Below are 116,838 nucleotides of genomic sequence, written 5' to 3'. Positions count from 1 at the left end.
GTCATATAATCCCCAACATTTGTTTGTAACAAACATTTTTTTTCTCTAAAAGAAAAAAGCTTGAAATATTATCCTTGTTAAAAATTTAAAAGAAAGTATTGGGGAAAAAACATTAGAAGTCTTTTCATTAGAGAAACTCTTGGCATGCTTTATTTGTAAGTTTGTAATTTTGAAAACAGTTTCTCCACGTCATCATCGGCAAAAAGGCTAGCCAAGAAGAATGTTTGTCAATCCCGACTCCTAACACCATAGAATGAATGAGTGAGAGGATTTCACCGATCTCTCACAAAACAGAAACAATCCCCATCCGGGATACACACTGAAACTCTGAAGGACGACAACCAGTCCATCCCAAGAATGATGTCAAATCTCGTCATGTCGAGAAGGATGAGATCGAACTCAAGAACACGTTCGGCAATCGTGATGGAACAACTCCTACAAACTCTACTAATTGAATAATGACATCCATCACCTATTGTTTACACCAAGGGAGTGCATCTCCCCTGTCGCCTTAAAGTGGTTGGTGATGGCTCGAGTGTTCAAATGAGCAAAATGGAGTGTGTGTTAATTTTTGCCAATGACAAAAAAAAAATTATAAAAAAAAAAAAAAAAAAATAGAAGAAGTTAAGTGCAAAAAACACCCCTCTACTATCGATATAGTGCAAAAAAATCCATGTGTGGTATAAAACCCCCTATACTATCAATTTGGTGCAAATATCCCCATGTTCCCATAAAAAGACATTAATACCCTCTTGTCAATAAAATGAAATAATATTTAAAAATTGAGGCAATGTAAAATTACCACTTTAGACAATTTCCAAACCCACCCATAAACTCAGCTTCTCAAAAACGTAATCATCTCTTCGCCACTGATTGTTCCGACCTTGCGCCGTCCTTCACCGTCGCCAACAACCACCTTCCTCATGTATACACCATCATTAATGACGTCCGAAGCTCGTCGTCCTTCATCATGACCAACAGCCACCAAACAAGAATCGAACTTTTTCAATCGCGACGGCGGGGAAACTCAAACTCGTCATCCTCCAGCTATTCGTCTTCTGAATGGTACTTCAGCTTCTTCGTCTCCCGCGAACCACCGATCTCATACTTAGCCGTCCAAAAGATGTGCCAACGCGCTCCCGCGCCACTGTGCATAGATCTAACGCGTGACCTACTCTCCACGATTCAGAGCACCGCGAGAGGGATTGTTGGGTTCAAACCTAGAAAGCAAAACCAATGCTGACGTCCTCTCCTCCACTTCACCAACGCCGATTGCACCAGCGATACATGCCCAAAGAACTGATTTAGCATCGGTGAGGTCCTTAACACCGAACCCATCCTTGCCATCGGACATCCCTCACACAATCTTCTCCAGTCGTTTCTCTTCCACATGAAAGAGGGGGGAGAGATGAGATGGTTGCATAAGAGATGGGTTCAAACTAGGGCTGCAACTCGGGCGGGTTAGGCGGGTTTGAGGTATTACTTGAGCCCAACTCACCATCTGAAATGGTAAACCTAAGCCTAACCCTAACCATATCCTCAACCTTAACTACTTACCCAAGCCCAACCCATCCTCCTACTTTTAAATTCGGGCTTGTAACTCGGGATTAGATTTCAGGTAAAAATTTCGGGTTACTCATATGGTTAATTCTTACACAAAAAATTTAATATGATCTTGAATTAGTTTTAGATAAAATTACTCTTAAATAAGAAAAAGTTTAAAGACTTTTTGTTGAATTTTAATGAATTGCAAACAAATTTTTAGAAAATTAATTATTCTAAATGTCAACATACAATAAGTTAAGATTTAACAAAAGAAGTTAAAAAGAAAAAAAAAAAAAAAAAAAGTAATAATAGTTTTAAATATTATACATAATGTATTTAAAGTAAAAATGTATATGAAAATAATATTAGAATTCGGGTTCGGGTTGACTAGGTTGCTAGCACTTCAACCCAAGCTCAACCCTAATTAAATTCGGGTTGAAAATTTTCAACCCAGGCCCAACTCTAATTGTAAAAATGATTGCCTAAGCCCATAAAAAATCGGGCTGGGCTGGGGTTGGGTTCAAGTTACCCGACCCAACTTGCACCCCTGGTTCAAACCCAATTTCACTCTCTCTCCTTTTTTTTTTTTTTCTTTTTTTTTTCTTTTTTTGATAAATAGAAATGCAACGGTTAAAGACTCTGCAAGATCCGTGGAGTCACAGCACCAAACCCGTCCTTGCCATCAGACATCTCTCACACAATCTTCTCCGGTAGTTTCTCTTCCGCATGAAAGAGAGGGGAGAAATGAGATGGTTGCATGAGAGATGAGTTCAAACCCAGTTTCACTCTCTCTCCCTTTTTTTTGTTTTTTTTTTTTTTTTTTGGATAAATAGAAATGCAACGGTTAAAAACTCTACAAGATCCGTGGAGTCACAGCAAATCGAATTGCAGCATTGATGCAACAGTAATTTCTCTACAAAGTCCATCGTTGGTTTGGTGATGAAGAGTGGGTATTGATTTTCGGGGGCAAGTAATGGAGATGAAGAGAGGGAAAGAGAGAGAGGTGGGTTTGATGATGCGAGTGAACATCTAGATTGAAACAAAAAATGAGTATCTTGAAGTTTTTATTTATTATTATATTGGGTGTGGGGGTAGTGGTGGTTTTTGAGTGTGGCGACCATGATGGTGGAGCTGCCACCACCAATTGTTGTGGCAGTGATGTGATGGCTGGAGCCCCTTAGAAAATGGCATAATAGGAAGAGAAAAGGGCAAATTAGGGTTTTAAAATTTATTTTATATCAATTTTGATCAAAAAGTGGTCAGGTACTTATTTGCACTTTTTAAAAATTTTATGGACTGAAATGTACATTTTCAAAAAGGATGAACTATTTATACACGAAACTTATATTACAGGCGGTTTTTTGCACTTAACCTTTAAAAAAAAAAAAAAAAAAAAAACTATTGTTTGAACTAAAATGTAAAATATGATATGTAAAAAATGAATTTAACTAAAATTCAAATAAATGCTTATAGATTGCTTTTTGCACTGTTATAATCAATATAAAACCAACAATTTTTTCAGATAAATGTTTTAAACTTGCACCGGGTGGAAAAATTCCCTCATCTCCGAGATATGAGATAAGAGTTTTTATCATTAGACCATCGATCGGGAATTTCACAAAATTGATTTAGTCGGGATCAGGCACATCTCATGGTTGCATCTGGTTTTCCAAACTAAGTAGCATATGTGATTACTACTAATTAGTAAATACTGATTTAGGTGTAATAATGTACATGCTACTGTTAAATCAATGAACATAGGTGTCACTCCAATAATGTACATTATTAGATCATTTTGGGAGCTGGAACACTGAAGAACGAAAAAGAGAACTGCTATATAAACAGGCAACCTAAACCCCTTCTTATCAAAATGCCATATAAGAAAATTTTCCAAGAGGGAAGGAAAATCAAAAGGAAATTAATGAGTTGTAGTTTATGTAGTATGTACATGGATGGAAAATTTTCATTAATTCACTCTAATGATTTGCTAAGAGACTTCATTATTTTGGCAGCAAAGTTGTATCAGACTCCACCAGTATTGACCAGAGCACGTGCACATCTTCGCATGAGCAGGACTTCACATCTTCATACAGGATGTATAATCCCTTCCCTGCAAATTAAGAAACACAGAAATTAAACAGAAAACGTTTTGGTTATACGCAAACTGAACCCAAACAAACTAATGCGAACGAATTAATGATACTCTGTTTATTAATATCACTCCAATGGCACAAACATACTTAAATTTAGGATGAGTGGAACAGAATTAAAGATGGTTCAAGGTAAGGGATATGGATGGTACGTAACAATGCAATGATTTAACGAATAACATGACATAAAAAGTATCAAAAGAAGACATATAAGAAATATGACTGGTGATCCAAAAGCAACTCTATCAACTTATTAGGGTCATCAATTGCAGAGATGATGATGATATTTGAGGGGAAAAAAAAAAAAAGAAAAAAAGTGTAGCGAGCTAGCAAAATGGAAAATATACACGTACGCTTTCTATGTTTGGAATGAAGCCGAACCCAGAGTTTCTTCAATGGGGAGAAGAGGGATTGAAGCCACCCCATAAGGAGAAGTACTGGTTTTGCTGCTCCGGTAGGTGAAAGGTTGGAAGGAAATAAAAGAGTTAAATGTAGGTTTGCTTAGACAAGGGTGAATTCTATATCACTGTTCCTCCTCAATTTTTAATTTTCTCATGGTGTGATGTCAAAGTCACATTGAAGGAGCTAAACCCCTCCTTAATTAGTCAATTTTCACACTTCAAAAAGTTTAATTTCTACCATCATTCCTTATTTTTGAAGCTACAGAGATTAGTGTACTACTTTATGATCATTTGAGGAAACCCACAAAATGAATTTTCCTCTACTTTATTGGTCTCCTTTTAGTGTGTCAAGTAAACCAAGCCGAAGTTTCTCCTACAAGGTTCACATATATTCTCATCATTTGTCACTTCACTTCACTAGTACACACTGGGTATCCAATCTACAAAATGCACTCCAACGCAATCCAAACAGAAGAGACTAATGACTATGCATCAAAAAAGCTATTGTTGCGTTTATCTTCTAATGACTATGCATCAATCTCATGTATCCTTCTTCTTCAAGCTGCCCTTTTTTTTTATATATATATGCAAGTTTCAACAAATTTGGGTGCATATATCAAAGAGTAATAATTTAATACAAAAATCTCTAAATAATGGGCACAATAAACATACAAACCTCCTACATCCAATTAATTGAAATTAATGTATTTTTATTTTTATTTTGCCTTAACAGCATTTTAAGTATTTAAGTTTTAAAATTGATAAAATGCCCTTATTTGCTCAATTTGAAAAATATAAAGGTCTTTTTATAATAAAAAATTAAGGGTATTTACACATTCGGTATATAATAGAGTTTTTTTTTTGTTTTTCCTTTTTTTTGCACGTTACTCTAAGTAAAAATGCATTCTTTTATTATTTTGTTGGTAAAAAAGGCCACAAGAATATCATCTGAACTTTGATAGGGTAGCAATAATCTGGCTAATAGACGTGTAAAAATAATTAATGAACTAAGCCAAAAATAATTCTACATAAAGTTGTGTCCACTTTGGAGAAAGTTGGTTGCTTCACTCAGATAGAAACATCGAAACTGACCATGGAAGTTTCAATATGAGACCACGTATAAAAAGCAAAGCACGTATCAATTATCCTCTTTTCTTTTCTTTTTTTTTTTTTTTTTTCCTTTCTTGTGTAAGTCTAATCATGAGATTTTCCATCTTAATGCAAATTCTAAAGAAATTTCAGTTTTTTTTTTTTTCCAATTTAATTTCATTTATATCCTTCATTGAACATTATATATCAATATATATATATCAACATTATATATATCTTAATATATAACGTCCAGTGAACGGAAAAAGAAACAGAAAAAGAGATAATTTAAAGAAGTAGAAGAAAAAAAAAATCGATTTTATTTTAAAAGAAAATTTAAATTTTTTTTTTATTTTTTATAAAAGGAATTTAGAGAGCAAAAATGAAAGGAAAAAAAAAAAAATTACTGCAGGCTAGGGCGCAGTATATTCATATATTGTCTATTACCAACCATCCGGGGAAAAAATAATAATAAAAAAATAATAAAAAATTTCCTTCCAACTACCATATTGTCACGTCCCGTCAAGAAAGGTTAAAAAAGCAAGATGATGACAAGAGTAATCTGCATGGTAAAAGCATTCTTCTAGAGTTCTCAACACTAGTGTGAATTGTTCTGTAGTTGTATAAATTTGCATAGTGTACTTTCTACGCAAATACTTTTATTCGTTGGATTGTTTAATCTTAGTCATTTATTGTAACGCTCTTGACTTATAAAATAATGTATAATTTCATTTGCTCCACAAGTCTTGTCTCGAACTTTTTTCTCTCTCCTCTTGATAGATGGCTGATTGGCACTTCAATCGTCCAGGTTGTAGTAGTCAGTATGCAATTATACACAAAAGTTAATGGGTCTTTTTGGGATAGACAAGGGAGGAGAGAAAAGAAAAGGTAATCTAAGATAAGAGAGAAAAAAAAAAATAATAGTAATAATTTATATTCATGTTTGGATAGATAAGGGAAAAAAAAAATGAAATGATAGTTATTTTTATTTGGACAGAATAGATGAGAGAAAAGAAAAGAAAGGATAGTGACTAAATTACTGTCTTACCCTTTCATAACTACTTCACCCATTAAGATATTTTGAAATGTTCCCTTATGTTAGTTCAATGTAATGGATAAAAACAAAAGTAAAAAATAAAAAGAAAAAAGAAAAAAATAAAAAGAAAAATAAAGAGTGAAAACAAATTTGCTTCCACTAGCAGCTCGCTCCCTTTGTTCAATCAATATGAAAAGGAAGACCAAGCTACTTCCAAGCTAATTGTTCCGTAAGAATATTTCTTAAATATTTCCTTTTGGAAAATCAGGCCTTGATTATTTCTCTTTTGTAGGAAGAATATTTCTTTAAATAATTTGGACATAAATGGAATAATTTTTTTTTATGTTTATTTGTAGAGGGTATTTTTGGTATTAACTATTCATCACTTACTCCACTAGCATTTATCTTCCTATCTTCTCAAATTAGGAAAGAAAGCAAATGAGGAATAGGAAGGGATAGTTATATCTCTCCATCCTCTCTTTTCTCTCCATTTAACCCACCTAAACACACTGTCATCCTATCCTTTCTTTTCTTTTGTTTTCTCTCCCTATCCCTCTAAATCAACCTTACCAAACACACCCTTAAGGAAAATCGTATTTTGATAGAGCTCAATGAGACAGGTGTTTAACGTGAATTTTAATAAGGAAACTGATAGGGAAAAATAAATCTATCTTGACCTAACGATAGAGACAACCAAGTGTTGACCAGCCGCCAGATCTTTTCGGTGATTAACGATAATATTTTATTATTAGAGGTAACGATTTCCATGGATAAGAATGATGACAAATCTTATGTAGGATAAGATTTCCATGGGGATGATGACAAATCTTATCAAAGATAAGATTTCCATGGGATAAGTCCCATGGGATGAGGATGATGAAATTCCCTTATCGAGAATAAGGGAAGCGACGATAAATAGGACGACGACTCGGGAATAAGGTACGACGAAAAAACTATTATTAAATTCCTACCTTCTTTTTAGACCTCCGGTGACTAACTTGACCGTCGGAGAGCTCTTGGCAGGCACCACACCAGTGCCGTCAAGGTTCATCGATCTTCTCCTCTCTTCCTTGCAGGAAAACGGTGTCGTATCGGACCGCGTGAATTTCACCCTCAACAGTTGGCGCCATCTGTAGGAACGACGATTCCCTTAAATCAATTAATTACTCTGTTGAATATATACGTTTGCAGTCCGGTATGGTTACCGAATGAACACTGTCGCAGGAATCTGGTCAAAGGGTAGAGTCAGGTGAAAACCTGGACGTCACAAACGACCAGACACGGCTTGCAGCGTTGGAACTGCAGGTCCAAACTCTGAGTCAAGGTATGGACCAGTTGATCCAGCAAAATGCAGTACTCCTGCAACATCTTCTTCCGCCGGTTCAACAAAACTTGCCACGACAAGATCTCTCAAACCTAAACGGAGGGAATGAGAATCTTGAAGAGCAAGATAATCATCCCCCCCAAAATGAGACTGAAGTGGAACAAAGCCAGGTGGGAACCCGACATAGAGAGGTGGTCCACCCATCTCTCCCACGGAGTTTCCGACCTCCTGAAAGTACAGCCTTCTGTCTTAAGGAAAAGTCAAAGAAAGTTACCTATCTCGACCTGCAAATCGAAGATCTCAAGGGGAAAATAAAAGATGTAATGCAGGCTCTGAAAGGGCAAGGTCCTGCTGCCGTAGATGACCTGGTACAAAGGACCAACTTGCCGTTCAGCCCCGCCGTTATGAAATATCCATTACCTAGCAAGTTCAGGATACCCTCGTTCGAAAGCTTCGATGGGACCAAAGATCCCCTCGATCACCTGAAAACTTTTCAAGCTCTTATGCATTTACATGCTGTGCTAGACGAAATCATGTGCCGAGCTTTTCCCACTACACTTAAGGGATCAGCAAGAGTTTGGTTCAACAAGCTGAAGTCAGGAACCATCAACACCTTCGAAGAACTGAGTAAGCAGTTTGTGAGCCACTTCATTACAGGTCAGAGGCATAGGAGGCCGGCTACCTACCTGTTTACCGTGGAGCAACAAAAGGAAGAGTCGATTCGGGAATACATCACTCGATTCAACGCAGAGATGTTACAGGTAGAAGAGGTAGACGACAAGGTAGCTTTGAGCGCTTTCATAGCAGGACTCCAAACCTCCAGATTCTTGTTCTCCTTATCAAAAGAACCTCCCACCAGCATGATAGAGTTGCTGATCAGAGCGCAAAAACACATCAACGCTGAAGACACCATGAGTGCACGGAAGGAAAGAGAGGACAAGAAAAGGCCAGGCCCTCTCGCCAGGGATGAAAATAATACCAAATGTAAGAGATCGTTCTTCAACCAAAGCGATAGCACATATCATGAGAAGGACTCAGATGAGTATACCGACTAGAAATTGTCTCACGGCTGGAATTAGCCTTATCAAGTCATTCACAATAAAAACTGGGGGCTGATGGGTAGCTTCCTCACGTGTTACCTTGTTTTTAATAAGCCTTAAGGCAATGGTGGTCTTTAATAAAATTCTTTTCAGTTGCCTTGACTCTTAGTCAATTATCTTTATACATGCAGTATCCCCGTACTATAAGGGATAGTAAATGAGTGTCCTGTATTACAACGACCCGGGCTGAATGAATCCCGTAATCCGTATCCCCATACTATAAGGGATAGTAAATGAGTGTCCTGTATTATAGGGACCGGGGCTGAGTGAATCCCGTAATCCGTATCCCCGTACTATAAGGGATAGTAAATGAGTGTCCTGTATTATAAGGACCCAGGCTGCATGAATCCCGTAATCCATATCCCCGTAATATAAGGGATAATAAATGAGTGTCCTGTGTGATAACCCTCGGATCCGAGACACGGGTTGATCAGGCTCAGGCACAAACCCGAGGGATATCAGACAATTAAAGTATTTTAAAACGAACACGAATTACAAAATAATGAAGAAAATAAATAATAACGCTGAAAGAATTCTAAATTAAAAATCCTCAAACTATAATTATTAAAATCTGATAATCCAAAACTCTATAAGTTTAACAACTCGGGAATCCATCCTTGTGGACCCCTAATAAAATCCCAAACTGAAACTAAAATAACTGAAATGAAACATAAAGCTAAACATAGATAGTAGACCTACGTAAACGGAGGAGTGAGTGTCTGTATCTGCTCTGCACGTCCAAGCTCTAACCCTGAAACTGATGAACACCTGAAAAATAAATAGTGGGTCAGGCCCACGTGCAAGTCCTATTCTACTACGATCCAAACAGTAATCTGATACGTAGATACATCCTAGATAGCTCAACAATATTTATCTAGTCTATACATATATATATCCACACTAAGAGATATTCACTGGACTACAGTAGGGGTCTCAATCTGAATAGAAGGCAACATGCGAAAACGCACCCAAAGGTGGGCATGAGTACCTAAACCTAACAGGGTACACCTCAACCTACTTTAACCAGCTACGCATCCATTGCATATACGCACCCTAACTAACAAGTCTGAGACTCAAGCTCGTCTCGTGGTACCATAAACATATATATAAAGTCCGTCCAAAACCAGGGTATGTCATTCAAATACTTATTAAGATGACATACAATATACAAACTAGTTAGTCACTCAACTTATTTAGTTGATATGACTTAACTACTATCCATTAATCCAGGAAGCCATTCAACTTAGTCGCAGTTGATCTGACTTAGTCACAAATAGGATTCAATATTTTTCAATCAATTCCTTTAATCCGATAGGTTAGGTTTAAGCGTTTTGAGCTGAACCATCCCTAGTATGTCACCGTCCCATACCGGTGCATACAATCCTCCTTATCCTTGTAAATTACAACACATGCATAATAAGCTAGTAATTTACAATCCAAACCATTATGCATATCATTGCAGAAAAGTATTTAAAATTTCAGCAATATACATCCCAGAATTAATTTATGTAATTGCACTAGAGAATTTGATATTCCAACAATTAACATCCAGAGCATGCATAGTTCAAACTTTAAACATAAAATGATCTATCATGCATCCAAATATAAGATTTATAATCTTATTACAATCCATTATGTTGCCCAAAATTTAACTAAGCAATTTGGTTCTTTCCATCCATTATCAGTATACTAAGCTGTATGCTTTTATACTGATTCATCCTTTAAATAATTAAAAAAAATATATTTTCAAATCCATTTTGTCCAATTCCTTAGGTCTAAGAGATATATTATACACTCTAGAACCTTCCCTAGTCCATTTAACCCATTTGATTTAATTAAAATAGGTTTTAAAACAAATCTGGGCGTTTGAAACCAAAAATCCCAACTCAGCCGCCTAAGTTACAACTAAGCAGCCTAAGTTACCAACTCAGCCCCCTAAGTTACCAACTCAGCCCCCTAAATTACAAACTTAGCCGCCTAAGTTAGTGCAGAGGTCGTCTTCTTTGTCTGTTCAGCCTCTGTAAACCCTACAACTCCATTGTTAAAGTCTCCAAATTCAACCTATGTCCCATACGTCCATAATAAATTATTTTAAATGATTTAGCAGACAAAGATTCAAATTAAACCACAATTCATGCATAAAGATCTAAGAAATAAATAAATCATGAAGAAGCATATAAAATCTGAAACTCTCTGTTTTAATCCAATTAAATATGCATGATTATTACGTTTTTAGCATTAATTAAGCTCCTGGAGTCTAGCTAGGCATGCACAGAACACAGATTAAAGGGAAAGAGAAGAACAGAAACTTGGCTTTGAGTTTCAGATTTTAAACTCTAATCCACGTCTCTGAACTTTCCGTCAATGTCCTAGGCTGTAGTTCTATACCTCCAGTGCTTTGGTTCCACCCAGAAACAACCACGTTCCTTCCTCCTTGAATTGCTTTGTTAATTACCCAAGTTCCACTCTCGGTTCCTCTTTGCCTCTCACAACCTTACTCTGTTTTCTCTCAATATACTAAGTACGTGAATAGGGTTTTCTCTAACCCTAGCAGACTTATACAAGCTTATATATAAGCCCCAATGAAAACCTAATCCTAATCCCAAGCTAATTAAAAGTCGGCTATACAAAAACGTGATATCTAAAACAAAACCCTAAAACAATTAAAACATTTAATTCATCTAAATTAAATAAAGAATATAATAAACCATTAACTAAAAAAAAACACATAATTTAATTAAATAACACAAATACCATTAAGCAAATAAATTATTCAATTAACTAACACAATTAACACAATTCACTCAACTAAGCAAATAAATAAGCAAATACACAATTAAACAATTAAAACAAAACAATTAAACGATTAAAAATATATTTAAACAATTAATTAAATACCAGGACTATCCTTTTAAAATTAGGGGTATTACATTCTTGTAATACCCCTAGTTTTAAAAAGGATATTCCTGGTATTTAATGGTATTTAATTTATTATTTAAGTGCATTTTATTTGATTATGTGTCATTATTTTTTTTTTTATTAGGTGCTTAATTGTTTTCTTTTGTGGTGATTTAATTTATTTAAATGATATTTATTTTTTAGTTATTTGATTGGAATTACTTGTTAGTGTTTTAATTATTTAATTGGCATTAATGGTTTAAGTGTAATTGGTTTAGTTATTTGATTTGAATTACTTGTTAGTGTTTTAATTATTTAATTGGCATTAATGGTTTAAGTGTAATTGGTTTAGTTATTTGATTGGAATCACTTGTTAGTGTTTTAATTATTTAATTGGCATTAAAGGTTTAAGTGTAATTGGTTTAATTATTCTATGTGTGTCTTATTTTATGTGTGTCTTATTTGGTTTAATTGAGTAGACTAATTATTATTTTGTTCAATTAGATTATTTGTTAAGTATTTAATGGTGAATAGGGTAATTAGGTAAATACATCTAACTAGGGTTTTAATTACAGTATAAATTAGGGTTTTATATTATAGCCGTCGTAGGTTTCTACATTAATTGGATGGGCCGGTTAGGATTGTGAGTTGGACTTAAGTGAACGTAGGGTTTAGAAAAACTCTATAAGTATAAGGTAGACGTCTGTGTAGGGTTTTTTAAACAAAGTACACGTTTTGTGGAAGTGGAGAAAGAAAAACGCAGTTTTTCACATTCTGCCAAGGTTTGATCAAAACTCTGATCCTACTTCGTCCGTGGTCCGATCGAGCTGAATTTTGGAGGAGAGGTTCACGACTCAGTGACGCACAATCTGAATGGTGAAGATCAGAGTTTGACCTCGGGAACAATGATTCGTACTTATGAACAGTAACTGGGTCGCACAGGTTTTTCCATTCTGCCCAAATTTCATCAAACATCCGATCCTACTTCATCCGTGGTCCAATCGAGCTGAATTTTGGAGGAGAGGTTCATAACTCAGTGACGCACAATCTGAACAGTGGAGATCAGAGTTTGACCTCAGGAACAGTGATTCGTACTCGTGAACAGTAACTGGGTCACACAGGTTTTTTTCCATTCTGCCCAGATTTCATCAAACTTCCGATCCTGCTTCGTCCGTGGTCCGATCGAGCTAAAATTTGGAGGATAGGTTCATGACTCAGTGTCGCACAATCTGAACGGTGGAGATCAGATTTTGAGTTTAGGAATAGTATTTCGTACCCGTGAACAGTAACCGGGTTTTGGAACTCGCCGGGATTTTTTTAAGAAGACGACGTTAAAACTTTGAACAAAAGTTTCTGAGGCAAGATTCTATCCTTACTCTTTCCCTTAGGCTTCATACGCTTTGCACTCTTAAATGATTCCAAGATTAATGAAGATTAAACCAAACTAAAATGATATCTGTTTTGCTATGAAACTGGTAGTTACAGTAGTGTTGTATGCTTGTTCAACCTAGACTAAGCATGTTTGTGAATGCATTGTGTCTGTGGTTCACGTTTTTCCTTACCACTGCTAGTATAAATTATTGAAAGGATGGGTCTAGATGATAGCTATCTTAACTTCTGTAATAGCAACTATTGGAACTTAAATACTAGGAGGATTTGAGTTTAACACTAGATCGGTTTTGTGGAACACTATAATTTGAGCATGTCTACATGCATACTGTGAATATTGTTTTGATGCTTACATTATCACAGTTAGTATCAACTGTGGAGGTTAGGATTTTGTGATACGTACCCTACATATCTGTATGTCATTTGTAAGGTGTTAAATGGAAGTTTTAATTAATTCTGTCTTTATATCAGACTAAAGGGAACAACTTAAATTGGGCATGTATATGTTGTTGTTGTGACCCTGTTTATCAATGCTTATTTTATCACTGCTAACATTGAATGTTGGATGTTGGAATTTAGTTGATATATACTTGATTTATTGGTATTATTGACTACTGGAAAATTGGAAAGTAGGCACCGGTATGGGACGGTGGCATACTAAGGATGGGTTTGGTTTTTAAAACAATACCATTACCCACCTACTTGGAATAAGGAGGGGATTAACTAAAAGTTAAGTCCCGTGGATTTATATTGTCATGGCAACTACTTGTTGAGCGGCAATACCAGGGATTTTGGATGGATTTTATATATGTACTGTTATGGTGCCTCGGTATGAGCTTGAGCCTCAGGACCGATGGCTAGGGAGCGTATATGCATCGGGATGTGTAGCTGGCTACGATGGTTGGAGGTGTACCCTGTTTAGGTATAGGTATATATGCCCACTTCGTGTGCGTTTTAGCATGTTACCTCTATTCAGGTTGAGACCGGCCTGTAGTCCAGTGAGAGTCCTTGAGTGTGACTATATATATATTTACGGACTATCAGCTATTGTTGAATTGTTTAGGATGTACATGCGTATCGGGCCTCTGTTTGGATTGTAGTAGTATAGAACTTGCGCGTGGGCCTGACCCACTTCTATTTTTTCAGGTACACGACAGTTCCAGGCTTAGACGTGTTCGTGCTGAGCAGAGGTCTCTATTCACTCCTCTGACGATGTAGGGCTCTCTCTACAATTTTATTTCTGGACGTTTATTACAGTTGTTCTATCTTCCGTTTGGATGTTTAATAGGGGTCCACTAGAGATGGATTCCCAAGTTGTAAACTGATGGAGTTTTGGAGTTTGGGTTTGATGGATTTTAATAATTATAATATTTTGCGGATTCTATTTTTAGTTCCTTCCAGCTTTAATTTCATTTCTTAATTTATTTTGTATTCCGTGTTCATTATAAAATATTAATTGTTTGATATTCCCTCGGGTTTAGGCCTGGGCCTGATCAACCCGTGTCTCGGATCCGAGGGGTATCTCAATGTACTGCTGATCCGTGAGTTGTGCCATCAAAACCTTGTGAATGATAGAAGGTGTAACTACCATACAAGCCATGAAAGCATCCGACAATTCATCCATTTTCCTCAACGCATTCCACTCAGTAGTGAATAGGGCAGAAAGACTACCAGCAGGTCGACGACTGAGTGCATCCGCCACCACATTCGCTTTCCCTGGATGGTACTATATAGAAAAATGATAGTCTTTTACAAACTCCAACCACCTGCGCTGTCTCATATTCAGCTCCCGCTGAGTGAACAAGTACTGCAAACTCTTGTGATCACTAAATAACCTGAAGGACTCACCCAACAGATAATGCCTCCAAATACGTAAGGCAAAGACCACAGCTACCAACTCCAAATCATGCGTTGGATAATTAAGCTCATGAGACTTAAGCTTCCGAGATCCATAAGAAATCGGTCGCTCATCTTGCATTAAAACACATCCAAGACCCTACAATGAAGCATCCGTGTACACAAGATACTCGATCCCGCTATGAGGAATAACCAGAACCGATGCAGAGGTCAACTTCCTTTTCAGCTCATCAAAAGCTTGCTGACAGTGCTCATCCCACATGAACTGTACACCCTTTTTGGTCAGATGAGTGAGTGGTCCTGCTATCTTAGAGAACCCCTGGATGAACCGACGATAATATCCTGCCAAACCGAGAAAACTCCGAATCTTGGTAAGTGAAGTAGGCTGTCCCCACTCTACCATAGCTGAAACCTTGGCTGGATCAACCGCTATCCCCCCTTCTGACACCACGTGACCCAGAAACTTCACTTCCCGCTGCCAAAATTCACACTTCTCGAACTTGGCATATAACTGGTGCTCACGAAACGTCTGCAAGACTATACGAAGATGTCTAGCATGGTCGTCCTCAGACCTAGAATAGATCAAGATATCATCAATAAAGACAATGACAAACTGATCCAAATAAGCCCGAAAGACTCTGTTCATTAAATCCATGAACACTGCAGGTGCATTAGTCGTCCCAAACGGCATGACACGGAACTCATAAGAACCATATCTTGTGAGAAACGCTGTTTTAGGAACATCCTGCTCCCTAACCCTCAGTTGATGATACCCAGAACGCAGATCAATCTTGGAGAAGTATGTGGCTCCACGTAACTGATCAAACAAATTATCGATCCTGGGTAAAGGGTACTTGTTACGAATAGTAACCTTGTTCAATTCCCTGTAATCTATACACAGGCGAAGTGAACAATCCTTCTTCTTTACAAACAGAACCGGTGTTCCCCAAGGTGATGTATTCCTACGTATAAAACCCTGGCTGAGTAACTGCTGAATCTGATCCCTCAGCTCTCTCATCTCCACCGGTGCCATCCTATAGGGTGCCCTAGCAATAGGCGCAGTGCCTGGAGCTAAGTCTATCACAAAATTGATCTCGCGACTAGGTGGCAACCCTGGAATCTCCTGAAATACATGTGGGAAATCTTGTACAATCGGTATGTTATCCAATGACACAGTAGTCCCCTGCTTCACATGGAACAAATAGGTGTTAATGTCTCCGCTAAAGCGCGGCATAGCGACAACATACATGTCCTGACCAGGTATGGTAAACACAATAGACCTATATAAACAATTAACTTGGGCATGGTAGTGAGATAACCAATCCATCCCAAGTATCACATCATAAGTGTGCATGTCCAGGACAAATAGGTTGGCTAGAAATCTGAGTCTGCCAATATCTAGTGTCACAGGCCCATCACTCTCATGTAAAATAGCTGTATCGCCCCATGGTGTAAAAATACCCTGAGGTTTAGTGCATACCCTCGTCCTCACCCCAGATAAAATAACAAAAGTCCTAGCTACAAATGAGTGTGTAGCACCCGTATCAAATAAAACACGTCCATAAAAACCATGTATAAGAAACTTACCCTCAATAGCCTGAGGTGCCTGCATATCCTGTGGCTTAGGGTTATACACCCTGCCATAATATAACTGCTGCGGTGCCTGTCCCTGAGAATGCGGCGGTGCCGATAAAGCCAGATGTGTCTGTCCCTGAATCCGAGGAACCTGTGGAGCTGGTAAAGGCACTGGCGCCCTCTGTCCCTGCTGCACATGCTGTCTCTGTCTCTGTCTCTGTCCTTGTCCCTGTCTGACTGTAGGACACTGTCTGGAAGTGTGACCATACTCCCCACAAGTGTAACAACTACCCTGGAAAAGTACCGAGTGGCCTCCTCTGTCGATTAGGCTGTGGCTGACCCTATCCTGCCTGTGGTCCCCTATTCTGTTAACGCTAAATAGGTGCCACATCCTTGGGAGCATCCGAACCACCCTTGTGCTTCTTCCAAGGCTGCTGTCCCTAGAATCTGCCCTTGTCATTCTGTCGGTGTCCGTTCCCATTCCCTTTATCAGCTGACTGGTTAACAGAGTCTCTGTCACCCCGCTTTTCACCCTTTGCTTGTCTGATGTCCACGGTCAATTGATACTGCTGTAGAGCGGCGTCTACCACCTGAGCATAGGTAGTATAGGATGAACTACCTGTAATAGCTCTCTTGATAGACCACATCAGTCCCTTGACGAAACTGTTGCGCTTCTTTTCTTCTGTATCCACCTCCTCCGGTGCAAAGAGAGACAAACGTGTGAACTGCTGCTCATACTCTGCCACTGTCATGTTCCCTTACTGCAGATTTAGAAACTCAGTCTTCATAGTTGCGCTGACTGCATAAGGAAAGTACTTTTCATCAAAGCGTGCACTGAACTGATCATAAGTCAATGACATCCTTTCCTCTGCGGTGGTAACTGACTCCCACCACTGTAGTGCATCCCCAACTAGCTTGAATGTAGCAAGCATCTGTTTCTGAACCTCCGTGCACTGAACCAAGCGAAGATGTCGCTCGATGTACTGTTTCCACTTGTGAGCTGCTCTCGCATCGGTGGAGCCTGTGAACTCAGGTGGGCTCTCTTTTGTGAAAGAACTCTTGGCCTTCTCCCAAGTATCAGTCTGAACAACCGGTGCTGGTAGCGGTGCCGACTGTACCTGGGGCTGATTCTAAAGTGCAGCTGTTACCCTAGCATCTATAGCCTGAGCAACAAAGTCATTGAGGTGAGGAGGAATCTCTGGATCCCTGACCCGATCCTGAGCCTATTGAACTTCCTCCTGTTCCTCCTGAAACTGACCCATGTTATCCTGAAACCCAAGCCTTTGCTGCTCTTCCTCCATTTGCTGACGCCGTAGGAGATATTGTTGCCTATGTGTCGCTCTCATTTCTTTTCTAGTTCCTTGCATGTTCTGTCCTTTTCTAACGTTAACCATCTGTTAACACGAAAAGACAGACACTAGTACTGTTTCTATACGAACTGTAAGGAATACAATGAATCCTAACTTAAGCTCTAATCAAGAGAACGCTACGCGGAAGACTTAATACGAAAACATCCTAAAGACACTTGAACCTAGAGTGCTCTGATACCAACTGTGATACCAACAGTAGTAATGTAAGCATCGATAAGTAGAGTACAAGTATATACATAAACATGCTCAGTACATACAGTTCCATAAAATCCAGTATACTATTAAGTTTAAATCTTAATAACATTCAACAGCCAGCAGTTGATATTACAGATCTCAAAGTAACTATCAACTGTGATACCCCCGAATTCCCGAATGCAGGTTGGCCAGGCCCACGCCCGAATACCCGAGGATATCAAAAACAAAATTGATAATAAACGAACACAGAGTACAAAAGAATAAAGAAGAATAAATAAAATGCTGACAAGAAACTAAAATGATAATCTAATAATAAACCTCATAATATATTTCCATTAATTAATAAACTCTTCTGCTACAACTGATCCTCCAAAATACAACTCGGGAATCCATATTGTGTGGACCCCTAGAAAATCCAAACTAAACAAATGACAGAATCTAAAACAGGAAATTGAATCATAAAGGAACTCCTATGTAGCATCGGAAGAATGAAGTAGACTGATCCCCGCTCAGCACGAACAACCTTTACTCGTGACGAATACCTGAAAAATAATGGTGGGTCAGGCCCACAAACAAGTTCTACTCTACTACAGTCCAAGCAGAGATCCGATACACGTATACATCCTAGTCAATCCAACAGTAACTAGTAGTCCGTATATATATATATACACACTAAAGGAACCTCACTAGACTATAGGGTTGTCTCAACCTGAATAGTAGGCAACATGCAAAACGCACATATAGTGGGCATGAGTACCTAGACCTACCAGGGTACACAACTACACTATATCTAGCTACACATCCCTGGCGATATACGCGCCCTAACCATTAATCCTGAGACTCAAGCTCATATCATGGCACCATACTTATATATATATAATCTAGTAACCATCCTATCCAGTATAAATTAATCCTCCATAAGTCATTCAACTTGTTCAGCTGATCTGACTTGAATATAAGTAGGACTTAACATTTTAGTTAATCCATTCCCTTATATAATAAATTAATCCTCCATAAGTCATTTAACTTGTTCAGCTGACCTGACTTAAATATAAGTAGGACTTAACATTTTAGTTAATCCATTCCCTTATATAAAATAGGTAGGACTTAACTGATAAGTTAATCCATCCCTAGAATGCCACCGTCCCATACCGGTGCATTAAACCACACAATCCAACAATTGATGTAACAATTAAGGAAATACATCAAACATTCCATAAATAACTATGATAAATATGATATCAAGTTATCACATAATAGGAATGACTTATTATTTCTTTAAACTTCCTATATCATATGTCCTACACAAACTGAATCTTATACATGATGATATTTTATTATACCGTTAAATAAGGATTCTCTATATCCAATTCATCCTACACATTTAATCTCAATTGCTAAAATATTTTAAAAGATTAAATCCATTCGTTTGTTTAAAACATTCAAATAGCAAGTATCATTATGATTGAGTCTATTTAAATTTATTAAAACCCAAACCTAGTCCCTATTTAATGTTCAGGAATCCTAGGCATGTTTCTACGTTCCATCATTCCACAGATATGAAAAATACACAATTTAAACATGTAAAAATTCACATAAGAAATCAAATCAAAATCATGCATTTTATCAATTCATAACACAAGAACAGATATGAACCAATTTCATAAAACCTATGTTCTAACCCAATTAAACATGCATAATTATTTAATTTTATGTGTTTAATAAATTCTGAAATTTCATAGGCATGTACAGAAACACGAATCAAAGGGAAAGAGATAGAAGAATAACTTACCTTAAACTTTCGGATCGAAAGTTAAACTTCTTCTTCTTTGATCTTCTCTTTACAGGGTTTTTTTCCTCCTTCCTTCATTTTCATTCTTCCCTCTCTAACTCTCTCTCTCTCTAAAATATATCACGTGAATATTTCTAACCCCCTTTTACAACCTATAACTATATATTTATAGGGTGAATAAAATAACCCTAACCCTTTTCCCAATTCAAGTTAACTTAAAAAAATATATATATATTAAAATATTAAAAAGTAAGTAAAATATGTTACGTATATAATTTATGTATATCTTTATTAAATAAATAAATTTTACACATCCCATTATTTTTTAATGGATTATCCAATAATACTTAAGTTATCATAATATTATAAAGTAACTTAAAATATAACACGTATCAAATCTATGTATATTTTTATTATTTAAATATAAAACATATACATAAGATTAAATATTACTACCCAAGTTATCATAAAAGTAATTAATAAATTACTTTCCTTTTTATATATATTAAAAAGGTAAGTAAAATATGTTACGTATATAATTTATGTATATGTTTATTAAATAAATAAATTATACACATTCCATTATTTATTAATGGATTATCCAATAATACTTAAGTTACCATTATATTATAAAGTAACTTAAAACATAACACGTATCAAATCTATGTATATTTTTATTATTTAAATATAAAACATATACATCAGATTAAATATTACTACCCAAGTTACCGTAAAAGTAATTAATAAATTACTTTCCTTTTTATATATGTATATAATATATATCTATATATATACATACACAACTATCCATGGGTAATAATCCACACACATCCAACCTCCTATCCAAGTAGTCCATGAGACCCAATTGGTTAGCCCATTACTACTAACCATAACCATAAAAGAAAAATAAAATAAAATAAAATATTTAATTTACAATTAATCAAAACACCATTTAAGCACATAATCTAATTAAACAATTAACACATAGACAAATAAAAATAATACATAGACACGTAATCAAATATCAAGAAATACCTAATTCAATTAAACACATAAGTAATTAGTTAAATAATCAATTAAATAATTAACAATACAATTAAAACAAATAAATAAATACCGAAGACTATCCTTTTAAAATTAGGAGTATTACATCAACTAAGTTCATAACTCCAATAATTGATACAGCTGAAATCATGAAAACATCAAGAACAGAAATACTGTAAGCATATAGACATATTTAATCTATAGTATTTCCCAAAAATCCAATAATACTAAGTTGGTTTAATTCTTAATATTATTCCAAGTTGGTTTAATTCTTAGTATTATTCCACTCCAATTCATTCAGAACAATTATCCTTTTAAAATTAGGGGTATTACATCCTGTACTACAAGGACTCGGGCTGAATGAATCCCGTAATTAATATCCCCTTACAATAAGGGATAGTAAATAAAAATCCCTTACTAAAGGGGTGAGCTGAGTAAAGTTCGTAAAGTTCAATTCCCTTATTAAATAAATGACGATCTGAGTAAAACTAGTACCCAAGGGTACTAAAAATAGTACCCAGGGGCTTTTTAGAGTTTTGCGATGGGAGTGGATTTGATGCATCTGCGCACTTTGCCGGCGTCCGCCGTATCTGGTGCTTACGCTGGTGTGTTCGGTCCTCTTTGGGTCGGCTCCAGTGGTCGTTCGTGGCTTTTTCGGTGGGTTCACGACTGACGTCATGGCTGACGTTTGGGCTTGATAGTTTTGAGGTTCTATTTTCATTACTGGTGGGCCCAGTCCTTGGTTATGCTGACACTTTCTTAATTTAGGGTGTTGTCAAGGTTGTGATCTTGACATATGTGGGCGTTAATTTTGCTTTGGATTGTTGTTTGTGTTTGTGTTTCTTTGTGCATGGTCTTCTGTTCTTGCTTTGTAGATGCTATATGGCATGGTGGTTTTCTTGCCATGAAAAAAAAAAAAAAAAAACGAAAGACTTTTGCAAATGTGAAGATTATAGTAGATTTTTTTTTTTTTTTTTTTATAAGTTAAGAGCATTTCATTTCATTATTTAAATCTAAATAATCTAAAAGAATGGATGACATTTATAGAAAACATAGTTACATACTTTAATTTATTGTCCGATTTACATAAAACATTCACAACAATCATAATATAATCAAAACAATTGGCATAGTCAACATTGTCTACAAAAAAAAAAACTCACAACATACTACCATTTTTATTACACGAGTTTTCAATAAAAATAAATAAATAAAGTTATTTAACTAATCAACAAATAATAATAATAATAATAAACAAACAAATGAGCTAATCTCTATCTCCAAGCTCACAAACTTAATAATAAATTGCCCTAATACAATTATTACTTAGCAAATGGCTCCTACATTATATTTCTATAAACATATATATAAGCATTTCATATCAGGTACAGTCATTATGTATAACTTATCTCAAGTCATATAATCCATTTCCATATGTTATATATAACAATTAATAATAGGGTTAAAATCATAAATCCCCTCTTGTTTGCCAAAGTTTCATCTACATTAAACATTAAAAAACTATCACGGCGTCCCTATTTTGTGACTGAACTGTTAAGTGATGGTTAAATGATCAAATTAACCTTCATATTATATTATTATTTTAAATATTGGAATTTATATTTTCAAAATGATGATTATGCCTTTACGGGCTTTGTTAAATCATCCCTCTTCTCATTTTTCTTCTTCTTTTTTTTTTTTTTCAAAACTGCGTTTCTCTCTTTCTTCAATTATATTGTGTCTCCTCATTCTATTTCTTCTTCATTCTGTCCTTCTCTATCTTCATTGACTTTCTCTCCTCTCTCGTTCTAGCCCTCTTTCTTCACTTGATTTTTGTTATTAAGGTAAATTGCACTGACACTCCCTGAGGTTTTGGTCGGTCAATGACTTTTTTTACATTGACACCCCCTAAGGTTTAAAAAATGTGCATTGACACTCCTTTTAGACATCTGAAACCATTTGACTTGTCAACAACTCCATTTAAGTTATGAAATTACAAATTTAACCTCCTAACTAAATTTAATGAACCAAACTAACCTTTTCATCTTTTTTATACATATAGATATAGTTTATAGATAATAATATTTATACTACCATAATCACCACCACAACATAAAAATAAAAAATAATTTTTTTGTTTGAAATGGTCAAATAATTGTACACTACCATAAGCACCACTACACCCAAACACCATAGTGAAAAAAAAAAAAAAAAAAAAAAAAAAAAAAAAAAAGGGCACCAGATCCACCACTAGCACCGCCACAATATAAAAATAAAAATTTTAAAACACCCCGATAACCTAGACACTACCACAACCACACCAAAACAAGTACAACCAAATTAGAAAAAAAAAATTAAAAACATCCATGACCAGCCTAGACCCACCACAACAGAAAAAAATAAAAAAACAGCCATGTCCAACCCATACACCACCACAATAGAATGGAAAAAAAAAAAAAAAAAATAGCGATGACTACTTTTATCTCACCATTCCTACCAATTGTTTTATCTCATCTCACACCCACTTTCTTTCCCTTACTCATCTCAATCACAAATCTAACACCACCACATCGCAACATTTTTTCCCCAAATTCTGCTATTTAACTTGCCTTAGACGCCATCTCTTCCACTGCCAGTTACGTTTCCCTCCACTGGCTACCAATAGCTCTTCCACTGGCGAGAAGAATGACGAAGGGTGCAATTAACCCAAAATTAATAATAATAATATAGTAAGAAATAGAAAATTGAGAGAGATCGGGAAAAGAGAGGAAGTGTCAGCGGCTAGGAACTAAAAAAAAAAAGAGTTAGAGATTATTATAGAAAAAGAGACTTGATGAGGGTAGTTTCATTAATTAACAAGACTGATATTTTGTAAATTAATTGAATTAAATAATTAGGGGCAAATATGACATTTGAAATCACAGGGGGTGTCATTGTTAAAAAAGTAGGTTATCTGCATTTAAGTGATATTGACCAAAATCTTAGGGGATGTCAATGCAATTTACCCTTATTATTATTGTTGTTTCATTTAATCTCTTACACAGTGGCTTAAGAAGCTTCATCTTTTTCTCTACAATAATTTGCTTACCAAAAAAATATATATATAGATAAACTGAAAATTCTGGTTCTTGGGTTGTAATTAATTGATCTATACCCAATTTGGTCATATATACAACCCAGAAAAAGAAAATTCAGAAAATTTTGGAATCAGACTAAGATGTTATTGAAGAGAAAGAGAGTCTCAGTAAAGAGAGAAAATTTAGTTGAAATTTAAGAACATGAATCACAACTTGAACTATACCCAGTTCGCCATTTTTGCTGCAAGTCCTGAGCTTGGCAACACAACCCGACTCCGAAAACAACAATTGAAGCCTTTGTGTTGCGAAATTCCAATAAAACGACAGAATTTCAACTAACATAGCGAGGCCACCACCCTCCAAATGTTTCACCATCCTCGTCTTATCAACAGTCACCACAAAATTCTTATAAGCACCCTCCACCATCTTCTCTTTCAATGGCGACCCACCATGCCCCTTCACCAAATTCAATTGTAGGTCGACCTTATCTGCGCCGTCGATGGCCAAATCATTGATTGGGTGAATCCGGATTACGAAAACGAATGGGGTTGTGATCAAAGATGGTGAATGGAGTGTTTTATTCGGCGTGAAAGAACTGTTGGGGATAATTAACTCCCTCCAACCCACTCAACAATCGGCTGTTGTTGAGAGTTAAATCTCTCATTCATCACACACAGCGAAAGCATAATCACATCACATCAATACAAGCATATATGGAGATAACAATCATACATATCAACGAACAATACAATATTTTACATGGTTCACCCAACTCTAGGGTTATATCCATGGAAGAGAGATTTTATTATTCTGAATCAAGGAAGAGAATACACAACTACATGTTAAAACCCCACTCACTCACTCACTTATCATTTCTTGTGAGGTTACATGTATATACTCGGGAATTACATATACTCTCCCTTCTCTTCACAACACTCACCCCTTACATCTTTTCTCTTTTTTCTATCTTTTTAAACCTCTCATACTCATCTCTATTTATAGAGTCTTCAAACTAAATTCCTTATTGGACAAGTATTCCCCAACTTGCATACAAGGAGTTGCCACAATGATCACAACTCTAAAATAGAAACATAATGGGAAACAATTTCCTCCACAAATTTTAGCCTTCTAAAACGAAAAAGGAAACTAATTTTCTGCATACAAATTTTAAGCCACAAACACAATAATTTCCACCTTGGCTCAAAATTCAATCTCACGTGTTTTTCCATAGCTCCACCTCAAACAAAAATCTCTGCATACCTCCACCTCAAGCTCTTCATAGCTCCACCCAACTGAATATCTCTCTACCTCAAATAAAGTACTATGATAAAATTAAGAAACACTAACAATCTCCACATTTTCTCAAATTTATCATTCTTTATTTTTCTTTTATCTTATCTATCCATCCCATTGGTGTTCAATTGCTCACGCATGGCAACCCACCAATATTCAACTTATTTTCATCAATTGCTTTTATGGCTCAAAGCAACAAACCCCTCATCTTCACTCTTTATATTCCCCTTTGCTCTTTATCGGGCTTAGAGCAAACCCCTTCATTCTTCACACCCTTGCCCCATTTTAAGAACTAGCACCTTCTCTGGCTTGTCCCCAAAACTTGTTCCTCTTGGGCTTTATCTCTATCACCTTTGCCCCAAAACTTGTTCCTCTACTTTGTTCCAAGACTTGTTCCTCATGGGCTTCACACCATCACATTCTTTATACCTTCGTGTCATCATTAACTCTGATTTAATCTCCATAGCACCTCACGATCATCTTCTGCTCTAACAAACTTGACAACAATTTTCTTCTACTAATCTTCAGGATCAATCACATGCTCTGACCCACCATCAGTTTTAATACCAATTGTTGAGGATAATCAACTCCCTTCAACCCACTCAACGGTCGGCTTTTATTGAGAGTTCAATCCCTCCTTCATCACACAGAGCGGAAACATCATCACATCACAGCAATACAAGCATATATGAAGATGACAATCATACATATCAACGCACAATACAATATTTTACATGGTTCACCCAACTCTAGGGTTACGTTAATGGGAGAGAGATTTCATAATTCTAAATCAAAGAAAATAATATACAACCACATGTCAAAACCCCACTCACTCACTCACTCATAATCTCTTATGAGGCTACATGTTTATACTCGGGAATTATATATATTCTCCCCTCTCCTCACAACACTTACCCTTAAATTCCTTACATTTTTTCTCTTTTCTCTCTCTCTCTAAACCTCTCATGCCCATCTCTATTTATAGAGTCTTCAAACTCAATTCCTTATTAGACAAGTATTCCCCAACTTGCATACAAGGATTTACCATAATGATCACAACTCTAAAATAGAAACATAATGTGATATAATTTCCTCCACAAATTTTAGCCTTCCAAAACGAAAAAGGAAACTAATTTTCTATACACAAATTTTGAGCCACAAACCTAACAAGAGCGACAATGATAACGACGTGAAGGAGCGACAGTTTTATAGTGGACTCCGTTAATTCCCACCGGAGATGGTGGTTACTTGGGCTTTGTTTTGTTCCATATGGTTGGAATCTCTCTGGCAACCGCTCTTCAGCGCCGTCACTGTTTGCCGGTAAGTTCACTAGCTTCATCGTCACTGCCGAACACATCGCTGGACGTTGGCCTTGGTAAGTTTAATCTTTAATTATTGTTAATCTGAGCACATTCTTGCTCGCGTGCCTACCGATAACTTCATTGCTCATCGGCATACACACAAGTTTCGCGCACATTGCCAGTCACCAGACTTACCACCACAAATCATTCCGTCTTTATTTTCTGTTGGGAAGGTATAGTTGAATGATGTGTTTATTATAAGGGCAAATTGGTCAATGAATGATTAAATGGTTGCACGTGACTCTCACCTATTTTTTTCCTGTTAATTTCATATGGTAAACTAACGGAATAGGGGTAACGTGATACACTTTTAAAAAGTTAAGGGAGAAATATGATAATTTCTTTAGATGAAAGGGTTTAAGTAATAGTTTTGACAAACAAAAAAAATGAGTTTTATGATTTTAACCCTTAATAATAAGAAAAGAAGAAGAAAAAACTTATATTAATACCCATTTAGCTAAAGAATAAGCCCGTTATAAGTAATCAGAGGAGTTTTCCTAAAATTCCAGGAGCTGATCCCTATAAACATTAGCCTTGCAATATAGCTATAGAAATTCTCAGAAGTATTATGAAGGAAACATATTGCTTGCCTTTACTACAACCTTAACCATCTTGTAACGACCCACTCCACCACATGGTATGATATTGTCCGCTTTGAGCCTGAGCCCGCACGGTTTTGCTCTTAGGCTTCACCCCAAAAGACCTCATACCAATTGGAGGTGACACACTTACATATTAGCACTTCACCTTTCCTCTACCCAGACGATGTGGGACTGTGCACCCGTAGCTCGCCAGTGTGGTAGCCTGACAGTGTCTCTTGCACCCGCCCACGGCACACCCGCCCACAAGGTCATCACAATCCACCCCCCTTGGAGGCCCGACGTCCCCGTCGGCATACTTCTGGCTGGGTCAGGCTCTGATACCATTTGTAACGACCCACTCCACCATATGGTTTGATATTGTCCGCTTTGGGCTTAAGCCCACATGGTTTTGCTCTTGGGCTTTTACCTTTGTAACGACCCACTCCACCACATGGTATGATATTGTCCGCTTTGGGCCTGAGCCCGCACGATTTTGCTATTGGGTTTCACCCCAAAAGGCCTCATACTAATTGGAGATGACACACTTACATATAAGCACTTCACCTTTCCTCTACCCAGGCGATGTGGAACTGTGCACCCGTGGCTCGCCAGTGTGGTAGCCTGTCAGTGTCTTTCTCACCCGCCCACGGCACACCCGCCCACAGGGTCATCACAATCCACCCCCCTTAGAGGCCCGACGTCCCCGTCGGCACACTTCCGGCTGGGTCAGGCTCTGATACCATTTGTAACGACCCACTCCACCACATGGTATGATATTGTTCGCTTTGGGCCTAAGCCCGTACGGTTTTGCTCTTGAGCTTCACCTCAAAAGGCCTCATACCAATTGGAGTAACACACTTACATATAAACACTTCACCTTTTCCTCTCCCAGGCGATGTGGTACTTATGCACCCGTAGCTCGCCAGTGTGGTAGTCTGACAGTGTCTCTCGCACCCGTCCACGGCACACCCACACACAAGGTCATCATAATCTTCCCTCCTTGGAGGCCCGACATCCTCGTCGGTACATTTCCGGCTGGGTCAAGCTTTGATACCATTTGTAACAACCTACTCCATCACATGGTATGATATTGTCCATTTTGGGCCTGAGCTCGCACGGTTTTGCTCTTGGACTTCACCCCAAAAGGCCTCATACCAATTGGAGGTGACACACTTACATATAAGCATTTCACCTTTTCTCTACCCAGGCAATGTGGGACTGTGCACCCGTAACTCGCCAATGTGGTAGCTTGATAGTGTTTCTCGTACCCGCCCACGGCACACCCGTCCACAAGGTCATCACACATCTCATCCAAAAACAATATTATTCCATTTCCATCATTGATTAATGGAAATGAAAGTAACAAACAACCGTCTTTCTCACTCCATCCTCCTTTGAGAAAACCGACCTGACCTTTGAACTCAAATCCTACGACATTGACATTCTGGTTCCTGTAATGCAATATCATCGACATTACTGTCAATCAATCGCAACAACAATGTAAGCTACAAGCCATCATACCTTTTCTCCTACAAAGCTTAAACAACACAACATTCATAATCATTTGTTTTAAATGCTTTATGACCAGATTCTAGAGTTTTTCAGACAAGATATATACCGGTGTACCACGATGATTAGAAACAAAATCGCTCTGTCACAACGAACAACTTTTGTGTATAAACACACACATTCACAAATAGTAAGATCTATCTATCTCCACGCTCTACTCAAATTTTATAACCTTTTTCAATAAAGGACCCCAGTGATGAAACCACATTCACTTTAATCAACATAATTTGAACACAGGGGAAAAAATCAAAATATGTACAGTAATTGTTTAGTAAAATTTGAATACACCACATTACCTAAAATAAAATTAGTGGGACAAGTTTTACCAGGGTGTAGTCCTTTCTTAGTAAAATTTCCACTTAAGTTAAACAAGTGAGTCCCCTTTTCATTTTTCTTATTTGTATTTATCAATGTTAGGGCGTAGGAATGAATCGTGTTATATACTAATAACTAAATTTCGATCTTTAAAAATTATCTTATAATAAAAGATATATAAAATTTGATTATTATAAGAAACAGAGACAAAATAAATAATCCTTATTATGAACCAAGAGGAGTGCTATTCACACTCGCGTAAGCAATTGTGCATTCACAGTTGCACATTTGATTGGTCAAAAAATAAGTTATAATTAATGTTTCTTTCCTATTTTTTTGGAATTATAAAACTTCAACTGCAAGACCAAATTACCCTTTTAAATTATTTCCTCTTTCTTTATACCTAATAATCTTCCTCTGTTACATATATTTAACTTTATTTTTTTTCTTTGTTTATACTTCATTCTTTACTTTCTTTCGTTTTTTTGTTCACTTGTCTTTTATACACACACACACACACACACACACACACACACACACACACACACATATATATATATGTTCCACCTTGATGGATTTTATGTAATTTAATTGAAATAATGGTATGAGATTGAGTTTTAATTGAAGAAATTTTATAAAATTTGAGTTTTAGTTAACATCTGAAATAAGAGAAGTATGGTTTTCCAATCTATTCATGCTATGGTTAATTATTATTATTATTATTATATAGAAAATGAAAGAATTGAAAAGAAAAAAAAGGGAAAGAAGCAATCAATTCACATAATTTTTTTTTCTCTCTCTCTTTATCTAAAGAAGAGGGAGAAACACATGTAAGCCCACACACACACACACACACATATATATATATATATTTAAAAAAAATTGAAGAAAAAAAGAGAGAAAAAATAATAAGGTAGGTAAGCAAAAAAGAATGAACATTATATATATATAGAGACACACACACATGTACAAGTAGGATAGAAAATGTTGAAGTTTTATAGTTTCAAAAAAATAGGAAAAGGCATTAATTACAACTTCTGTTTTTTTAACCAATCAGATGTGCGACTGTATTTAGCACTCCTCATCAACCAATTAAATAAAATTAGTAGTTTAGTACTCTTTTTTTTTTATAAGAAAAGGTAAAAATATTGTCTTGGACAAATTAAGTAAAATTAATTTCAAAGTGATGGATATTTGACCATGTTTAGTAACACCCTTTATCTATATATATATTTTATGGGAGACACAACACGGAAGCGTTGAACATTTTTTACAATTCGAATAGTATTGAAACTTTATGAAAAATAAAGTAAAATCGAAAACACCAAATTGATTTTTGCGATTGCTTCCGCATTATAGCAAAAACATTTAGGAGTGAAAGTACCAAAAAAAAAAAAAAAAACTTGGATCGGAATACTTTATGAGTAGTGATACTTCCACCGATTTGTTACACTGAATTATTTAACCGAAAGTTTCTGATTGGTTATTTATGTACAATATAAGTAAGTAGATGGTCTCACATTCTTATTTGCTGCATAGATGGACCAATTAAAATAAACAAGTCTGGGAATTCACTGCAACAAATCGGTACAAAGATCATTTTTCATACTTTTATTATCAAATATGTTTTCATATTTTTATTTTCAAAACTTCTGCAACAAATATAACCTTACTAATTATGCTTCTGATTGCCAATAAACATATTTCACAACAAAAAGTTATATTGCTTTTATTTCGGATTAAAACAAAAACAGTTGTTAATAAAATAAATAAATAGTTTTATTTATTTTGGACTTGTAATATTCATTTAATTCATTTATCTATTGTTATTATTTCATCTTTGTTTTGCATTTGATTGTTTTATAATAGAGAAACTCCTCTTCACGAGAGTTTACAGGGTTCATTCAAACTATACAAGTTTTTTAAATCAACAACTAAGAGCATTTCCAATGGTCTCTCAAAAGACCTCTCATATTTTGAGATTCTCAAATATATTTTCAAATATTGCAGCTCTCAAATGACCTCTCAAACTCAAAATATAGCAAATGGATGAAAATAGGCACACCAATGGGCTCTCTCAAAAAACCTCTCATATTTTGAGATTGTTAAAAGTTACTAAAATGAAAATAAGGCACTCCAATGGGCTGTCAAAATATGGAATGATTGTTGTGTCAAAAAATAACATTTTTGATAAAATGCATCATTGGAGTATAATTGCAAAAATATAGCATTTTGACACTGTAGCTCCTCTAAAAATATAGATTTAGCATGGAAATAGCATTTTGCATTGGAGATGTTCTAAGTTTACTTTTTGAAAGGCTTTGCTTGAGGTAATAGTATAACCTGTAAAAAATAGTGAATTGGCCGTTCCCTACGTACATCATTTAGCCGAAATTCTCATCACTTTTTTGGGAGAAATGTGGGACCTTTGTGGGCGATGGAAACAAACTACTCGTCCCGTATCGACTTATAACTATGTATGTAAAGGGTAAAAAATCACCAAGTTGATCGTCTACATACGTGTAATAAGTTGGACAAATTGAACATTTTATATTGTCTATATTTTTAATATTATTTTATTCAACTGACAGAGGGTAATATAGTCATTTTAAGCAATCGACAGAGTCCCCATATAAATTAAGAGCATCTCCAATGATTGTTTATATATATATATATATATATATATATATATATATATTGTAAATCTGACGTGTCATAGTAGATTTATACAAATTTTGGACTAATTATTTTAGCTCTAGCCATTGTTTTATATATTTTGTATAAAAATATATTTGTCAATAACCACCAATCACGTATCATGCCAAAGGTCACACATAATTTTTACAAACATACTTAATATAAGGTTGATTCGTTAATAGAATGAGAAAGAGGGAGGAGATGTGGAGCACATGGTTATGTAAAAAGGTGGAAATAATTTTATTTTATTATTATTATTTTTTTTACACATTGTGTATATTTTACACATGATGGTCTTTTAACAACTACTGGAGGAGATGCTTTAACATCTTTCTTATGGGTGGGTATGAAATGAGTTTGCTTAAATCTATACCCCATCTCGTTTATTTATGGTAAAATTCATACTCACCCCATACCGACAAAGGGTTTAAAGTTCGCAATTCATACTCCCCTTGTTAGGAGATGAGCGTACCTGCGTCCGCCCCGTCCCGGGGTTTACAATTTTTTTAAAAATTATTTATATATAAATAAATTGATAAAATATATAAATTCTATACAATGTAAATACGTAATAAATAGTGATGTGTGTGTGTGTGTGTGTGTGTGTGTGTATAACCCGCGATGGGTTTAAAATTTAAATCCATATCGGCCCTTACGGTATATAAATAATTTTCATACCTGTGCCATTAGGGACGGGGGTAGGGCCGGATGGTACAAATTGCCATCCCTCCTTTATATTAAAAACTAAATTTATCTTATTAGAAAAGGATATTTGTTAAGCACAAAAGTGTAACAACCCGGTCATTTGCCTTCCTTTCATTTTTCCTAAAATTTTACGAATGAATTTTTTTCGTTTAATTTTCTTTTCTGAGCTCTATTTCGTGTCGCTTAGTGTCATCTCAAGTGCTCGGAATTGGTTCCTGAGACTCTTTTCCGTGGATTGACAACTTCCTTTGAGGACCGAGTCATTTCTGCATTTTCACTTTTCGGACACTATGCGTCTTTCGTCCTTTTCCCTATTTCGTCTTTTTTCCTATTCTGTCTTTTCCCCATTTGTCACATTGTTGGCACAACCTCACTTCTCATGCTTGGAGTTGGTTTTTGACTTCACGTGCCTTCATCTTGAGTGGTTTCCACGAAATACGTATCTTTACTTTTGCAAGAAAGTACTCTTGTTACTCCCGGTGTCCATAGGGGCATGGATGCAAAGTTGTTTGAAATTATTTTCTTTTCTTGGAGTGTTTTTCGTAAATATCTTTTGAAGATATTTTATTTCAGGGGTTTTTAAGAAAATATTTTTAGAAAATATTTTCATTCTGGGCCATAAGTGCAGTTTTCACTTTTTGGAGGGGCCATTGTGCAATTAATGAAAGTTATTGCAAAATATCTTGTTTTGAGTCTGGATCCTCGTACAAGATTCCTTTTCACATTTCGTCGAGTTGTGTACTCTTGGAATTTCCTCCTGGACGATGTTTTCCAGTTTCAGGGTTTCTGGCCCCGGTTAGCGCCAAACTTATTTTGGGCATAACTTTTTGCTCGGGACTCGATTTTTGACTCCGCTTCTTCCGTTGTTTATATTTTATCATTTCAAATCTTTTTTGTTCACAAAGTTTTGCCATTTGAGCGCGTCTGTTCAAATTTTACTTTTTCGGACCCGGCGAGGCCCGTTCGGGACACTTTTTGAGATTTCTATAAAAGGGGGGTGAGATATTTCATTTTTCATCTTCTCCCCTCTTCATGCACGACCTGGAGCTCCCATGGCAGCCTAATGGGTGCTGCCATCTTCTCTCTCCTCTTTTGGTTCACTTTTCTTTGATGGAAAGTCTTCGGCCTTAACGTTTATTGTTCCCCTCGCCGTGCTCTACCTTTCCCCTTTATTAGAATTCAGTTTTGACCATTTCTTGAGTTTGGTTTTGAGGTCAAGTTATGATTTTGATGGGGCTTTGATGGGGGTTATGTTCACGGTGTTGTCCCCGACAAAACCTCTCGGTATCGTCTAATTCGGAGCACTTTTATTTTGGTGGGCCTTTGGGATTTTCATCTCAAATTGAGGTAGGAGATGTTCTAGGTTTAAATTCTTATTATATAGCATGCTTGTGATGCTTATACTACTTGTTTGCATGATTAAATATAAAATCTAGAGATTTTATTATTTATTTTTCTTGTACGGGATTTAATTTTTCCGGTTACTCATGACTTGGTTTAAACATGTAGCATGATTTTATATTACCCCTTGATATGCTCATTGTCGTGTATTAAAATTGGAACATTTGAATAAGTATTAAAGATTTTATTTAATATTTATCTTAGGTGAAAGATTAATTCACATGGCCTTAACTAGTTTAAAATCAATATGTGTTAGCATATTAAATTAGGCCTTTGCATGCTCTCCAACATAGTTGAATTTGAAAGTAATTGGAGGTGTTTTGAAAATTAGTAATTATTAATTAATTAGATTAATTAATTTACCCCGAGTGCACTATTCACTCTATTTAAATTCCGACTTGATATTCTTAACTTACATGCCATATACCTTCACATATGTTTGATTTAGAATATTCGGTTAAGTTTTCAATCATTTCATTTAATTAAATTCCTTGTTTAAGATTTAATCCTCATGGTGATATACAACTTGGAATTGAATTGTGGCATGCTAGAAAATTAAGCTTTGGTGTGGTTGTTCACATATATTAAATTGGGATTAATTGCATGAGAATTGCAACTTTTAATTTATATTTAACTTTAGTGAAATGTTAAGTCACATGGTCTTAAATTGAATGAAATAAGCTTGTAATGTGATATTACATTAGTCCTTGGCATATTCTCTAAGATATGTTAAATTGAGAGCATTTAGTTAAGTTTAAAAATCTAGAGATTTTAATTAAAATAATTAATTAAAATCTATTTTGTGGTCCCATTAGCTTAATTATGGTTATAACTTGATATTTGTATTGGCCATGACTTGTTTACTAGTATATATTAATTTGGGACTATTAGAAGTTGTTTTAGAACCTTGGTAATTAAATTAGCATGATTTAATTAAAGTTCTACTTTGTTGTTCCAACAAGCTAATTGAGTTTTAGAATGGATATAGGTGATGACCATACCATATCCTTTAACATGTATTAAATTGAGGTTATTTGGAATTGAATCGGAATCTAGAGAATTTAAGTGTGTTTATCTATTTAAATTCTTTCAATTTGCTCCATGATCTAGTTGTGTTTTAGAAGTGGTTTCTATATTCAAATCATGGACTTAGACTTGTTGTATATTCATTTGGTTATGTTTTGAGCATTGGATAACATAGTTGTTATGTTTATACTCATGAGAATATGTTTTCCTTATTGAATATATTGTTGCCTTGTGTAATGATTTGCACATTTCGTATTTAACATCATTCATGCATAGCGTGTAACAAATCGCACACTGAAGATTCGACATTCATCACATCATATTAGTTGTGGACTTAGAACATATATTGTATAGGTTTCCAAATTTGGTTGTGCTTGGTAGATAGTTGATTATCTTGCATATTCCTGTTGATATATGCGTTGTTGCACAACTTGTTGATTTTGGAAACTTGGGGATGTCGTTGTTTGACTATGGCTAGGACGTGATTCTAGTACGGGGGATAGTCCCTCTATATGGTCTAGTGCGCACATAGGGAGGTTATCCATGGGCTAGTAACCCTAAAGTAACTATGTTGTTGGTCTGATCCGGCGTGACATCCGAGTATCCACTTTGTTTGATTTCGCATTTCATTTTCAAGTTGATAACTAGATGATGTTGTAACTTGTTGTTTCTTATTTGTCGTTCCATTTTAAGTTACATGATGTTAACTTTGCGAAATTGTGCTTTATGCGTTGTATTGGAAGTTCCAATGTTGGTTAAATTGTATCGATATTTAAAATCGTGTTTTGACGTTCTAATAAAGCTTAGGATTGATCCTATTGATTCATTTATAATATAGACGTTAGGTGGCATGAACCACTACTGTTATTTTGTGCTTTAGATTCTAAGTTGATGGCTTTGAGAACTTAAACCTTGTTGCATTGTATAACATGCTCTTTTGTTGTTGCATTGCATGGATAATGTGATTCTTATTAACTTATATTCAAATATGCTTTTGTCATGTTGTATGGATTACTCTAGACCTAGTTCAATTGTATTGAAAATGCAGTTCATGTTAATCTATGCTCAAGCATTCTTCTTGTCGTGTTCTTTAGATTATCCCAACCATGATTCATTTCATACATGTATGTATATCATGATTCTTGTTGCTTAGATTCTAAGGTAGCTTAGGATGCTCCCCGAGTCTTACTTGGACATAGACATTAGGTGGCATGAGCCCCTTTAACATGTTTCACCATAAGGTGGTAATTTGTAAAATGCTAGGTCGATGCATGCTCATCTCCTACGAGTAGCTTTATGTTACTCACCTCTACGATACTGGGGCATATTTCAGGTACGAAGACTTGGTTCGTGACGCCTAGCATTCCTTGGATGTCGTGTAGCTTTTAAGTTTCCATTTCATGCAAATGTTAGTATGAAATGTCATTTTGTAGACTTATATGTCAAAATATGTATATTTGATTCCATGTATGTAATGTGTACTTAAGTACACTCCTTTCAATGTATTTGATATGTATGAGATGAGGCCGGAGGCCAATAACCATTATATTGTGTCATATGTATCTTTTGATTTCTTGAAAATTTATGAGAACCTTGAAAAATCGCAAGTTATTGGTTCACCATAGTTGCATCGGGTGTGGGAATTCCATTTTCATTCTTTCATAGGGTTTTATAAATCATGTTTGAAGTATGGCCAAGAGCCAAACGGTCATTTGATCCCGTTTTGTATTTTTAGATTCCGAATTTTCATTCCAAATTCCATTTTTGCCTTTTTGCCCGTTGGGGGGTCGGATTTTGTATCGGTGGTATTTTTAAGTCGTGGACCATTGTAGCACCTCCAAATAGGTAAGTTACGTTTGCGTGCATGGTTGCTTCCGGGAAAAACCTTATCGTTTGTGTTTTGAGCCTCTTGTGAATTCATTTCGCATTTTTTTTGCATATTCTGATATAGGGGCATTATGGACCTTTCACATCAATTTTATTTTCTTCTTTTGACATGGTTGAATAGAAAACATGATTTTAGGGGGGGTTTCTTATTCGTGTTTTTTCAGAAAATGTCGTCTTGGTACCGGAAATCCCTCGTGAAGTTTCAGCTTCCAGTTTTGATTTAGCAGCTTTATGACCCTCTTGTTCAGTTCTGTTCTAGGGGCATTTTGGGGATTTCACAGTGAGTTTTTTTCGATTCCGTCCGCAATTTCAGGTAGAAAACTCAATTTTATGGGGGGTTTCTTCTTCGTGTTTTTCTAGAAAAACTCGTCTTGACCTCCGTTTCAAGCCTCAATTCTGGGCAGATAAAAAAAAATGTAGCAGCAGCCAAGGGTTGCCACCAGCCATGTCTTTGGGTGCCGGCATGCACGCCGGTGGGCTCGCGCATGGGCGCCGTGTGCGCTATGGTTCCTCATCGGGCCGCCGCGACGTCAATTATTCTTTTGGGCTTTTCTCCTTCGTCCAGACTCCAATTCAAGTGAATTTTTTTTTAACTTGACTAATTTTTCGCTGTCTTTCCAACGGTGTGCTCGGTTGCACCCGGTTCTTCCTGGATAATTACCAGTTTACCCTTTTTGCCTTAAGTGCTTGTTTTTCTTCGCCATGCCGTTTCTCTTTCGTCTGGACTCTAAATCATGCGATTCTTGAGTCCATCTTGATTAGTTTTTCTTTGTCTTTCCAGTGGTGTGCTCGGTGACACCCGAATCTACGATTTTCAGAAATGACTATTTTGCCCCTGGGGGCTTATTTGTCATGTTTTCGATTTTTTGCTTCCGCATCAGTTCTTGTTGAGTTCCACGACCTCATGGAAGGTCACTTTGATTTCTTAGAGTCTTATTTTCTATTTTCGCTTCTGCATTCGGATCCGTTATCGGATCATCCTTACGGTTCATCACAGGACACGCTAGCCTAAAAACCAGGATCGTCACAAAAAGAAATATAATAATAATTTAATTATTATATAAAAAAGAGACAAAATAAATAATCCCTATATTTAAGTGTTTATTATTAACCAAATATTAAAAATATTTTTTTAGTGGTTTAGTTCATTTAATTGGTTTATCAATCAATCTATTCTCTATTAATGTGACAATGATTACTGATTACAACATTGTGTGAGAACATATATATACTAGGGGTGACCATGGATAGGGATTTGATTGTATTAAATATAAATTTTAATTTAATGGATTGAACAAATTTTAATTCGTCACCAATTCGTTATCCAACGAATCGGATCGAATTCGTATAATAACGAATCGAATCGAATTGAATTTTATCTAAATTATCTATTATTATTTTTATATTTAATATTATTTATTTATCATTTAACCATAATCTAATAAATAATATTTTAATTTATTAACATTAAATTTATATATTTAAATAATTAATAACTAATATAATTTCAAAATTAATTAAATTATCATTAACTAATTAAATTAATTAATATATATTTAAAAAAATATATATAAATTTCACGAATTCACAAATCAGATTAAATTTTTAATAATCGTGATTCGATTCGAAAATTACAAATTTAATTTTTTTAAATTAAATCAACCATCGATCTGAGTAAGTGTAACAATTGGATTCAATTCCATCTGCACGAATCCAACCCGATGAGTCACATTATTTGTCCGACCCTAATATATATCACCCATATTCGGGACAAGGGGCGGAACGACCTCTCTATCCACTTACTGCCCGTCTTGGCGTTTCCTGTTGCTCCGATCTTACCTAGCTGGCGAGCGAGCGACACACTACAAAAACAGCAAGCGAGCGTAGCTTTGTTCGCTTCTTCTCCACCAAGCACGCAAGTTTGAATGATAACTGTAGGTCAGTTTGGGTATTTGAAAAGAATAGTTTGAAATTTCTTTTGTTTTCTTTTTTTTGAAGTATAATTATCTTCTTATTTTGGGCCTTCTAATACGGTAAACACAATTGTGTCTGTAAATAGTTGATCGTTGATTTTATCCGCTGAACCCTAATGGGTAGGAGGCTCTCCTCCGTGGTAGATGTGCCCGCCGAACGACGTCGCAGCCGCAGAGAAAATGGTCGCTACTCACCAGAATCTGACAACTCCGGTGACCACCGACGTCGAAGCCGGACTTTTAGCCGTAGCCGGAGCCGTAGTCGAAGCCCGGCCAATGGTCACATCAGGTATGACCACTATTCCGATCGTCGTTCTGGTCGTCGGCCGTCTCCCGATTACTCAAACTATAGAAAAAGCCCTATATCAGAAACCCTAAATTCGGAAAAAAGATCCAACTACGATGATCGCAGGAACCGCCCCGCACCTTTTCTTGATCGTGATCAAAGGAATGGGCGGGTTGCGGACTCCGATTCGGATGAAGAGTTGAGAGGTATGAGTTTTGAAGAGTACCGGAGAATCAAACGTCAGAAAATGAGGAAGATGTTGAAGAATTGTATATGGAATGTCACACCGAGTCCTCCTAGAAACGATAACGAACGGTATGAACTGGAACTGGAGGAAATTACAGAGAAGTTTGGAGACGAGGAAGAAAACAACGAGTCGAGAGAGAAAGAAAAAGGCACGGAGAAGATGAAATCAAAACTGGATTCTGGAAGTTCAAGAAGTGGTTCTTCAGATTCCGAATCTGGTTCTGGGTCTCAATCTGACGATTCACTGTCTGAATCAGATGATTCGCGCTTAAGGAAAAAGAAAAAGGGCAAGAATTCGAGGAGTTCTATCCGTAGAAGTAGGAAATCGGTATCTGCATCCGATAGTGAATCGGACGAGTCCAGTGATGGCTCAGAAGAAGATAGGAGACGGAGGAGGAAGACACGGAGGAGAAGTAGTAGGCCAAACAAGAGCAGTAAGAACAGTAGTAAGAGAAAACGCAGTAGTAGGAAGAACAGTGATAGCGATTCCGATGAAAGCCTGAGTGAAAGTGAGGAATCTGATGTCAGTGGACGTTTGAGGTCGAAGCGGAGGCACTCTTCATCTTCTCGGTCAAAGCTTAGTAAGAAGAAGAAACATGCTGAAACTGACGGTGAGAGTTCATTTTCAAAGGAGAATTCTGATTCTGAAATCGTTGCAAATATTATACCTCAGGTGGATAATGCTGGGATAAATGAAATTAACAGTGAAGAGCTCATATTCAAAGATTTGATTGAATCACAGAAGAAACCTGCTTTGGATAACGAACCAGTTGTCGGGCCAATGCCTTTGCCTAGGGCTGAAGGACATATTAGTTATGGAGGGGCACTTAGGCCTGGTGAAGGTGATGCCATTGCTCAATATGTTCAACAAGGGAAGCGTATCCCACGTAGAGGTGAAGTTGGTCTTTCAGCCGAGGAGATTCAGAAATTTGAGTCTCTTGGTTATGTAATGAGTGGTAGTCGGCATCAAAGGATGAATGCTATTCGTATCAGGAAAGAAAACCAGGTTTATAGTGCAGAGGACAAGAGGGCGCTGGCTATGTTTAACTATGAGGAAAAATCAAAGCGTGAGCACAAGGTTATGGCTGATCTGCAGCGGCTGGTGCAACGCCACATTGGGCAGGATACTGGCCCTTCTCATGATCCTTTTGGTGGAAGGTCCACTGAGGGTGCCGATACGTAATCCTCATGTATGTCATTTTTCTTTTTCCAGTTTCTGGATTTTTGACTTGTTTGTTAAGTTTCCATTTGTCTTTCAATTATTTTTATATTCCAGCAGTTTGGTTTAGCATGTGCAATAATGATTAATTGAGGGTGTGAATCATTTTGTAGGTTAATTCTTCATTACATGCATAAATATTATATTATGCTGATGATCTAGAAGAATATTATGCTTGCAAACTTTCAGAGTTGTTAATTTAATGAAAATGAAACAATTTAGGTTTAACACATTGCTATTGTTTGGAACATCAGGCAATTGAGGAAACTGGTAATAATTTGCAGTAGACAATTTTGATTATAAATAGGGAGGGTGTCTTAAATGTGTACTGTCTAGATGAACCACTAGTTAATAGAGTTTGGTGTAGAACGATCCTACCAAGAACTTGTTCGTATTCAAAAAGCATCTTTGGATGCATAGATCAATTTTGGTTTTCAAAGGAAATGCAAAGAAATGGGTAACATCTCAACCAAATGAAAAGGAGATAGTTTAGGTTTTATCTTTGCATATGGTTTGGGTTGTCAGTCATCGTAAGTATTTGTTAGTGTTTTGTTGTGGACAAGCTCGAGTTTAGATAGAAAAACTGTTGGTTTGTTAAGTAAATGAATCGAACTCAAACTCATGAGCACAAACCCATCTAGCCCACATGCCTAACTCAGAAGGCCATGTCTGGCAGTTTCGTTTGAGCTCATTAAGTTTTTTATTTTTTATAACCTCAGATCTTAAATCCTATTAAGGCCCATCAAAGAGAGATGTTATAAGGTTTGGTTAAGAGACATATCCATACCCATCATAATACCCTGAAAAATCACAATCTGTAGATTTTCTCTTCTATCTCATCTCTCTCTCTAGCTTGGCTTGTTTTGGTGTCCCCCCCGGGGCTGGAATACTGCCTCAAGTGCATTTTTGGTGTCGATTGCTATATGTAAATAGGGTAATTTTTTCATGTTAGTAGCTGAAGGGGAAAATTCATTTGCAATGAAAGGTGGGATGCTACTATTTTATCCCAAGTTTCACAATGCCATTAAAATGTAGTATCATTTTGGTAGACTAGATATTCGAGCTCTTCTTAAAGTGAATTGACATGGTAAGACAAATGTATTATGACGAGAATATATTTGCAATGATATTATTTGATAGATGGAATGAGGATTTGTTAGAATAACGTAATAGGAAGATATCTCAATAATGCTTGATTCCGGTGAACTAACATAGGATATGCCATATTTTGGGAGCTATTTTTATAGTGAATATGACAAATTATTTTGAAAACAGTAGATTTAAGATTATGTTTTTTAATAGATGGTATGAGGTTCAGTCAAAAATTGAGATTTCACGAAGTCTGAGGGCATGCATATGGTTCATCTTTCAGGTTTTTGTATCGGTAGATAAGAAAGGTCTTTGTCAAGAAGTATGTGTTATATGGTAATTTTGGGTCCATCTTTTGGTTGGAGTGACAGTAAATGAAAACATTGTTTTATAATGGCAGTATAATTTTCTACAGTGGACAGCGTATAACTGAGTTTTGTTCTATGGACTAGCTGTTGGGCACATACAAACATGCAGCAACTACTTGGAAGAAGAAAAGAAAAGAAAAAGAAAAAAAACCTTTTTCTAACCCCTTTGTCTAATCACATTTGATTACGTAGATAGTTATATCAAGGTTCAATGTACTCAGTGAGGAAATTCAATTTCATGAGTTATATTTTATTACTTTCTAGGCAGAGTGTGTGGATGTGTTGTTTGCTTTTGCAATCTTCACACAAGATTGCATGAAATCCCGAAGATGAACATAGATTGAAAATAAAAAGGAAAAAGAAAAGAAGAAATTCTCTCTCTTTCATTTGATCTTTTTTTTTTCCTCTCCCCCTTTTGTGTAAGGACCATTATCTTAACGTGTCAAATAACTTGACCTCATGGATTTTAAATTGGAGCAACCCATGTTCTGTTAGTTGGATGCATTAGTAAATGATTTAAAATTACTTGATTTAATAAGGGACTTTGATCTCTTCTTTTTCTTCAGGAGAAAGAATTTTGTTAAAAGGACGAACAAAGATCCCCGGACTCCAATAGTTATTTTATTTTTTATTCTTATCTAAGAGGTGCTGCTAAAGAAGATCATCAACTGCTAAGGAAGGCCATATATAGTAGAAAAAGTTTAGAATATTGATTTTCATTATGTATCATTTTTTAAAGCATCCAGAGACCACTTTCTGTTTAATTTTGGATGAGTTCTGTGGTTTGCTTGTAACTTTTGTCTGACTATACAAGTTTTCAGGGTTGTTTTCATTCTATTTCTAACTTAAAAATGTAACCATACCACAAAGTTCTTTCTTAGCACCTCCAAGTCTCCTCCATGTTAACATCTTTAATTTGACCAGGGAGCTTCTAATTCATCAGTGTAGAGTAAGTATTGCAGTTTTCCATGTCCATCGGAGAATTTCCATTTGGACTATCATATTTGCTGTATGCTCACATTTTTTTCTTTTCTTTTTTCTTGAGTGGAAAAAAAAAAAAAAAAAAAAACACACACCAAAGTGCCAACGTTTGATAAAGAAGGTCGATAACCATTGCCATGCATTCATAATATATTTCTACATTTATTCTTACTTTATAGTTTGGTTTGATTTTTGGTTAGTGATTAATTGTAGCAGTCTAACTTTGTAACCTGTAGTAGTCACTGCAGCAGTTCTTTGTTTAATTTAAAGAAGGAATGAGCACTACGACTTGTCTGTGTGTTGTCATTTTTGGCTATTGGAACTACTTATCAAAAAAAAAAAAAAAAGAAGAAGCCTATTGGAACTTATACACGCTCAACTCTTTTCCTTTTTACTGCGCCTAAATTAGTTACTATATTGTCGACTTTTTGTACTTGAGTATACATTAGCAGTGGAAGCATGCCTTTTATGTTTCTTTATGATTTTTTTAAGCAGTCTGTAAAATTTGCCTTATTTTGTGCATTTGTGCTGTTTCCTTATTTACTTCTGCCCTTTTTTGTTTTTTGTTTTTTTTCTTTGGGTGGGGGAAGGGGTTGGTCCATTATGAGCCTGGAGGTTGATCAAAATCTCTCTCTCGCAATCACACGCGCACACACAGAGTGCAACTTATCTATATTTTCTGTTTTGACAATATTATGATTTCTGGGCAATTGGTTAGTGTTCTATTTTCTATTATTTGATTTGAAGAGATTTGATATCTAGAGCACTTAAGAGATCGAGTATTCAGAAGAGTTTTTGACATGTTATTATGGGTTGCTTGATTAGTTACATATTGAAGTGTTGCAATTGTGTTATTAACTTTCAAGCTTTAATTCTTTTTGTTTGATATTTGAAATGGTATTTTCATAGCTTCTATTTCTCTACATGATGATATAATAGGCTGAAATGAGCTGTTCAGTTTTGAATCGAATGATTTTTGCCAGTTTTGTAGATTCACCTAGTTTTTGGGTTAGTGGTTGCTTATTCTCTTGAATTTTGTAGCTTCTTTCTATTTATGCTGTTGTGAATCATGCAATCTAGGTGAGCATATCATTATTTCCTGTTAATTGAATTGTTTGTTAAAAACCATTTTTGGGGTCTGGGTTCGGACAGAAAATTGAGCCATGCTTTTTTTGTTTCGTCAGAGTTGCCCCTCTTGGAGTCTGATACATAGTTGTCAAAGGCGCCTACAGGCGCCATCATGTCGCCTATAAGGGCTAAGGCGACTGGCTTTAAGTAGGTGCGCGCCTCTGCTACAATGGCGCAAGGCCACAGGCGCTTAAAAGGCGCACCTGCTTGAAAAAGGCTTTTTTTTTTTACTTGTTTTGTTATTATTTTTGTTTGGTATTGTTTATTATTATTATTTTTGGCAAGTATTTGTTTATTATTACTTTTTATATAACTTAACAAAACTTACAAAACAAAAAAAATAAAAGAAAACCAAAAGAGCAAAAGGAAGAAGACAAAGGCCAGGGGTTGCGAACCACAGTGAATGCGAAGGCGAAGCAATCTCGGATCTGCCGAGTCACAGTGCCGGATCTCTCGGATCTGCCGACTCACGGTATGTTCTTCTTCTCTCCTTCTTCTATTCTTCTTCTCTCCTTCTTCTCTCTCTTCTTCTTCTCTCTTCTCTTCTCTTGGCATCTTTTTCTCTCTCTTCTTCTTCTTTTCTTCTTCTCTCTTCTCTCGGCTCTCCCGAGTCTCGGCAGAATTCTTTACTTTTCTTCTTCTTCTCTCTTCTCTCGGCTCTCTCGAGTCTCGGCAAAATTGTTTTCTTTTCTCTCTTTTTTGGTTCCCAGTTTTGGGTGTGTAATTGTGTATGTATGTCTTTGGACTTTTCCTTTGTATTACATAAGGACACATTTAATATATATATATTGATCACATACGTGTTTGTAGCCAAACTAAAATTGTGTAACTGAAATTTTAAAAAATTATAAATCAATTGAACATTATTTTTCTTACCATATTAGTTTTGTTATATGTTTTGACGAATATATATATATATATATTTTAAATTTGCAGTCATTGAAAAAAACTGGTTGACTAGAGAATATAAGTGCTTCACTACATATATGTTAATTGAAATTATTGAATCACTAAAAATTAAATAAATTCAATCAAATTGCAATATTCAGATGGTTTTTTTTTTTTCTTTCATAGTTGTGTAGTTGAATTACAATTTAAATATATATATATATAAAAGTTGAGATCGAAATAATTTCCATAATTCTCCTTAGTTGACTATTGCATCTTTATATTAATATGTTATTATGTTTGATTATTCACTGTTGAACTCAAGTACTTGATTTAGTTGGCTTTGGTATCTTTATGTTGAATATTGAACTTAAGTAATTGATTTAGTTGACTTTTACATCTTTATATATACTATTGCATCTTTATTGGGTGGGTTTTTTTTTTTTTTTTTTTTTTCAACGTGCACCTTGCTTCAGTCGGGCGCGCGCCTCGCCTTGAGCCTCAGCCTCCAGGAGGCCTTTGCGCTTTTGTGCGCCTTGAGCCTTTAACAACTATGGTCTGATACATTCTTTTTTTTTGTTTTTTTTTTTTTTTTTTTTGTTTCAAGTGACACTTAAAAATAGTATATATATTTTTATCAACTTAAAATAGTACTCGTAATTGATTTCCTATGTTGCTGCCCTCCGAGCATATATCTTCTTGATTTGATTACATATGATATTACTTTTACATGTCAATATGAATATCAACTTGACTATAGAAGGGGTGTTATTTTGTCGTTCTTTGTTTTGTTTGCTTAACTGTTCAAATTGATGTAGATACATCTTGTTTTATTGGATCAGGTGCGATTTACATTTCACCTCGTTAGGTCAGTATACACACACTTTTATAATGGTTCCTAAATTGTTCACCTTTCTCCCCTATAATTGCACAAGTGGTATTAGGGTTCTTTTCCAAATGAATTGCCTTTTGATTGCTTTGCGGTCCTTTATTTCACTTTTACGGGCAGTAGTTTTTAATCTTAACATTACATCTGCAAATGCTGCGGATGGGCAGCTCTCTAGCCGGATTTGAGCCAAGTTGGTTCCTAGAAGGCCTTTGCTGGTGTAGGTATAGAAGGATATAATGTAGTGGGATTGGGTGTGGTTATTTTTAGCCATGGTTGCTCCTGTAGTCCTATTTTGTGCAATCGAGCATTTGATTGCCTGAATGATTACCCAAGATCACCATTTTAGGGAGAAAAGAGATGGATAGATATTGCAGGAGAGATAAAGATGAAAGAGATAAAACATTGCAGGAGAAGATAGAAAGATAAGAGATGGGAGAGACTGCCATGTTCAAGCTTATATAGGGTTGTTTCACAGATAAAAGGGTAGAATGGAAAATAACACAATATATCACATCATATGTCTCTATTTTAATAATAAAAAATTTAAGAATCAAGTAGAGCAGTATAGAAATGAATCGTTCGCCATTGAAGAATTATAGTAAAAGTCGCTGCCTCTAACTCGATAAAAATAATAATTTGAGGGGAGGGGGTGGGGGGAGGTTGGGGAAGGACCCAACGAACAGTAGAAACCCTAGAGCCAAGTTGAGATGAACTGATCCACATCCTCTACTGCATATATATATATATATATATATATATATATATATAAATACGCACACATATATATATTTTATTTTGCATATATATTGCACGGAGTTATCTATATGTTAAGAACAAAAGAGATCATAGCTGGGTCTCTTTTTACACACACATCATTTACTCTTGCTAGATGTGGCTGTGGATATTTGAGTTCATGCCTAATATTTTTTGGTAAGAATTTCAGTATCCAAAATTACTGATAAGTGGAAAAATGTATAGGTAAGATATGAATCTCAAAAGAGAATCCAAATCTTTTAAAAGTTGAAAAGACAAAATATGTATGTATATGTTACCATTTTATTTGAAAAATCACTACAGAAATATGTGAAGTCTGACAATGTCCATTAATGTTCAGTGCACAAGACCAGTGGTACATTTTGAACTAAACAATGACACATATGAATTATATGTGAGTTATGCTTTAGAGTACAGGACTTGCTAGCTGCTCCATCATATGAGTACATGTACTATCTATCTGAACAGCTTGCTCCACAATGAACTTTTACATCATTTACAAATTATATATCATTAAGCATCAACTTGAATCTTTAATAACAATTTCTGTGCCAAACAAGTCATCACTGATCAGTGGCATCTTCAAATATATAAATGACTGAGTACTATCACTGTTAAAGGCTTAAAGCATTACAGAATCTTATCTGTGATTTATCCCCAAGTCCATATAGCCCTTAATATTAATTCAAGAGAAGAAAAAAAAAAAGAAGAAAAGAAAAAAATCAAGATTCCATTGATCTTGTTTGCGGTGGGGTTATTTTATTTTTTGATTTGATTGAAAGTTTGGCCTCATCTTAATCCAGATATTGTCTGGACAGACTGGACTCAAAGATTCTGCCCAATCTAATATAGATAAAACAGTATATTTTATATGTATACACACAAATAACTACAGATATCATCATTATTATTTTTTACTGTACAGTATAGGTTTGTCAATAATCAAAATTATTTAGTTGTCGGCTGGGCCAGAACTGCTATGATTTTATGCAACTTGGTTCAGTGTTTCAGTTTCTAAGAAACAATAAGCCCACAGGTTTTGTTGTTTGGTGATGGTGTCTTTTTGTGTTTTAAATGTGAATTGTAATTGTCTTAGGGATGGAGCCATAAAAGAAGCCACTGAAAGAGTGGAAGTAGATGCAACAAAAGACAAATATTGTGAACTGATTCTCTGATATATTCAGGATGTTTTTGCCAGTTATGTAGATTCACGTAATTTTTGGATTAGTAGTTGCTTATTCTCTTGAATTTTGTAGCTTCTTTCTATTTATGCAGTTAAGAATCATGCTATTTTGGCGATTATATCATTTCCTGGTAATGGAATTGTTTGTTAAGAATCATTTTCAGGGTCTGGGTTTGTACAGAAATTTGAGCCATACTATTTTTGTTTTTTGTCAGAGTTGCCCCTCCTGGAGTTTGATATGTTTTTTTTTTGGGGTTTGTTATAGGTGACATTTAAAAATAGTAATTTTTATTTTTCTGACTTAAAATAGTGATTGGTTTGCTATGTTGCTGTTCTCCGAGCATATATCTTGTTGATTTAATGATGTAGTATTGATTGGATCATTGCTCTGGGAGTAGTGATTGGATCATTAGGTACCGTGATTTAATCGTAATAGGTATTAGGAGATTTTTAGGAGACCTGTGATATCCTTGATTTTCATAATATAGTTAACAATGTACCTCTTGTCTTGCTATCACATGAATACTTGTTATCTTTGGCCACAAACTGCATTGAGGCATCAAGTTTAAAGCTCCTAACTATGATGCTTGGTCAACCATATGAAGTTGTAGCTAAAAAAGTTTTCAAATAATTGTATTGAGCTTATCCAGGCCTTCCTGGAAATAGGCAAATTTATATTACAAACATGTTCTTATTTTCTTTGGTACTTCGAGAATAAATTTGGATTATGGTCTTAGCTCTCTGCTAAGAGAAAAACTACTGATGGCACTGTTTTTGTGATTTTTCTTTTCTTTTCTTTTCTAGGCATATCTGGATATGATTACAGAGTGAAAAAAAGGTGAAAGATGGTCTTGGATATGCTTTAAGTTTGACAGAGAGCCCATGATCTTTATGAGGAGGGACGGAATGTTGAGGATGGGGCAGCATTGTCACGTGTGCTTAATTTTGTAGCCATAGGCCCATAGCAAGCTATAGGATTATTGGCTTTGATTTCAGCTTAAATGGAAAATGAGCAGGGAGTAGAATTTGGGATGTGGAGATGGGTTCTGACAAGTTTTCTCATTGAGAACAAATTTGGAACAACATCTTCTGATTTACTTGTGTATTTTAAGAAGTGTTATTGCAAACTCATTTCTTTAAGGCGTTTGATCTCATAGAAATTAAACCAGAATGGAAGAACTTTGGGTACAAAAATGAGTTGTGACAGATTATATCATGTTGTGCGAAGAAATTTTGAACATCTTAACAAATTCTACCAATTTGTTTTTGTGTTTTGACTGTTAGGTCTCTAAGGCTTTGTAGCAAAATTAGAAACTAAGTTCATTGTTGTCCCTGGAGGCTGCATCTCACTTTAATTATGATACTGGGAGGTAACATGAGCTATATATAGAGATGCCCGTTCTTTTTCTGGACAATGGTGTGATATTTGATGGAAGGACATTTTTGATGTATTGAAGAGTTCGTTTTTTTTTTGATAAGTAAATATATATAAACAAAAACGCTCAAAGGGGAGGAGCGAACCCTTAACAAAACTAACAAAAGGCGCAAAAAGTGCCATTACAACAATAAGTTGTCAACAAAATCCAACAAACTGTCCACAGATGGACAATTCCTCCCATTAACTCAAGAAAAAAGCGAATGCAAAACATAGACTTAATAACCCACGTCGGCGCCTCCTTTCCCTCGAAAGATCTCCTGTTCCGCTCTAGCCACAGCCCCCACCAAACACAAAGAGGTGCAACCCTCCAAGCTTTCCTAACCCGACTACCCATTGATCTCCCTCTCCAAGGCTCTAACATGTCCACTGTGTTCCTTGACACAACCCACTCAACCCCAAACACATTTAGAACCATACTCCAAACATCTGCTGCCGCTTTGCAATGCAACAAGAGATGGTTAACCGATTCGCCCGTCATCTTACACATGCAACACCAATTAACTGTCATTCGGCCTCTTCTTTTAAGATTATTGATAGTAAGAATAAAATTGAAGAGTTCTTATTCTCGAAGCTTTCTTATCATAAGTAATCACAATGGAAATTTCCAACACTGTTTATAGGATCTTCATTTCCAACTGAGCGTGACAATACTGTAATATGCATTCACTAGGAATTTATAAAATTGTCTTGTAACTTGTGTCAATTTGTTGCAGTTTGTTCTTCTGTCTCACCTAACATGATAAGAGTCATCTGAAATGTTCAGGCTGAAAGTCAGGGAACTGGTACTCGACAACCTATTGCAGGCTAAGTTTTTCCTTTATGTCATGCATGATCAATCTTGTCTAGTCGCTCCTTGTTTCATCAGTTGCTGCTGCTGAGTGCAATGCTATTAGTTTCTGAACCCACATGACGTCTTACTAGTCGGTTCATGGTTCATGGTTCATGGTGACATGACAAAATTTTTCCAAAAATAACTGTAAAATATGTAACATATTTTGTGAGTTCTTTTAATTTTTTTTTTTCGTTATTCAATTTATCATGTAATTGCACTGATGTTATCTGGTTCGCAGTGGTTGCCTAGCTGTAGATTTATGCACATCGAGGATCTATAGCCTGCTTTAGTCACTGGTTGGTTTTAGGAGTACCTAAATATTTGCCAATGCAAACAAAACTAGGCATAATTTGGATTTAAAATATGTCGTTTATTGTAGAGAACAATCTAATCTCATTAAATTAACTAGTATTAGCCCAGCAATTGCCAGTATAATATATTTAGGTTTTGATAACAAGAAAAGAAAAAGAGTACTGTGAATGGTAGGCACCCTTTGCAGTCCAGTTGCATTTTTATTTCGTGCAGACTTATTTTAGCCAGAGCAATTAATAGTCTTTTCTTTGCTTGACTACAATATTAAGGGTAAGTGGTTGACTTTGTTATTTTTTTTTGCAGATAACTTATAAAATTACATTGTTGGTCTTATATAATCAGTTCCGATTATTTAATGTGCATAATTTTATCTCATTGCAGTAGCGTATTGTAAATGAAGAGCCGCACCTGGTGTAGAACGCGATGAAATGTTCAACTAAGTGCATTCAATCTTTTGACCCCAGGTGAACGGTATTACAAGATATATCAGACCTGATGTATGTCATCGAACACAGGATTATCTAATGTTATTATATGAAGTTTATTTCATTATTGGAGCAACTATTCTCAGCAACAAGTACCTCAGCTGGAAGCCTAGGGGGAATAAGAAAAAGATAAAAAAAAAAGATTGATACAAAGAAGGTATCTCAGCTGGATGGCTTGATCTTGATGGTGGTTATATTCACAGACTTGAGGGAACTTGTATAAATTTTATGCTTTTATAATATTTACAAAGGCACCTAAACTTGCAGTGATCTTAATGGCTCACTAAAACTTGCTATATTTCTTATATTATTTGCACTGAACAATGAATGTGATAGTATTACGACTCTTTAAAGTATATTCTGCCCTGAAAATCCAAGTTCAATCTTAGCCAGCTCCTTAATAAGATGGTGTTTAGAAGGTTTTGTGCTTGTTGTATGTCTCTTACAAGAGAGGGTGTTTTACTAGAGATCTCTAAATTGGGAGTGGTGACAGTTGACTCAACAATTACTTTATGTTTACAAGTTTTCCTTTAAAGGTGGCTCCTCTGTTTTCAGGGATGTTATCAAAATGGTTCTTTCCTGCTTCCCACCTTCACCGGCTTGGATGTGTACCGTTAGGTTTTGTGGATTATTGGATTGCGAATGCGTTTGTTATTATTATTATGTTTCATTTATGGTCATGCTGACTTCAACAGGATCGACTCCCATTCAATTTGATGTACAGGTGAGCTCCTTACCATTTGAAAACACAGTACTGACATGGATTGGTTGGACGAGGCTGTCAATAGATTGTGTATTTGTGTTGGCAGACATGAGTAAGCGATCAATGGTTTGAGTAGTTGTTTTGACAGTGTTTAAGATTTGATTAAATAACCAACAGGGTCAGTGGCTTAGCGGTACCAGGCCTCTACTTCTCAAAGAGAGGTTAGGAGTTCGAACTTCAGTGGAGACATGTGTGTGAGAGTTCGAGTTCCAATTAGGGGAAAAAAAAAAAAGATTGATTAAATAGGTTGCGTGTATATTGAAATTTGCTTGTTATTTTATTTATTATTATTATTACTATTTTGTTCGTGTCCCTCAATTTTTCCGTTACTAGTATCAAATATTAGTAAATGCGTGAAGTGGATAATTGAAAGGAACCTGATTGAGATCATACAGTGTAGGATTATTTTTCCCTTTTTGTTTTTCACTCTTTCTAATATGGTTTGTCATATTGTGGTGTGACAGATTGAAATACAGGTAAATGCAATTTGGGATATGTCTAACAAGATTTTTAATTTAATTTTTATTTATGTGAAATCAAAAGTAAATAGTGATGCATGTAGACAGCATAAAACAATGGTTTAAGCACTCAAGCCACAGCACAAAATGTGCAATAGCAAAACCAGTACTTAGCATAATTTTCCATTGTCATGAAGATGTGAAGAAAGCGTGACCTGCTTTTAAGACAGCCATTATGAGAGTATTCACATGAGTGAATCTTCACTTTTTGACCTCAAGTCATGTGTATAATTGAGTGCCCTTATTATTATGTTTACCAAGGACAATTACGATTAGTGGACCACATTCTGGGTCAGTCCGGTGTATACGTTCATTATATCTAAAGTTACACATATATGTGTGTGTGTATATATATATGAATGGTCTGGTATTATGAAAAAAATGTTGATGAATGCAGTCCATGATGAGTCTCTTTCATGAAAGCTGGTGGTTCTTTAATAAAAAATTCCTCTGGGTTGTTGATGTTGCAAGAGCATGGGTATGGGTCATGTGAGCAAGAAGACTTGGAGCTCTCAGCACATGGAGGGTAGGGTAGGGGAGAGAGAGAGAGAGCATTAATTTTGGCTTTAGACCTTTTAACTTTAATAAGTTTTAACCAAACAAAATGGAAAGGATTGTGAATGAGTAGGGTTGTTAAGTGTAATGAGATGACATAATGGTTAGTTATTGAGGGGACAAACCAACAAGAAAAGTGGTTACCCCAATTAACTTGTCTTAATTTAATCAAATCCCTCTTTAGTTGAAATGACACACTTGCACGTTCTTGAAAGGATTGAAAATCTCAAATTATTACGAATTGTGATGTCATATTTTTATCTTCTACTGATTTATATCATTTTTTTTTTCCTGACAAAGAACTTTCTCAATTTTCTCCAAACTTGAATTTTTGGACTTTTTATTTGAAATAAAATTTAGATATTATTAGATCACAAATTTTGATATTATCAATTTATATCTTGTATTATGTATCATTTTAGTAAAGGTTTAAACATTTATCATGCACATTAAGAGTAGAAGCGTGAGAGAGATTTTTATTTATAAGAAAAGATGAATCAAATAATCATCAAAACGGGAATGAAAAATTACAAGAAAAAATATATGAAACTGTAACTTGTTTTTTTTAATGAAAATTTGAGTAAGAAATAAAAAATTGAAAAATATAAAATTTTCATGGCATTAGGAAGAGAAAAAATTTACTAGTTGGGTTTATAGCACACTTTCCTGCAGATAGCGAGCATGTGTGTTAGTTTTATTACAAATTATACATCATGATGGGTCCAATGGTGCTCTTGTCAAAGTAGGTTGAATGGCGTTGAATGTCTCTTTCAAATTGATTTTCCATAGAAAAGTATGGTTGAGGCTTCCATGTACACACACACATATATATAAGGAAAAAAAAAAAAACATAGTAGTCAGAATGCAATCTCAAACATGTGAAGAGTGAAATAGGAAAGAAAATTAACTTTTTCATTTATAATATTAAGCAAAACATGTTCTAATATAATTTTTTCTATATATTATAATTATTTTTAGAGATAATTACTTTCACATCTTCTCTAGATGGATAACAAAATAGCTCGCCTTGTTGGGTACTTATCCCGCCCCATCCTTACTCACCCCGTTTAATAAACGATTTTGGGATTGAATTGAGGGTAACTATTCTAAGTGGGGATAGAGATGACATTCCTTACTCGAAACTGCTACATTACCATCCTTGTAGATTGCCTAAATAATAAGAACCTTCTCTGACATCCTTTATTATTGTTGACTTTGACCCAAAAATGCTAAATGACTATCATACCTATTACATTTTTTTATTTTTAAATATAAAATATTTATTTCTTTATGGACAAAATAGTATTTTTCAAGCTTTTTAGGGCGCGTAAAGCTCACGGTTGCATTTTTTTTTTTTTTTGTATTGGGTGCGGGGGTGGTGGTGGCGGCGGCTTTGGTTGTCGGAGAGCTGTGTGCAATGTGTTTGTAGTGGCAGTGATGTGGCAGCCAGGAGTCCCTTCGAAAAGGGCATAATAGGAAGAGAAGCGTAAATTAGAGTTTTAAAATTCATTTTATGTTAATTTTGACTAAGAAGTGGTTAGAGTGACTTATTTACATCGTTTTTGAATTTGATGAATTGAAATGCACATGTTTAAAAAGTAGGAATTATTTGTGCACAAAACCTATTTTTCAAGAACCCTAAAAAAATAAAAATCCTTCCATGGGTGTTGTAAATTTGTAATTGACCCTAGCATTTTCTAATAAAATTTTCCATTTCTTATTTTGTGTATCGTATTATATTTGCCCAACAATGGGACAACCACAAACCGAAAATAGACAATAATTTTTTGCGTAGTATAACAACTTGGGTCTGGACTGTGCGTCCTGACTAATCAAATAAGGTGTTCAGTCACTCTCTCCTTGGTCTCCTCTATCAACCATTTATTACTTGCCTAATTCATCATCCAGGTGGTCCAAGTTTTTATGACTTCTATAATTCTATTTCTTTATAGAAGCTAACCTCTCTGTGTGTATATATTATATTAAATATGAAAAAAGAGAGCAATTGTGCATCAACCTAATCAAAGAAGTACTATTGATCATGATATATTGTTAGGTTTGCATTAAAATTAGTTTTATAGCAAAACCAGATGTATGTGCTGCTCATTAAGGCTGCAACAAACACGACAATAAACAAGTAATTTTTTCAACCATTTAGGTATGGGACAAGGGACACGAATCTTATGTTTTTAATCTCTTCGTGTCATTAAGAGTATAAGAAGAATGTATGTAGCTTTAACTTCACACAAAAGTATTTTCTTATTTCGAACCTCTAAATTATAATAAAATAATCTTATTATATGGTATATGTAAAAAATGGTCATTTGTCCCACATCGGAATTAAATCGAAAAATAATTGGGTATAAATGGGTGAGTATGCAGCATTATCCAATAGTTTGAACTTTTGGGTAAATGGGTAAGCGCCTACCCGTTATAGTTGGTTTGGTATCAAAGTCAGACCCAATTCTTGATTCGGTGCTACGCCAAGCGGGTGAGCACCCCGGGTAGGAAGGGTGGCCCGAGCTGCAACGAGGGTATTACGAGTTTGGGTGAAGAAGAATGTAACATGGTCATTTGTCGCACATTGGAATCGAAAGTGATTGGGTATAATACTACGAGCTTTTGAATAAATGAGAAAGCGCCCACCCAATATATGTCTAGTCCTTTTTATTATTTACTTATTTATATTTTTTGAAAGTCTGTAATATAAGTTTTTTTTTTTCCTTGAGGTTTATAATATAAGTTGCCCCTTGTAAGTTGAAGCAATCGTTGTTAATGTGGGGGCCGGGACACCCAATCCATAGGTGAGCAAAAACGAGGACCATGTATTGACCGCCAAGTGATCTGAGTTTTGGTGTATCCACAAGGCATGGGCATCATGCCAACCAAGCGCAATTGATTTCACGTGAATCCACCATCTCTCCAAATCATATAAGAACAAAAACTAAAGGTTAAAAGTACTTAAAACACCCTGTAACACTAAAAACATATTCATGTACGTATTTATATGCCTGTTTTCTTCTCAAGAATTACTAAGCATGCCTATACTGTATTCATTTTCTTTTTCGTGCAGAGTCTATTTGACCAGCATATTTTGGTCACGAATGTATATTTCAGTGTAAGCATTAAATATTCATTTTATGTACTTGCACAGTATATTTGACCATTTGATGCATGCATTTGAAATTTAATGCTTACATTGAATAGCTTAAGATTCAAATTCTTACATTTTCAAATCAAACAAAACTTGACGGAATTCTCAAATCTAATTGATGTAGCAATCTTATAATCTTGTTCTAATAACTAACAAGACGGAAAGGACTCAAACTTCTTTTTCTTTTTTCGTTTGTGTGTCGTGTCTTGAAATGTCTAATATATATATTAATCAAATAAAACTTTGAGGGTTGAGTTTTGGCAGGAACAACTTATAAGTGCATGTTATTTGCCACACATATGTATAATGGCTCTTATTTTTAGCATGAAATTAGATAAATTCAAGAATGTAATATAGATAAGATAAGGGTAAAGTGCAAAAAAACTCTCCTGAATTATTGTTTTTTTTGCAACTAATCTCCCTGAACTAAAGATTGCTCCCCTAAATTAATGATTTGTTGCAATTAAGGACGAACTCATTACAAAAGACTATTCTAAAATGATAAATTTATTATAATAAAACTTATTATACTCACTTACAAAAAAAAATTAGTATAAAAAAATATCTCTTTTTCAAACAATATTCATGAAAATTAATAAAATACTTAAATAAAAAATATTTTCTTTTTAATGCAATATATTCATGAAAATTAAAAAATTACTTAAATTGTTTCAAATTTTTTTAATTTAATGGAGAATATATTATCAAATTAGTATGAATTTTTTTCATAATTTATTTTAACAAGAAAATATATCTAGTGTAATTCAATAAGAAAGGGTATTATGGTCATATAATGAAAAATAGGTAAGACAATGGGGCATTTTGCAACTAAATGTGATAGTTTGTGTGGTTTTTATGCATAAAACATACTTCAGGGAGCTTATTTGTAAATTTAGACATAATTGAGGGATTTTTTTTTTTTGCACTTTAGCAATAAGATAATGATAGAACTGACTATTAGAGTAAAAATGTATTTAATTAGGATAGAGACTATCATTATTCCATTAGTATAAAATCGCCTCTTAGTTACTTCCCGTTATTTTTAGAAATCAGGTTTCGAGTTTGGACCCTTAACACCTATAACTTTTAATCTAACATTTTTGACCTTAAAAAAAATTAAGAAATAAAAAATCAACTAATGTGCCTTTCATTATCATTCACAAACTTAAAATTCTTATTAAACATTATTTTTATATTAAATATTAGAGAAGGACTAAATTTTACGAGTCACAATTTACAAAGTGCATAACTATTTTGGAACAAAAGTATTATTAAAGATGGCAGCGGAAGAGGCGTGATAAATGCATTGATTATTGATCGCTTCATAATCACTCCTAATGGTAATCACAACAACGTACTTTTGGTCGTTTTATAACAAATGCCCTTTTGCAGTAGCTGGTCCTGTCCACTCCCAGTTTTGTTCATTCCATTTTTAGGCCCCTCTCTCTCTTTCTCATCCCTTTTCTCTTTCCCCATCTTCAACCAACCATGCTTCAGTTTCAGAATTTCTGCTGAAACCATCTCTAAATCGATTAATGCCTAGCTCTGTGAAGAACCCATTTCATTTGAAGAACTCAGCAGCTAATTTCGAAGCATTTTCTTAGAGGATTCTATCTTCAATTTTTTGAGGTAGAAACCCTTGTCTGTGTTTATAATTTTGCACTGTCTGCTTTCCTTTTTCTTCTTCTAAGTATAGAACCATCACATTAAGTAAGAATTGTGTAAATAAAACTTTCACTTCATGCTATAATGAGGGACTTTCCTTCTTGTTTTGGTGAAAATGGTGTTCAAGTTGCTGATTCTTCGTCACCAAGTAGTGGTAGAACTGCTCAAAATTCGGTTACATGTGTGTATCAGTGTCGATTAAGCGGATTTTCATGCTTGATTACTGTCACATGGACCAAATATTTGATGGGTCAAGGCCTCAGTGTTGGAATTGATGATTGGACCAATCACTGCCTCTGTAAAGTTGATATAAAACCATGGTTGTTCTCTAAAAGAAAAGGGTGTAGAAATTTAGCGGTGAATTCTAGTTTAATTGACATATTTTGGGACCTGTCCTCTGCTAAATTTGGTTCTGCACCGGAACCACTCGAGGGATTCTATTTGGCTGTTGTTTTTAATCAACAAATGGTTTTACTTCTTGGAGATTTGAGAAAGGAAGCATATAAGAAGATAGATGCAGCCCCTGTTGCTTCTAAAGCTAGTTTTATTGCTAAGAGAGAACACATCTTTGGGAAGAAGTTTTATGGTGCAAAGGCTCAGTTTTGTGATAAAGGGAAGACACATGATGTTGCAATTGAGTGTGACACTGTGGGTGTTAATGATCCATACCTTGTGATCCGTATAGACAGTAAGGCAGTGATGCAGGTCAAACACCTCCGATGGAAGTTCCGGGGCAATTACACCATTTTGGTGGATGGGCTTCCGGTTGAAGTGTTTTGGGATGTCCATGATTGGCTCTTTGGTAATGTGATGGGCAGTGCAGTTTTCATGTTCCAAACTTGTCTATCAGCTGAAAAATTGTGGAGCAGCCAATCTATCTCCGATCCCTCGGAATTGAGCTGGTCATCTTCCCAGACATTTAGAGATTCTCAATTACAAGGTCTTGGCTTTTCACTGATATTGTATGCTTGGAAGAATGAGTAGGAGTCTATTTTTCTTCTTTGAGTGTAGTGCTTGCATAGGAATACTTCGAGTGATAATATCTAATTATCTATTAATGGTTGCGATTATTGGAATACAGAAGATGCAATTTATAAGTGGATTTTCAATGTTTTTCTTAGTTTTAGCCTTTACTTGTTGCCCTTCTTGTTTACACTTAAATTAAGCATACTTGAAGATACTGAATGGCCCATAAATCTTCAAAATCATGGTTGCAAATGCAAGCATTGCAATATGATCTTCCTTTCTCAACCTCATGACTACAATAGTGATCCATGTATGTGAAAAGGCTTTCACCAAACAGAATGTAAGATGAACAAATTAATGTCAGTATCTCTTACTTGTTGCTAAAGAGGCATTGAACAGGTGAATTTTCATTTTTTGCTGCAGGATTTTAGTGTTTTGATGAAGGGAGTGAGCCAAATTCGTCTCAACAGTCCCGTTTGTCCTATCTAACAGGTTTACTGACTTTCTTCTGCTGCTAAAAACTAAAATATCTGTTTAATTTATTGAATAAAACATATTTTTTATGTTAATTTGCATACCGTCCATATCACATGTGCACTTGCTATTTGTAAACTTACAGTGCATATATAGTGTTTTTTTTTATGCTCTCCATTCTCCAATCAATGTTTTAGACTGTCAAGAACATATATCACGGTTAATGAAAAGTGACAATGTTGCAAGAACCAATCCAACGTACGTTGAATACTTGTGAGGTTCCAATAATTTTCTTCTATGAATTAAAATGGAGCATGAAGTTTTATTCTATCCAATTTGAAATTTAAAGTGGGTTTTAAGTGGTAGACTGTAAAAGAGAAGTTCATTTTAAATATTTAAAATTGGAAGATGGTTTGAGGTAAAGCAGAGGCTGTTGAAGCTACGTTTGGCTTCGAATGGTTTTCAGTGGAAGGTGGAATGGAAACAGAATGAAAGTTAGTTACAGAGAATAAAGTGAAGAACAATGCTTGGAGCCAAGGATTAAAATTTCCATTTGTTTCAATTAAAATGGTCGGAGTTTTTTTATTTCCTCATGAACCGCAATGAAACATGTATGGTAAAATGAAATTCACATGTTTATATTGAAGCAAAATTGTTATTCTCCATACAAAAAATGGTCAAAACTTGCCAAAACAGTCAAAATGCTGAAGTGATACAATATTTCAATGCAAATAGCAATCTCAAAGACCTGTAAAAAGCAATATCCATCTTTTTCAGAATAGAAGAGGGAACTTGAAGATGGGTACCTAAAAGTACTAGAACTATGAATGTTTTTAGTTTTATTTTTATTACAGAAGATAAGGGGAAGAGAGCGTATAGTAATACTTAGTTGCTAATTATTATAGGCTAGCTGCTACATGCTTCATTCATGTAGTTATTATACTTGTGCCAATTTAATGTATATTACATATAGTTCATATATATTGTGTTATATTGTATGTAATTTTCTATACTTTGTTTTACTAACAATTATTTTGATACTGATACACGTTTGCCATTCCACCTCAATTCAACCCCAGTATCATCTTGTGTGGATGAATGTGTAGGCTTGCAACATCGTAAATTAATCAATTGATTGGGTTATGTTCATCCGTTAATAAATGTTGAAGAATGCTACTCTAGCCGATAGTTCATACTTATTGTGTTATATTGTTTGTAATTTTCTATACTGAGTTTTACTAGCTGAGTCTTGTTTGATATTAGTTTGATACTGATACAGAAATGCCTTTCCTACTCAATTCAACCTCGGTGTCTTCTTGTGTGGATGGATGTGTAGGCTTGAAAGTTGAAACATAGTAAATCAATCAACTGCTTGGCTCATGTTCATTCATTAATATAGATGTTACTTTATGCTTTCAAGACTTTCCTTGAGTGTCCGAATCTTTTGCTGTTTCCCTAGTGTTCCTAAAAATGTTTCAGAGATGTTTCTGCTTGCAAGCTGACCGAAACAGGCACCTGGGACAAAATTTTGATTCTTGGTTGGAGCAAGGAAAAGAAACGAATGAAGTATCTTATTCGATCATATCTACACACACATATATGCATATACTGTTTTTTTGCTTTGGAATTACGTTTATGTGGTGGCATTGCAACCTGATCAACAAATACTTCAAGGGAGTTGCTGGAGATGAATTGTGAAATTTTTATTACTAAACGGAACGGAAAAAAAAAAAAAAAAAAGTATGACAAAATTATCAAAATTACTGAGTTTTGATTTAGGAGGGTGAGAAGTAGATGTCACTCAAATAAAGAAGATAGTCTTAACTCTTCTGGATGTGGTGGTGGAGTTGTGGTGATGTTGAATGGGCTGTTTTGCTCTAGAGAATGAACCATTAATTGTTCATGGTTTGTCTTAGCTAGTGTGAGTCTGTGACATGTACTTAAAATGTAACTGGGTATGATTGGTTGGTTGTTGCTAAAGGAAATTACCTAAATATTTATATTTATAAGTAGAATGATTTCTTTTTCTTTTACTGGTATTTTGATCAGCAGTGGTTGCTTGCTGACACTTGTGTGGATATCCTATAATAAACTCAAAGTTGGGAACAACTGCAGTGATGTATATGCAAGTGCTTCGAAAGGAATTTATATTTGACTGAGTTATGATGAACAATCTGAGCAATAAATATATGTATAGGACTTAAAAAAAAGAACAAAATTGAAGCATCATAGCTGAATTAGTCTGGTAAATTCTAATAGACCTTGTGGTGCTTCAACTCTTCCTACTGTGAAATTATCTTTCTTTTTCATCTGTGGAGACTGGGGATAGAACTTATGCTCATGCGACAAGACAAATGATATGCAAATTCCCGTATAAATATTCCAACTGTAGAATAATCAAAGTTTTTTAATTACCATATATTTTCCAACTGTCTGTATGATCATCCTTGAAAATCACAATATGATTCTTCAGTTTGCATTAAGTTCTGATATACACTTGACATTTTTAAAAAAAATATATGCACAAAGTGCAAGGTCCAATCTTAAAAATGAGCATAATGGGGTGTATGTTTAAGACTGAATAGCATGGTGGCGGGGGACTCGGCAACGGGTTGAACATTTTTGTGTAGACACTTAAGAGGGACATCGAATGAAAGATTAAGCTTGCTTTGATACCAGTTATTACAGAGATCGGGTGTAGGTTGTGTAACTTAAGTTATTAGATGGTGTTAATACATATTTTTATATGCTAAAAATCATTTTGCCTAAATCCGTCGTGAGAGAATAATTGAGAGACTAAAAACTTGATTCATCTTCTAAACAATAGAATTGTTCTAATCAAATCCAATCTGAGCCAGAGCCGTTCTAAAATGCCCATTTATTTGTACTCATTTAAGTTATTTATGTTTAAAGAAAGTTATTTTTGTTGCATTGAGTAACGCTATTCATATATTCTCTTAATATGCGCCTTATAATAGAGAAAAAAGAGACTATAATAAGGAATCTTGGTGGCAAAAGTCGTATTGCTCAAGTGGTTGATTTGTTTTTTTGCATTCAGAATCTATGTTCGAACTTTGCATCCCCCCTCTAATTACTTACCCCTAACATTCTTGTCAGAAAAAAAAAAAATCTGACATCACAATCTCTATATAATTTAATCAATTACAACTTGAATGGATTAACCAAAATTATTGGAGCCTATTCGTTTTTTATTTATAATTTTGGGGAAAAAAAAAAAAAAATAACTAACCCAAATTTAATTTGAATTGGCTTCGTTTGAAGTGTTAGTCACTCAAATTCACATCAAAATCTGACATTTTTTTCTTGTAACATTTATAATTTTAGATAAATATAAGATATATTTATTTCGTGATCATCTCTTGTAAATTAATTTGTTTATATAATATTATATATATTGAACATTTATTTATTTGAAGGAAAAAAATTCACAATGTTGCTTGTTAATACGATGTCGCTCGATATAATCTCGGCCCGTACCCTTATGAGAGGCCCTCGAAGCCCCATGCGTCTGTACAGAACCCCCCATATCCGCAGTTAGAAACGGAAAAGATGATAGCTCTCTCTCTCATCCCCCTCTCTCTTTCTAGTCCGCTGAAATTGCAACACTCTCCTTCACGACCCCATCTCTCCGATTCCATTTTCAGGTCAAAACTCTCTCCTATCACTTCCAGATCACCAAGTTTTCGCAACAAAACCGTAGTTCTCGGAAGCAATTCAAGTGACCCAAAGTCCAGGTTCTTGGACGAAAACGGTGTCGTTGATGACATGGATGGTTATCTCAATTATCTATCTCTGGAGTATGACTCTGTTTGGGACACCAAACCTTCCTGGTAAAGCTTATTCTTTGTTCTTTTCGTTTTATTGATTTCGTCCTGTCCTGATTTTCTTTGCCTGTCTTTTCAATTTTATCCATCCCCTTTTCCGTATTTGGCTACTTGACATGACTGAAATTTTATTTAAGTTTCTATATGTATTATTAGCAGAATTCAAGTAGTTCCATTCAATGCTGATACCTTACTAGTTACTGTTGTTTGGAAATGTGAAATGTGGTACACACAAGCATGTACATGTACAAATAACAAATTAAGGCTATAAATTTGGTTTTACTTCAGGAATTCCACCATCAAAACCCAGTTGTAATTTGTTTTTAAGTTCGGTTGTTTTAGATAAACATAAGTTGTGGCGTCTCATCTGAAACTCTCTTCTTGTTGGACAGCATTGGTTCTTTTCGTTTTCTTGATTTTTGTCTTGTACTGATTTTCTTTCTTTGGCTGTCTTTTCACTTTAATTTATCCCTTTCTGAATTTGGCTACTTCATATGAATGAAAAATTCTTCCTTTCTATATGTAGAATTCAAATAGTTTAATTGAATGCTTAAACCTCTTATTGATGTTAAATCTGGAATATGGTACACACAAGCATGTACATGTACATGTACAACTAACAAATTTTAAGGCTGGTGGGTTGTGAATAGAATCATAAACCAAGTTAAAAATATGTTTTTACGTCACGAATTGCACAATCAAAAACCCAGTTGTAAATTTGGTTGTTTTAGAAGAAACATAAGTTGTGGGGTCTAATCTGAAGCTCTTCTATTATTAGAACAGCATTGTATTCCAAAGAATGAAAAAAAAAAAAAAAGAAGGAAAAAAATACTTGTAAGAATAATATCTTTTTTAACTTAGAAAGTCTGTGGTTTAGCACATTACAAATGATATCCTGTTCCTCAGAGGCAGACAATTTTCATGGGAATTAATTGTTATATGAACCCATTCACCTTAGGTTGGAAAAAAAAGAAAAAAAAGAAAAAAAAAGAAAGAAAAGAATATGGACATTCAGTATTCGTGTGTGATAAATTGATAACCACTATATGACCTAGCAAAAGAATTTGGACACAATGAAACATAAAGCTTCTACCTGGGGATTGATTTTAAAAAAAATCATACCTATGGTACTTTTCGTTAGAAGTGATGGTGAAAGAGAGGTGTAGGGTGAGGAGTTTGATTCTTGCTGCTGTCAGTTGCAGTGGTCTTGCGGTATTTGGTTTCTGAGGAAAGAAAGGGACAAAGAAGTGAAAGATTCAGGATCTTCTGTTGTTGTGGCTGGACTGTTTGTTTTAAGCTTCCGAACTTCATTAACTTTTCCTTTCTTACAAACAAATAAAGTATTAAATTATTAATGCACTGCCTTCTGTTTGGGTTGGAAAGGTTGCTTTAATTTTTCAAATGCTTATTTCCTCCATTTACTCCTCACAGAGCGTTGATTTATTACATTTAATATTTTCAGTTTTATGTACTGAGCGGGTGAGTGCCGCCCTGCTTGAAATGTTGTATGTTTATGTAATATGCTATGACACATCAATCAAAGAACAAATGGGCATTACATTTAATATTTTCAGTTTTATGTTTTGTGCAGGGGAGTGCCGCCCTGCTTAAAATGTTGTATGTTTATTTAATATGCTATGGACACATCAATTAAAGAACAAATGGGCATTCAAAGTATAATTTGGGGTGTTTTCTACAACTTGAAATCTATAACAAGTCCCCCCCGCCCCCCAGCCCTTTTTGATTGTGTTTTAGGGCATAGAATGAAACACTCTTTTCTTTAATGTACCATTTTGATAATACATGTGGAGATTTGTGCTAATTTAATCACTTTGTTTGATTTCTTTGTTAGGTGTCAACCCTGGACAATAACATTGACGGGAGTATTATTGATTACTGGTAGCTGGCTAATTTTGCACTCTGTAGTAGTCACTGCAGTAGTTTTCTCTTTAATTTGTGCATGGTGGTACACTTTTCTGTATAGTTACCCTAAGGTATGAACATCATCTACTCAGTCTTCAATCTTCATTAGTATGCTTATTGGAACTAAGATGCATTCAGCTCTTTTCTGATATTTTAGCATGCTTAAATAAGTTTTTGTTTTTTTGGTTCACTTTTTGAACTCGTGGATATATTTGAGAGGAAGTTTGCCCTATTTTTTTTTGTTAATGGAATTCTTAAGCAATCTGATCTATGAGTAAAGCTTTTGTTGTTAATGGAATTCTTAAGAAATCTGTTCTATGAGTAAAGCAGTTCTCAATCCAATCACCTTTAACCAAATCAAAGATTGGAGGATGTTAAGAATCTCTCTCTCTCTCTCTCAAAACACGCCCACATCTACACCCCCACACACCCACAAACTATCTTCTTCTCCTGTAATATTTCAATTTCCTGTTGTATATGGGTAATTGTATATCTTCAATTTTTTGGAGACAATGGTATTTGAGATCGTCATATGAGATGATAAGTAATTATTTTGGAAGTTGTGATTGAAACAATAGTAGATAAGATTATAATAGCAACAGGTTTCAGATATGATCCAAATGAATTCTGATGCTTAAGTTGGTTATTATACCAATAGATTCAAGAAAGGCTCCAAACAAGTTCCGGTGCTTGTTTCTCTTAATACAGTAGTTGCTCGAAATCTGATCACTAGGAAGAAAAATAATAATAATAATTTGTTGGTTCCTTAACATGGTTTTATGTGTATACATTATAACTTTTTGACTGGCTTTCATTTGTATTTCCTAGGGCTTTTTTCTCTAGGAAAATGTTATCTACGTCTCTGACCACAAACTACAATGAGGCATCAATGCATTAAAGTTTAGCAAAAACTGGGCAATGCTTGACACAGGGTGACTCTGATAATGAATAACTATAGATTGGTGTTCTATCAAGCATAAGAAGGTTAGATGCAGAGTTCATCTAGCTGGTTCATGAAATCATACTGAGTTTTTGAAGTCCGTCCTTGTACTGGAAAAAAAAAATTATCTTAAGAAGTTAGTAGAGGTGCTTTGAAATTTAATATAAAATTGGTATCTATTATCTCCTTTCTTTCATAAATTAGGATCTAGATTATGAATTGACAGTTATGCGCTCACCCAAAGAAAGAAAGATACGGCATTTCAAATTTTCCTTTTCTTTCTCAGGCATATTCAGATATGATTGAAGAGCGAAGAAAGAAGGTGAAAAATGGTGTTGAAGACACATTTGGTTTGAGACAAAGCCAATGATCTTTACCATGATCGGAGGGCTGAGGATGGGGAACATTGACATCTGTAAGTTTGTAGTTACGGCAAGCTATGAAATTATTTGTCTTGATCTCACTTTAATGAAAATTCCGCAGGGAGGAGAATATTTGGCTGTGGAATTGGGTCCTATTATGAGTTATTATCTCATTCTAGAAGCAAACCAGATCTTAAAATCAGTGGTGTATGGTTCAGTCTGTTTTGATGAATAGCGGAATCAAGAAGAAGAAGGGTTCTCGTCAGAGGATGGCACATCTCATTGTAATTTTGATAATGGTGCTTAACTTGATTTGAACGAGGCTAGACGTCCTTCCCATTTCCAATTATTGCTGAGTTGTGGAAAATGGGAAAGGAGGCCTTTTCAATTATTTTAAAATTTTGTTATTGTCAAAAGTACCATCTAAGCTGTTGTGTAAGACCAGTGTAAATGGTTAGATCTTAACCAAATGTAATTAAATTGAGACATGATGGTGTTTAGAAGTATAAAATGTCAAGGTTTAATGTTGATACTTGGAAGTTTTATTGATTAATATTACAATATTGTACCTTCCAAAAAAATAAAATACAACAAGAAATAACTAATACGAAAACGAAACATGTCATACCCAAGTTGATTATGGATTATACTAGAGTAAAATCATTACTAATAATATATATCTTTTATTACATTGTAATAATATAACTCTTGCCTCTTTGTTGAATAAAATCATTGCTGGCTGATAGAAGAAAAATATAAAATATATTAAAAAGTAAACCATTTAAAATGGTCGCTAACATTGACAGCTCCTTATAATATCATACAACACATTACAAATCATCACCATATCCACCGTCGTCCCAGCAGCAAGATGGCAAATGCAGAGAGGAATTGAGAAAGATATAACTCCAATTTTCAATGTCTGATCTTCAGTCATGCACTTTCCGTGACAAATTAGTATTGTTGGATAAAAAGGAAGAAATTCACCTTGAAGATTTACTGGACCAATTAGTATTGTATTTTAGAGGGAGCCCAAACCCAAAATGGAAAATAAAAGAAAGTTCTTGGCAGAGGGAGTATTACTTTAAATGGAAGTTGTGTATGGTGGTGCGGTTTTCTATCTGGGGGTGTGCATGGCGGTTCATATTTCTTTCTCTTGTGGTGGTAGTTCTTCCACTAGAATTGACACATTTTTCTAATTTGTCAAGACTGTAATCTTGATTATAAGGGGGTGTTAATTAGGTTTGGTTGGTTTTGTGACTGTTAGTATTAAATGTGTGCTTGGTTTTATTTTTATGGCCGGTGTTCTTGTCTGTAGATGCCGTACGGGGTTTGGTTTGTTTTCTTACCAGAATAAAAAATAAAAATAAAAATAATAATAATAAAAAAAATATAGTGGTGGGTATTTTCGTCAATTCAGTTGCTCTAGTTAGTTCCGGTTCAAACCGGTTTATAATGTTAAATCGAACCGAACTAGCGGAAGATGGGTCATGTGGAACGGCCAGTCGGCTTAATCTTTTAATTTGACTAGGGTTCTCCTGTTTCGTTTGTTCATCAGACACACACAGAGAGAGATGACGACAATCCGAAGATTTTGCTGCAACGATCTTCTTCGGTTCACATCTGTAAATCTTGATCATCTTACTGAAACGGTAAGTGTTGCTTTACTAGGTTAATCTATTCTGAGTTAACAATTGATAATGAGGATTCGTAAAGGTATAATTTTGATGAGTACAGTTCAATATGTCATTCTATATGACCTACCTAGCGAGATGGCCTGACTATTTCCATGTCGCTGAAGCTCCGGGCAATCGAATTATGGGCTACAGTACGCGTCTATCTACCTTTCTCTGCCGTTTCTTTTTGATTTGTCGTTCCATCGTTTCTTTATTCTATTCACTCAATGTTGGCTCACATCGTTTGTTTGAATTTTAGTTTTCACCAAAGTTCATGCCTTTGAGACTGATTTTTTGTTTTTGTTTTTGTTATTGTTTTTAATTTGCTTTGATAGCTCTTACAAATATAGATTTTTTTGATAAACACTGACTATATTATATTTGTTAATCCATTTTATTTGGTTATAATTTAGAAGAGAGAAGATAGGAGAGATGGGCTCTTTGCATCTTCAAGAGAGAGAGAGGAGGAGGAAAACTGCAACGACCAACTTCCTGCCTCTCAAATATTAGACATTAGCAATGATATATTGGTTGGTTAACTGGCTAGAGTTTCATTAGGAGTATTTAGAAGTAATATTGCTTTATTTATTCATTTATTTATCTTTTGTGACTTTTAGTCCTTGGCTGAGGTTATAATCCTAGATAGAGCGGAGTGGTGAGAGTACTCAGTCCTAAACAGTTGGTGAAGTGTTATGTTGAGTTGAATTGAGTTATAGTGTCTGATTGTTGGGGATGTGGATAAGATCATTCTACAAATTTTTATTTCTACACATGAACAGAGTTTTAGAAGCACCAAATTTGAGCTAAGTCAAGATTAATGTGGGGCCGAAATCCCTATAAAGGGGGCAAAAAACACTAATTTGAGGCCACCAAACACAGCATGAAAGGACTTGCCAAATTGAAAGCACTTTGGAGCTGCCTCAACAACGCAAGCCCAATGAAATTAGAGACTTCATATATTAGGCATTTTTATTTAGGGACTTCGTATGTATTTTAGGCATTTTCTGATTCTAAGTTCAGCATTATTTTTCTCCCTCTATGTATATTTGATGTGATTTTAGTTTTCTCTTTGACAATGTCTTCGAAATTGTATTATTGGATTAGTCGACTGTCAACTCTATTTGGCATTGGATTAGTCACAGGAGTCATCAAGTATCTGCTCTAATTTAGCCTAGTGATATATCTAAAAGTGTAACATTGAAGCAGCAGGTAACCATTCTATTGTGTTGTTTTCACGTTACTAGCATATGCCCAAATATTGGCATATATTTCTCGTCAGAGCAAAGGTATATGTCAAGTCTTAGCTGTATATTCCGAAGCATCATATAATTTGATTCCATTTTCTGAAATTTTTAGTTCTTTCCATCGGAACCCTCTATTGCAAACTTTATGCTGTAACTTGCTAGGGACCTTTTTTTTTTTTTTTTCAGCATCTTTACTGGGATAAATTGGTTCCTATTATTAACGAAATATAAATCTAATCAGATTCATGATATCCACGAAATTTATTTAGGTAGAATTTTTAAAAACATTAACTGAAATTGCTACTTCCACTGCATCTCCCAATTTTTTTTTTTTCACTTCCATCTCTTTCTTCTTTTTCCTTAGCTTGATATTGTAATGTTCCTATTAGTTGCTCAAATCATATGAACCTATGTACTTAGTTTGGTGCAGTTATGGGCAAAGTTGAAGGGCAAGGTGAGTCTTGGCATGGCCATGTAACAGCCGTGACCGTCTCTCCTGAGTATCGCAGGCAGCAATTGGCCAAGAAACTTATGAACCTGCTAGAAGACATCAGTGACAAGATGTAAGTGGGAAATACATTAAATAAAATGAATTTCTTTTGCTGTTGTTATATCTCTTGATTTTTTAAACTCATAATAACAAGAGTATTACATAATTGTGATTTGGGCAGCACTTAATTTGACCAGCATCTTTCTCATGCGTTATATTGATAATATTAGAAAAATTAATCATATATCCTTTGGATTTGCTGATTTTTGCTTGGAAGTATTCATCCTATTTGTATGAACTAGAGATTGGTGCTTATGGTGCTTCCTCCCATCCCAACCAACGCACAGGCACAAAAGGGGGGTGGTTGGTGTGTGTGTGTGTTTGGGGGGGCTTTGTCTTGATGTGAGCAATCATTCTTGAACAGCACCTTTGGTGATCTCTCTCTCTCTCTCATCCATTTTCTTACTGCTCTTTTGTTCTTGTGTTTATGCAATCTCTTGTGCTTTAGTTTAATCTAGGGCATTGTTTAGTGCTTCATGAATTGAATTTATTTATAGGTTATTAGACGATAAAGATCTGAGTTGTGAGGTCACAACTGATACATGCTGCTGAAGCAGCTGAACCTATGAGGCTATTTATGTAGCACGTATGGATCATACATATATTTTCGTGGATCTGTATATGCCTTCAGCACTGATGTGAAAAAAGTTTTTTATTTGTGTTTTATATGTTAAGAAACCAGGGTTGCATTCATAGAATAAAACATGGAGTTACAATGAATTCTTGTTGAGACTTCTTTAGAGAAATATCTATGCATCTATATGGAATAGAAGAAGTATAGATTACTATTTACTGACTGAACCAATCATTTCCATACCAGTTCCAACTTAGAGGAATGTTATGGTAAAACTTCATTTGGGGCGATATGGTAGAAAGTAGTGTGCGACTTGAAGGGCACAATACATTGTGGATTCTTACATCCATCATTTTATATAGAACAATAGATAATATCAATGATGCAGGAGCAAGAAAGTTGTGTGTGTTCCTTAAGGAGACTGGCAATCTTAGGTGCTTTTTCCTCATCAAGGGAAGGGCTAGTGCTAGAGCTGTTTTGTCTCCTTCCACAGGTTGTTTGTGCTGCTCATTCTAACTTTTTGGTCAAATATTATTGAATTAGGCAACTAGATTGCACTAAAGTTTTTCTCTTTCTAATTTGTTATTGCATCTTTACTTGTTTATCTTATTTCTAATTTGTTATTGAATCTTTACTTGTTTATCTTATTATCTTATGGAGGTACACTGGAGTCATTACAGTTCACTAACCAGCCTGTATTTTAGATTTAAATTGAGTGAAGATTGGCAGATTATTTTAATACCTAACTCAACTCAATCAAGCCTTCTGAGTCTGCTGCACGATTATTGTCCCATGTTTTATTCCACTTTGGCATACTTTTGGCTAGATCATATAGTTGTAACTTTGTTTTTACTCTACTTTAATATATTTTTTTTGGTTTCCTTTTAGTCCTTGCACCAACTTCATAAATGTGTGGGTGTGTGTGTGTTTAAACCATTTTAACTGCTTTTCTTCCTTCGTCTTCAATGGTTGCTACATCTAACATCTTATGCATTTTTGTTATTGTCTTCACTGTATTATGTGGCAGTTATTAGCAAAACAAGTAACGATCTTACATTAATGGATCTTTTATGAAATGTGTTGTTCTCTCAGTTATCAGTCCTAAAGATACCTTCCTTTTGGCAGTGACAAGGCGTACTTTGTGGACCTCTTTGTGAGAGCATCAAACACACCGGCCATAAAGATGTATGAAAAGGTTGTGGTTCTCTAACCTTTTTTTATTTCCTTTGACAAATTCTAGAGCTAGTATCATCTTCATATGAGTTGTGAAATTTGGGTGAGCATCTAAAATAGGTCAAATGAAATTTCATTATTTGTTCTTTCTAAAATGGCTCTTCTTCTTTTCACTTCAGGAATTTTACCTCCAGTTTGCATGTAAACCTCCTTATGAACATTGTTTCTTTGTAGAATAAAACTCTTGAAACTATTGGGTTTCATTTAGTTGTATACATGTGTTTGCATTTGCCTGCTAGTATTCTTCACAAATATTGTTCGGTTGAATTTTTCTATCTTTGAAACATAATAGGGAGGTTTTCTGTAGTATAGATATAAAAAATAAATATTGAAAAGGTTTTGTATAAAAAAATTAAAATGGAAAATTGAATCTCTAGTGAGGATCAGCCAAAAATTCTAAATACCACTAGGAATCTGCATTGCCAACCCTTTTAATGAAGTTAACAAGGGAAAAAAGAAAAACCATTTTATAGTTGATACGAGCTTCCTCTATTACATGGTAAAGATACACGTGATGCTTGCGCAGTGAAAAAATTGTCGTGACACGCTGTTATTTATTACATAAATTTAAAACACATACATATACTAATGTAAATTGCACATTTGCGTAGTGAGAAACTCCTACCATCTATTTCTTGAAATTTGCATGATTGCATGTTGAGAAAATAAATTTAACCTTTGGATATTAAATTGTTCAGCATTAAAATTTTGCAGTAACAGCAATCCAGCCAAAGTAGGATACTCGTCTTCTTTTTTTTTTCACCTGTACAATTATAGAACAGGCTTGGCCTTTATCGAATGAGGTTTTGGATTTCCTTCCTTTTTGGATAACCTACTTAGCACTTGGCTTCTTACACATTGATCAGATTGATCAGAACTTCATATGAATCTTTTCTATATCTTTTCAAGCTTATAGCAACCACCTAAATACATAGATGGGGAAGCACCCACTTTTGAAAATTCTAAATTATGGATTCATCTAAATTAGCAAATAGCCATCAGTTGAAAGCCTAGAAACATCACCAGGTGACTGCACTCGCTAGATAGTATCCACTATCTGATGGACGATAGCCGTTGTTGAACTGTGCCCCAATTGTGTTGTGCTATGCAGATAAGTGGGTTCAATATATAATAATCTCCAAATGTTGCATGTACAAAGTTAGTTTATTAGACAGGTGGCTTGTTGCAAGAACTGCCTGGTAAATCATGGATTGGTGTTTTCTTCAATGTCGCTATTTATTATCATGCTCATTTGATCTACCTTTTTGGTTCTCAGCTTAATTATGTAATCTATAGACGGGTGCTGCGCTATTACTCTGGGGAGGAAGATGGGTTAGGTGATCTTTTTATTCAATCACAAAATGCCTATTTTGCTTTATAATTTGTGCTGCTTTTCACTTTGATGTAATTTGTTAATTCTTCAGATATGAGGAAAGCATTATCTCGGGATGTCGAAAAGAAGTCCATCATACCCCTCAAAAGGCCAGTTACTCCTGACGAACTGGAGTATGATTAGAATTTTTATTGTTGAACTTCTGCAAACTGAAATTGATGGAAATGCATCACCGTGCTTCTGGCATTTGGACATGCAGTGATTAGGCTTCAGATTGGTACCAATTTCAGGTATTGCAGATGTAACTAATAAATTATGTATGTATGGTCTCTGATGGTAAGTTATGCATGACAACGGGGAGAAGTGGGACGCCTTTTTAATGGTCGTCGAGGTTAATATGTTTGTACTGTTTTCTGTCATTGTGAATTTTGAATGACTTTGTTGCTTTATCTTACCTTTTCAAGCCTCTAAAAAGTCTTCTTCGAGGATTTTGCATTTCTTTTCTTGCCCCTTGATTCTTTGATTTTGGTAGTTTCCTGTCGAATGGAGCAGTTAGATGCTCACTTTTATAACAATGGCAGAGATATATGCAAGATATCATAATTTTCAACAAAATTAGTAGAATTAGATAGTTTATTGTCTGTATGGATGAAACTGTGTCCCTTAATTAGTCTTTGACCTGCAAGTACCCAACAAGTCTCCATGAGAAACGAAAAGGCTATCACGAGGGTGCTCTAACATAAGCTCTTTCCTTTTGTCGTTGGATCGAGCTGTGAGGGCGTGGGAACCTGACGGTGAGGTTGCCAACTTGTAGACATAAGCGTATGATGCTTGAGTAGAGATATTAGCATTGCGAAATACTGTAAAATCTCTATTTTTAAATCCAATGAAATAAGAAAAACTAAATGCGTGGACTACCCTGGCCAGGGACACCAAAACCTGGAGTAGAGAGTACAATTATAAATTCTTTCTCCTTGATGGCAACAGCAGGAGCCGTAACTCCTGGTTAATCGTCATGCTTCCATTTGCGTGTTGTTTTTTGGCATAAATATACAAAGCGGAGACGAAAGAAGGCACACAACATGATTCAAATATAGGACTCTGTGTGGTGATGGTAATTGGAGAAGCATTACAATATGAAAATTTAAAGATTCCAATACATGATAATTAAATTCTATCCTTTTTTTAATTTATTTGTATTGGAAACATGCCTGGTTGAGTTGAGCTTTTACCATTCATTAATTGCATAGTTTAAGCTCTTTGAAGTTACTACTGTTTTGAATCTATGGATCAAAGCCCCTCCTGTGTGATCTAGTTTTCAATCGTCAATTGGACCCAATCTTGGTAACCGACACTTATTTATTTATTTTTTATTATTATTATTTTGTGTGCAAGAAAAACTCTTCATACAAGAAGAGAAAAACTGTACAACATACATGGGGCCATAACCCATGGGCCTAAAAAGAAAATTGGTTTACAGCCCAAAGGCAAGTCAAGACAGAAGAGTCCGTTCAACACGGCTTGGTGGCCCAAGACCAGGGTAAATTGTTTCACTTTGGTTGTTCCAAAGTAATCACAAAATTAAAAAATAATTAAAAAATAAAAAATCTTCTTGAGCAATAATTCTAGAGTTCTAATATCGACCTATCTATTTTATCGTATAAAAAAGGGTGCCTATGAATACGTTCTAATATCGTCCTTTCTATGAATACCTATCATTTGTAGGGTAGGAAAGTACAAGGTTTTTTAAAATATGATTATATATTAATGCAAATAAGAAAACAATTAATCTTTTCTAATGCAAATAAGAAAACAATTAGAAAAGATTAATAATTCGATTCAAAATTGAGTAACAAATTTCTAAAGAAAACAAGGAGAGATAATAGTGACTACCAAACTTTAAGTAAATCATCAGTAAACCGATAACCACTAATACTAACACAGTAACAAATTCTTACACAAAAATAAGGAGATAATAGTGACTAAAATACTCCTAGAGAAGGCAAGGTGATGAGACTCGCTTAAAACTTTGGAGAAGGGCAACTTAAAGTAACAAATAAGGTGATAAGTTTGACAAACTCCTGGAGAAGCTAAAAGATGATAAGTCTGACAAACTCCTGGAGAAGCTAAGATGATAAGATTCAAATCTCTCCGAGAAGTGCATCTCTTAAAAGTGAGATGTAACAACTGAAATTTCACCTACTAACAAACTCTGGAAGCCTAAGAATTTTTTTTTTTTTTTAGACGAACTTTTAGTGTCTTGAGAAAACATATTCAGTGTAACGAGTATGAGTTTGAATTCCCTTCACTCAGGGATGGATCCATAAAAGTATGTGAGGGGGCAATCTTTACAAAAGAATGTTATGGAGTGTAATAATGGAGTTTTTCTCTAAGTTTAGGGGGCAAACTCAAAATTTTTCAAGTATATAAGTTTAAAAAATAAAATTAATGGGTAAAATTGCAAAAATACAAAATTTCAGTGGGGTTGCCCCCACTCAGCCCATCACTTGATGCACAAATATATATATATATATATATATTTTAAGGTATTCTCATTCCCATATATCAGCCCAATAATGACATGAGTGAGATTTAACCCTATCCAAACAGGCTCCAAGTCAGTGGAGGCTAGGCTAGATTCCATCTGGAAAATGGACCAGGTGGCTCATATATATATATAGTAAATGGGCTGAGTTGATATCAACTGCCTATTCAAAAAATAAAGCCCATCACTTTTGCAAAAAAAAATTCATAAAGTGCATGATTAGTTGTCGTGATGTAGGGAGTATTAGCCAAACATTAGAGGGGAAAAGCAAAGCAGCGATGGAAAATGGAGACATTACCAAAAATGGGTTTGAGGTCTGTGTCCCAAACAGGTTCATAGATGTATATCCTTTTGGGAAAGATGGTGCTTTCTATCTCTCTTTATCATACCATTTTTGTCAGTGTTTTAAGTTTGTGGTTCAATTCCTTTTATCTCATGTGCCTTCAAAAGTAGATTTCACTCCCCTCCCAGCCTAACTCTCCAAGTGCCATTCCCTTCTTTTTCATCATTAATTTCCAAATGTGTACCACCCCAATTGCAGTCTTCATAATGCAAACAACCTACACCATCTTTTATCATTACCGGACATACATTATTAAAAAAGTAACCAATTTTGTTATTGCATTTTCTAATGGTTTAATTTAGCAATTCATGTGCTTGTATGGTTTGAATTTTAATGGAACTTTTACATTCATCTCCATTAAGTTCAACTTTTCTTGTATGCAATTATTACATGTTTTCGTATTAATGGTCTTAGGTCAATCAACAGAACACATGTAATAAATGCAGTCATTTTGTTTCGACTTTATTATTTATTCAGTATTTTTGCTTGCGTGTTAACTATTTACTAATCCAGACCATATAATAATTTCTAAGGAAAGTAGGAACTCTTCAAATTTCGTTTATCTTGGTCTTGTTTTCACTTAAATGGGAAACCAAAACGTATGGGATTTTGTGGATCTCCACTGTCATTTTGAATAGAGAAGGATCAATTTGTCATTTTTCTTAGTTACTTTGCCTTCCATTTTCCACTTGTGTTTTGTAAAACTTTGCCTTCCATTTTCCACTTGTGTTTTGTAAAACTTTGCCTGCCATTTACACTTACACACACATACATACATACAAGAGGAAACCACTATAACAAAGAGCTCAAAAGGGGTGCATATTCTTTGCTATAACAACTTAATGTGCTTACCCAATTCTATCCACTAACTAAATTTGTGTACACTTCTCTACATCAACTTTCATTCATACTCTTCTGGTGTTATTGGCTTAGTGCTTATGTTTTGCATGTTTGTTTATTGTTTGTTTACCAAGCAATTTTTAATTTTAGTACACAAATTTGTTCCTTTCATTACTTATATCACTTCCTTAACATTTCGATCATCACTCCATAAAACACCATAAATGCTATTCCAATTAATTTTCCCTTTCTTTTTCTTCATAGTACACGGGAATATCCACTACTATAATTTATCATACAACATAATCAACCTACCTTCTCAAAGAGTACTTTGGAAATGTGAAAACGAATGGTTTCAGAAGAACAGAAGCTAGTGTAATAAAAACTCTTTGCAACTGTAAGAAATGTTTGTTTGATATCAGGATCGACACCGTCATCCGACAACACCAACCGCACAAGTTTTTGCATGTCCGATTCTATCTGGCTGCTGGTGATTTCGTCAGAGATGTCCGTATGATGTACCTAATCAAATTAAAACATGAAATAGCCATAAGTTCTTGCAAGTGATTCATTGTTAAGCTACATTTTATTTGCCGGGAATATATATATATACATGTATTAAAAAGAATTGTTTTTTTTTATGATCCTCCATGTGATTATATGGTGCTATTCAGTGTTCAAAACATGATTCCCAATTGGACCCAAATCCCTTCTCGTCCGAGAAGATTCTGTGTGTCCAGTACAACAAAATGATACACAAATATGAGATTCATGTTGTGGATTATAGGGAGGTTATGTACGCCATGTCCCACCATGAAGTGAGAAAAGAGAAAACTGAAGTTTTAGAGTCTTTCAAATGAGAAATATGGAGTATTGCAGAGAGTCAGAGGATTCTACAATATTGGACAACTTGTAAATATGAAGAGAAATTCACAAAAAATATATATGAAGTTTTGGAGTGTTATAAATATTTGTCTAAAGAATTCTAGAAGCTAAGAAGATGCCTATAAAAATGGTTATGGAGTGTGATTTGTGACCAAGTGAGTGTGTGTGCAAGCAGGGTGGAGGGAATGTTTGGCCCAAGTGAGTTAGAGTAAAGCTGAACAAAGCCCTATTATGAGAATAATGGAGAAACAAAGTGATAATAATATGACATTCAGAATCTCTAGATCCAATTCCCAAAGCTACACTAATCCAGAAGTTCAGAACAGATCATGTTCCCCGGTTTGAATGACACTGATAAGTAATTTTATCGTGTAATGTACGCTTTACCCGATTGTGAATCAAAATGTTATCGTGTAATGCACGCCCCGTGGGAGGTCCTACAACAATAGGTGAACTCACCGCTTCTGGATTTATCATGTAATGCACGCTCTATATTGTATTATTGTAGTGGGGTACAATAGTAACGATTCACGATAAACACACCGCTTCATTACTGTGGTCCCACCAAGTTACCGCTACACGATAAACTCACCGCTTAATTTTAATTTCAATAAATTTTTTTTAATCAAATTCTTCTGGATATGATCAAACCGCAAGGCTAATCGGAGATACAATCCGAGAAAAGATGAAACCATATGCAATATAACGACAACGTAGGATTCAGTGCCGGTAAATAATTTTATATGTAGTATTTATCTACTTGGAACTCATATGTAAAGAATGGATAGACATTATATATATAAAAAATATATTTTCACTAACCTGTTGAAATTCTCGGAGTTTATAGCAGAGTCCATTGGTAATATGAGAGAGGCACTGGTAATCTGGATTAGAAAGTAGCTCTTTGGATATGGAATGGCCAGCGCAGAGATTTAACATATGCACTAAGAGTTGTGTTTCAACTTCATATCTATCACCACCTTCAATCCATATTCTCATCCATGTTTCCCACTGATCCACATAATTAAAAAATCACAAAATTCCAAAACAATAATAAATATCAAAATCACTATGTATGTAAATATATATATAAAAAACATAAATGGGTAGTTTAGAATTGTAAATTAAATGTACTTACAGCTTCATGTAAGTGGTAACGGATGTCTTTACCATGCACCACCATTACATCCAATGAGAGCTGATTCACTGTTCCAAGCAGTGTCCTGACTAGTCTTTCTCCTGGCTTGTACCTGCAATACACACAATTAGACAGAATTGGATTATTTAAGAAACTTTAAAATCATTCATGCAAATTTAATTATAAGAAGACTTCATTAGTTTGATTGATTAATTATTTACCTTCCATTGATTGAATAGGTACTTTTTCTAAATCCTTGTATGAACACTCTTCTCTGCTCGTCTGAAGTTTCCGGCTTGTCAAAATAGGACCGGATTGTGTCGATCAAGACACTGGTTTTAGCCCAAGCAAGGCGTTCATTTGACCTTTCAGGTTCAAATAAATTCGCGGCAGCTAAATAATATGCAAAGAGAAGGCTTCTTTTACTCATTCCAAACTCTCCGAGGTTGCAACTCTCGTACCATCTGTGTAGATAGCAGCATACATAACTTTTAACGTACTACAACAGCGACTTTATTAATTATATAAAAGAGTAACGGACATCAACAATTACTTCTGAATGTTGTCCCATTCCAACATATGCAGTGCTTGGCACTTATTGTAGTCTAACTTTGCATGCTCAAGGTACAGGTTATTGTTGACACAAGGCATCCTGAGAACAAAGAGTTCATGAAGGGTACAAATTAGCATCTAAATCAAATTCATACAAATGCGATTTCAAATATGAGTTGAAACATGTTTTGACAAGAGAAAAGCCAATGCATTTTGTGATGACGCATTAATTAATGTTAAAAGTACATTCAACCTCCAATGATGGATGTATATATCTCAATTAATTGCATTATATATTTAAAGCTTCCAGATTCTAATTTTAAACTATATATATCCCAATACTTGATAACATTTCTTTTTCCTTTTGTTTCCAAAGATTCCAGGATGAACTTGCCTCATGTCCATTAAGATGCCCTTTTGTTTTCTTTCCCAGTGGGGATTTTATTCTAGTCTATCCACATCCAGTGGCTACAAACAAGTGCATGATTCTCATCTCTAATCAATTCACTAATTTAATCATTATTAGCACTAATTTTCGTGTTTGTGACACGGAAACTCATGTTTGAACACACATATCCATGCATATGATCAGGCAAGTATCCTTAACTGCGATTTGGATGCCGTCAAGGTTGACTGCTGTTTTGAAGTATATTAGAGATTGAGCAGCAACTGTTATGGTAAAATTAAAAGAAGGGGTACCTGTACAATGTTTTGCCGATCCATACATCATTTTCACCGCCGTATTGTTCTATGTAGAATCTTGTCTCCACACGAGGCAAGCTAGCATACCATGGCAAGTCCAGTGCGTACCCAACCTGTCATTGTCGCATTCTATTAGCATTTTTTAGAATTCAGAGTAATTAAGTGTATGCCACTACAAAGAATATGTACGTCCTAAACCATTTTGTCCTGACATGCATGAATCACGACAAGAGAGAGAATGTGAGTCTAGATCCTTTTAATGGTTCAAGATATACCCAGGGAGAGAGAGAGACAATATATTTTAGTGTTACCTCTCCTGGTAAGTCCTTTGCTATTATCCATTTATCGAGAAGTTCGTTGTTAGCTTGTTTCTCTCTTAAGAATTGGGATGAAAATTTCTTGGCATCCTCCAGTATTTTCTCTCCCGGAAATAGCACCTGGGACGCCCGGTAGAGATTAAACATTCCGGTGACAGCCTGGTTTGATTGTCCCCTGAAGCAGAAGAATTCACCGCCCTTCTCAAAATGTCGAAATACGTCTGTCAAAAAAATAAAAAATATTGTTATTCCCAATTACACATAAGTCAGCCTATTTGTCCCTAAGGGATTCGAACCCTTGTTATCACCTTTGCAGGTAGAAGCAATACCACTATGATACAAAGATTCTTTGATACGCATAACTCATGTTTATTCCTTAACTTTTCACTATAATGAAATTGACTGTGTTGATTCCATTATGGAACCCACCCGATTCGAAGGTCAAGGAGTGAAGTCGCATAGCGTCTCTAAAACCATATAGTATGAGTGATGAAGTATCCAGTAGATTGAATTACCTGCAGAAACCTCGTAACCATGTAATCTTAAAATTCTAAAACCCATGGCTGTGTCATCGATATCTTGAACAGGTGAATTTTTTGCCCAGCATATCCCTTCTTCGGTCCAGTATCTGAAGTTATAACAAAAACTATAGTTATCATTTCTAATCCCATGACTTGTCTAGCTAGTAATTATACTTTTAATTCAATTTACCTGTAGATATAATCAACACATTCTTTGATCTCTGACTGATAATATCGAGAAATTCCAAGGCGTTCCAGACGATCAACGGCCCATATGTGCTCGAATAAGTCCACAGGGTACACATTAGGGACTAAATGAATTAAATTAATCAAAATTAGTGCCCAATAATCATTTGAATTACGATGAATTGAAAGAGTGAAAGTTAAGTTCGCAGTTACGGATGGATAAAAAAGGCGGCAAATTAACTACCTCCACCACTGAATCTCTCAACAGCTCTGTTTAGATATGCAAGGCAATTATCATCTTTGGTCTGCATGAGTGCAAAGGCAGTGGACGATGGAGAAAACAAGAATGACCCATCTGGGCACTGTAATTGTAGTAACTTTTCCCAGTCCAGCTCTGGCATTCCTTCTAAGCTATGGAGTAGAGTTGTGGGCACTGTGTGCATTATGTGCTTTGGTATCCTATAGCACATGGATGCATAATAATTACGTACATGTAATGATATGTATAACTTGGGACCAAGCCCCTTTCTAAAAAATATATATTCGAAAGATAAGGCTACTTTTACTTCATTTATCCAAATAATGTATAGTGGAAAGTAGCGAACATCATAATCATGTTTCGAGTTTGGAGTCGTGAAGAAAAGTATATACTTTCTGAGCTTTAGATTTCTCTTGGCATATATCTCCTCCAACACTTGAGAATCATCAGGAACTTCAATGTCTAGTTTCCGAGCCATTTCGATGAGTGAAGGGAACGCAACTTCAAAGCCGATTGGCATGTGTTGGTCGCTCTCATTTCCAAGCTTATGCATGTTTTCTTTAATAAATAACAACCCTGTTGTCACCAGCCACAAAATTAATTAGTAGTAATAAAAATTCGAGAGATGTTTAGAGTTAATTAATAAATTTTCATTTCATTTTGTTACCTTTTTCACATTTGTCCTGATGAATATTCCATGATTTCATTGCAATTACACAAGCTAAGGTGTTGATTATGCGATCGTGAGCTGAAAATATGTAGCTGTCACCCCAAGAACCATCGGAGAGCTGATTGTTGGCGATCCATTGAAGGCTAGAAGGGAATTGAGGGGAACCACTTCCATGAATATCTTGAACAAGAGCAACCCATGCAGTATCATAGGCCGATATGCTTATCTCTCCATCATTCATCGAACCTAACATTGATCGGATGAAATCGACGTGTTGCTTGATCTTATTTGAGACAGACACCTTTCCACAAAACCAATCTCATCAATACCATAAATTAGTTTCCTACAACATATACAACCAAAGAAGCAAAAATAGAAAAAGGAAGGATTGTATAAACCACCTCAACTGTTCCTCCTTCTATGTCATCTTCCACAATCTCGCTCCACTTTATCAGTGGCAAACCATTTCGAGACACATCCGTATACTCTGCAAATACAAATCAAAAGTTACATATCGAGTATCTACGTAGGTATATATACATATATGGCCTTTTGAAATTCCGTCTTTTTTAGAGAAAAATATGCTTGAAATGTACCTTCAGTACGGGGTCTCAACACAGCTTTGCATTGCAGACGGACATCAAATTTTACCTGTTCGTCCTTGGGCCCAACTGACCAAAAACATACCGAACACAACAGATAAAAAAAAGAAACATGAAATTATTGTGTATTAAGTATATTCTTCTATATAGCAACATGGGTTTGAATGACTTGAACCAATTAAAATATATAGATGGATCATTTGCTAGCAAACTCTGTTTTTGCTTTTTCTCCAGAAAAAAACTGGAAACATAAAAATCTTGAGAGAGACCTGGCGCTTATCAAACCAAATAAGTAATTTAATGAAAACTTGATGCTATATTTCTGGGGGAAAAAATGGTTAGTGATAATAAGTAATTATGAATTCCTTTTAGAAAGTGATTGCGAAACCCAAAAAAAAAAAAACCTTTTATAAAGGAACGGAGTAAACAAACAAACTTACCCAGGAAAAAATTTGATTGATGTTTTGCAGGAGATGATAAGAAAAATCTGTGGATGGTGTTGGAGAAACCAGAGAGGAGAGTAGATGATTGAGAAGACATGTTGCTTTTGTTTTGTTTTAGAGCTGGTGGGACGATAGTGTGAAGATGAAAGGATTTAAATAGAGAGGGGGAAGGGAACCGGACAGAAAGGACTTCCCAATAGATTCCTACTGATGGGTGCGGGGATCATCCAAATATATGAAATTGAGCATACACTCCTGTCCTTTTCCTCAAATATATATATATATTAATTTTTTGTTTTTGTTTTTTGTTTTCGGGGATGATTAATTGCGAATCCATGCAATCTAATTTTCTTTAAATTTCGTGACTAAATTTTAATGGATCATCAGTTTTACAGTGAATTTATTACCAATTATTAATGAATTAATTGGAAATGCCTAATAAAGAACCAAATTCAAAAATGCCTAATAAGTATATCATCACATGAAATGAGATGGTGGGTCCCACATCCACTCATATTTTAGTTAAAATTAAAAAAAAAAAAACATTTTTTTGGGACAGGGTGAATATCACTTTTTGTAAATTTATGGTGTAAATTTTTTTTTTTTGTAAATAATTTATGACGCAATATTAATTTTTGTTAAAAAGTATATATTTTAACAAACTCAAAATATAATTTAGATAGGGGGATTTATAACTCAAAAATATAGTCTAAATAAAGTGAATATATAGATGTGAGTAGTGAATTATCGAGAAGTACAAAATTATTTTTTAAAAAGAACAGGCTGCAGTTTTAATTTATCACCAACTCATTAATTTATATAGCAGTTCTTAATTTATTTATTCAAGCCGATAATTTATTTTCTTGGATTAAAACTATCAATTGGCGTTCTTTTCTACCTACTGTCGTAATTTAAAATAATTTATACTTCTCAATTATTCACTTTTCAATTATATCCTTCTATTCAAAATGTAGTTTGTGTCGGGATAAAATATAATTTCTGTCCGGATAAATTAGTATGGGTTGATAAATCCATTTTTGTCTAGGGTGATATTAACATGTTCAATTCCTAATTTGGAGCACATTTATTTCAATCACACATTTATAATTGTGGGGTAAACATTTACAAATGTGTACCCCACAATTATAAATGTGTGATTGAAATAAATATATATATATATATATATATTTGGTGGGGTACACATATAATGTTTTTAACAGATTTAATCTCCAACAACCTTGAATACTCATCTGAACATTTCAATAATAAACAACATTTTCAACACATTTATTTGAATAACACAAATATGTGTTTTTTAACATATTTATTTCAATATAGTTTAGATAAAAGGAGCATAAATTTGAGAAATGGATAATTGAAAAAACAAAACTGTTTTAGAACGTTGTCGTGGACAACACAATTATTATTGAAATAAAGGTGTTATTAAATATGTTTTTTTAACCCCTTTATATCAATGTAGTCTAAATAAAAATGAATATACAAATGTGAGTAGAAAATAATTGAGAAGTATAAAATTATTTCAGAAAGAAACATGGTGCACTTTAAATTTAAGGGTGATATTTTATCAAGAACAACATTTTCAATCCATTATTTTTGAATTAAACACATCCAACTCCTCATTTGGAAGACATTTATTTCAATAACACATTCAGGGGTTCATAAATGTGTTTTAACTTTTTGCAACATATTTATTGTAAATATATATGTTATTGAAATAAATATGTTCAAATGAGTATTTAAGTTTGTTAAAGAATAAATTGGTTAAAAATATTATACGTGTATCCCACCAATATATATATATAAAAATTTTGATTATAAATTTGAGACGTGGATAATTGAGAATATAATTTTTAAAAAAAACATAAGATGAAAGAAGCGCGATCGATAGATGAAAGTGGACAAAAAACACCCCCCCTGAGAGCACTCGTGGGTGTCGGGATCATCAAAATATATAAAATTTATTATACTAATTTTTTTCATATATATATATATTTCATAGTTAATACTCACGCCTCTCCTAAAGAATTGGTTACACCCCAAAAAAATTCGATCTTTAAAGAGATACCAGTCAAGTGGCCACTTCAATCAACCCTTTAAAGTTTGGTTTTTTTTTTTTTTCTTATAAAAAAAAGGAGAATGATTCATCCTTTGATATATATATATATTTCCCCCCCTATCTTCCCCCCCCCTATCTTCTGGTTTCAAGTTTCAACTCTTTTGGTACATACATTTTTCACATGCCAATTTCTAGAAAATTCATGTTTCTAGAAATATTTTGGAATATTAATTTACATCAAATTAGAACATTTTTACATAAAGGAAATTGATCGGTGATGATGGAAAATTACCGAACTCACCTCCTTATTTTTAAATGTTATTCATTATTGGTGCAATGACTTTATCACCCAGTACCATGCAACTGAGAAAATATGAGTATAGTCTAGGTATAGTGGATGTATCACCCAATACTAATTTATCACACAGAAAGTATAATCTAATTTGATGTAAATTAATTAGATACACTTAAATACCCATCTGAACATATTTATTTGAATTACACATTTTTCTTTTGGGTAAGTAAATTTGAATTAAACATTTATTATCAAAATATTTTTTTTTTTTTTTTTTTTTTTTTTTTTTTAACAGTGTTTTCATCAACACAACATTTTCACTTCTCACCTAAGTCATATAAAGCGGGAATGAGAACGAATTCAAGAGAGGAAGTGCGAAAGCAGTAAAATTAAGTCACAAATAGTAAGAAAATGAATGAGAGTGGAAGTGCACTCAAAGTATAAGGACGATACCCGTTGAAAAAATTTGTGTGATTAGGCTTATTTGGTTTGTAATTCTAAAAAGATAAAAAAGTGTATAAAAAATTCTGTTTAGTTTATTTTTTAAAAAATTCAATTATAAAAATGTCTAGTTTTAGATAACTGTTTTTTATAATTCTCTAAAAACAGTTTTCTTTGTTCTCTGCATTTTTTAACATTGTTTTCAAAATTACAAACTAAATAAAAGTTTCGGACTTACTTAGTTTGTAATTCTGAAATGAGTTCTCAAAAATTTAGAGAATAAAAAACAGTTTTCAGGTAATAATAAAAATAATTATCTGAAAAAAAGATTTTTTATAATTGAGTTTTTTTAAAAACTAAATCAAATATAATTTTTTTATATAATTTTTTATCTTCTCTCAAATTATTTTCAAAATTATAAACCAAGCAAAGTCGTACTCTTACAAGTGGTGCGTCCAAAACTATTACAGAATGTTGTTGGATTTATCGAGGACAGATGGGCTACGGACAGGTGGTTCATGTGGGAAAAGCCTGGTAGAGCCTAAAGGTGTGGACCACTCAGGTGAGTTATCATACATCCTAATCATAGTTTGACATGCGCAACAAAATTTGGACTGCTCTATACGTACGTATACATGTATTATTTGTTTTTTTGTTTTTATTTTTTTCCCCTTTTGAATTCCAATAAAACCATTTTAAACATTCTAACCACCTCATTGTATTTCATATGTAGTTTCTTCAATTACTTTACCCACCATAACTCTTCATATATGAAATTTTTTGTTTTTTTTTTCATTCATTCCTATCATGACTCTTCTCCTCTAATATTTAATTTTTAAATTGTTCTTAATAATCAAAATATTTTATTAAAACTCACAATATGTTAAGAATTGCGGTAGTAGCTTCAAAATTAGTAAATGGAAATATAATTTGATTGTGATTAAAGATGAAATGGTGGGTCTGACTTTAAAAACCTGACCTCTCTTGATTGATTTTGTTGGGTGGTAGTTAAAATCCCTCTATTATTGGTAAAGCGGAGCATAAGCAATATAATCTATATATGCCTATATACATATATTATTACTCAAAAAGAGCTTATGTTGCTCTGCTCATCATGGGTATATATATATATATATATATATATTCATTATTCAGGTCTACATTGACTATTGTCATAATGCCATAAACCACCTCATGAAATGTATATATATATACACGCACATATTACAGACTTACAGTGTCATTTGGAATTATGGAATATGTACAACAATGTCATGACACGAGTATCCTAGTGGGGAAACTTGGCTGATAAATATTTTCCGAATCAGTACAATCGATTGTGGGTCCACTTAATAATACTACAGTAGTACACTTGTTTTATGTCCAAAACCTATTCTGCTAGCGGGGAGGTATTGAGTATTTTCGAAGTACCGAAGAAAATAGTATCACAACCAATGAAATAATAATTGCTAATTGGATTGGGATATCATATGAAAAATAATAGGGACACAAAAGTAACCCGAAGTAGTTTTGTGTAACAAGGGTTATTTGTCTCACATCGAAATTGGATGAAAAAGTGATTGGGTATAAATGAGTGGGTACGCAATATTACCCAATAGTTCGAGCTTTCGGATAAATGGGCAAGCGCCCACCCATTACAGTTGGTATAAGAACCAGACCCAATCCTTGATCCGGTGTCACGCCAAGCGCCCGGCCAGGAAGACGTCCAGGCTAGCACCCTAGGTAGGCAGGATGGCCTGAACCGCAACGAGGGCTTTGCGAGTTTGGGTGAGGGAGAATGTAACAAGGGTCATTTGTCTCACATCGGAATCGGATGGAAAAGTGATTTGGTATAAATGGGTGGGTATGCAGCATTACCCAATAATTTGAGCTTTTGGGTAAATGGGTAAGCGCCCACCCTTTACATTTTGTCATTAAGGTTCTTTAAATATCTTACTTGTATAATTTTTTTATTTTTTACATCACATGATAAAATTCAAAGACAAGAAATGTTGGTTGAATATAGTGGAAAGAGAAGGTTGGATGTCCTGTTCTTGCCATTGCCATTGCTATTGCAATCACCATCACTGTCACTATCACTATTATTGTCAGTGTCACTGTCACTGTAGGTTTACACATATATATACATATTTATATATATGGACTTTCTCCATCTCCATGACTTTACTAGGGCCAATTTCAAAACCCTAGTTTAATTCACTTTTACTCCGTCTAAGTTTAAGATCTATTACTTCAATTTGAACATTATGCAAAGCTTAATTTTGAATTAGTAGGCTACAATTTGACTCTAAAACTTTATTATGAATAATCTTTTCACAGAGAGAGAGAGAGAAAGAGAGGTTGAGTAAATTTTCAGGAAGAGAAAATGAATAAAATTTAAGTTCCTAATTGTAGAGAAAAACTGAAGAGTTTGAAAAAGAGAGGTAAATTTTTAGAGAGAGAAAGTGAATTTCAGACTCAATTTTAGATAGAGAAAATAAAGAAATTTTAGAGAAGAGAAGGAAGAGAGAGAAAGTGAAGGGTCTTGGATTGAAGATATGATTGAATATCAAGGGTATATATGTCTTTATATTTATTGAACAAATTTTATTTTTTGAAAATTTCTAAATAGATCACGTGTTAAAAACACATCAAATTCGGTGCCCATTTGAAAGTTTTTATTGGTTTCCTATCACAACTCATATCATATTCATGGTAAAAATAATTCCCACCTAGAGCGGGTATATCAATTTTTAGCATCCCATCTGCTGAATTAAACCAACAGAAAATAGAAAAGAATTGAAAAAAATTCAGCTCATCCAAATTAAGATTTAAAAATAAAATAAAATAGTACAGTTAAAAAAACAAGATGCAAAATGAAATTTAATATTACAATTGCGCCAGTATGATCTCTAAGAAAATTAAACAAGATGCCAATTTGTTTATTTTCTTGAGCACCAATTTTTAAAAACCCAACTTCAATTTTTAGTATTTGTAAAGTTATTTAAAACATGTGGTCCTTGTCTTTAGCAAGGAGAATATTAATTGATGCAATTTAGGGGGCACGAGTCTAATTGTTTTGTTGCTGGGGCACAACATGCCACTAACATATGGTAGTCCTAGTGAGGACTTAAGGGCGGTGTACTAGGATTGAAGTTTTTATATAGTTATTATTATAGTACTGATATATATATATATATATATATTCCAATAAAAAAAAAACCTGATAAAAAAGTAGAAAAACAATAAATAACTGTTATTGAACAACTGCTCCAAGTGCAAAAAGATGACATAAAAGTTTTGCTGGACATTTAACAAATCCCAAATAAATAGTTGATTCAAAGACTTTGAAATAGTTGATTTAAAGGACTATTTATTTTTATATTATTATTTATTTTTATGATGACAAGAAATTCGCACACTTAAGCGTGAGCCTATGAGACTATGAAACTTGGAAGAAGTACGAGAAACTACTGCACTTGATAAAAACCCATATTGAGAGTTTGTTTATGAGAAGCAACGTTAGCATTTTGAGTGTTGGTTTCCAATTTGGAATCTCATATACTACGAGATCTTGATGCTTCAATTTGTAATTGAGTGGGTCCCAAAAAAGGTTGTTAGAGGACTTCAATCTCATTATTTTAAACAGATGTTGTAATTAGTGAGGGAGTGAGTCACTGGTCCTTTTCTTAGGCATAGAGGTTGGTCAACCCTGAGACTTTATTATTATTATTATTATGCATGGTAAAGTAATAATACATTGATTTTTTCCTTCTTTTTAGTTTTACATAAAGTGTAGTTATCATTTCTATGTCACATGTTTTCGTGTAATTAAACTATAACACCAACCGACCCTTTAAAATGTTTAGATGCTTTTTTCTTCCATAAAAATGTTCCTCCCCATTAACAAACAAATTGACAAACACTTTTTTAGATTCATGATGGATTAAGTACCAATATTGAATTAAAACAAACCCTAAAATATGTCACAATAATTTCAGATGTTGTAAGTTTGGATGGCACACGCCACACATTATGAATGGTTTTAGGATGGATGATTATGGAATAAAAAAGTTATTATATAATTATTGCTATGTTAATCTTTTAGTTAGAGATTTTTTTATTTTTTATTCCCCCAGAATTCCACTTGAAGAAAATTGAGAAACCCATGGCAAACTTATTTGTTATACATGTGTGCATTGAATATATATAATATTTTAATGTAATGAAAGTATTCAAAGTTCAACGAGAAGTTTTTCATTGATTTAGAGTGATGCTAGTAATATTAACATATTAAAATTGCAATTTATGAAAACACAATTATAATTATAAAAATAAAATGAGTAAAATAGAGAGTTTAGTTGAGAGACATGCACCAAACACAAATATAACAGTAAAAATAAAACTAATAAAATAGAGAATTAGAGAAGACTAACTTGGATAGATGAAAGATATACTTTTAAGCGGCAAGCGCCTCCTTATACCAGCGTATGTACAAATAATCATTTGCGACTTCAAAATATAACCAAAATCCATTAATTATTATTACTATTATTATTTTTACATGTTCAATGGAGAAATTTACAAGATGAGAGAGAGAGAGAGAGAGAGAGAGAGAGAGAGAGAAACCCAGGAACAAAGGGAAGAGAAAAAGAAAAAGCTATTTTCTCATTAAAGACTTAACAATCAAAAAAAAAAAAAAAAATTAAAAAAAAAAAAGAATATATATATATATATATATATCCTTGGAATTTTAAATAGTATATGCTCTATGTTTCACTACTTTGTTGGCGCTCTTCAAAATAAGATTAGCTAATCCAAGAAATTCATATGAAATTTTTTACTGCTGCATTTTGTTTTTAACTGTTTGACATCTTATTAGAGAAAGAGGAGACTAGAAAGTAACAAAACTTACCAACATTTTATATAATTAATTAATTATAACACGGATTTGTCTCATTTCACCTTTTTTTAAACATGTCATGGATATGGTCTGTGTATCAGCTTAGTGCTGTCGTAGTTATAAGCTAGTATTAAATTAAGAAAAAAATTGAAGAAATTAATAATGGAAGAAAGATTCCAACAAAAATTATGGGAAGTTAATAAAGTTTTTTCACTGGAAAATATAATGGGCTTAAGAGACATAATGGACTTGGGTAAGCATTTAGGCCCATCTTCAGTTTGATTAGAACTTGAAAGTGTTTGTCCACTTTCGAAGCTCAGAAAATGGTCCGGTCAACCAATTGAGCTCAGATTTAATGGATAAGTTCGCCACGAATCGTCTCAATAATTCAATTGGGCCAGACTGAACTAACACTAGGAAATTTTTATTTTGGTTGGCAACAAAACTTACACTTACTTGAACTTTTCTTGTGAAAAAAAAATATAAAATTATAATCTTTAGAATAATTGACACATAATTCTTAATTGGGGGAGGTTCATCATATTAGATGCGTCACGCGAGTCATGTTATCAGTATATTTATTCAATAAAATGCACTATTTTAAAAAAACGTTAACTTACCTATTTATTTATAAAATTGAATGAGCATGGCTTGTCAGATTTGAACTAGATATGAATTTTGATAACACAAATTCATGTTATATCAAAGATTAAATGATTAATCATAGTAAATTATTAAACAACATTTTAGAGAAAAAAACCCACCTTTCTTTGGAGCTCTTCTTCTTTTTCTCCTCCTCCTGTTCTTCTTCTCTCTCTCTTTTCACTTCTGGCCGAAACCTTCCCTTGCTTCTCTTTTGTTTCTCCTCCTATATAATTTATGTCTATACTTTCTTTTCCTTTTTCTCTCTGAAATTTTATAGCTATACATGTATATATATATGTCTAGAGAAGGCTTTCATTGGAGGCTTTGACAATGTTGCATATATATTTGTGTCTACCAATGCATGAGCTACGTGGTTGAATCATCAACCATGGGAATCCTCCACTAAAGTGTGACGTGTCACACTAATGCGTGTTGTGTGTCACACTAATATATATATATATACACACACACACACACACTGTAAATCAGCAAATAGCCATCAGTTGAAAGCCTAGAAACATGGCCAGGTAACTGCACTTGCTAGACAGTATCCACTATCTGATGGACGAAATATAGCCGTTGTTGAACTGTGCCCCAATTGTGTTGTGCTATGCAGATAAGTAGGTTATATATAATAATCTCCAAATGTTGCATGTACAAAGTTAGTTTATTAGACAGGTGGCTTGTTGCAAGAACTGCCTGGTAAATCATGGATTGGTGTTTTCTTCAATGGTCGCTATTTATTATCATGCTCATTTGATCTACAAAATACATGGGGCCATAAACCATGGGCCTAAAAAGAAAATTGGCCTAAAGCCCAAAGGCAAGTCAAGGCAGTAGAGTCCGTTCAAACACGGCTTGGTGACTTTGGTAATTCCAAAGTAATCAAAAAAACCAAAAAAAAAAAAAAAATCTTCTTGAGCAACAATTCTAGAGTTCTAAAATCGTCGTCCTTTCTATTTTACCGTATAAAAAGGGTGTCTACGAATACGTTGTAATATCGTCATATAAAAAGGCGTCTATGAATACGTTGTAACATCGTCGTATAAAAAGGGTATCTATGAATATGTTCTAATATTGTCCTTTCTATTTTAATACGTTATCATTTGCAACAAGTATTAGAGTAGGAAAGTACAAAGTTTTTTTTTTTTTTTTTTTAAATATAATTATATATTAATGCGAATAAGAAAACAATTAAGCTTTTCAATAGAAACTTTTCAATAGAAAAGCTTAATACTTTGATTCAAAGTAGCCCATTAAAAACAATACACAAACCGTTATTGACAAATACTAACCTGAGTAACAAATAAGAAAACAATTAAGGAGAGATAATAGTGACTAACAAACTTTTAGAAACTCACGAGTACACCGATAACGACTAAAATACTCCTAAAGAAGACATAAGACTTGCTTAAAACTATGGGAGAAGGGCAACTTAAAGTAGCAATTAAGGTGACAAGTCTGACAAACTCCTGGAGAAGCCAAGCTAAGATGATAAGATTCAAACCTCTCCAAGAAGAGCAACTCTTAAAAGTAAGATTTTACAAACTCTGGGAAGCCAAGATTTTTATTTTATTTTTTCTTCATGGCAAGATAGGGGGGAAGGGGACTCGATAGATAAGGAGAATTTTTTGAACAAAGCGTATTCAGTGTACCATGTATGGGTTTGAATCCCCTCCGCTCAGGAATGGATCAAGTAAAGTATGTGAGAAGGGGCGACCTTTAACAAAAGAATGTTATGAGATGTAATAATGGAGTTTTTCTCAAAGGTTAGGAGGCAAACTCAAAAATTTTCAAGTATATAATAAAAAATAAATAAAATAAAATAAAAATTAATGTGTAATATTGCAAAAATAAAAAATTTCAGTGGTGTTGCCCCCCCTGAGCCCATCACTTGATGCATAAGTATCTTTTCTTTTTTTAATTTTTTTTTTTTTGAAAGATCTTCTAATTGCAGGACCCATCTCATGAGTGAGATTTAACCCTATCTAAAAATGGCATTACTCCATTAGGCCATTTAGATACAAATTGTCCAACAACTAAACCCATTAAGAACCATTAGAGCACAAGCCAATTCAAACCCATTTTAGTAACGTTAATCTCTTCTCTGGTGTCTCAAGCGTGCCATACATGATATTCACTCGAGAAATTGTTAAGTTACCCGTAGAAATTTTATTTTATTTTTTATTACATACATAAATATTCATTTGCACTATTAGAGATTTCAACCTTTAACTTTTCATTTGAAAAGTAGAGAAGATATTATTCGAGACTCACCTTTTTAATAAGCCGTTTCCTTTCATTATAAGTCAGGTGGACAACGAAGTGTTAATCTATGTGTTGTTTTACCCCATTACAAGGTGTATGTCAAAATGGCTCACTAGAAGCAAATATTTCATGTTACAGGTAAAATCTCTTTCTCACAAATAATTATATAAAGTGGAATAAGCAGCAAAAAATAGGTATTCAGATTTTTGAACGTTCAGCTGGCTTGTTTCATTATTTATTTATTTTATATTTGTATTGTAAATTAAAATAAGCACTAGCCCACATTATTTTGCATCCACCCAAAGAAAACCAAAAAAAAAAAAACATGTGCTTAGGTGGTTGTTTTCCTCTCTCCTTGTCCTTCGCATCTAAGTAAGGCCCACAACCATTACATAATTGCAAATTCTATCAGATTATACTTTTTAATGTTTATTACTAATATTTTCCATAAATTCACGTGCTTGTTTTGTATGGTTTGAATTTTTATGGAACTTTTTGAATCATCTCCATTAATTGCAACCCTTCTTATATGTAATTATTACATGTTGTCGTGTCAATGGTCTTAAATCAATTAATAAAAAACACGTAATAAATGTGGTCATTTTTGTTTCGACTATTTATTCTTTATTCAATATGAGTAGTGAAACTCAAATAGAAAAAAAAATTAGACGTATTTGTTAGGGTCTAAATGGCTTTTAATGTGACAGCGTAATTGTCACTTTTTTAATTCGTTATGAGTTATTAATATATTATGTTTGTGGGAACAATGTATAAGTTATTCCCTTCGCTTCAACTTCGAAAGAGAAGAGACTTGATCTTTGACCACTTATATTTCAGTTTTGTCCCAAAATTCTTGCCCGCGACTACATTATGTTATATCCTCATCCTTTTTATCTATATAAAGTTAATTCAATCCACCTATAGCACTCTTAATAGCTAAGCAACAAAACGTTTTTTTGGGTTTTATTATTTCTTTAGATCTATGGGGACTTAGAAAAATTTGAGTTTGAAGGTTGCATATGGAGAAAAAACTCATGGTTTCCATGAAATTGATGGTTTTTCTGATTTGAAAAAATTAAGTAATTTTATGATAATTAAAAACAGAAAATTAAAAACAAATATTTATAAGATATACCCAATCAAAAACAAATATTTATAAGATATACCCAATCTAATCTCTGTTTTCTCCTACCATTCATTTTTTTTTTTTATTTTTTTTTATACATACTATGGGTTTTTTTTCTTAATTCTGTCTAATTATGTAAAAAAAAAAAAAATGAATGGTGTTTTGTAGTTTTATTGCTAATACTATGGGTGGCAATTCGTGTTCGTGAGTTGTGTTCGTGTCAATGTAAAGGTATTATACTAAATAGGTAAACCCAAACCGAACTCATTTAATAATCGTGTCAAGAATTATCAACACTAACCCAACCCGTTTATTAAACAGGTAAACATATTAACTCATTTAATGACCTTTTTATCAAAACGAGATATTTAATATTTAATCAAATACTAAATAATAGAAAAAATTTGTCATAATTAACCCAAATATTCAGAATAAAAAGAAAAATCATAAGGCATAGACAAGATTTACGTTGAAATGACTTAACTATCCATAATAATTGAGTTTAAATATGTAACATATTACGTAGGTCATATTCATGATTATAACATGTTGAGTTAAATAAATCGTAAACGGGTTCCATGGATTGAACCCCTCAACCCTAACTCGACACGGTTACGTAAACGGGTTAATCGACCTTTTATGACCCAAACTCGTTTATACCAAACCCAAACCTTTTTAACTCGTGTCGTAATTTGCTACCCCTAACTAATACTTAAATAATAAAATAATAAAATTTAGGGAAAAAAAAAGGATGATAAAATTTTAGTGAGAGAAATGGTGCCAGAAAGACTGTACCCACAAAACTAATGGATTACACAATCTCTCTCAAAAATCAAAGGATAATACTTACAAAATCATTTTTGGATTCCATTAACATCCATTCTCTTTAATACAGTTTTTATTTTTATTTTTTTTATCAAAAATAATTAATTAGATTTCTCACCATAAAAAGTTACTTAAATACTTAGAAATTTGAATCTCTATATATGTTGTGATGGTGTTCTATTCATATAAGATTTTTCATCATCAGTTTATCAGTTCTAATGTGAGAAACAGGGTTGAGATGCCTAATAGAAGAGACATATGTACTTTATTGCGGTGAAGATGATAAAAATGAGAGAAAAGGGAAAGAGATGAGAGAGAATGTAATGACCCTAAACGGTTACTATAAAAAAAAAAAATTCGGCATAACCTCTCCTAAAAAATGGGCCTACCACAACTTGTTTAAAAGAATTTTAAACCTGTCCCAACACAAATATCATATAATACATTCCAACATCCCTTTCATCCATTCATCATACTTTAACTTAGTTCATTCTATAGTGGTACAACCACATACTATATCATCCAGATACCATAGTTACAGTCCTAAAATACAAGATTAATATCAAATGTCCATAAATATAATTACAATAATAAGAGTTCACAAATCTCTATACCAAATATAACAAACTAAGATTTTACAAAAAATATGGGACTTAATACAAAAATAACAAAAAGGTCTTCTAATCCAAATTAAGCATGTGGTGGAAAGTCATCCGCCACTTCTTTCCCATTTCTTGAAAAAAATTATTAAATAATAGGGTGAGCATAAAGCTCAGTAGGTAGCATTTAAGACACGCCTCTTGTGTTCCAGTGAATTCAACCAAAGAATAGAGCAATGGAAATGGGGGGTCATACTATGCCGGGATCATATCACTTAACAATCAACTCAAATATAAACAATATAATGTAATGGGAATGCAATGTATGTCGCTGTCGCTCCCCATTTTCACATCTCAAAAATCATCACTTTCAAACTGACAATATAACCCGCCCTTTGGCGAACCCGCAGTGACACGAGAGAAGGATTGGCTAGTGTCCCTGACCCTTGGTACACCCACGGCTTCATTATGGGGCTCAGCTAGCTCAACCACGCTAGGGCGACTCCCTAGTTCCCTCTACGCTATATTAACACTCCTGCCCTTTGGTACCCCCGCGGCTACTGGGTTTTCATAAAACATTTTTCATCAAACACTTTTCCAAAATCCCCCTTTTTCATTTCAAAACAATCTTCCCAATCATGACCCATGGTATGCATGTATGTCTTGCTTTCACAATGCCATAGAATTAAGAGATTTTATATTTCACATTTGAACATACTCTACAAATATTGAGGAAAAATTACACATGCCATTACATATCATTTCTAACAAATTTTACAACAATATAGGCATGTTATAGCAACTATTAGACAAGAAATTAACCAAATAAACACCGTTCACCTACAATTCACATAGCCTATTTAATCACAACTTCTCATACAACATCTACATCATCCACAAGACAAGTAATTCATAATCAAGCGTGCTTTACAACAAATTAGGAGGAGTAATTCACATAGGAGCAAGAAAAACGAGAATTAAGAACCCCTACCTCACTTTTGCACAAAACTCTTAAAATGGGTCTTGAATTTCGAACTCCAAGGAGGGCACCAAATCTGGAATTATTTTTATGGATGCGTAGAGCTCGTAGTGGGCTTCGTTTTGCCTCAAACGACACCTTAATCCGCCAAGAAATGAGGGAGAAATTAAGTTCTAAAATTTGATTGAAAAAGAAAAGAAAAAAAACAGAGAAGGCGTGAGAGAAAGAGCAGCGGGAGAAGAGAGCTACAGACCAAATGTGGTCTTAAGGGCATAAGGTGATGGTGGTGGGTCCCACCTATTCTTTTATTTTCTTTTATCTTTTTCTTTTACTTTTAAATTGCATTACACACACACATTACAGAGAAAAATTGACAAGAGAGAGATTGGTTTCCTATTCGACGAAGATGATAATGGAGAGGAGAAAACGGATGAGGGAGAACCTTAGAATTATTGACTTTTGTGAATTGTCACGTCCACGTAAACAACCACATAGACTCGGCTAAACAAATAGGCTCAACACTTTGGTGACACTTCGGTATAAGTATCATTTTTCATTCAATATATTTGCTTACGTGTTAACTATTGACTAATTGAGACCATATAATAATTTCTAAAGAAAGTAGGGACTCTTCAAATTTCGTTTATCTTGGTCTTGTTTTCACTTAAAATGGGGAACCAAACTGTACAGGATTTTGTGGATCTCCACTATCATTTTGAATAGAGAATGATCAATTTGTCATTTTTCTTAGTTACTTTGCCTCTGTTTTGTAATACTTTGCCTGCCATTTACACACACACATACATACAAGAGGAAACCACTACAACAAAGAGCTCAAAAGGGGTTCACATTCTTTGCTATAACAACTTAATGTGCTTACCCAATTCTATCCACTAACTAATTTTGTGTAGACTTCTCTACATCAACTTTCATTCCTACTCTTCTGGTGTTATTGGCTTAGTGCTTATGTTTTGCATGTTTGTTTATTGTTTGTTTACCAAGCAATTTTTAATTTTAGAACACAAAATTGTTCCTTTCATTACTCTTATCACTTCGTTAACATTTCGACCATCACTCCATAAAACACCATAAATGCTATTCACATTAATTTTCCCTTTCTTTTTCTTCATAGTACACAGGAATATCCACTATAGATTTTCACTATAATTTATCATACAACATAATCAACCTACCTTCTCAAAGAGTACTTTGGAAATGTGAAGACTAATGGTTTCAGAAGAACAGAAGCTAGTGTAATAAAAACTCTTTGCAACTGTAAGAAATGTTTGTTTGATATCAGGATCAATACCATCAGCCAACAACACCAACCGCACAAGTTCTTGCATGTCCGATTCTATCTGGCTGCTGGTGATTTCGTCAGAGCTGTCTGTATGATGTGCCTAATCAAATTAAAACATGACATAGCCATAAGTTCTTGCAATTGGTTCATTGTTAAGCTACATTTTATTTGCCGGGGAAAAAAATAATACATGTATTAAAAAAATGTTGATATTTTTTATGATCCTCCATGTGATTATATGATGCTATTCAGTGTTCAAAACGTGATTCCCAATTGGACCCAAATTCCTTCTCGTCCGAGAAGAGTCCGAGTGTCCAGTACAACAAAATGATACACAAACATGAGATTCATGTTGTGGATTATAGGTAGTTTACGTACACCATGCCCCCACATGAAGTGAGAAGAGAAAAGCAAAGTTTTAGAATCTTTCAAATCAGTATAGAGAAATATGGAGTATTGCAGAGAGTCAAAGTATTCTAGAATATTGGACAACTTGTAAATATGCAGAGAAATTCACAAAAAATATACTAATATGAAGTTTTGGAGTGTTATAAAAATTTGTGTAAAAATAGTCACGGATTGTCACTGAGTAAGCAGCGTGGAGGGAATGTTTGGCACATGTCAGTTAGAGTAAAGCTGAACAAAGCCTACTACGAGAATAATGGAGAAACTAAGTGATAATAATATGACATTCAGAATCTCCATCTCTTCATCCTTCAAACAGGCCAGTCTGAATGACACTAATAACTAAATTTTTTTTTTTTTAATCTGGATATGATCAAACCTCTGCGAGGAGTAAATTTGGATACAATACCTAGATAAGACCAAATGCAATATAATGACAAAGTGAAATTAATGCGGATAAGTAATTTTATATGTAGTATTTATCTGTGCTCAAAACTTATATGTAGTATTTATCTTTAAAGAATGGATAGACAATATATATATATATATATATATATATATATATATATATAATATATTTTCACTAACAAATTCTCGGAGTTTATAGCGGAGTCCACTGGTAATGTGAGAGAGGCACTCGCAATCTGGATTAGACAGTAGCTCTTCGGATATGGAATGGCCAGCGCAGAGAATTAACATATGCACTAAGAGTTGTGTTTCAACTTGATATCTATCACCACCTTCAATCCATATTCTCATCCATGTTTCCCACTGATCCACATAATTAAAAATTCACAAAATTCCAAAACATATTAAATATCAAAATGTGTGTGTGTGTGTGTGTGTATATATATAATGCAAATGGGTAGTTTAGAAGTGTGTATATTAAATTAAATGTACTTACAGCTTGATGTAAGTGGTAACGGATGTCTTTACCATGCACCACCATTACATCCATTGAGAGCTGATTCACGGTTCCAAGCAGTGTCCTGACTAGCCATAAGTTCTTTTAGAAAGTCGAAGAGGGGAGTAAACAAACAACTTACCCAAGAAAAATTTTAATGGATGTTTTGCAGGAGATGATAAGAAAAATCTGTGGATGGTGTTGGAGAATCCAGAGAGGAGAGTAGATGATTGAGAAGACATGTTGTTTTTCTTTTGTTTTTGAGCTGGTGGGAAGATAGTGAAGATGAAAGGATTTAAATAGAGGGGGGGACGGGAACCGGACAGAAAGGACTTCCCAATAGATTCCTACTTATGGGTGCACGGATCATCCAAATATATGAAATTGAGCGTATTGTTTGCACCATAAAAATAATTTTTTATTTTCAGCCGCAGAGTGTAAATTAATTGAAAAAATAGAATTGTTTAATTTCTCCAAGAAAAAATAGAATTGTTTAATTTCTCCAAAAGAGAAGTAATTGGCGAATCATCCAGGCAAGGGCAGAGCCAGGAATTTAAGATTGGGAGCCGGATTTGAACTATGTAACAAAAATTTTAAAAACTTATAAATCAATTGTAATATAACTTATTTTTAAATATTGGTCATAATATATATATCTTGAGAAAATTCAAAAATGAAAAAAATACAATTTAGACAAAAAAAAAAAAAAAATTGATGTTAGAAGAAAATTATAGAGAAGAAGTTTAAAGAAATAAGCATGGTTAGAAAATCAAATTTCCTTTATTAATTGTTTTAATTTTTCAAAAATCTAATTTTTGGAAGAAGAAAATTAGGTAAATTCCACAATTCAATAACATAATGAATTTTAATTCAATTTTTTAACAAAAAAAAAAATTATTGAGTTATTAGACCAGATACAAATAATTATAAAATTTGTTATTTAGAAAGTAATAATATTTAGATGATATTATTATTGTTACTGATAGTCACATTACTTTAGTTTATCTTCTTTTCATATAATCTTAGGACTTGCCAATAAAGATTGTTATATAATTTTAGATGTAAATGTTTGACAAAAAATACTTCATATTTTTACCAAACATGAGGGAACATTAATTATTTTATTCCTTTTTATTCTCTCTTGAATTAATATTATAGATATTGTACGTGTATATATAAATAAAATGACAATGTGTTGAGATAACGACTATAATAATTATTTACCAAAAAAAAATGACTATAATAATAATGAGCTTAAATTTTTGTCTGATAATATTTGAACTTTTAAAAGTAGAGTTAAAAGAGTGCAAGTTGAAAAATATGTAAATTTCAAGGAGACACAAATTAAATATATTTTCAAACTCTTTATTTTGGGTCAATATATGTATTTTGAAAAAGATTTGGGGCAAATTGAAATTTTTAATTAATTTTTTTAGGGACAAAATCTACAAATTAATTAATAGTTAGGGGCTATTAATAGAATTTTCAAAAAAATTGGCTGGTCAATATATGTGTTAAAAATATTGAGGTGGGTGGCAATTAAAAATTTTAATAGATTTAGAGGCAAAATTAACAATTAAGAATTAGTAAAAAAAATTACCAAATATTGTAGTTACCAAATTGATAACTAAGTGTAGTTATCATTTCTATGTCACATGCTTTCATATTAAACTATAACACCAACCGACCCCTCAAAATGTTTAGATGTTTTTTTCTTCAATAAAAATGTTCCTCCCCATTAACAAACAACACATTTTTAGATTCATTACGGATCAGGTATCAAGCCACATTATGAATGGTTTTAGGATGGTTGATTATGGAATAAAAAAGTCATTATATAATTATTGATATGTTAATCTTTTAGTTAGACAAATTTTTTTCCCCCTAGAACCACTTGAAGAAAATTGACAACCCCATGGCAACTTATTTGCTATTCATGTGTGTATTGAATATATATAATATTTTAATGTAATGAAAGTATTCAAAGATCAACAAAAAAAATTTTCATTTATTTGGAGTGATGCTAGTAATATTAACATATTAAAATAGCAATTTATGAAAACACAAATATAATAATAAAAATAAAATGAGTAAAATAAAGAGTTTGGTTGAAAGACATGCAACAAACACAAATATAACAATAAAAATAAAACTAATAAAATAAAAAATTAGAGAAGACTAATCCGGATAGTTGACAGGCATACAATGAACTGTTCTAAAGTTGCGAGGCCTCCCTAAGCGTAGGTGCAACTTCAAGATAACCAAAATCCATTAATTATTATTATTATTTTTACATGTCCAATGGGGACAAATATGCACCTACCTTGTTTCACTGCTTAGTGGCACACTTCAAAATAAGATTAGCTAATCCAAGAAATTCATATGAAATTTTTTACAACAGCATTCTGTTTTTAACCGTTTGACATCTTATTAGAGAAAGAGGAGACTAAAAAGTAACAAAACTTACCAACATTTTATATAATTAATTAATGAATTAATTACAACAACACCTCTTGAAGTTTGTCATATTAACAATTATATACAACTTAACCGTTTTTTGAACAAAGACATCCCCTTAAGTTTGATAAAGCTAACAAAAACATCTAAGTTGTCCTTGCACATGGTAAATTGACACTATTGTCCCTTGACACATTCAATTACCAATTTATCCTCCTTTTTATTGACCAAAATACCTTGCTAATGTACCAATACAACAGCCACCACACCCACTACCACCATTTACCCGTAATCCATCTTCTTTCCCTAAATCCACTTCCCCCAAAATTCCTGTAATCTATATATGTGTATGAATATATAGATTGTGATTAATCTAACCCCCACCGCCATCATCGTTCTTCTCTAGCCGTCACCGTTGTCTGGTATGATGGTCGCCTTCGTCGAAGCTTCCACTGGTCGTCGCCATCGTCGGAAATCGCGGTTGGATCACAAGCTTTGGTTTGGTGGTGGGTTAGCGTCGGTGCGATGGTGGTGGCTGTGGATGAGGAGAAGTGGTGGCGGCAGCTGTGGTTGAGAAGTGGTGGCGGTATAAGGCGGGAGATGATGGCGGCGATTGTGGTTACTGGGGAGAATTATTCCGTAAGCTGATTCTTTAGTTTGCATAATTCTTTCCATGGAAGTCTTTATAGTCAAGTTCAATTTGCTTCCGTTTCATGAATCATGCGACTGAAAAATCATTAAGTAGTAAAGTCCCAAGATGATATAAGCCTTTTCGGCTACTGATATACCTGCATATATATATTTTAATATGTGCTTTATATGCTTGAATTTTTCCTAGTGTTTGTTTATGAACCTGAGCTCTTTGATTGTGTTTCATAATCTGTTTTGCTGGATTCTAATTCCCTGAGATTTGGGGGAGAGGCAACGGCGTCTGTTGTTGGACAAAGGCGGCGACGGTGGATCAAGATGTCGGCCGGCGGATGTGGATGGAGCGGTGGCAGAGGTAGAGGAAGGAGGCGGTGAGATTGGATACATATATATATATATATGTGTGTGATGGTCCTGATGTAATAGTGTGTGTATATATATATGTATAAGGGTACATTTGACTTTTCATGACTTATGATGTTTTATTGTAAAAATAAATTAAACATTGAAGGGTAATATTGTCTTTTTAATATTTAAGGGCTTGTTTAAATCAAAATTGTGTTTTTGTCCAAAAAAAAATATATATATATTTAAATTGTATATGATTATAAATATAACAAACTTCATGACCTGTTATGTAATTAATTATAAGACGGCTTTGTCTCATTTTACCTTTTTTTTTAAACATGTTATAGAGATGGTCTGTGTATCAGCTTTAGTGCTGTCGTAGTTATAAGCTAGTATTAAATTAAGGAAAAAAAATTGAAGAAATTAATAATGGAAGAAAGATTCCAACAAAAATTATGGGAAGTTAATGAAGTATTTTCACTGGAAAAAATAATGGTCTTAACAGACCTAATGGACTTGGGTAAGCATTTAGGCCCATCTTCATGTTCGAGGGTCAGAAAATGGTCCGGTCAACCAATTGAGCTCAACTTTAATGGATAAGTTCGCCATGAATCATCTAAAAATTCAATTGGGCCAGGCTGAAGTACTAGACACTAGGCCTTCAAAATATTTGTATTTTGATTGGCAACAAAACTTACACGCATTTATCTTGACCAGTACTTGTCACCATCCCCTCTCTAGTGAAAAAAAATTACCAGATTATAGTCTTTAGAATAATTGACACATGATACTAAATTGACACACACTTCTTAATTAGGGGAGGCTCGTCATCGAGGAGATATTAAAGGTGTCAGGAGCGTTATATCACCGTTTTATTCATCCAATAAAAATGCACTATTTCAAGAAAAGTTAATTCACTCACTAATAAAATTGGATAAATACACTAATGACATAGTCGCTAATGACATGATGTGTCAAATCTAAACTGATATAAATTTTGATAACGTTATATCAAAGATTAAATGATTAATCATAGTAAATCTCTAAGTTTTTACTAATTTTAAACAACATTTCAAAAACAGTTGGAGTAGGAAAACCCACCTTTCTTTGGAGCTCTTCTTCTTTGTCTCCTCTTCTTCTTCTCTCTCTCTTCTCTTCTGGCCGAAACCTTCCCTTGCTTCTCTTTTGTTTCTCCTCCTATATAATTTATATCTATACTTTTTTCCTCTTTTTTTTTTTTTTTCCTGTCTCAATTTGATATCTATACAGGTATATAAATGTCTAGAGAGTTGAGGCTTTCATTGGAAGCTTTGACAATGTTGCATATATATTTGTGTCTACCAATGCATGAGCTACGTGGTTGAATCATCAACCATGGGAATCCTCCACTAAGGTGTGACGTGTCACACTAATGTGTCAAACAGTTAATTCCTTTTGTTCCTTATATGTGTGTGTATATATGTATTAGCAAAAGGATGTTTGATGTTTCCCAAGGGGCACTTGCCTGTAAAATTAGTTATTTTTTTTCATATTTAATTCAAACCATTTTTACTTTCATATTTTACCCTTTCTACTCGCTTGACATATTTTTCTATCTGGTTGAATCCTTTCATTCCTTAAAATTTCATATTTCATCACCAACTTAAAAGAACTATATTTTTAATTTTAAAAAAAGAGTAGTGATACTTAAATAGAACATTTGCAATGAATTGGTAGGCCTATTTTTTTAATTGATTAATTATGCAACAAATAAGGAAGTGGAGCCATCCACTTAGTTATATTTAGTATAAATAACCAATTAAAAATTATTTAATTAAACAATTCATTGCAAGTGTTAAATGTAAGTATCACTATTCTTTAAAAAATTACATTTATCACCGATCATTAATCTAGATAGAATATCACATGACTATTACTAATTTATTCCAAACAAAAAGTATAGTCTAGATAAAATGGATTTATCACCCATTACTAATTTATCGGGATTTAAAAGTATAGTTTAGATGAAATGGATATAAATTGGAGCAGTGGATAATTGAGGTACAAAAACTCCTTTAGAAAAGAGCCTTGTTTAGTATAATACGAGTAATAAAAATAAAATCAGTAAATTAGAGAATTGGAAAAGACTAGACTAGCTTAAATGGTTGAGATGCTTAACATTATTTAGTAATTTAGTTGATAGAATGTTCTGCGCCTTGAATGTGTTCGTACTCAAGTTCCTTTTTCCCCTTGTTGGGATTACCAAAAAAAAAAAAAAAAAAAAAAAAAAAAAAAAAAGTTGAGAAGCACAAAAAACAAACACAAATACAACAATAAAAATAAGAATTAATTACAATGACACCCCTTGAGATTTGTCATAATGACAATCATATACAAATTGAGCCTTTTTTTAACAATAACACCCCTCAAATTTTGATAAAGGTAACAAAGACACCCCAATGATGGCATGCCACATCTGAATTGACAAATTTACCCTTTGACTTATAAATTGACCAAATTGAGTAATGAAATTACCTTTCTAACCTTTATCAATAAAATTAAAAAAAGAAAAAGAAAAACTATTTTCTTTCCTTCTCTCCAATATTGTCCGTTATACACACTTTAATCACTCATGGATGTTGCCGCCGCCACCAAAACCTATATACTTCTTTTGTGGTGATGGTGGCAACGATGGTGGTTAGGGATTGACGCACGCCGGATATTTATGGCATCAATTTAGTTCGCTGAAGCTTTTGGGCCAAGATGATGGATCTCGGTTAGAAGATGGATGATGTTATGTACTAATGTTCTGAAGCTCGCCGGGAATGATATTGATTGAGATTTCGATTAAAAAGATGTTAGGCCGGTTCCTCATGTGCCTAAGAAGTAATCCGGCGAACCACCACCACCCACCTTCGTCACCATCCGCCGCTGATGGAGTCGTTGTCGACGGCGGCGAAAGGGGAAACAACCGAGACAGACAAGCTGAATCGTTCTTCCCGCCGATCTCCGAGATCCGCAATGTGGAGCCAGTACCAGGAAGCAAATCGAGGACAAAAGTGTGGAACTTCGACAACTCGTCGGCAATCGGTAACGCAATCTCAGCGACTTCGCCGACTCTATCGTCCAGATGAAAGCCTTATGCGTGTCCATATCCGCCATCCTCCACTCCTTCTTCGTGGAAACCCCCAAATTCACCATCTTTCCACTCCCTCTTGTGTGAATGCCCTTTTATTTATTTTTGTGGTATTATTATTTTTTTTCCCTATTTTTGTATCATAAAAATATCTTTGGTGTTGGTGGAAGACGGTGGGGATGGAAGTGAAGTTAGGGTTGGTGGTCGGTGGTGGTGTGGTGTGGTGTGTTGTCTAGATTCAAGATATATATATATATTTATATATATAATATACTATATATTTATATATATATATATATAGAGAGAGAGAGAGAGAAGGGTTTCTGATGAAAGAAGAGAGAGGAGAGAGATTGGTAAGGTTTAATGATGGATAAAAGTGTCATTTAAGAATTTTAATATTTTATAATAAAATATTTAAGGGTAATATTGACATTTCACATCTTTTAAGGGATTGTTTGGATTCATTTTTTGACAGGGGGTGTCATTGTTAAAAAAATGCTCAACTTGTATATGGTTGTCATTATGACAAACTTTACGGGGTGTCATTGTAATTAACTCTAAAAATGAAGTTAATAAAGTAATGACTTGTAACAGACTGACCTGTTTAGTTTCACAACTCATTGTCCAAAAGTCGCAAGCTCTCAACTAATTGTACCTTTCAAGTGAGCCCAACCAATTGAGCTGAGATTTAATTTTATCACATGGACAAGTTGGTCATGAATCATCTCAATAATTCAATTGGGCCAGGCTGTACTAGAGCCTAAGCCTTCAAAAATAATTTACTGCACTCTTCTTCATCTGAACTAGAGCCTGGACTGGGCCAGGCTGGGCTAGATTGGGTTTGGCCCGGCTTGAGCGATCTACAATGTTTGGTTTTAGCTGCAGTAAACAAGCAAGAGAAGAAGAAACAATGAAAACAGAAACAACATGACAGAAAAGGAGCCCTCTAATGTCAGGTTGGGCCAGCCACATTTCTTAATTTGGGCCAACCCAATCTTAACCTCCAAAGTCCACGTGCGTACCACGTGACACTTCCCTAACCTCCAAATAAATATGGTGTGCTGCTGCTGCCTACGACTTTCCTAGTTTTGTTAACTAACTTCCAATGGTTTCTCTGCGCTTTCCCTTCTTGTTTTCTCAGCCCCCAAAGCCCCCCAATAACAATGACAGGGCTCCCTCCAGGTCTTTCTACGCCACCTCCGCCGTGGCTTCCGTCGCTGGTGCCGGCATTGCCGTCGGCGTCGCGGTCTCTCACAACCCCACAAACCCGTTTCTCCAAAAAGCTTTGAATTTTTTGGGCAACAGTTTCTCACCAAACAACAATCACTCCTCTCCCATATGGGGTTCACTCTCTATGGATGGCAACCCATCTATGGTCCCCGAATCAAAGACCGGAGTCTCGTTTCCATCCATTCTGAAAGATTCTCAGCGGCTTCTTGGAATTGGGTTGCGGAAAAAGAGGGTGTTGGGTTTGAAGAACATCGATGTCTACGCATTTGGTACCACATTTCTTCTTTTCTTTCCGTCAATTTTTTATATTATTAGCTGGAATTTCAATTTGCATCTATGGTGGATCGATCGCACAATTCTACAATTCACTATGTATTGCACCTACTATTAATGTTAATTGGGTTTAGGCACATAACAGGAAAGCCTTCGAGTTTTTTTGATTGATAGAGCATTTGGGTTTCTTGAATTCAGTTATACCAATTTGAAACAAATTATTTTCTATAATTGATAGAGCACTGGATTGATGCATGTTTTGTGGAGTAATTGCCTTATTTTACACCTGTACAGTCATGCCCTAACTTGCTCAATCTACCTTGATATTGCTTGTCATGAACATACTATGTGGAATCCATTAACCCTTCCGTCATTACCGCCAATTTGTCTTTCTGCATGCATATTAGTATCATTATTGTAAGACACCAAGGATAGAAGGAGGAGCCGAGTTGATAGTTCATCCTTACAATTTTTCGATCTGCAAATTATCATAATTCTAAAACACACAAGTATGTCATTCTGCAGGTGTTTATGCTAACGATGATGATGTTAAAAAAATTCTGGGTGAGAAATATGGGGAACTATCGGCTTCTGAACTGAATAAACTCAAGGAGTACAATGAAGATCTCATGGAAAATGATATAAATATGACAGTTAGACTTCAAATAGTTTATGGAAGATTAAGCATTCGATCTGTACGTAGCGCTTTCGAAGAGTCTGTAGGAAGCAGGCTACAAAAGTTTGGGGGATCAGATAACAAAGAATTGCTTCAAAAGTAAGTCATTCTTTTACCATTGAGCATCTATAGCATTTGATTGTGTGCAACACTCTTGAAATAATAACCTTTTTTTTTTTGCTTCAAAGGTAAGTGATTCTTGCTCTGTTTGGCATTATTGTTATCGTAATATACCTTTATTGACTACATTTCACTTTAGAAATTTTCTGAAAGTCACCGACTGTACCTCTGAAACTTTTATGTGTATCTGACCCCTAACATGTTTTTGCTTTCACTTGCATTGCATTTTTCTCTGCCTTTCACTAATAAGTAACATTTTCTCATCCTTGTCAAATCTAAAGTTACTGCTGCGGTGGTCTTCTAATGAAGTTTTGAGAAATTTATTCAATTTATTATGTGATAAATTAAGGGCAATACTTGCCTCCTACCCTGTAAGTAGGAATTTTCTTCTTTGGGTTGATGTGGCCCAACAAAATTTTGACACCTATACCAAAGCTATGTAATATTTAAAAAAAATAAAATAAAAAATTAAAACAAACCATTTTTAATGGGTTAAACCGATTCATATATATACATATATACTATATATATGAACATATATCGAGGGGAATTGCTCGACTGTTTGTGTCTCCATATATAAGATATGGAGAGAGAGAACTCCGTATATCTGATATGGTATCCACAGGGCACTATGTATCTATATATGCTACATATATATATGTGTGTGTGTGTGTGTGTGAGAGAGAGAGAGGGGGCATCTCTCTATGTATCTATAAGACAGCCTCTCTATTTATAAAATAGATATATATACACATAAATAACCTGATGTTCAAGTTGATAGCCTCTGATCCAAAATACGAAGTAATAATAAGATGTTTCAATCGATTCGAATTTAGGAAACACATTGAAGCTTTGGGATGTCCATGGAGATTGATAAGCGTTTCGTGGATAGGAGAATAGAGATGGAGATTAGGGGAAGGGAGATGATTTCAGAAGCATTCTCAAATGAGTTTTAATTTGATCCCAGTTAACCTGTTAAAAATGGGTTGATCCATTTCTTAATATGTTTTTAACATTATTTAATTTGGGTACATGTGTCAAAATTTTGTTGGACCACAGAAAGAACTTCCTACTTATGGGGTAGGAGGCAAGTATTGTTCATAAAATAATAAATTTGTTCATTAATCTCAAATCTGAGGAAATTTTACTCATTAATTTAAATCATTATGTAGCTTGTTTATTTTTAAATTTTAGCCTAACAGCCATTTTCATTACAGATTTACCTCCCAGTTTAAAGATGAATACAAACTACCTCGGGGATCTATTATAGATCTCTCAAGGGAACAGGGTCACGTACTTCGCACCACAAGTAAGATGATCTTCATATTTATATTATTTTATTTTGCAGCATATGTTTATCTTTTCTTTGTACATATTGCTGCAATGATTTTGACTCTTATATGGTTAAAAGTTTTATCTCTCCAAAACTAAACCAAGGCAACTACATATGATAAGTTTTTGTATTTTACTCGTATGGAAAAGAACTGGAAGACAACTGCCATGGAATTTCGACCAAATGACTTGAAACAAAAATTCTATGAATCTGAACTAAGACCAAGGGTGCCAATTCTGATATTGCCATGCTGTTCTAGGAACCACATGGAATAAATGATTCAATTTTGATTTTCATATCATTTGATTGCAGAATTTCATCAAGCAATATAGTCACTTGTACCAAATAACAAAAACAACAACAAAAAGTGTTCCTATGTGTGAAAAAAAACATTGAGTAGAGTAGCATAAACACACACACCAGACAAGGTCATGATCCAATACATTTATATGTGTAGTATGGAGTCTGTGGACTATGGACACTAAAGATTATGAATATCTAGGACATGGATACACAGTGAAAACATTCATCATCATCCTTGCCTTCGTCTCCTATGATAATGGTGACATACATGCATGCATGACAAATATTTAACTTTTTTAATTCTCTGAAACGGAAGATAAAAGTTGACAAATATCATAGAAATACCTCAACTTTTTGGAGAATAAACTAGTAGTCTAATTGTTTGGTTTCGTTCAGGAAATTGAAGTTCATATCTAATTTTCTTTTGCTTAACTGAAAGATGTAAAAAAATCATCTTGTTATATCCTTACACTGCTTATTTTTGGTGAAATAACATCATTATATTGATTTAGTTCTTATTTACTTAAACAGTTGATGGGAAAGTGGTGGGAAGTATCCAAAGCAAACTCCTATGCCGGTCAATATTAGATCTATATATTGGTGATGATCCATTCGATCGACAAGCCAGAGAGAACATCGAACAAAACTTGGCTTCTCTCCTTCAAAAGTAGGTCTCCGATCATTGAAAATCTGTGATCCGTGTATCCACATGAGAAATTTTATCTTCACCATTAAAATTGTATCTAGTTAAATTTTATCATGGATAATGAGTTATGCAACTTCTGTTACATTTCAATATTTTATTATGTGATTATTGAGTGCTTGAAAAAAAAGTATAGATTATGTTACTGCTTGGCTGAAGTATTTGTCAAATGATCTTCTTAAGGGTCCAGGGACGGGGTTATTATTAATGAGCTATTGCCTAATATGGTGAATTTCATCACTGTAAAATGTGCTCCTTTTAAAATGGTGGAAGTTCAAAATTCAAAGTGCAAATGAGAGAGTATATTCCGGATAAAATCCTTTTTTTCCCCAAATAAATGGAGTCAGTCACATAAATTCTTTTTTTCCATTCAATTCTATTATAACATTAGAATTTTTTTTTTTTTATTTTTTTTTTTTTTATTTTTTTTTTTTTTGAAAGATTTAATGGTTTAAAATCATTTTTAATTACTTTGCCCTTCACCTGTGTTAGTTTTGGTTGTCCTCATTTTAGTTCCTTCATTCCATGTTAGTATGAGTGTGATTTTATGCCATCCTAATTTATCCATACAGAAAATATGGTTTAGATAAAATGAAGATAAATTACTGTATTTTTAGAAAAATAAGACATAAAAAGCACATTACGTAAATGAAAGTGGATCGTGGAATAGGGCATCCTATTTCATCCCGCTTGAGATGTATCTTACAAAAATATGCACATTCTGTGAATGAAAGTGGACAGAAAACACTTCCCTACATATTTTCGCTCATGATCCAAATATATCAAATCTAGCACACTATTGCCTTTTTTTCCTAATTGTTAACAGATTCTCGAGATGATCTAAATATATGAAATTTAGAACATTTAATGTATTTTTTTCTTTTTTTAAAAAAATAATTAATCGTGGGTCGTTTGTTAAAATGAGAATAATCCGATAGTAATACACTAGAGAGGGTTCAAGCCAAAAACTACCTATCATGATGTAGTAACTTTTCGACTATATTGCCTCTAGTGTCTGCATAATCATTTTTTTCATTTAAGCAACCCATTTTCATTCATGTGGGGGATTGTTAATATTTTGAATGAAAATTGCCAACAATTCACTTGGATTTCATTAAGATGGATTGTAGAAGAACACGTATCCCATCACCATAGTAGTAAAGGATTACACTATTGACGTTGAATTACGTAGTAGTGTTGTTGTGTGAATTACATTGTGGTATAATACCAGAATGGTTACACAATTGAATGGTTGGAAAGTTATTACCGTTACTTTCCGAAGGCAACCATTGACAACCATAGTCGCAACCCTTTGATATGTTGCATCTGGTGGTCGTGTCTTGTGACAAAAGACGGCATATTTCAGTTATTTACAAAACAAAGTGAATTTGACTTTGGTTGGCCATGAATGTCACTTGTTTCGTTTTACGAGAGATGGATATGCCAATGATGAATGGCTGTGTCTTAAAATTAATAAGAAACAAAGGATGCGACTTTAATAAGAAACAAGGATGCAGCTGAAATGTAACAATTGACTGTTAATAATTGGGAAAGTTATTTCAGTTACATAATGATAGGCCCATAGTTGATTGGATGCACCCAATGAGTGAACCAACGCGACTTAATCTCAAGAGTCACAAATTCTTCTATAAATAACCATATATTTCATTTGCAAAGGTGTGCATTTATTATTTCATTCTTCTCTCCCTCTCTCAAGATGAACCCAACCCAAGTAGGTGTGGGTTCAAGCCATGGTCAAGTGGTCTGAGCCACTTAGGCCCAAAACCAATTTCATTGAGCCATATTATATTTGGTCCGAACCATTTGGTTCGGATTGCACCCAATTCATTATTTATATAGTATAGATGTATTTTTGAGTCAGAGAGAGTATTACACGGAGGAGGTTCACCTTATTCACGAGTTTGAAGTGATGCTACTGGTGGATGTAGGTCGTTGTATCTTAGGAGACAAAAGCCATAGAGTCCGTTGGCACCATGCGGGACGTAAGTTGTCTTAAGGACATAGTATTCAATAATAGCATTGGTCCAAGTTCTTTATTTATTAATTTATTACTTTATTTTGCATATTTAATTAAATATAGTGTTAATTTCACTGACAACTGTCAGGTTTGGCCAAATATCACCCTCAAACATCTTTCGAAAATAACTATCACTTAAGTCTATTTTAATTTTTCTGTCACGATCTCCGTTAATAGCATAGATAAAGACAACTTTACGTTTCATTTTTTAATTCAGTTTATTTTAAAATATCATATTACTTAAATAACTCTCATACCCCTCATTATTACACACTCTCTTTCTCTCTCCTCTAATATATTTTTTTTTATCTCTCTTCTGTCTCCTTTTCTTCTTTACATATCAATAGAGTTCATCCACCTACCTTCATTAAACGTAGTCCAATCAACACTAAATTAGGGTTTATTAAACCTAATTAGGCTTAATTAACCCTAATCCAGCAAAAGTTTTATCAATTAACTCTAAAAGTTCTATCAATTAATTAACTCAAATTAGGATTAATTGATGGAACTTTTGTTGGATAAGGGTTCATTAATCCTAATTAAGTTTAATAAACCCCAATTTAAGATTGAGTTGCAACCCGATGCAAACTATTTGGAACAACCTTACTGTATTCTCGATCGTAGGAATCAGATACTGCGCACGAAGACTATTCCACTAGTACGTGTACAGTGGAGTCATCATAGTGCTACATAGTCTACTTGGGAACGGGAAGATATTATCCGTGCCAAGTATCCAGAGCTCTTTAATACAGGTATGTAGTGAATTTCGGGGACGAAATTCCGTTATTAGGGGGGAGAATGTAATACACCGTATTTTATTAAAGAGTTTAGTTTATTTAAATTCAATTATGTGTGGATTTCTTTACCTATTATTGTGCATGCTACATTGTTATATTAAGTTCATTTAATGGTGCCTGTAAATTAATTGTGTATGTTAAAATAGTAAATTTATTCATTTAATTGTGCATGTATTATTATAATTAATTTTATTTGTTGATTGTGTTTAATTAAGCAATATTAGTTAATTAAAGTATTATATTTATGTTATAAAGTATTATGAGGATATAATGTATTCTTAAGTAATAATAATAATAATAATAATAATTATAATAATAGTATTAAATCAATGTCATGATGAAATTCGAGATTAGGATAGGATTTCATTAATGTGTATAGGTAGACTTGAAGCCATATGGTTGGGAAGGTGGTTAGTAAATGTAAAAATTAGATATTTGTAATATTTATATTATATAAATTGTATATAAATTAGTTAGCCTACTTTAGAAGGAATGGAAGGGAGTTAGAAAAAAATTATAGCTTTTAGTGAGCCATTGTAAAAGTGTGGAGAGGTGAGAGAGAAAGAAAGGAGTTTGGACCGGGTAGGAGAAATTTACCCGACTACGCGCAACCGGCGGATTTATTTTAAATCCAAAAAGGCAAGTTATTATCTATTTTTCCCCTTTGAATTAATAAATTAATTGTTTAGTTTATTTTCATGCATAGAGACCAGGTTATGAAGTTAATAAATTATTAATTTTAGTTTATTAAACTAATGAAATTTTAATTATATAGGATGTTATATATTTATTTAATATCCTATGCAATTAATAATGGCTGAAAATAATTAAATAAGGCTTTAGGGATTTTTCTAGAATTTTCTAGATTTTTCCGGGGCTTTTCTGTAATTTCCGGCGACCTTCCGGCGAGTTTTCCGGTCGCCGGCAATGGGGGAGATGACCGGAGTGATCCGGTGTGATGCGGCGCACCATAGGAGGGTATGCGCGCGCATCTGGGCCATTAACAGGAGCGATTGATCCGGTGCACCGCGGTCCATGTTACCGCGGTACACCCGGATCTATGAGCGTTGGATTGAGTGAAGATAGGGTGAGATGATTCAGTGTAGCGCGCCCATAGCAGGATGATGCAGCCAGCGAACCAGGAAGGGCCACGTCATCAGGGGGGCTTAGTGCGCGCGTGGGAGCGCGTGGAGGATGCCACACGCGCGTAGCGGCGCGTATGAGCGCGTGCACGCGTGGGAAAGCTTGGCGGCACGTGTGGGGAGCTCTGGGAGGCGCGTGGGGGCGCGTGAAGGGCCTCTGCAGCTGCTGGAAAAGTCCAGAATACCCCTAGGGACTGTTTTGTCATTACCAGGACCTTCACTATACATTTTGGGGCCTCGGGTTGGCATTTTTGGAATTAACGGGACATTATATTATTATTTTATTTCTTGTTAACTATTATAATTGTCCGATTAATATTTCTAAATATTAATTGTATCAGTTAAAGTGTGAATCGCTAGTAAACATATGTAATTAATTTAACGACTATTAATGGTATTATTTTATTAAACTGTAATAACCATTAATGTTAAATTAATTAGTGCTTAGTTTTATTCATATAAATAACCCATTATATATTATGGAATATTTATACTGTTAATCGTATATAAACCATGATTATTATGCTGTGTGCATTTCAGAGAATAAATGGACTGTTTATTATGTCGCATTTATATTATATGGATGTGTTGCCATATAGAACCATGTGAGCTGACTAATAAGTTTAGACTCATTGATACCTTATGCATTCGTTGCTATAGACAGATGTGTGGCTGTCGGGGTATGTGGTTTAATATTATTGGCATGTGTTGCCTAATTGATATACTTAGTATATTTATTCATATTATTGGCATGTGTTGCCTAATTAACATACTCAGTATATTTAGTATTATTATTGGCATGTATTGCCTAATTGTTATGCTCAGTAACTCATTAGTACATTGAGATGCGTTATTACTGTGTAGTCTTTACAGTCTGTGTTGTCAGTAACGTTCACCTTGTATAATAGCTAATTTCTCGGGTAGGGAAAGGCGACACTTAACCACCTAGTGTGAGTTTAAGTGATCACCGTCTATTCTGGTTAAGGTCATGTTATACATTGGATAGTTCCCTTAGGATGTATACAGATATAGTACTCATCCGGATATAAATGATTAATTTATTTGATTCTCTGATTTGGGTCATAGTAGAGAGGACTTGCTCGTGGGGTTGACCCACCATTGTTGTTATTTCAGGATACGGTCAGTACCCGTTCCAAGGTTGAGGTTAGCAGTGAGGGACCACCATCCGAACTCATCTACTCTTACGATCCAGTTCAGGGTAGAAGTTTTATGTATTACTTCAGTTTCAGTTTTTATTTACTTTTGACGTTGAACTCTCAGGATTATATTTAGGGATCCTTGACATAGGATTTCCAAGTTGTAATGGAGTACTGTATTTAAATAAAGGATGGATGGATGTTATATTATTTAGTGTTCCTTTCTTATCTAAATTCTTTTATTATCATCATTTTGTATTCCATGCTTGTATATTGCCAATTGTTTTTGATATTCCTCGCCTATCGCATTCCCTCTTTTTAGTATTCGTTTTTCGTGTATAAGCCTGATCAACTTATGCGTGGAAAATGTGGGGGTGTCACAGTTGGTATCAGAGCATTCCAGGTTCGGGTGTCTTAGGGATCTGTGATTTCTATACTTCCGCGTTGTGTATTCTGATAATTAGAGCCTAAATATTAGGGTTCTTTGTATTCTTTTAGTCGGTCCATTATAATATACTGACGTTAGATTTTTCTGAATTTAAAAGAAGGATGTCTCGGCGTGGGACAAGGAATACGAACCGTCATCGCAGTATTTCCCCAACTCAAAATGAGAATCAGGAATTTTCCCCTCAAGTTGCTGATATTATTGCACGAGCTGTAGCAGCAGGAGTAGCATCTGCTCTACGAAACCAGCAACCTCCTCCAATAGTACCTGTTCCTGAACCAGTGGCACAGCCAATGTCATGGGACAAAGTTCGTCACTCGTTCATCCGGGGAAATCCACCGACATTTGCGGGGTCCACAGATGTCTTGTTAGCATATCAGTGGAAACAGGAGAGCGAGCGTCATCTTCGGATGGTAGAATGTCCTGCTCTCCGATCAGATGTGCTTGTATCTGAGCTCTCCATTTCCCTAGTTTGTCGGAATAAAAAATAAAAAAATAAAAAAAAAAGAAAAAAAGAAAAGAAAATTGACAATTGGGTTGAGCTGTCCATCTTATCTAGAGGTGGGTGGCAATTTGTGTTTGTGGTTCATGTTTGTATCTTGTCGATATAAGGGTATTATACTAAATAGGTAAACCCAAACTCAACCCATTTAATAATCGTATCAAGAATCCTAACACTAACCCAACCCGTTTATTAAATAGGTAAACGTGTTAACCCGTTTAATGACCTGTTTATCAAA

General features: G+C 34.4%; 6 protein-coding genes across 12 annotated transcripts; 5 read left to right on the top strand and 1 right to left on the bottom strand.

Moving 5' to 3' along the window:
- Positions 1-38,455: 38,455 nt before the first annotated feature.
- Positions 38,456-51,124, top strand: LOC132268958 (uncharacterized). Of its 3 annotated transcripts, none has more exons than XM_059769901.1 (3): positions 38,456-38,615; positions 38,737-40,372; positions 48,506-50,161. In XM_059769901.1, exon 2 carries the CDS (start codon positions 38,767-38,769, stop codon positions 40,363-40,365), a length of 1,599 nt encoding a protein of 532 aa, XP_059625884.1. In that variant the 5' UTR covers positions 38,456-38,615; positions 38,737-38,766; the 3' UTR covers positions 40,366-40,372; positions 48,506-50,161. The 3 variants fall into 3 exon arrangements, with proteins under 3 accessions (XP_059625884.1, XP_059625882.1, XP_059625883.1); XM_059769899.1 differs by lacking the exon at positions 48,506-50,161 and adding an exon at positions 50,665-51,124 and having other exon boundaries at positions 38,457-38,615; XM_059769900.1 differs by lacking the exon at positions 48,506-50,161 and adding an exon at positions 50,665-51,124 and having other exon boundaries at positions 38,458-38,611.
- Positions 51,125-57,087: 5,963 nt separating this feature from the next.
- On the top strand, positions 57,088-61,552 carry LOC132268957 (uncharacterized). Of its 3 annotated transcripts, XR_009469397.1 has the most exons (3): positions 57,088-58,363; positions 58,813-58,881; positions 60,143-61,552. XR_009469397.1 is itself a non-coding variant. In XM_059769898.1 (2 exons), exons 1-2 carry the CDS (start codon positions 57,508-57,510, stop codon positions 58,818-58,820), a joined length of 864 nt encoding a protein of 287 aa, XP_059625881.1. In that variant the 5' UTR covers positions 57,089-57,507; the 3' UTR covers positions 58,821-59,034. The 3 variants fall into 3 exon arrangements, 2 of the variants coding, with proteins under 2 accessions (XP_059625881.1, XP_059625880.1); XM_059769898.1 differs by lacking the exon at positions 60,143-61,552 and having other exon boundaries at positions 57,089-58,363; positions 58,813-59,034; XM_059769897.1 differs by lacking the exons at positions 58,813-58,881; positions 60,143-61,552 and having other exon boundaries at positions 57,090-58,774.
- Positions 61,553-62,380: 828 nt separating this feature from the next.
- Positions 62,381-66,465, top strand: LOC132268956 (uncharacterized). Its single transcript, XM_059769896.1, has 4 exons — positions 62,381-62,714; positions 64,561-64,702; positions 65,858-65,986; positions 66,055-66,465. The coding sequence occupies exons 1-3, from the start codon at positions 62,434-62,436 to the stop codon at positions 65,939-65,941; spliced, it is 507 nt and encodes a 168-aa protein (XP_059625879.1). The 5' UTR covers positions 62,381-62,433; the 3' UTR covers positions 65,942-65,986; positions 66,055-66,465.
- A 964-nt stretch (positions 66,466-67,429) lies between these two features.
- On the top strand, positions 67,430-73,038 carry LOC132268955 (N-terminal acetyltransferase B complex catalytic subunit NAA20). The gene is made up of 6 exons (XM_059769895.1): positions 67,430-67,585; positions 67,671-67,761; positions 69,284-69,416; positions 71,103-71,172; positions 72,487-72,547; positions 72,635-73,038. The coding sequence occupies exons 1-6, from the start codon at positions 67,508-67,510 to the stop codon at positions 72,724-72,726; spliced, it is 525 nt and encodes a 174-aa protein (XP_059625878.1). The 5' UTR covers positions 67,430-67,507; the 3' UTR covers positions 72,727-73,038.
- A 3,461-nt stretch (positions 73,039-76,499) lies between these two features.
- On the bottom strand, positions 76,500-104,010 carry LOC132268954 ((-)-kolavenyl diphosphate synthase TPS28, chloroplastic). Of its 3 annotated transcripts, none has more exons than XM_059769893.1 (15): positions 103,868-104,010; positions 82,098-82,172; positions 81,903-81,988; positions 81,499-81,802; positions 81,224-81,407; positions 80,817-81,031; positions 80,577-80,697; positions 80,381-80,493; positions 79,860-80,086; positions 79,546-79,661; positions 78,848-78,946; positions 78,516-78,758; positions 78,295-78,406; positions 77,979-78,167; positions 76,500-76,793 (listed from the first exon to the last, which is right to left on the bottom strand). In XM_059769893.1, exons 4-15 carry the CDS (start codon positions 81,752-81,754, stop codon positions 76,578-76,580), a joined length of 2,091 nt encoding a protein of 696 aa, XP_059625876.1. In that variant the 5' UTR covers positions 81,755-81,802; positions 81,903-81,988; positions 82,098-82,172; positions 103,868-104,010; the 3' UTR covers positions 76,500-76,577. The 3 variants fall into 3 exon arrangements, with proteins under 3 accessions (XP_059625876.1, XP_059625877.1, XP_059625875.1); XM_059769894.1 differs by lacking the exon at positions 103,868-104,010 and adding an exon at positions 91,027-91,060; XM_059769892.1 differs by lacking the exon at positions 103,868-104,010 and adding an exon at positions 82,544-82,864.
- A 2,944-nt stretch (positions 104,011-106,954) lies between these two features.
- LOC132268951 (fatty-acid-binding protein 1-like) lies at positions 106,955-110,664 on the top strand. The gene is made up of 4 exons (XM_059769887.1): positions 106,955-107,380; positions 107,910-108,159; positions 109,398-109,489; positions 110,348-110,664. Exons 1-4 carry the CDS (start codon positions 106,987-106,989, stop codon positions 110,485-110,487), a joined length of 876 nt encoding a protein of 291 aa, XP_059625870.1. The 5' UTR covers positions 106,955-106,986; the 3' UTR covers positions 110,488-110,664.
- Positions 110,665-116,838: the final 6,174 nt, after the last annotated feature.

This window comes from Cornus florida, unplaced genomic scaffold, assembly GCF_030987335.1.
Source record: "Cornus florida cultivar Cherokee Brave unplaced genomic scaffold, ASM3098733v1 CherokeeBrave_3.0.0_Hap2_Chr08, whole genome shotgun sequence".
Taxonomy (NCBI): Eukaryota; Viridiplantae; Streptophyta; class Magnoliopsida; order Cornales; family Cornaceae; genus Cornus; species Cornus florida.
The sequence above is the reverse complement of the archived record's forward strand: the minus strand, read 5'-3'. Positions and strand labels throughout refer to the sequence as shown.

What these genes read in the sequence shown, in the direction of transcription:
- LOC132268958 (XM_059769899.1), top strand. Translation starts at nt 38,767, where the DNA reads ATGGGTAGGAGGCTCTCCTCCGTGGTAGATGTGCCCGCCGAACGACGT.
- LOC132268957 (XM_059769897.1), top strand. Translation starts at nt 57,508, where the DNA reads ATGAGGGACTTTCCTTCTTGTTTTGGTGAAAATGGTGTTCAAGTTGCT.
- LOC132268956 (XM_059769896.1), top strand. Translation starts at nt 62,434, where the DNA reads ATGATAGCTCTCTCTCTCATCCCCCTCTCTCTTTCTAGTCCGCTGAAA. An exon ending in TGGGACACCAAACCTTCCTG is followed by an intron (nt 62,715 to 64,560) that starts GTAAAGCTTATT and finishes TTTCTTTGTTAG; the next exon opens with GTGTCAACCCTGGACAATAA. An exon ending in TTCTGTATAGTTACCCTAAG is followed by an intron (nt 64,703 to 65,857) that starts GTATGAACATCA and finishes TTTCTTTCTCAG; the next exon opens with GCATATTCAGATATGATTGA.
- LOC132268955 (XM_059769895.1), top strand. Translation starts at nt 67,508, where the DNA reads ATGACGACAATCCGAAGATTTTGCTGCAACGATCTTCTTCGGTTCACA. An exon ending in CAATCGAATTATGGGCTACA is followed by an intron (nt 67,762 to 69,283) that starts GTACGCGTCTAT and finishes AGTTTGGTGCAG; the next exon opens with TTATGGGCAAAGTTGAAGGG. An exon ending in TGGGGAGGAAGATGGGTTAG is followed by an intron (nt 72,548 to 72,634) that starts GTGATCTTTTTA and finishes TTAATTCTTCAG; the next exon opens with ATATGAGGAAAGCATTATCT.
- LOC132268954 (XM_059769892.1), bottom strand. Translation starts at nt 82,643, where the DNA reads ATGTCTTCTCAATCATCTACTCTCCTCTCTGGTTTCTCCAACACCATC. An exon ending in CAAAGGACTTACCAGGAGAG is followed by an intron (nt 79,662 to 79,859) that starts GTAACACTAAAA and finishes CGACAATGACAG; the next exon opens with GTTGGGTACGCACTGGACTT. An exon ending in AACTCCGAGAATTTCAACAG is followed by an intron (nt 76,794 to 77,978) that starts GTTAGTGAAAAT and finishes TAATTTGATTAG; the next exon opens with GTACATCATACGGACATCTC.
- LOC132268951 (XM_059769887.1), top strand. Translation starts at nt 106,987, where the DNA reads ATGGTTTCTCTGCGCTTTCCCTTCTTGTTTTCTCAGCCCCCAAAGCCC. An exon ending in CATCGATGTCTACGCATTTG is followed by an intron (nt 107,381 to 107,909) that starts GTACCACATTTC and finishes GTCATTCTGCAG; the next exon opens with GTGTTTATGCTAACGATGAT. An exon ending in TCACGTACTTCGCACCACAA is followed by an intron (nt 109,490 to 110,347) that starts GTAAGATGATCT and finishes TTACTTAAACAG; the next exon opens with TTGATGGGAAAGTGGTGGGA.